This window comes from Triticum urartu, chromosome 1A (assembly GCF_056163025.1).
Source record: "Triticum urartu cultivar PI428250 chromosome 1A, HENAU_Tu73, whole genome shotgun sequence".
Classification (NCBI taxonomy): Eukaryota; Viridiplantae; Streptophyta; class Magnoliopsida; order Poales; family Poaceae; genus Triticum; species Triticum urartu.
In genome coordinates, this window is record NC_141873.1 from 528462421 (window position 1) to 528596858 (window position 134438).

The window sequence follows — 134438 nt, forward strand, 5'->3', positions numbered from 1 at the left end:
CTTTATCTGTAGATGAAATCCGGCTCCGTCATGACTCGCGACTGGCGCTGGTGGCCTCGATCAAGCGCCAAAGCGCGTACTGGAAACAACGCGGGAAATGTCAAGCCGTCTGCGAGGGTGATGAGAACACGGGCTTCTTCCACGCAAGCGCCTCCCAGCGAAGACGCTCCAACGCCATCTGGGCCTTGGACGTGGACGGGGCTACCGTCCTCGACCATGCGGGGAAGGCGGCGGCCCTCCTCTCCTTCTACTCCGAGCTCCTGGGCAGGGAGCGTCCATCCGTTTGGCGCTTCGACCTGCTGGCCCTGTACCGCGACGCTGCTCGGGTGGACGGGGCTGCCCTGACTCGGCCGTTTTCGGCCGACGAGATCAAGGAGGCGGTGGCTTTGCTGGACCGTTCAAGCGCGCCTGGGCTGGACGGCCTCGGCCCGGCGTTCTACCAGGCGGCCTGGGGTGTCGTCTACGAGGACCTGCAGCGGCTATTCGCTGCTGTCCATGACGGGACGGCGAACCTCGACGCGATCAATCGGGCCTACATCGCCCTCCTGCCCAAAGGGGCGGGGGTGCCAACGCCGTTTCGCCCGGTCTCTCTTCAGAATGCGGATGTGAAAATTCTCTGCCGCGGCCTCACCTCGCGGCTGCAGCAACACATCGGCAGCATCATCGACTGCGATCAGTCTAGGTTCCTGGCTGGTCGGAGCATCTCCGAGAACTTTGTCTGCGCCGCCGAGGTCATCCAGTGTTGCCACAGGCGCCACGCCCCCACGCTCGTCTTCAAGCTCGACTTCGCCAAGGCATTTGACTCTGTAGACTGGAGTGCGCTGCGCCGCATCCTCGAGGTGCGAGGGTTCCCTCACCAATGGTGCTCTTGGTTGGACTTGATCTTCCGGTCCTCCCGATCGGCGGTGCTCCTGAACGGCATGCCAGGGAAATGGTTCACGGTGCGCCGGGGGCTGCGTCAGGGGGACCCGAGCTCGCCCTACCTCTTCCTCATCGTCGCCGACGTGCTGCAGTAGATGATCCGGCGAGACGGCGGGCTCTTCCATCCTCTTTTGGCCGGAGAACCACCTCTCATGCTGCAATATGCAGACGATACGCTGGTTATTCTCAAGGCAGACGCCGGAGCGGCTGCCGGTCTCCGACGGATCCTCGACGACTTCGCGGCCGCCACGGGGCTCACCATCAACTTCTCCAAGAGCACACTCGTTCCCATGCATGTGTCGGCGGTCGTGCTGGACATAACCGTCGGCGCCCTCGGCTGCGATGTCCAAGGATTCCCGCAGGCTTACCTCGGGCTCCCTCTCTCCTGGGAGAAACTCTGCTTCGCGGATTTCCTCCCCATGATCGCCAAAGTCAACAAGTACTTGTCGGGGTGGCGGGCGCGCCTTCTCTCCCCTGCTGGGCAGCTCGAACTCATCAATGCCGTCCTGGATGCTCTTCCCACGTACGCTATGGCGGCTATGTTGCTCCCTCCGGCGGTGATCAAGGCCCTAGACTCGCTACGCCGTGCCTTCCTTTGGAACGCAGCTGAACGCGCTTCTGGCGCCCAATGCTTGGTGGCGTGGGAGAGAGTATGCCGATCCAAGGCGGAGGGCGGGTTGGGGGTTCGCGACCTCGCGACGCAAAACCAGTGCCTTCTGATCAAGATGCTACATCGGCTCCATGCCTGCTCCGCATCGTCGCGGTGGGCGACGTGGGTCTGGGCCGAGCTCGCGGGACGGTCCCTCCTCTCCGGGTCAGCAGCTCGGACGACCGGGGAGCACGGCAAGGCTCTCAGCAGTCTCCTCCCGCTCTACCGCGGTCTTACGACGGTGGAAGTCTGTGACGGGAAGCGAACATCCTTCTGGTTTGATAATTGGCTCCCGTGTGGAGCTGTCGCGGCGGCCTTCCCTGCCCTCCTCTCACACGCGACTGAACCGGAGGTCACGGTGTGGTGGGTGCGCTCCCACGGACTGGACAGTGCGCTCGTGCCCAGGCTCACCACAGCCGGTGCGGCGGAACCGGCCACCCTCCTGACGCTCATGGATGGGGTCGCCCCGACCCCGGGGAACGACGTGCGGAGCTCAGTGTTGTGCCTGGGTCCCCGGGAAGGCATTGCAGCGGCTGCAGTCTACGCTCTGGAGAGGTTCGGTGGGGTGCAAGCTACTTTCGCCGAGTTCATTTGGGGGTGCGCTGCTCCCTCTCGAGTCCGTTTCTTCGGCTGGCTCCTTGTCAAGCGAAGGGTGCACACGCGGGACGTCCTTCTTCGGAAAACCATCGTCGCTGCGGAGGAGGCGGAGTGCCCCATCTGTGGCGATGTGCTCGAGACGGCTGATCACATGGTTTTTGCTTGTCCTTTCGCGCATTCGTTCTGGAGAACCATTGGGGGCTCTGCATGACCTGGACATCCGTGCCATGGCCGGCGAAGCTGCTACCGCGTCCTTTGTCCTGCTGTGCTGTTGGAAGCTTTGGAAGCATAGAAACGCGGTGGTCTTCCGGGCCGAGCCGCCCTCCCTCGCTCGTCTCCTCGGCTGCTGCAGGGAAGATGCGGCCCTGTGGAGGGGGGGCCTGAAGGTGGCTGACCGGCCGTGCACCGACAGGTGGTTGCTGGTGTTCGCGCACTCCGGCTAGTCATCTTGCCTGCCGCGGGGGAGGGCTTGTGCTCCCCCCACCCTCTATGGCGCGGGCTGTGCGTCTGGGGGTGATGTCACTACTCTCCCTCTCTCTGTAAAAAACTGGCCCCCCGGGGGTGATTTAATAAAGGAAAAAGAAAATTCAGGTGGAGGGCCTTCGCCCTCCCCCGGTGACTTTCAAAAAAAATATGGTCATGGGACGACGCAAAGATAGCTGGCGAGGCTGACGAGAGGAGCTACATTTCAGAGATGCCGCAACCGCCGATGGAGGAAGCCACCACCGGGAACTTTTTTTCTGCCATCATTCATGATTAGCAGGACCCCGAGACGATGATGATGTCGTATTTGTTGCAACCATAGAAGAATTTTTTTTGCTACATCCATTACGACTTAGTTGGCGACCCCCAACGCAAAGACGGCGATTTTTGCTGCACTTGTGTTTGATTTTTGCTACTACCAGGAGACATTTTTGCTACATCCTTTGTTCATGGCTGTCACGGTGCTCCAAGCGCGGCGACGAGCACAAAAAAGTCGGTGGCCGGTGAGCTACAATCGTGAGTCATTTTTGCTAAAGCCGTTCACCATGGCGAGACCGGCGGTCACCACAGCCAATTGCGGTGGAAACACATCGAGTTGTAACCATGGCGCGACAATTTGTGATGGTAGCGCATAATTGGAACTGCGTTTGAGAATAGCTAGGACCATAGTTGCGTTTTGCTGCAACCATGGGCCCGGTGTTTTTGCCTGGAACTATGACTGTCTGAGAGCGGCGGCGAGTCGGCGAGGTCATCAGCATTGGGGGTTGTCTGGGGTTTTTGTTCGTGTGTGCTGGACATCGGCTCTGGCGCGACGACACTTGGGAGGAATGAAGAATCGAGGCGGCGGGGGCGGGGGGGGGGGGGGGGGGAGGGGAGTAGACAACACGCGCGCGGAGGGAGAGGGGGGCAGATCAGACAGTTGGCTACAGCTATATTGGGTGGCTTTGCGGCAACAAGCCGATCGGTGCCTAGCGTCCACCTTCTTTTAACGAGTTAATTGCACAGAAGTACCACAATTCGGGCATCACATGCAGATTGGTACCATGATTGCTAATTTTTGCGTGTCAGTACCAACATTGGTCTAAGTTTTTGCAAATTAGGCTAAAATGCGCATTTATACGTATTGACGCCCGATTCGACAGCTTGGGCCCACCCGTCAGGTGCCACGCTGGCCAATCGGCGTGTGCCCGCACGCTGACTAGGACGAGCCGGTGCGCTGCTGCTCTCCAACCTGGTCCGGTCGCACCAGCTCCAGCCCGGCCGCACCATTCCCCTCCCCTCCTCCTCCTTGCTCGTTTCCTCCGTCACCGCCGCCCGCGTCCCGACTGTCGGCCGCCGCACCGCCCCGTCGACGCCATGGTTTTGGAGGACGAAAGCAGCGACGACAATTCTAGCCTCCCGTACATGCAGTCTTCCTCCACAGACGGTCTCAGCGAGGTCAGTACAGGGTTAGGGTTAGGGTTTCAGATTTGGGATTTCTTGATTTGGTTGATATCGCTAGGTTTTGATTTGGCCATTGTCTTTGTGCGAGCTTCTGCAGGTCCCTTTCAGCATTGAAGATCCAGATTACAAGGGGCTTGAGCTGGATGTGATGTCTCCATGTGAGAAGCACGGCATGGCATCTGAGAGGCTTGTTGCCTTTGAAGGAACAGACACAGGCAGGAGGTTTTTAGCATGTGCACAACAGGTATGGATTGTAGGATTGTAGGCATACTGATTTTTTTTTCTTACTTGGTCAGTGCCATATTGAACTCTGTTTGCTGGAGTACTCTGCTTGCTGTCAACATTTTGGTTCATAGTGGTTAGAGTAGCTTATTTAGGTCAAGCATGAGTATATTTTGCTGGAGTACAATGGCATAGTAATTTATGTTAATAGTAATTTAGGTCAAGCATGAGTATATTTTTTCTTACTCAAGTGGCTGCTCCTCTTGTTAAATGTAGTGGTCTGGTGCTAACATAGTAATTTATGTTAATAGTGGTAGTAGAGTAGCTTACAAATATTTGAACACTCCTTGATATGAACAGTACAGTGACTAAACTAGTCAGTCAGCTACTCAAGTGGCTGCTCCTCTTGTTAAATGTAGTGGTCTGATGCTAAATTTAGACATTCTTTTTGGCAACTGCAGTGATTTTGTGTAATTACTTGATGTATGAACTGTTTTGTTGTTGTTGTTGTTTTTGCAGGAAGGTAGCAATTGTGGCTTTGTTGAATGGGTTGATCACCAGTGGCCCCCAACAATGCAGAATGATGCAGAATGCATTGTTGATGCTATGGGCAATGGTTGAAGATGCCAAAAGTGCTAGGGTGAATGACAATCTTGAAAGTTCTTTCACTATCCACCATCTGACAGAAGAGAAGAACAACCTGGAGGCCAACTATGACAAACTAGTCCAAGATGTGCATCAGCTTATGAGCTTCCAGGAGGATAGGGTGGTGGATTTCAGACATCTGCAGTCTGCCATTACATATCAGCATGAATGCAGAAGTGAACTGGTGGCTGATATGAATGCAAAGATGGCAAAGAAAGATGCAGAGTTTGAGAAGTTTAAGCAGAATTATGATGTGCTACTGAACCTGACAAGAGCTCAAGCTACAGTCATCCAGAACCTGAAGTTGAAGCATATTACTGATAAGCAATTGCTTACTGAAGCTAGGATGAACTTGGAGTTGAAGAATGCAGAGCTCACAAAGTCTGAGGAGAAGCTCACCCAAGATAAGCTAGAGTTGAAGTTTTAGGTTGCTGATTTGCTCAAGGGAAAGGAAAAGCATGGTGAAGAGAAGGGGAAGCTAGAGCTTCAGATTGCTGGGTTGATTAAGGCAGAGGAGAAGCTGAAGGAGAAGATCAAGGGGATCCAGACCATCTTAGAGAAGTGAAGAAAATGAATATGAGAGTAGTGGGCAATGCTGACCTTGTGGGCATGATGGTTGTGTAGTGTATGGCTCTACTAAATGTGAACTTCTCTAAGATGAACTATGGCTGTGTATGTATGTAGTAGATATGCTTTTCATCCTTTTGTGAGAAAAGGATGAACTATGCATCTAAACTCCACTATGTATTGTGAACAATGGTTGTGTACTTTATAATATGTTGAACTGTAGTAAGTATTGTGTGTTATGTGTGTTATGTTTGCTGGATCAGATATTCTGTGTTATGTTTGCTAGACTTCAGATTATGATTTCTCATGCACTAGGTTTTGATGATTATGTTAGCATTGGAAGACTATTTGATGGTTATGTTAGCACTGGATTATTAGATGGTTATGTTATATCATGCATTGGAAGCCTATGTTTAGGTGGCTCTGTCGACCCCGAGTCACCGTAAACCCTAATGGTTAGGTTTAGGTGGCTCCGTCGACCCCGAGTCACCATAAACCCTAATGGTTAGGTTTAGGTGGCTCCGTCGACCCCGAGTCACCATAAACCCTAATGGTTAGGTTTAGGTGGCTCCATCAACCCCGAGTCACCGTAAACCCTAATGGTTAGGCTTAGGTGGCTCCGTCGACCCCGAGTCACCGTAAACCCTAATGGTTAGGCTTAGGTGGCTTCCTCGACCCCGAGTCACCGTAAACCCTAATGGTTAGGCTTAGGTGGCTTCCTCGACCCCGAGTCACCGTAAACCCTAATGGTTAGGCTTAGGTGGCTCCGTCGACCCCGAGTCACCGTAAACCCTAATGGTTAGGCTTAGGTGGCTCTGTCGACCCCAAATCACCGTAAACCCAAATGGTTAGGCTTAGGTGGCTCCGTCGACCCCGAGTCACCGTAAACCCTAATGGTTAGGCTTAGGTGGCTTCCTCGACCCCGAGTCACCGTAAACCCTAATGGTTAGGCTTAGGTGGCTTCCTCGACCCCGAGTCACCGTAAACCCTAATGGTTAGGCTTAGGTGGCTTCCTCGACCCCGAGTCACCGTAAACCCTAATGGTTAGGCTTAGGTGGCTCCGTCGACCCCGAATCACCGTAAACCCTAATGGTTAGGCTTAGGTGGCTCCGTCGACCCCGAGTCACCGTGCTTCATTAAGCCTCCATACTTCATCACGCAGATCCCCAATGAGCTCACTCCAGAATGTGGGCAATTTCACCATGCTGACATGCAACAGATAGCAGCAGTATTGGTACTAATTTGTCACAAGTAACTGCCTAAAGTTCAACATTCAGAAAACCACCTAAAGTTCAACATTCAGAAAACCACCTAAAGGTGAACATTCAGATAACCACCTAAAGTTCAACATTCAGATAATCACCTAAAGTTCAACCACATATCCAGTAGCAAGTTCTACATATCCAGTACTCCACCTCAAGTTCAACATGACAAGCATCAAGTTCAACATTACTAGAGTACTCCACCAGTACTCCACCTCAAGCATCAAGTTCAACCAAAATAACACCACAGTATTTCACATTACATGGCTCCTCCTCCTCCCATGCTAGCATTGAAGTAGGACATCCATCCAGTGTGTGTGCCATCAGTAGGAATGCCAGCATATTGCCTGGGAGCACCTCTTCCAGCTCTTCCTCTGCCTCTGCCAGCTCCTCTTCCAGATGGTGCTGGTGTAGTAGAAGTAGCACCAGCTCCTTTGCCAGCTCCCCTTCCTCTTCCAGATGGTGGTGTTGTAGTAGAAGTAACACCAGCTCCTCTGCCAGCTCCTCTTCTTCCAGATGATGGTGGTGTAGGAGCAGAAGCAGCAGGTCTTGGCTGTCTTGCTGTTGGTGCAGTAGAAGGACCAGCAGCTCTTGGCTGTGAGGTACTTGGAGTAGCCTTGCAAAGAAAAGGAAACAATAAATAATGCTAGAAAGAAATGTACAAGAAAGAAAACATTAGTATATTTCAAGGTGAAAAATTATTATCACATGCTTATTCTGCCTCAAAGCTAGCTCAGGCGTCAACTGTTTAAGACAGTTTGTGTACCTATGCCCTTGGAGACCACAATTGCCACATGTTATGGTCCCCATTCTTGAAGTTTCTTTTGGCTTTGGTACTTCAAATTTGCCCTTGATCCTCTTTTCTTTCCTTCTTCCTCTCTTGATTTTGAATGCAGGTGGTTCTATGTCTGGACCAGGGGTCCTTGTCCAATCATGCTCACCAGGCACAAGAAAGATCATTGGTTCATAAGCTGCAGCATAAAAATCTTTCTTGAAGAATTTGCTGACATAATCCTCTGGTTTCCTTTTAGCCTTGTTTATTGCAAAGATGGCATGGTTGCAAGGTATGCCACTAAGGTCCCACTTCCTGCATCCACATGTCTGAAGTTCCAGGTTGACAGCATGTCTTTGTTGCCCACTTGTAACTTGCCATAAGTTGACCCCTGCCTGTATTGGCTTGCAGTATCTGGCCCTCTCCTTCTCAGCCTCTAGCTTCTCACTGTAATGAGGTGTTATCTCCCATCTTGCTTCCTTAACACTCTCTCTCTTCATGTGCCACCTCACCATCTGCTTATCTTTTATCCCATCACACATTGTCCTTATAGGTTTTCTCCTAACATCTAGAATGTACTTGTTGAACACCTAAGACAAGTTGTTCACTACCAAGTCAGTCTTGAAGTTTGTGTCAAATGCATGCCTTGCCCATGTTTTTTTTGGTATTGCAGTAAGCCACTCCCAAGCTTCCTCACTTTCAGCTCTAAGATCATTCATTGCAATATTAAATTTGTGTTCATTGTAGGCATAGCTAGCATTATCCATGCACTTCTTAAGATCTTCACCCCTAAACCCAACATTTTGGAAATTTGCATATATATGTCTAAGGCAGAACCTTTGGTTGCAATTTGGAAACACAGCATTCACTGCATACAGTAACCCCTGACACAAACAATATAACAAGTCTAAGCTACATCCTAAAGAAATATGCACCAATGAATTAAATATGCATTCTAATCTACTATAAACACTTGTGCAAAACATAATGAAACTCTAAGCTAATGTAAACACTTCTGCAAAACACATACCTTTTGTCTATCTGACATTATAGTATAAGGTCCAAACTTGCCCACTTCTCCCCCTAGGCAAATTTTCAGTTGGTGTAGAAACCAACACCAACTAGCTTTGTCCTCTTGTCCAACTATGCCAAATGCCAGTGGATATATGTTGTTGTTGCCATCTCTACCAGTGGCAGCAAGGAGTTGAGCACCTGTAGTGAGCTTAATGAAGCACCCATCAACACCTGCATAATCAACATTTCCAAACATTAAATACATTCAAGTGAGAAACAAAATGTAGTACTCTACAATATGTAAATGGTGCACAAGGTTTAGGAACTAACCAATGAATGGCCTACACCCATTGAGAAACCCCTCCCTTGCTCCATTCATGCAAAAGAACATGGCATGGAATCTTGGGCCTGGGTGGGGTATTCTTGCAGTTGGTGTTGGAGTAACAGTAGTGACTATTACTCTTCTCCCAGGGTTTGTGTCCATGACAGTCTGAGCATAGTCTTTAAGCCTAGGATATTGCTTCTTGTGATCTCCTAACACAGCTTCAATAGCTATGTTCTTTGCCCTATATGCCATGCACTTGGGCACATCTACACCATATTTTTCATTGCATGCATCAATTATAGTCTGAATACCAGTAGTTATATCAGATCTAAAGAGATGCTCATATTTCTGTGCTAGCCACTTAGCACTAACCCTGGTGGTCTCTGTGGTACTAGGGCAAGTGTGTTCTAGTCTCATCTTCTTAATTACAAAGGTTTTCTCCCCTTTTATAACTGCTGCCACCATTAAGAAGTGGCATTGTTTATCTGTACACTCAACAATTATCCTCTGATCTGAATTCCTGTGACACCTGAAATTCCTGGCCTGGGTGATGTGCAAATTCAACAAAGCATCTCTGAATTGATGCTGATCCCTAAAACACAACTTCATACACAGTTGCTCATGTGGTTGCTCCAATTTCTCATTATACCACTTCCTAGCAGGCCTTTTCTTTGCCCTACTCTTCCTTTTATTTGGTAGGACAAAAGAGAGTGGCTCAAAACCATCATCATCACTCTCCCTCAACAACCCCTTCTCTTCTTCATCTGATGATGGTCTGAAATCAGGTTCAACCTCTGGTAGCTCACTACAATGTGACCTAGTGGTTGGGCCTCTTCTAACTAGCAGCTTCTGCTTCTTCTTTACAGGTTCAACTATAGTTTCTTCTTCTTGTTCAAAAGTCCTATCTTGTTCTACCTCAAATGGGTCCTCAACTTCAGTGTCACCCTCATAATCCAGCATTTCTTCCTCTTCTGATTGATCATCATCTGATTCTTCCTCTTGTGCTTCTAGCTCTCTCTGTCTCTTTCCCTCTTCCACCTCTACATCTTCATCATCAACCATGTAATTAGGGTCACTTCCAATTTGACCATCCTCATCAGAGTCATCACTGTCCTCATAAGCCTCAAATCCTTGATATCCCTCTTCTTCTTCTTCCAAAACTGCTTTCAACTTGTCTGTTGCATTTTTGCTTTCTTGTGTGCAAACACCAGCAGGACCAGCAGGGTGATGTGTGATACATTGACTGTCAAAGACTACTCCTTCCTTATCAACAGCTAAGATAGGAGGCTCACTAAGATCATAAACAATAGGCTCTTGGTACACCACAGTGGACAAGTCTGGTTTTTCTAAATGCTGCCTATCAAAATCAGTATCAGGGGGTGGACAAGCCCTGACTAGCAAATTAAGCACCAATTTGTCCTGGATCTTCCTCTTTATCATCTGTAATTCTGCATGACTGTCTACCAAATCCAGCCCTTTCTCTCCTAAAGATGGATTTTCAATGTGAAACAAACAATCATATGCATTAAATCCTTGGGTTTCCATCACTGCAACCAAATTCAGATAAGTAATATCTGAACCACACAGCTTCATCTCCAATGGCTCTCTTGCATCAAAATGGATCCTTACTTCCCAAATGTCTTCATCCAAACTACAGAACAAATTAAATTTCATGTATTCATTATAATTACTCTTAATTTGCAGAGCAACAGTACAGTACAGTGCAATTTAAAGTAACCTGTAAGTCTATTATTTACTAATTGAGCACAATAGCAAAATTTGGAGAGCAACAATACAATACAAAACAATTTAAAGTAACAGTACCAGACAGTACAGAACAATTTGGAGAGCCACAATAATCCCAAATTTTTACTGTCATTGAACTAATTTGAGAGTGCAATACACTATGTTACTAGGTTAGTTTAATTTTCCTATACTAGTCACTTCAATTGGATAAAACCTAATCCCCAACTGGATAAAGCAGAAGATGAACAAACCCTAAAAATGCCCAATTGGATAAATCAGAGGAGGAAGAGGACAAGGGTACTTACAGCACGCCGCCAAGTCCATGCGTCAACTCATGGCTGCTGCTAGGGTTCGCCACCCACTGATGCGCCAACCGCAACCGCTGCTCCATGGTGAGTAACATCGACTCCTCGTCGTCGGTCGAGTACGCGGAGCTGGAGTCGTCGCCGCCATCCCAGTCGACGCCAGCCGTTCTGCTAGGAGGCCAAAACGGCATCTCACCGCCGCCATGGACGCCCTCGCCGTCGTTGCTGCTTTCGTCCTCCAATACCATGGCGTCGGCGGGGCGGTGCGGCGGCCGGCAGTCGGGACGCGGGCGGCGGCGACGGAGGAAACGAGCAAGGAGGAGGAGGGGAGGGGAATGGTGCGGCCGGGCTGGAGCTGGTGCGACCGGACCAGGTTGGAGAGCAGCAGCGCACCGGCTTGTCCTAGTCAGCGCGCGAGCACACGCCGATTGGCCAGCATGGCACCTGACGGGTGGGCCCGAGCTGTCGGATCGGGCGTCAATACGTATAAATACGCGTTTTAGCCTAATTTGCAAAAACTTAGACCAATGTTGGTACTGACACGCAAAAATTAGCAATCATGGTACCAATCTGCATGTTATGCCCGAATTGTGGTACTTCTGTGCAATTAAGTCTCTTTTAACACAAACGAGAAAACTTATCGACGACGCCTTACACTAGCATCCAAGTGGGAAATCCATATATTACACCAAAAGGTCATCTCCATCCACCCGTTTATGTGTTGGCTCATAAATTAATCACATATTTGAAAAAAGTTCATGAATTTTTTAAATGATTGCTCATTCAAAAATGTTCACACACTTTAAAACATTAGCGGATTTGAAAAAAGTGTTGGGGAACGTAGCAGAAATTTAAAATTTTCTACGCATCACCAAGATCAATCTATGGAGTAATCTAGCAATGAGGGGAAGGAGAGTGCATCTACATACCCTTGTAGATCGCTAAGCGGAAGCGTTCAAGTGAACGGGGTTGATGGAGTCGTACTTGTCGTGATCCAAATCACCGATGATCCTACTGCCGAACGGACGGCACCTCCGCGTTCAACGCACGTACAGCCCGGTGACATCTCCTACACCTTGATCCAGCAAGGGGAGAAGGAGAGGTTGGGGAAGACTCTATCCAGCAGCAGCACGACGGCATGGTGGTGAAGGAGGAGCGTGGTAATCCTGCAGGGCTTCGCCAAGCATCGCGGGAGAAGAGGAGGACTTGGGAGAGGGGGAGGGCTGCGCCAGAACTTGGGTGCGGCTGCCCTCTCAATCCCCACATATATATAGGGGCAAGGGAGAAGGGGGCCGGCCCCCTCAGATCCAATCTGAGGAAGGGGCGGCGGCCAAGGGGGGTTGCCTTGCCCCCCAAGGCAAGGGGGGCGCCCCCCTTTAGGGTTCCCCCAAACCCTAGGCGCATGGGCCCTAGGGGGGAGGCGCCCAGCCCACTAAGGGGCTGGTCCCTCTCCACATACAGCCCATAGGGCCCTTCAGGGCAGGTGGACCCTCCCGGTGGACCCCCAGATCCCCTCCGGTGGTCCCGGTATAATACCGGTAACCCCCGAATTATTCCGGTGACCGTATGATGACTTCCCATATATAAATCTTTACCTTCGGACCATTTCGGAACTCGTTGTGATGTCCGGGATCTCATCTGGGACTCCGAACAACATTCGGTAACCACGTACATCTATTCCCTATAACCCTAGCGTCATCGAACCTTAAGTGTGTAGACCCTATGGGCTCGGGAGTCATGCAGACATGGCCGAGACAACTCTCCGGTCAATAACCAACAGTGGGATCTGGATACCCATGTTGGCTCCCACATGCTCCACGATGATCTCATCGGATAAACCACGATGTCAAGGATCCAATCAATCCCGTATACAATTCCCTTTGTCCATAGGTACGATACTTGCCCGAGATTCGATCGTCGGTACCCCGATACCTTGTTCAATCTCGTTACCGGCAAGTCTCCTTACTTGTTCCGTAACACATCATCCCGTGATCAACTCCTTGATCACATTGTGCACATTATGATGATGTCCTACCGAGTGGGCCCAGAGATACCTCTCCGTTTACACGGAGTGACAAATCTCAGTCTCGATTCGTGCCAACCCAACAAACACTTTTGGAGATACCTGTAGTGAACCTTTATAGCCACCCAGTTACGTTGTGACGTTTGGTACACCCAAAGCATTCCTACGATATCCGGGAGTTGCACAATCTCATGGTCTAAGGAAATGATACTTGACATTAGAAAAGCTTTAGCATACGAACTACACGATCTTTGTGCTAGGCTTAGGATTGGGTCTTGTCCATCACATCATTCTCCTAATGATGTGATCCCGTTATCAACGATATCCAATGTCCATGGTCAGGAAACCGTAACCATCTATTGATCAACGAGCTAGTCAACTAGAGGCTTACTAGGGACATGGTGTTGTCTATGTATCCACACATGTATCTGAGTTTCCTATCAATACAATTCTAGCATGGATAATAAACGATTATCATGAACAATGAAATATAATATAATAATAACTAATTTATTATTGCCTCTAGGGCATATTTCCAACAAAAAGTTCACTTATATGAAAAACTTTCATAAACATTATTTATTAACTATTTTTATAAAAAATACAAATTTGAAAAAGTCCACGTATTTAAAAATGTATTCACAAAAAGGTAACAATGAAGAAAAGGGAGAAAATAAAAACGAATAATAAAACTAAATTTTTTAAAAATAAGCAGGAATACAAAAAACAAAATTTAAACCGAAAAATTTAAAACTGGAAAAAATCGGTTGAAAAAACTCGAGCAGAAAACACTAATAAAAAACACACAGGAAGCATCAACTCTTTGTGTTTTTTAGCAGGCGCGTGAGCGCCGCGTACCATTAACGAACGAACCAGGTCCTCGAGCGCTAAATAGGGTTTGCCATCTTTGTTCGTTGTGGCGTGGAGGCCCGAGGGGGGGGGGGGGGAATCCCAGGTTCTGTTGGGCCCTGGACGCGGGGGCCCGTGTCTATTTTGTACCCCGTGGACAATCGGATCGGACGGGCACCGTCGTTCCCTTTTCCAGTTGTGTCACAGAAAAAAGGCCTCAATAAATTCCTCCTCCCCGTAGCCATCAAGCCACCAAAACCCTAGCATGGGAGAGCCCCGGCCGCCGCATAGCGCCATGGACGCCGCCCCCAGCGGCAAGGAAGTCTTTGAGGTCAGCCATTCGATCTCATCTGATTCGTGTGTGTTGTTTTGGGTTTACAGAAGCGCGGACGCACGAATCCGTCATAGAGGGCCATACCGGTTCTCTCGTTTTATTGATTTCCCCTCAGCATAGCGCAGTTCGAAACCAAAGAAGCTTTGAGTGCTCGCGCGAGGTTAGGGTAGAAGGATATATGGATTCGAGGTTTTTTTCATGGAGTGCTCGATCGTGTGTGGTGCACGGGGCAGCAATGGATCACATCCAGTGTGATTTGAATGACTCATACCTAGTTACATCTAGTTTATGACCTCCATATTGGTTAAAACTTAATAGTGAAATTTCGAAATTTATTCATATGTTTGGTACAGTTCATCCTTGTTTCATTTACAATTATTTGATTAGTTGTCTTCAGACTTCCCGACTTATTATGATCAACCGGTAACATGCTTAATTTGCAAATATGCAAGGTAAGTAGGTAAGTGCATGTGTTGCTTCTTGTCACAATTCTCATGTTTCTTTCCCTGTCACTACCGGACTCGCCACCTATGCTGACGGCCCTGGGCCGTCGGCATAGGCCATTTCCCGTCGGCATACACATATGCCTACGGCTGCCATCGGCATAGATCACGTCAGCGTAGTCTTGTCAGACCGTCGGCATAGTTTAGCCGTCGGCATAGGGGCCTATGCCGATGACTTCTGTCCGACCGTTGGCATAGTTTAGCCATCGGCAGTGATTTTCACCTGACGGCAACGGACGGCGCCGTCAAAAGCGCTGACGAATCACGGGCCGCCGCGTGGCAGAGGTATGCCTATGGCAAAGCCGTCGGCATAGGTGAAAATCTATGCCGACGGCTTTGCCGTCGGCATACCTCTGCCACGTGGCGGCCTCCGGCGACTCCTGGCAGCAGGGGTATGCCTACGGCAAAGCCGTCGGCATAGATTTTCACCTATGCCGACGGCTTTGCCGTAGGCATACCTCTGCCACGTGGCGGCCTCTGGTGACTCCTGGCAACATGGCTTTGCCGTCGGCATAGTCCTGTCACGTGGCAGCTCATGGTTGCTCCTGGCTGAGTACTATGCCTAAGACTTTGCCGTAGGCATAAATGATCTATGCCGACAGCTTTGTCGCAGGCATAGCCATCGGCTAGGAGCTCTCTATATTGATGAATAAATAATACAAGTGATATTGCAAAAAGTGAATAAAAGAAACTATATTCATAATATATGGAACACTACAATTATTTGGTCTGAATAATAAACAATAGACTTTATTAATATAAATGCCAATTACAAGCATTCAGGAATTACACTTAGAGGAAAAATAAATAAAAGAAGAAAGAAAAAGTCCTAAACTAAACCTATACTAAACTATCTAGTTCTTCATCTTCTGCTTCTTTCTTCCAGTTCATCAACCTACAAAACAAGAAACAGCAAACAGGAAAAACTTGATCAAGGTTTAAATGTAGCATTCCCCTTAGCAAAATGCCTTTGCTGTAGGAGCTAGCACTTACGAGTTTGGAAACATTAGTCAAACCCCAATCAGATCAAGTTGATCAAAGAAATAGTAGAAGAGAGCCAACATTGCATAAATGGAGTCAATAACCCAAAAGACAGAAGTAGAGCCAGCAAAGTATAGATCAAAGCCAAACCCAAAGATCAACTCAAACTAGAACTAACTCCATGATTAGGGGATCCCTCAATTAAGCTTGGGTTAGTTTTCAGATGAAATCCAACAAACCCACTACTAATCAACTAGCCCAGAGGTAGGGTTCGAAGTAGGGATTGTCCTCAGGCAGCCTAGTAGTGCTAGGACTATTGCATCATTGGATCAAGTAGTGCAGCATCTTTAAGTAACGATGAGAGCCTCAGGACACCATCATTGGCATGGCAAGATTAAGGAGCACCTGTTCTTATCAGTGAGAGTAGGAGAGAAAGAAAGAAAGTGAAGAGACCAGTGCAGCATCTGTTCAAATCAGATTTAAGAGAGAGGGAATTGGCAAGGAAAGATATAGTCCATAACCTGCAAGAAGAAATAGGCCATTGATAGCACATTTACTAAACATCTGCTATAAGCAGAACACATACACCCACTTACACATGGGTACTATTCTGTATATAGGTACACAAGCACAACACATGCACCTGGTATAGATAGGAGTATAAGCATGCATCTAAATTATCTGAAACATATGAAATAGCTAATGCAAAGAAAGAATTATCACTACATGCAACCGTCAGGACTATGTCCTGTACAATATACAACTAAACCACCAGTAGATGATGTACTAAACCATACAAGAGATACCAATACATGGTATTTAGATAAAGACTAGTATATATCAAACACAGATACCAGCTTGAAAGAGAAACTATAATTTTATACCACTACAGGAGCAAATCATGAAGTACACAGAGTAATTGCAGTAAAGAGATGAATCAGTATATGTTGATCAATAAGAGAGTTACGGCTATATACAAATGAAGGACTATATCCTTTATAAGATAACAAAGAAACAGTAGCACTTATGCATATGAACAAACAGAACCAGCAGCCAACCAATAAAGAAACTAGCATGTGCTATATGACAGGAACAATAACATCTATAAGACCAAGATAATTGAAATGATAGGCCAACATTAGGGTCATGCAATCATTCGATCCCATCATTGCAGCACTAGTTGAGCAACAAATCAAATATAACAGTAGCTCCATTGGTTCAACCAAAAAGTTAACAAAAGTTTACTTCCCACTACTAATTTTTCAACTCGTGATAATAAAGAAAACAGAGCATGTTTCGCAGAAGCCTGACCAGAGGCCGCTTGTAAACTACACCATCTCCAAGGTAGTATCTAGTTATCGAGAGAGAACGTGTCCGATTTTGTGAAGGAAGTGTGCTACCCGTTGCTCCGTTGGCTATTTCAACCCTCCATCACACTTGTATACATATATTAAGACACAAATGCATGTTTTGGTGGCATTGCTACCCCCGAAGGCCCCCGACCGAGCTAACCCTAGCCCCGTTGACCCGAAGATCTAGGCCTTTGACTTTCACTGGACGGCCTATGAGCAAGGGACATTTCCACCTGGTTGTGATAGGTCATCCCATAGGAACATTTCAGAACAAGGTCTGGGCCCAACCCACCATCGGATCCCCCTTGTGTCAACCCGACGCGGCCGTTTCCCCCCTTCGAGTGCCGTCGGCAGTGCCTTCCGTGAAGGGGGTCACACTCCGGAGCCGCATGAAGGGTGTTTGCACCTGACACCACACTTCCAAACATGTAAGAGGACCCAACGCAAGATTTGGTGGCATAGCTAGCCCCCAAAGGCCCCTGGCCATAAGATTCCCTCTGTATCGGCCCAACGTGGCCGTTTTCCCCGTTCAAGTGCCGACGGCATCGTCGTCCATGAAGGGGTCACACTCCGGAGCCGGTTGTCGGGTGTTTGCGCCTGCCACCACAATCCTTGAAACAATCTGATGGATGTAGATATAAAATTTGTCTCGATTGGCCAAGGAATGAAAAATACACAAAAAATTCAAAACAAAAGGGTGCTTTGTGTAAATTTGAAGCAAACATGTTTTAAGTTTGTTCAAATTTGAAACATAGTATAGCAGCAGAATCCTTTCAAGATTCTGATAAAAAACCATATAATTTTTTCAAAATCAATCCAAGTATCAATTACTTATGATTTTAACAAAGTATAAAGACCTATATGCAAAAGTGCATGAGGTCACATTTCTAACATACTAAAAAAATAAAAACAAACTGGATATTCATCATCCATGAAAAACTCTACCCCAAGTCGATGTATAATTTGTGTATATTTAAGTTTAGATAAGTTTGATTTAAATCATTCAAATTTTAACTTAAAAAACAAAAATAATTTAAAATAAAAAACAGATGATATCTATGCCTATGGCCATGCCGTAGGCATAGTTCTCGAGGCTACCAGGAGGCGCCATGTGGCGGGGCTATGCCTACGGCAAGCTACGGCCTTGCCGTAGGCATAGATGGAAAACTATGCCTACGGCTTTGCCGTCGGCATAGCTCTGCGACGTGGCAGCTCCCGGTAAAAAAAATAGATGATATTTATGCCGACGGCTGCCGTCAGGGCCGTCGGCATAGATTTGACGACATCAGTCCGCCGTCTGTCCCCGGGCCACCAGGGCCACCTCTATGCCGACGGCCTAACTATGCCTACGGCTGCCGTAGGCATAGATCGATGTATGCCGACGGCCTTACTATGCCTACGGTTGTCGTAGGCATAGATGGAGCTATACCGACGGCTTTTCTATGCCGACAGTATTCCCCAGGCCGTCGGCATAGCTCTATCTGTGCCTACAGCAGCCGTCAGCATAGATAAGGCCGTAGGCATATAAGGTTATTCCGGTAGTGTGTGATCTACGCCTAGATACAAGTTCCATATATATCTTAATTTGTTACCATGGTTAGCATGCTAGCTAGGACATCCGTTTCTCCCTGTGTACATATTCCACTGTGGATCAGTGGTCGGTTAGGTAATGTATATCGTTGTTTTCAGAGATGGGTACAAATTGGCAAGCGTCACCGAGGAGCCAAGCCTGGTAACACTAAACCATTCAGCAGGGATTTTGATATAGAAGCTTGTCAAAAGGCATTCAATATGGCTCTTGATATGCCTGTGGGGAAGCCTAGATTATCCACATTGAGATCAGGTATTTATAAAAATTCCTGTACATTGTCAGTAGATCGAGCTCTCTCATTTTGAATAATGCTTATTTATTACTGAACTATCAACAGCTCAAACATTATTGTTCTATAGTTTTGTTGCGTATCTCAAATGTAAATCCATTCTGGCGTCTTTGGAGTGCTTTGTTCTAGCCTTTTGGTGCTCATTTGAGATTTTTCATGTAGGAGCTTCACAACGAAGAACTCATCATCGTGCTCCAGTCTTTCGTGCTACTGTGTCACAAGCAAATTCTACAGATGTTCCTTCGTTGATACAAGCTGCAGCTACTGCTGCTGGTGGACGAATCATCACACCACGCATGGTCCCCAATTTTTCGAAAGCTGAACAATTCACAAATTTTGTGCACATAAGACCTCGACGAACTAGACCTTCAGAAACATGTACGAGCTCCAAAGCATCCAGTATGACCAGTGAGCCTGGAACACGGCTTGGCAGTGCTCAACACCCAGAACTTCCAAACTGCAGTGCCCCTGCACCATCTCCTCCGGTTCCGACTATACAGGCACCCATGCAAGCTAATATCGTGCCAAGAGCTGCAGTACTTAATTGCCGGAAAAAATCTGCTAACACGCATTTGTTGGAAACTGATCGAGCACCGAGTACCATACCGGTGTCTCGCCCGTGCGAGGATCTGGAGATGGACGACGAGTCTTCACTTTGTGTAGTCACGATGGAGGACTTTTTGACTGAAGATATGGAGCAGCTACATATCGTGGACCTCAATGCTGAGGAGATGATAGACCCCGAGGACGATGACATGGTGCTCGTTGGTCGCCATGAAGTTGATGGACCCTCAGTCGACAAATGGACATGAGCTGAATATATGGGATTTTGGATTCGGCTTGTAGAGGTCATTCGGTGGACGGCCCACTCTTGTAGGAAATTCTTCTACTTGGAGCACATTGCGCTGCACCCAAAGAAAGGGGGCAGCTGGATCGGATATATAAATTTATCTGACATATATACGTTATCACATATAGCTTATGTGCCATAATATTTTCTTAGATTTTTTCGTGTCTTCTCCAATTAGATATTTGAATTTAGAGGTACGTCAAGAACCTACCTCGCCTACACAAAATATGCGACACATCCTGTCCAATTGATTTGTCAACTTTGGTCATCAAGTTTGTTCCGCCAGTCGGCCAGTTTCCCTAATGCCTGATGCATGAGTAAGTTTGGGATCTGGCCAGTCAGTGTTCTAAATCGATGATGTGTTATTCTATGATCATGAGTAGTTTCTCGTTTCGGTAAATGGCACCTAAAGAGGTTCAGCAGAAACTTGACTATACGCTGCGAATACCACTCAACCCCTTTTGGCACGTCATTCCCCCGTTGGTTGCCCACCCATTACATAGTTCAGTCTACTCGTTGATGTTGCAATTTTGGTAAACTGCATGGAAGGCATGGTTCCCTAAGGCCTGACCCCCTGACGCCTGAGTAAGTTTGGGATCTGGCCAGTCAGTGCTCTAAATCGATGATGTGTTATTCTATGATCACGAGTAGTTTCTCGTTTAGGTAAATGGCACCTAAAGAGGTTAAACTTGACAATACGCTGCGAATACCACTCCATCCCTTTCGGCACGTCATTCCCCGGCTCGTCGCCCACCAACTATCTAGTTCACTCGTTGCTTTGCCGTGATTGACCCGATGTGTGTAATAGATGACTTTGTCAATTGCATGTAAGGCATGGTTTCATTTGAAACATGATGATGCTAATTAGCAGCAAGCTAGACACGCAACTGCAAAAGTTTCCCAAGGACAATTATATTGATTATTCAGCAGGAATATCTTCTTGCCTCTTCTGTCTTCGCACGATAGAACGGTAACTCGGCCAAAGGTGGGTCATCATTCACTCTCCTGGCTGGATGGGCTTCTGGAGTCGCAAGCTCCTGCTCAGCTGGAGGCCTGACGCTGCGGTGGTTTGAGTTGGGGTGGTTGCGGCATACTTTGGTGGAGGCAGGAGCACGCTGCTGAGCGCATTGCGAGTAGCCATTGCAGCTCTTAGCAGCTTCAGAACCTGTAAATCCAAGCAAACCGTCGTTGAGAACATAGTACAAAACTGAAAAAGAAAGAAGAATGAGCTACTAGTTCTCTTGAGTTTTGAGTCTTGACTGCCTACCTGGGTTTTGTCAAGAGTTAGCTCTTTCTCCACGAGCTCCCCGTTCGGAATCTTCCCCGAACGTATGGCCTGGAGGCTCTTGGCCAGGGAGAAATCGACGATGCGCAGGTCGTCGGTCACCATGAAGTTGATGGACCCTACGTTGACATAGCTTGTATAACCAGTATCACGTCCCCGGTATGGGGATTTTGGATTCAGCTCGCTGAGATAATTCGAAGGAGAATGACGCGTTCTTGGATATAATTCTTCAACTTGTAGCACGTTGCTGCTGCACCCAAAGAAAGGGGGCAGCTTTGGGGATAGAAGCAAGCTTTTGCATTCTTGATTGACACAACCAGCTACATTCACACTGTTGTAGATATTATGAAGACATCCGTCTGGTGACAATTGATCGTAAGTCTTCATTACAGACCCAATAGGAATGCAGAGGAGGCCAAACAGAAGATCAACCAGGTCTTGCTTGACTTCAGCATACAACACCGAGGAGTCATCCTTTGCCTGAACGAGCCTTATCTTTATAGGTTGGAACTTGGGATCAGCCACAATTGCTTGTGTTGTTAACAGTTTCTCAGAAAGCCTATTAAAACTCACCAAATTTGGCGCAATAGTGACATCGAAATATAGGCCTGTCAAAGGTTGCTTAGACAGCAGCGTCCTCCTAAGCAAGCTAATTATCTGGATTAAATACAATATAACCGTCATTGGTAGGGGAATCCTTTTCCAATTTGCACTATAGATACCTAAAATAACAATTAACAAAAAACAAGCTAGACTGATAGAGAGACAGACCTTATTGGAATTGAGTTGGAGCACCTCCTCCTTGATATTCAGTGGTTCCTGAAGCCCAAGCTTGTTGATCAGAGAAAACATGAGAGTTGTAGAGGAAGGAGCAACTTGGAGATCATCCGTGACCATGAACTTGGAGCCACCTTTGGAAAATATTCCATCCACAGTACTGTCTTCAGTAGCAGCAGGAGAACTACTCTGAGGCCATTTCCTGAGGCATACCATCATACGGCCACACTTGCAACTAACATCACGGATTGAGCTGAAGTACCCTGTACCACAACTTGAGCTCGAATAATAAGGGCAGACGTGTATCCCTGTCTGATCAGCGTCCACTTTGACCTTGAGCCGGTCGCAGTGAGCCGCAGCGGCATTGACGGGGCGAAGAAGCATTGTCCTGCAATCCCTGGTCTGGAAGTGCTCTTCACCGAGGCTCTCCACGCTCCTGTACAGCTCGTCGAGGCACCCGATCTGGGACTGCTTGTTGAAGAGACGAACGATTGTGCCGAGGGGGAGCGTGAGGAAGCTGAAGAGGATGTCCACGAAGTCCTTGTCGGATTCCGCGAACAGCACCCTCTTCTTCTTTGTTGAGTATTGTGATTATTAGGAAAGCTAGGATAGCGTAGGATATTATTCTACCTTGCCTTGTACTCCAAAATAATCATGTACTTTTATATATATACCCATGAGGCTCAAGCAATACAATATAATTTCACCAAACCTCTCTCTCCCTTCTAACATGGTATCTATTGCAAGTCGATCCTAAACCCTAGCCGCCGCCGCTTCCGCACCCGCGCGCCGCCCCCGGGGCGGTCGGCCTCCATGGCCGCCGCCGGGGACCGCGCCGCCCGTACCTAGGATTCGTCCGCCGGCCGTGTTGGCCGTCTGCCCTAGAGAGTCTTTTTCCTCGATCCTTTGATCCGGGTTTTCTCTCTTTCGCCGGTCGTTTTGATCGGCGTCTCTTTTTTGGTTTTCCGGTCTATGTGATCCGGTTTGCGTCGCCCATCGCCGCCGTCGATCCCGTGCGCCTCTACTCCAACACCGACGCAATCGGCCGGCTTCTTCACCGACCCGACGGCCTCGCGCGTCGTCCGCGTGTCTGCCCGTCGGTCGCCCCGGCCCGGCGGCCTCGCGCGGCGTCCTTGCGTCGGCCCGCCGGTCGCCCCGACCCGACGGCCCCGCGTCATGTGGCGGCTCTACACCGCCGCCCTTCGTGCGACGGCCCGCCCGTTGATCTACCCCGGCCGTCACCGCCCTGCTCTGACCGGGACACCTGCATCACCCCGACCCGGCGGCCTCGCGCCATGTGGCGGCCAATCATAGCCGCCCTGCCGCCCGCCGCCGCCGGCTTCATCTTGGACTCCGCCGTCACCGCGCCTCCACCGAGCGGCGTCCCCGACCTCACGCGCGATCGGATTGATCACCCGCCCGCCGCCGCGATCCGCCTCATCTACGCCGTGCGACCGACCTGACCCGTCGGTTGCGCGCGCCTCCGCAGGCCCCGTGAAGACCGTCCCGAGTTCAGCGCGCCCCTCTACCGATCGAGCAATGGGCTGCCGTTGCGTCGCCCCGTCGGGCCGCAGCGCCGCTGCCCCGTGGTTCTTCTTCCAGCTGCACCGACCCGCGTCACCGCTGCGTCGCCCCTTCGGGCCGTAGTACCGCGGCCCGCAGTCCACCGCCGCCCAGAGGCCGTCCGCTCCAGGTCGTCCCCGTGGCGGCACCGACCCTCGCGCCGCCACTGCGTCGCCCAGTCGGGCCGTAGCGAGCGTCGCACGCGGTCCACGCCGCCGTCTAGAGGCCGTCCCCGCAGTTGCACCGACCCGCGCTCCTCCGCCGCGCCGCCCCTTCGGGCTGTCGCGCCGCGGCCCGCGGTCCCTGCCGCCGCCCCAAGGTCTTCCCGCTGTCACCCCGACCTACCCGCCGCCGCTGCGTCGCCCCTTCGGGCCGTAGCGCGGCGGCCCACGGTCCACTTCGTCGTCCGCGCGTTGACTTCCTGTGGTATGCGTCGCGCCACCTCCTTGGCGCGGGAACGCCACCGTCCGCGCCGGTCTTCGTCATGCTGTCGGGTTCTTCGCCTACTTCGAGCACCGCCGCCGCGCTCCTAACCTAGCCGCCGCCGCCGCCGTCAGGCCGCCGCCGCCGCTCTTCTTTGGCCGCCGCCGCTACCCACGTAGCCCCCACCGCCCGTCCACCTCTTTCATCTTTGTCCAGCACCGGCCTGTCGCCAGCTCGCCGTCATCTACCCCGACCACTTCGTCTACTCCGACAACCGCAGACGACGTCGGCTCCGCGCTGATTGACGTCGCAAACCGTCGTCGAGTCCTTCTTTGCTGGCCTCTCCGACTCCTCCGACATGGCGTACAACTTGTGCAGGTCCTCGTCTATGCATGCCCGGTGCTGGCAACACCGATGCGTGCCTTCGTTGTAACGCCCTCAATGCGGCTATAGCTCCTACGTGTCGAAGCACGACTTAGAGGCATAACCGCATTGAAAGCAATGTCGCAAGTAAGGTAATCTTCACAACATCCCATGTAATATAGATAATAAAGGGAAAGGTACATAGTTGTCTTACACTCACCACGTCACACAAAGTACATAAATAGCATTACAATCATCCAATCACTCATGGTCCGACTACGGTACCAAAATAAAAGATCAACCCAACATGCGACATGGTCCCGATCGCCCCAACTGGGCACCACTACTGATCATCAGGGAAAGACACATAGTAACGGCGTGAGTCTTCGTCGAACTCCCACTTGAGCTCAAGCGCATCATCTGGAACGGAGTCATCGGGCCCTGCATCTGGTTTGGAAGTAATCTGTGAGCCACAGGGACTCAGCAATCTCGCACCCTCGCGATCAAGACTATTTAAGATTATAGGAAAGGCAAGGTAATATGTGGAGCTGCAGCAAGCGACTAGCATATATGGTGGCTAACCTGTTCGCAAAAGAGAGCGAGAAGAGAAGGCAAAGCACGAACGAAGAACTAGAGAACAAACTACGGCAAGCATTACTCCAACACCGTGTTCACTTCCTGAACTCCGCCGAGAAGATACCATCACGGCAACACACACAGTTGATTCATTTTAATTAAGTTAAGGTTCAAGTTATCTACAATCGGACATTAACAAATTCCCATCTGCCCATAACCGCGGGCATGGCTTTCGAAAGTTCAAATCCCTGCAGGGGAGTCCCAACTTAGCCCATGACAAGCTCTCACGGTCAACGAAGGATATACCTTCTCCCGAGACATTCCGATCAGACTCGGTATCCCGGTTCTACAAGACAACTTCGACAAGTTAAAACAAATCCAGCAACACCGCCCGAATGTGCCGACAAATCCCGATAGGAGCTGCACATATCTCGTTCTCAGGGCACACTCAGATGAGCTCTCCATACAAATAAAACCAAACCTCGAGTTTCCCCGAGGGGGCGCTGCATAGGACTCTAGTTTGGACCAACACTCAGAGGAGCACTGGCCTGGGGGGTTTAAATAAGATGACCCTTGGGCTCCGGAAACCCAAGGGAAAAAGAGGCTAGGTGGAAAATGGTAAAACCAAGGTTGGGCATTGCTGGAAGAGTTTTATTCAAGGCGAACTGTCAAGGGGTTCCCATTATCACCCAACCGCGTAAGGAACGCAAAATCCGGGAACATAACACCGATATGACGGAAACTAGGGCGGCAAGAGTGAAACAAAACACTAGGCAAGAGGCCGAGCCTTCCACCCTTTACCAAGTATATAGATGCATTAAGATAACAAGATAATATAATGATATCCCAACAAGAAAATAATGTTCCAACAAGGAACGATCTCCAATCTTCACCTGCAACTAGCAACGCTATAAGAGGGGCTGAGCAAAGCGGTAACATAGCCAATCAACGGTTTGCTAGGACATGGTGGGTTAGAGGTTTGACATGGCAATTTGGGAGGCATGATAAGCAAGTGGTAGGCATCATAGCATAAGCATAGCAAAAGAGCGAGCATCTAGCAAAGCAAAGATAGAAGTGATTTCGAGGGTATGATCATCTTGCCTGCAAATTTGTCAGAGTTGACTGGATCCTCGAAAGCAAACTCAACGGGCTCCTCGTTAGCGAACTCGTCTCCCGGCTCTACCCAAACAAGACAAACAAGCAAAAAGGACACAATCAACCACGTGCAAAGCTCAAACAACATGATGCAAACATGGTATGCTATGCGGGATGCGGTGCATATGCAAGATTTGACAAGGAATGAATGAACCTGGCCTCAACTTGGGAATCCAAGTGTGCCACTGGAAAGGTGGGGTGATTTCGGTTGAAATCGATATAAAGAACACCGGAATCGGATGCATGGTTTGGAAATGGCAAGCAAAACAAATATGGCCCCGGTCTGCGATAAACAGCAAGTAGCCATCTAAATGCAACAAGTTAATTATGCTACAACACTCAAACATGGCAACAAAATACATGGCAGGGATCCACTCATAAAGCTTAACAAAAGATGAACACTGAGCTACGGCCAATTCATCTATTAATAGGTTCAAACAAGCATGGCAAAAGTGCAATTGGTAAACAGGTTTCAGACTTGGTGCAATTAACACAAGCCTGGAATTTCAGATCAGGTAGCACACTTTGGAGCATGAAAACTATATGCTACAGGAACTTAACATGGCAAAGCAAGGCATGACATGGAGCTACTCAAAGAGCTTAACAAAAGTCCCTTAGTGACCTTGAGCCAAAAGGGATCAGAAAATACAATTGCAAGCATGTGAACATGGCAAAAATATAATCAGCTCTCAGACTTAGTGAAAAACTGGAGCATGCAAATCTGTTAACGGGTAGGCATGTTTACGAGCTCGATGCACTCACTAAGGAGGAAGGCATGAGAATCTAAGCATACACCCATTAAGAATACACATTATATAATCTAGACATGGCAAGAACAAGAACATAACATGCACGGATCAACAACAATATCCTCGGCAAAATCGCTAACAAGTAGACGATCTGCCCAGATTCACGAAATAGCAAAAGTAGAGCTCGATTGACTCAAGCTAGGGTGCTCCATAAATGCAAACAAAGGCATGGATGGATATAGCACCACAAGATTAACAAATCATCCTTACTGATCATCCTCAAAAGAGGCACAGATCACTAGGAAACAACATGAGCATATGGCATATTGATAAGAACAGATCAAGGACTTAGTGAAATTGCTGAAATTGCTAAGTCCCTGAAATCAGCATTAACGAATGCACCACTTTACAAGCTTGTGCTAGTCACCACACATATCATAAAAATACATAGATAGCACCTCTGTAAAGATGGCAAAGCATATAACAAAACTCATATAGAGCTCAGGGCATATCATGCACGTATTAATCATGGCAAAAATGACAAATAGCTATTTGGTGCAGCAAATCTGACAATTAACTCAAATAGCACTCTTCCAACAGCATTTCGGGCATCAAGATGAGCTCAAATGAAAATGATGCAATGCGATGAAATGATATGCTCTCTGAGGCAAACATTTTGATATGCCACACACGCAAAACGGGTCTACGGATGAAAAGTCACGGCACGATGAAATATGCAATATAGTTAGGGTTTCGGGAGAAAGTCAACCGAGGCAAAAATCCCAGATCTAGATCCAGATCGTGCACAGGAACCGATGCGCTCGCCGGAGAAGCTCGGAGTCGCCGGAGATGTCACCGGACTTGGCGCTCGCCGGAGCTCGAGGACGAGGAGGAGGTCGGCGGGGCCGGGCACCGGAGCCGGATCCGGCAAGAGGAGGATGGGGCGGCGACGGCGGTCGCCGGACACGGCGCTGGCGTGGGCTGGCGGCGGCGGCCCGGTGCAGCAACCCGGGCGGCGGAGCCGACCGGAGATGGCGGCGCGGTGCTCCGGGTGGCCGGCCTCGGGGAAGAGAGGCGGCGGGACGCGGGCGTCCGGGCAGCGGAGGAACGGGCCGGGAGGGCCGGATCTGGGCCCGTCGGGCCTCGACGGCGCGCGGGTCGGCAACAGTGACGTGGCGGCGCGGGAGTGGCTAGCGGCGGTGTGTCCGGCGCGGTCCGGACAATGTCCGGCGCGCGGAGGAGCGGATCTAGGGTTTCGGGAGAGGAGAACCGAGAATTTCGGAGGGGGTGATATTTATAGGCATAGAGGGAGCTAGGAGAGTCCAAATGAGGTGCGGTTTTCGGCCATGCGATCGTGATCGAACGCTCTAGATGATGGAGAGAGTTTTGGTGGGTTTTGGGCCAAATTGGAGGGGTGTTGAGCTGCAACACACACGAGGCCTTTTCGGTCCCTCGGTTAACCGTTGGAGTATCAAACGAAGTCCAAATGGTACGAAACTTGACAGACGGTCTACCGGTAGTAAACCAAGGCCGCTTGGCAAGTCTCGGTCCAATCCGGAAATGTTTAACCCCCACACACGAAAGGAAGGTAGAAATGACCGCCGGAGGAGATAGGAGCGCCGGAATGCAAAACGGACAACGGGGAAAATGTTCGGATGCATGAGACGAACACGTATGCAAATGCAATGCACATGATGACATGATATGAGATGCATGACAACGACAACAACACACGGAGACAAAAACCCGAACCTGAGGAAATAAAATAACTTAGCGCCGGAAACGGCAAGAGTTGGAGTACATATTAGGTAAATTACATCCGGGGTGTTACATTCGTCCACGATGTTTCCCCGGGCCTGGCAAGCTTGGTGTGGCGCTTCGTCAACTTCGTCTTCGTCCGTCTAAGCATGCCCGGTGCTGGCAACACCGGTGCGTGCCTTCGTCTACGATGTGTCCCGGGCTTGGCAAACCCGCCACGGCGCGTCGTCAACAACGTCTTCTTCCCGGCGCACCACTATTTCGACACCACTGCGCCCATGCTAACTCGGCGCGCTCTTGCGCCCACGGCTCCACGGCAACATCCTCGACACCGGCTCCCCGACTCGACATCGACCACGACATTCTACGCGCGGCTACCTCGACCACGGCTACACCACCCTCGGCTACATCGACAAACGGCACAAAGGGCTACCGCCTGCTTGAGCAACCTCGTTGGTTTCCACTCCAGCCACGACTCCGCGATGCGTCGACCGTTACGACTGTGGGGGGGGGGGGGGGGGGGTGTCCGTCGGCTTGCCTTCGGATTCTTCTCCAGTCTCACCGTCCGCGTCGCTACCGTTGTGACTGTGGGGGGATGTTGAGTATCGTGATTATTAAGAAAGCTAGGATAACGTAGGATATTATTCTACCTTGCCTTGTACTCCAAGATGATCATGTACTTCTATATATATACACATGAGGCTCAAGCAATACAATATAATTCCACCAAACCTGTCTCTCTCTTCTAACATTCTCCTTGTCGATGAACAGCTTGACGGCGACTGTTGGTCCGCCATTGCTAGACATGGTATACAGAGTGTCCAGGCACGCTCGTGGTCGTAACTGATGCGCAGCTTAACTCTAGGGATGCTTAGCACTCCTTAAATGTCCACCATGGCCTGTTGGAGTGGGCACGGTTTAATAATGCATGGTACGTGGGATTTGAAGGGTGCTAATGGCTATACCCGAAGAGTCCCAGTGAAACGCTAGTGTAAACGACGCAAATATTTACTTTTCACAACAGACAAATGTTCAGATTCTTTTTTCTAAAAGAAAAATGTTCAGCTGCCCCTGGAATGGAAGCCATATGGCCGTTCTTATCTGACTTCCGAGGTGATGACTTGTGGTTTGCATGCTGGCACCCGGTGAGCATCTCCAATAGTTTTGAATTACTCCCCTCCTACACAAATACTAAGTTGGATATTTTAATATGGACTACATAAATGAGTATTTGTGAATGAAGGGAGTACATTCTGTTGAATCATAGATGGGCTTTGGGCCCATATGAACAATGGTTCCTTGTTAATCTTGAGGCCCATGTAGATATATGGCAGATGGTGGGAAGTTTAGTACCATGTTGCTAGTTGAGGAGAGTTGAGACCCCTTTATAAGGACTGCTCTACCATTTGTCATTGGGAACTTAGGAGTAGGAGTGGTACACGCTCGCTCCTTCGCCTCGTCATGACATGCGTTGCGGGAATGAGGCAAGTCGAAACTTATTTTTGCCGGTCATAAATGGTTACTTAGTATAGGATTAATTAACGAGTCGCTAACATATGCACCATTGTCCGAGACTATGGACCATGGGCAGTTTGCGTTCCCGGGATACGTCGACTCCCTTCACGGGTGTGCAACCCTTCTCCGGGAACGACGACTCCCTTCCCGGGTGTCTTTGTCAAAACTAGCAGACCTCGGGTGTGGGGGCCTGAGCTGTGAGATCGGATCGACGGGTAACAAGAGATAGAGGACATAATGTTTTTACCAAAGGTCGGGCCCTCTTGAGGAGGTAAAACCCTACGTCCTACTCTTGCTTATATTGTGGATGTATCAAAGTATAGAGTTGATCTACCTTGAGATCGTAAGTTGTGGAATAAACCCTAAGGCTAATGGTGATGATGATGAATGTGTCTCTACGGACTAAAACCTCCAGCTTATATAGGCACCGGGGGTATCTAGGGTTACACATGGTCGGTTGCCATCTAGGGGTTACATGTCGAACCTAATAAATATACTTGGAGTACACATCAAGTCCTCGGTGAAGCCCATATGCCCACGCCATAGGTTAGGGGCCTCTGGAGTCCTTCATTATCAACGGGTTGTCAGTCCGGCTAGGCCGGAACCCCCGGTCCAGGACACCGTCAGTAGCCCACGAACTTGTCTTCAAAGCCGAGGATGGCAATCTTCTTCGGATAAATGTCTTCGGCGTGAGGGTCTTCGCCTTAGCAGGCAAGTTCCGTTTAAAGCCCCAGGCTAAGCGTCCGCTCGCAGAGGCCCAATCGACTGATATTACCCTTCTAATCAGGAAACATAGCCAACCGACCATGTGCCAACGAAACACATTTTCATTTGTCCGAAGTGCATGGCTTGCTTAGGGCATCTCCAGCCGCGCCCCCAGGAAGACCTCCCCAGGCGATTTTTTCGCGCCGGCGCTAAAAAACGGGCCAGTCGCGCCCCCAAGAGCCCGATTTTCGCCGGCCTGGGCCGAAAACAGCGCCGGCGGACCCAGGTCGAACCCGGCGCGCTGGGGGACGCCCGGGGGCGCCGGGGCGAACTATTTTGGCGCGACCCGCCGCGTCAGCGACACGGCGCCTCGTCTTCCCCCAACGGCCTCGGTTCCCGCGGGGAATCAATGGCAAGGCTGCCGCCGGTCAGCCTTGCCATTGATTCCTCACGGGCGGCGCGTCACGGGACGACGCGCCGACGCCTCACCTCCCTCGCACGCGTACACGCGGGTGCGGCGCGGCTATATAGCCGGTGGCCTGCACTCGCCTGTGCCCACACCAGCCCCGCCCCTCGCCCCCGCCCAGCTCCTCCCTCTCCCTACCTCTCCTGAGCGCCGCCGCCCAGCCCCTCCCTCTATCTCTCTACCTCTCCCGAGCCCATCGTCATGGCGGAACGCTACCCCGGAGACGAGGCGGCGGCCAACGGCTTCGGCCGCCGTTCGCTCCGCGAACAGGAGTCTTGGCTCCTGTTCCAGGCGAACATCCCGGCACCGCCGGACATGCGCGCCGGGCCGACGGGGTGGAGGCTCAGCGCCGGGGGAGTGCCCATTCCCCCGTTGTCCGACGCCGTGGCGAAGCCGAAGTACTTCGCCGAGGAGGTCGAGGTCGTGCGCGCCTCCCTCACCGACGCCCAACTCTCCCTCCCCCAGTACGCCGCCGACAACCACGCGGTTTGGGCGGCGTATTTCGAGCGCCGCCAGCAGCAGCGCTTGGCGTCCACCAACGGCGCGCCGGTGGTCGGCGGTCGGCAGAACAGCAAGGGGCGCCACCTGTGGTGGGGCGTCCCCGGCCGCACACTCGAGGGCGTGCTGACATACCTCGAGGGCGGCAACGACCCGCCGTTGGCGTACCCGGCGAGGGCGGCCGCCCCGGCGCAGCACCGACGCACCGGGCCATGGGCGCCAAGGAGGTTCGGGTCCTCCTCCTCTTCTTCCTCCTCCCGATCTTCATCGCACTCCTCCGGCACTCCGGCCCTGCTCGGCGTCAAGGCCGAGCCCGCGGCGGAGACGCCGCTCGGCCGGCGCACTCGCAGCGCCGGCATCGTCATCAACGAGGGCAGCCGGCGCGCCTACTCGTCGGCTCCTCCTCCGTGCTTCGTCAAGCCAAAGACGGAGCCGGGGCTCGCGCCGATGAAGAAGGAGCCGGCCGCGCCGGTGAAGAAGGAGCCGGCCGCGCCGGTGACGACGGAGCTCGACGATGACAACGCGGCCCTGGAATGGGCGCGTAGGGACTCCATAGCGATGGAGAAGGAGCGCCTGGAGAAGGCGAAGGAGCGCCAGCGCGCCGCCCTGCTTCGCTTCGCGGAGCGTCGACGCGGCCGCGACGAAGGCAGAGTTGTCATCATCTGCGACAGCGACGACGACGACGACGATGCGCCGCCACCAGTCCGCCATGGCGATGCCGGGCAGGGGTCCAGCAGTGGCGCCCGCGTCAAGGAGGAGAAGGCCGACGACGACGATGGCAGCGACGGCGGCGACTTCAGCCAGTTTTTCCTTTAGATTAGTTTATGTATATGTGCTATGTAATGAAAATCCGCGAACTTCGCCGAAATGTGCCGAAATTTATCGTGTTTGGCCGAAATTTATCGTGTTTAAGCCGAACTTCTTTTATTTTAAAACGTGCCTGGGGGCGGCCCCGGGGACGGCGGCTGGGGACCAACTCGCCCCCAGGCCCAATTTTTGCGCCGGCTCACCCCCAGGCGGCGATTTTAGGCGCCCCCTGGGGGGCCAACGGCTGGAGATGCCCTTAGTCTCGAAGACTAGAAGTGCAGGTGTGTTCGGCAGTCAATTACTGACAACTTTTCCGACGCATCAACACCCATGACATCATATATGTCAATTATTGCTTATTCGAATCGTGGTTCGAGGTAACCCTCTTATTCGCATGTCTTATCAAAGCAAAGATCGTGCCTATCATCTTAGGGGATACCATCAGTCAAGTGTTTCACCAAAGCGGCCATAACAGCATGGTTAGCCGAAACGTGGCGATTTTTATGGCGCAGCGGAGGGGGCATTTCGTCTTTTTTACTAACTTATATAGAGCAGGGGGCAACGAATCTTCTCCCCTACGCTCCCATTCTGCTCCAGCGCCCAAATCTCCAAAGCCCTCGCATCCCCAACCCCCTTACCAAGCCCTAGGCCATCTCCAAGCTTCCGCATCTCGTGCCCATGGCCGATGCGGACCTGATGGGGAGGTGGCTGGCCTCCAATGTCACCGACGCCACTATCAACGAGCTCAGGATGGCGGGATACCTTCCTGCTGACACAGCCTATAGGTCCCCAGAGCCCGACCAATGTGTCCCCACTCCCAAGCCCGGGGAGCGGGTCGTCTTCATCTCCCATCTTGTCCGAAGTTTGGGGTTCCTGCTGGACTCTTTCGTGTGAGGGATTCTTTTCTTCTACGGGCTAGATTTCCACAATCTAGCCCCAAATTCCATCATGCACCTGACCACCTTGATCATCGTGTGTGAGGCGTTCCTCACCCCAAATTATGTTTATGATGCACCCTTAATTACCACTTTTCTTTGTTATGGGATATTTTGAAAATGTCTATTACTCCCTCTTTTCCAAAATATAAGGCGCCAGTTGACTTTTCTGGTCTTTGTTGCAAGACTTTGACTATAATTTTTACGTATTGTATGTCTATAAAATTTGTATACACAATATGAAATAAAATTATTTTGCTAGACAAATAAGACGATGCCATTTATACATGTTCAATTCATGTACTTTGATATATATTAGTGGTCAAAGTCGTGCATCAAAGACTGTGCAAAGTCAATCGCGCCTTATACTTTTGGGAAGGCGGGAGTATATATGTTTCCTACAACTAGATAGGTATTTTTGTTGTCTACTAATAAATTGAACATAGCGAACCAATCTGTGGTTGGATGGTTAGAGGGACTATGGTATCCTCAGCCCACCAGCATTCAAGTCCTGATGCTCGTATTTATTCCTGGATTATTTCAAGATTTCCGGCGATGCGCATTTAGTGAGAGGAGACGTTCCCGTCGACGACGAGGTGCCTATGGTGACTTCGTAAATTTCAAGATGATATGCCGGCTCAGTCTTTCGGAGATGCTCATAGGGGTAGGGTGTGTATGTGTGCGTTCATAGGGGTGAGTGTATGCGCGTGTATATGAGCACTTGCATCTGTACTATGTTCAAAAAAAATTGAACATAGTTACAGTACACTTAAAAAAGCGTCTCACCTTTATGCTTTTGCACAACACCACTTATCATGTTTCAACTACGACATCGTGAAAGATGAAGATATATTTATTTTCTTCCGTTGCAACGCACGGACATGTTTACTAGTATACGTATAGAAACACAAAGGGGAGTACCTTATTTTTAGTCTGGTCGACGTCTACGCCTCACCGGCTAGCTCGAAGAAACCTAACTCTACTATACAAAGCAAGGACATAAACCTCACCGCCGGCTAAGAAATCGTGATCCACCTCGTCTCCTACGCCCCAAGGCCGCCCAGGTGAGACAGATCGACACCCTTGCTAATGGGAAGGAAGGAACCCTCAGCCGCCTTGGTCTCCGCCTAGGCTACTGTAGAAGGGCAAACAAGGTTCGATTTCTCCAAAATTTGATCGTCAATAGAAATTCTTGCATTATTATTCATTCTTCATCATCGCCATCGTGTATCATGAATCACACTTCAACCCCACCAACACCAATATTTGCTGCAACTACCATATTTTACAGACTGAGGGGGTTACACAGGGATTCCTGGCAGTTCTTAAGTGAAGATTAGAGAGGACGCAAGCCCACCTTGAAATTAGTGGAGGGGTGATTAGTGGGTTACACCGGGAACGTAGAAAATGATATGTACGTCTACAAATTTTGTCCCCCACCCCCCACCCACACCCCACCACAACACACACAAGGTGTATTAACGATAAGCTTTGACTAGTAACTAGGTCAATTTTTTTAGGGGACTATAGGTGGATTGTTTGTCACAATTTTTTTCTTTCGAAATGGGCTTTGTCGCAGAATTGATATCATTGGAAAAGGCTTTTTAGCTAGTATCGTCCGATGAATATCACCAATGAATCCTTAGGTACTTAGGAATGCCCTCTGATGTAGGTAACAACAAGAATGGCGCCTTCAAGTTCCTGAAAGACAAAGTTTGGAACAAAATCAAGGGGTGGATGAAGAAAATCCTGTCTGCTGAAGGGAAGGAAATCCTCATCAAATCCGTGGCACAAGTTGTACCGGTGTTACTCGCTGATTCGCAAATTTTGACGAGGAAGTAAAGAAGGAAAAAGAAAGCCAAGCTGGGTGTCTTGGAGCACCATGACCAGACCCAAGGCATGTGGTGGATTAGGTTTCCGCGACATTGAACTCTTCAACCTAGCCCTACTAGCTAGGCAAGCTTGGAGAATATTGAGAGACTCCACCTCCCTCAGTGCATGAATTCTACGAGCTAAGTATTTTCCTTCGAGTGATTTTCTACATGCTGAGCTTGGGCCGGCGCCATCGCAGGTGTGGAGAGCTATCCTGGAAGGGCGTGACACCGTGACACAGGGCCTGGTTCGCCGCATTGGTGATGACCAGACGACACAAATTTGGCAACACAATTGGCTCCCGCGACCTCACAACATGCGGCCAATCACAAGAAGAGTTCCAAACCATCCACATCTAGTGGGAGAATTGATCTTACCGGATGCTAGCTGGGATCGGATCACTATCCAGGACGTATTCTTGCCGGTAGATGCAGCGGCTATCCTCTCCATACCGTTGTGCACCAGACACATAGATGACTTCTGGTCATGGATACATGAGAAGAACGGGATATTCTCTATTCGCTCGGCGTACAGAATGCCGGTCACTACAAAACACAGTCGGGAAGCTTGGCTGGAGGGCAGAGCAGACACATCCAACTCAGAGGCAGAGCAGAAATAATGGACAAAACTCTGGAAGATTGCAGTCCCTTCGAAGGTCAAAATCTTACTATGGCGATTGGCCCAGCAGTCGATCCCTACAGCCGATCTTCTTCATCATCGGAATATGGCAACGGAGGACACTTGTGGTCTCTGTGGAGCCATTGACTCATGGCAGCACTCATTGCTCCACTGCCATGCTGCCAGAGCTGTTTGGGCGCTGCAACCTACGGAGATTTTTCAGGTCTTGAATGAGACAACGGAGCCGGAAGCCAAGAGGTGGATTTTCGCTCTAATTGAAGCACTACCATCTGAGGTGTTCACTCAGGTATTGGTCACACTTTGGACCATCTGGTTCGCGCGACAGCAAGCCCTCCATGAAAATATCTTCCAGAGCCCAATGGCCACGCATATGTCTGTCACAAAATACCTCCGAGAGCTGGCTGAAATGCAAACCAAAGGAGACGATCCGTCCGGGTCAAGTCATTCCCAGCAATCGGACAAGATGGATCCGGCCTCCCGATGGTTATGCGAAAATCAGGGTGGATGGTGCTGTCAACAGAGCCAATGACGAGGGGTCCTATAGCACTATATGCAGAGACCAGAGCGGGATGTACATGGGATCATCAGCTATCAGGAGTGTCGGGGTCACCGACCCAACAACATTGGAGACTCTGGTGTGTCGAGAAGCAATGGCCCTATCATTGGACCTCTCATTAACTCATATGGTGATTGCTTCCAACTATAAAAATGCGGTTCAGTACATAAACCTTAGCACTGGAGGAATGAACGCGAGCATTGTGAAGGAGATTAGACCTACTGCTACTCAATTTCATAGCTGTGTCTTCATTTTTGAAGGCAGAGGTTCGAATCAAGAGGCCCATAGCCTTGCTAAGCATGCTTTTGGTCTGGACCAGGGGCGCCATGTGTGGCTCGTAAACTCTCCAGATCTGAATTGTATCCCTATGAACATCCTTAGTATTTGACGATATCTATTTTGTAGGAGTATATCGCATATTCACATTGTTGTATGTTTTTTAAGACAATGATAATTTTTGGAAAATAAATGCATAATAGTTAGATAATATGATTAGTGCTTTGCAAATATATAGGAGTATTTAACATAATACATGTGGTAGGTAGGTCCATATCATTGCTCCATTAGAGCAACTCCAACCGGGCAAACCATTTCATTCGCCCATGTCTGTTTGGGTCGTCGCGGACAAAAACGCCGGCCCAACGCGCCGACCCAGACCCAAAATGCGTCCTCGAGGAGGCCCTTTAGCATGCGCTGGAGGCGAGCTGACTCGAGGAGGACGCCCATTGGGATGGGCCGGAGCATGCACCTTGGTTTGTGCATGAGGGGGGACTTCGTCCATGCGCCCTTGTTCGTGCCGCCACCGCCGCTGGCGAGGCCCTCATCGAACCCAAAGCCGAGCCGGAACCGTAGCCAACGCCCACGCGGAAGCGGTCACCGCCGCCCCCCACTTGGCCCGAGGAGTCCTATTCATGAACCGGCGAGCTCCGCGAGTGGGTGAGCGCGCCTCCCTGCTACTACGCCTCCACGCCGGAAGAGAAGGTGGCCCACCTTGAGCGCTGGAAGGCGCATTGGATCACGGAGGAGGGGGCCGACGCTGAGCGGCAAATGCTTCGGGAGCAGCAGCTGCGCCGCGACGAGGAGGCGTTGCGGCTTGAGGAGGAGGAGCGCGCCCGCCTCGCCAGTATGCCGACGCCACAACAGACGCCAAAGGAGGTTGCCATGTCGGCCTATCAATCTCCGTACGGTTGGGCCGGGCCGTCTCCCGTCTTCATCGACCTCATCCGCGGCGACGGCGACGGCAATGGCAAGGGCAAGGACATGGCGATCTACTAGTGCGGGCGTTTATTAGAGTTTTTCAATGTTTAGTTATGTTTAAGTGGATTTTGACCGGCGTTTGACTGGCCTTTTATGTACAATTATGCTTCATTAAGTCTCTTTCGATCACGTCGGCTAAAATGAGTATGTCGTCCGTCCTTCTGTTGGGCGCGGTCTACTAGGGCAGTGTGCGGGCATTTATTAGAGTTTTTTTTAATGTTTAGTTATGTTTAAGTGGATTTTGGCCGGTGTTTGACTAGCCATTTATGTACAATTATGCTTAATTAAGTCTGTTTCAGACACGTCGGCAAAAATAAGTACTTTCTCCATCTAGGTGAATAAGTCATCTTAGGCTGGCCATAGTGGGGGTAACATAAGTAGTATCATGTACTTGGGACTTACAAACATACTGATGTGACAGGCAATTATAAAAGAGAGAGATGGTTATAACATAGGTATATACCGTAACATAATAAATATGGTGTTACTATGTGTAATGCATGGCAATAAATGAGACCGTCTATAATACTAATCTATGATACTATGCACTATAGAGATAGTAACATAGACTAGTAACATATGCATGTTACTAGTCTAAATTACTCCCCACTATGACCAGCCTAGGTTGTGCACCATGACCAAGGAGGAGGGAAAACGAGATAACTTAATGTTTATTTGCTAATTAATAACATGTGCAGTGAACTAACCACTGCATGTCGTGTTTGGTAGTCTCAAGTCATTACAAACTTGCACGTCCCACATCTCTTATTGCTTGATATGTCAAAAAACAAAAAAACGAGGTGAAAGTTAATGCACCACGTCTAAGTGTTTTGGGACTATTTAGTTTTGATAAGGTGACTTACACACTAGACGAAGGGAGTATGTCTTCCGCCCTTTTGTTGGACGCACCTACCAACCTAAATCAAAAAGCGGACACACATATCTGTTAGGCCGAGCCAAACGGATGAAAAGTGAACAAAGCATGTGTCCATCTAGACGAAAAGTGAACAAAAAGTGCGTCACTATAGGCCGGCGGCTTGGAGTTGCTCTTATTTTTTCTTTTTTTGCGCGAGCATGTCATTATTGCTCCATCACTGAACTACTACGAGACAATATTAGGTGAACCCGTGAAAACCACTGCAACGGCATTGGCGTCACAAGTCTATCCTTCCCGCGTCAACGACAGCAGGTCCATGGCGAACACCGTGATCCTGTACCCCGGCCTCACCGTGAGCCACTTCGTCCCCATGGTGCACCTCGCCGGCGCCCTCCTGGACCACGGCTACGCCGTCTCCGTCGCGCTCATCGACCCCGCCGTCAACGGGGACCCCGCCTTCCGCGCCGTCGTCGCCCGCGCGGTCGCCTCCATGCCGTCCCTCCGATTCCGCACGCTCCCGCCCTTCGAGGACGCGCCCACGCTGACCCCCGACGCGCCGTTCATCCCGAGGTACCTCGACATCGTCGGCCGCCACAACGACCGCCTCCGCGACTTCCTCCGCTCCTTTGCAGGCGGCGTCCACGCCGTGGTCGTCGACTCGCTGTCCGTCGGGGCGCTCGGCGTCGCCAAGCGGCTCGGGATCCCAGGTTACGTCATGTTCACCTCCGGCGCGGCCGCGCTCGCCGCCTTCGTCCAGCTTCCGTCCGTCCTCGCGGAGGTGCGGACGAGGTTCCAGGAGCTAGGCGACGCGCCGCTCGAGTTATTCGGCCTTCCGCCCATGCCTGCCTCCCACCTGCTCGGCGAATTGCTCGAGGACCCTGAGAGCGACACGTACAAGGCGGCGGTGACCGCGCTGTACGGGATCCCGGAGGGCGATGGCATCCTGGTGAACACGTTCGAGACGCTGGATGCTGGGGTGGTGGCGGCACTTGGCGACCCCCGGTGTCTCCCGGGACGGATCATGCCACCGGTGTACTGCGTCGGGCCATTAGTCGGGGGCGTCGGAAGCGAGGCGAAAGACCGGCATGAGTGCCTCACGTGGCTAGACGGGCAGCCGGACGGCAGCGTCGTGTTCCTCTGCTTCGGCAGCGGGGGAAGCCACTCGGCGGAGCAGCTCAAGGAGATCGCCGTCGGCCTGGAGAACTCCGGCCACCGGTTCCTGTGGGTCGTGGGAAATCCTTTCAACGACGACCAGGACCTCGACGCTCTCTTGCCGAACGGGTTCCTGGCCCGCACCAGAGGCCGCGGCCGCGCCGTCAAGCAGTGGGCGCCGCAGGCAGAGGTGCTCCGCCACAGAGCCACCGGCGCGTTCGTGACGCACTGCGGGTGGAACTCCGTGCTGGAGGGCGTGACGGCCGGCGTGCCGATGCTGTGCTGGCCGCTGTACGCGGAGCAGAAGATGAACACGCTGCGCATGGTGGGGGAGATGGGAGTCGCCGCGGAGATGGTCGGGTGGGAGCGGGGGCTGGTCGAGGCAGCCGAGGTGGAGGGCAAGGTGAGGCTGGTCATGGACTCCGAGGATGGCATGGAGCTCCGGGCGAGGGCCGCGGCACACAAGGAAGGCGCGGCCACGGCCTGGAGCGACGGCGGCTCGTCGCGCGCGGCGATTGCCAGGTTCTTGGCCGACGTCGACAGCCGGCAGCCTCAGACTCGCGGTGATCGGTGAGAGTGAGCGTGGACTTGGCATGCATACAGTACATGCTTCTTGATGCATCTCGTACCAGAGCGCGCATACAGATGATAATCGCATTCGCTGAGGCCAATGCATATGAAAATGAAGTTCAATGGGCGATTTCTCTACCGTCCGATTTTATGTGGAGATTCCTGGTTTCTTTTTTGCGTGGTTGGAGATCCCTGTTGTGTATATATGTCTCAGAATGATGGTCTATTGGTCCGGATTGTTTTCATCGGGGTTTTCTTCTTAAAACTCCAACAACGATTAAGTTAGCGAATGTTTTTCAAATGTTAGGAGGAGAGCTGCAAATTTCATTTATTGGAAAAAAATCATTATGTCGTGCAAAAATATTATAGCACATCCATAGGAAAAAAAAAATGTCTGGAAACGGTTGGAAATATCTATCTGTTATATAATATTTTGTAAGAATTTGGAAATTTATAGTACATGATTCCATCTGTGGTTCATATTAGAAATCATATTATTGAGCCAACGGTCCGTGGGAATTGTTTTTTTTATAGAAACGATCTATGGGGCGTTCGTTCTGAAGCCCGGATATTAAAGAAATGATACATCGCAATCCCTATGGGCATACCATCGTTCCCATGCACCCTGCCGAGGGAGCAACACAAATATTCTCTCCCATACACCATCTCAAGCGAATGACTCGTGTGTAGGATGACACTCCCCTATGATGTAGCATGACAATTATTGGACGCATATATGACAACTTTTGTGCCTAGCATGTCAATTGTCCCTACATGGTGCATCTTGCTCCGGCCTTGGAGATGAGATTCATTATCTCCCGTACACCATCTCAAGCGAATGACTCGTGTGTAGGATGACACTCCCCTATGATGTAGCATGACAATTATTAGAAGCATATATGACAACTTTTGTGTAGCATGTCAATTCTCCCTACAACAGCATGGCAATTTCTAAACATGTGGGCAACTTCCCCCTTTTCTTAGCCTGCTAGATCTCTCTGCTACAACATGTCAAATCTTTGAAATGCACGACGATATTCTCTGTTATAGTGTGATAATGTTTTTGCTATAGCATGGCTCAACATGGCAATTCTTGAAACAATCCTTGGAATGGGTTTTTGAGAGAACACTCTCAAGTGGCGCCGTTAGCTCGAATGAGCCCCGGGAACACCAGGGAGGGACGTTTTCTTCCTACTAGATTCCCAAAATACTTATTATGAAAAATCAATCAATCATGATATTACCGTGTAACAAAGTTAATGTGCAACCATTGTTTAATATGCAATGGCTTTAAAAGGCATACTATTGGAATTAGTGTGTAACATTGTTGAATCTGTATGGGTATGATTTTTTTAACAAGAGACGAGTCACGAAGGACCCACAACAGCTTTATAGATATTGCATTGCAGTACAACTGACAAAGGATCCGAACTATAAGCCAAATTACAACTCAATTAAAAGCACTTTGCAAAAAAAGACTCTCGACATGAGAAGAATAGTGCAATGTGATCCACAATTGTCACCGATGCTCCAACACCAAGCTGAGTTCGACATCAGCAGGGACGAAACCATCGGGACGCGGAGCTTCCATCGCTTCGCCGCCAACAAAAGCCAGGAATGAAACCATTTGATTTTGTATGATTGAATCCGGCCATAGTCTTTCTGAAGATAGTTTTGCACTTGATTCTCAAAATTAATAATCCTCTATTGCAAGTAAATAAATTGGGGTGCAAGTTCAATGCTATAGGATTCTTTTTTTAGGGATCAATGCTATAGGATTCAGATAGGCATGGCGCCACAATCCTATGCTATTTTCTTTTGCACTTTCAAATCCTGCAAACTAAAAGTTTCAGAAATATTTCCCTCTTTATATACTTGCTATCTGAAATGCGCACTGCAATTTTTCGCCATAGTTTTTCAATACGGCAAAATCACAGTAAAAGTTATACATCGCTTATAAATATCATATACAGTCTGATTGTTCCTATGTGTTTGATAGTCATGTTTTCGGCCGAGCTTTTCAGAAATCAACTTGAGATCCCATATAAACAAGTGAGTCATAAACCTATAATAGCATATCAAAAGTCAAACGCCTAAACAAATACTGTTGAAAAAAGAATAATCACAGCTAATACTACTACACAAATGTCACTCCTGGACTTTCTCAAATAACATTATTCTTCGGTCAACATTAGCGTAAACTTGGAATTAACATGAATGAATAACAACAAAGAGTTTTCCTTAATTTGCATATACCAATTCATTAGATATTTATGAAAGAACCAACTAGGTGAGAGAGAGAGAGAGAGAGAATAATCCATGCTGTGTGTTCTTAATCGTAAATGATAAGAGCCCTAAAAAGATCATAAATGACAGGACGAGAGATATACGAGGTATCAAGAAAATTTTCACATGAAAGCATTGTGTTTTTTGGATAGACATAGAAAAACACTGTACAATTTATTATTGTTTGAAACTAGAGTCAAACAAGCCACTATATTTTTTCTTGGACTTCCCTTGATGGTTCGTTGGGTGAAACCCCATGTCCTTTGCGGGACTCGGCGGCGGTGACACGGTGTGTCATTACCCTTTTGACATAGTCATTGGAGCATTTTGGTCCTAGTCGCGTCGTAGCGTGTTGTCTCAGAAGCAGTTAATAGCATTGCAGGTCCTAGAACTTGTCCTGAATGTGATGGTTTAATCCTACAACTTGTAAAAGGCAACTATTTGGTACTAGAACTTGTCTTGACTAGTCACAATGGAGAGTAACATACACTAGTAACATACACATATCCCTAGACTATATTACTATCTTCATAGTGAGTAGTAACATAAGTGTGGTAACATGCAAAGCTTCATTTATTAGGCTATAGACTCATATTGCATTGGAACATGTGATGTTACAGTAACTAGCTAAGTTACTGAAACTATCTCTCTCCCCATTAACTCATTGCCACATAAGCAAATTTGCTGAGTTGGACGCGATGTTACTGCTGAAGTTACTTTCATTGTGGCTAAACATTTAGTCCTCGGCCAATCAGAAGCATTCAAGTGGAGCCAGCTGGACTGAGCAGGTCAATGCTGCGCGTTTTTCAAATACAACCAACATGCAAGCTTTTGTGAAGTGAACCAACCACTTCTTTGACTGTTAAAGTGTTGCGTAGTCTCGACTGTTGGCGGGGCTTGGTTGATAGGCCTGCCATGATAGAACTGACTTGCCAATATGTGCACATCCACTCTTTTTCTCGGGAATGTGCACATCTACTCGTCGAAGGATTAGTTGAAAATGTGTTCGTGTGACCATGTCAAGACAACAACAACGCATCGATGTTGGCCAAGATCAATTCTTGACACGGACAATATAGGTAAATAAACCACGGTTTACAATAAACACACACACTCGTGACGAGTGGAAGGAAAAGGATAATCACATAGACACACGGGAGAAGACACATGCGCATGGATCAAGGCAGCGATCCAGACGGCACTCAAATGATAAAGAGGCGATCCGGTCTCGATCAAGCGGCACACTGACTGAGATCGTCGTGTCAGTGATTCGGTCCTAGTTTATTCTCTCGACTTGAACACGAACAACGGACACAGCATGAAGAAGGCACACACTCTCTGCATGAGAAAGGAGCAACCTATGGTGATCAGTGGACAGGTTAAGTACGGTCAAGGGTGAGTGAATGCCCTGAAGATAGAGAGTAGTATGGCTTACACCATGGGACGGTCTTCCAGCGCTGGTTGTCGCCCTTGCACCACTCCCAGAGCACGACCTCGGTGCCGTCCTGGACGCCGCCGTGGTCCTTGTCGTCGTGGAGCACGTTGAAGTTGAGGTAGATGTTGTTCACCATGCGGATGCAACGGAAGCCCTTGTCCACGTCCCTGCTCTCCGTCCACAGCACCGACTCATCCATGTACTCCGGGTTGTAGCCCACAAGCTTCACCTACAGTCACCCAGATGTCAATCATAGGCCACATCATGTGATGCGAGCATGGGAATCGCAAAGGTGGTAAGTACGTGCATTGACCGGCTAATTATTTTTGAACAAAAGAGGGTTTCCTCTCCAATTTCCATTAAAGAAACCAGCAAGCAAACAGCTGATATGTTTTTAACCCGCACAATTTAAGCTAGCCCTATTACATACCAGAAGGAGTCTTAAAGTGAAACAAGGCCAAGCAGGAACTACAAAAGGAAATAAAACCCTGGAGACAGTCCTCAAAGGATGAGCCGCATGTGCAATTCTTTCACTTCACTTCGCCGGAACACCAAAAGAAGAAGATCTTCATTCCTTGTCACTGCTGAATTCGAAGAACTCCGAAACGCCAACCTTGTGCAGCCTTGTAGACATCATTTGCTACTTGCACGATGAGTTTTGCTCCCAGCATCAACATTTTTTCCTCTGGGTCCTAGCATCAACATTTTTTCCTCTGGGTCCCTTTCCTCCCAACAATCCATCCACACAACATTTTCACAATTCCCATTGGGCCAGATATCTTTTTTCTATCAAATACAATATCATTGCTGCATCTCCAAATCGCCCATAACAGCGCTGAGATGCCAACCAATATAAGCTTCTTGCTATCTTTCTGGAATTTTTTTAGCCAGTTTCCAAGACAATCGTTAAGATCTCTAGGAGTACATTTTAAATCAAACGCACATCTTACTAATGCCCAGATAATTCTGGATACCGAGAAAGAGAAAAACAAGTGATCAATTGTTTCATCCTTGCCACAGAACACGCAATGTTTATCCCCTTTCCAGCCTCTTCTTAACAAGTTATCTCTAGTAAGTACACTTTTTCTAGCCATAAGCCATAGGAAGAATCTAATTTTAGCACGAACTTTAATTTTCCACAAAAATTTTCTAGGAAACCCCACATCAGTTTTAATCAAATATTTGTATAGAGACTTGACAGAAAATTTTCTGTCAGTGGTCAGCATCCACAAAGGTTTATCTCTTCCCCCATGCATCAGAACTTCCTCACATCTCACTCTCATGCTATTCCAAAGTTGCTTGGTATCTACATAAAGTGATCTCCTGAAAGTAAAACCACTCCAGCCTTTATCAATAGCATCTCTAACTGTTATCCCATGATCATTACTAATGAAGAACAGAGAGGGGTAAGCCTCTTTAAGAGGTTTATCCCCTACCCACCAATCTTCCCAAAACCTGGTATTTTTTCCATCCCCCAATTTTTTCTTAATATGTGGGTAGAAGTATTTCCTAACTTTCAAGATGTTAGACCAAAACTGGGAATCCCCACTTTTGTGTTTGATTCTAGAGAGACAATTGTCCCCAACATATTTTTGTTTAATAATCCCCTACCAAAATCCCTCATCGTTCTCTATTTTCCACAGCCACTTAGCTAATAAAGCAATGTTAAACATTTCAATGTTGGTAATCCCCAGACCCCCTTGCTGTTTTGGAAGACAGCAAGTTTTCCAGTTCACCAGGTGGTACTTCTTCTTATCTTCTTCTGATTGCCATATCATCCTGGCTCTATAAAAGTCTACTTTTTTTTCTAATTCCATCTAGTAAAAGATAAAAGGACATCATGTATATAGGAATATTGGATAAGCAGGACCGCACCAAAGTGACTCTACCTGCAATATTTAGTAGTCTACCCTGCCAACAGGCACATCTTTTCTTAATTTTCTCAGCTATATTTTTCCACATTTTATTTCTGATTCTTTTATTGGACACAGGTAGGCCAAGATATTTCAGGGGTGTCTCCCCTAGAATGCAGGTGAAAATTTCCTGATACAAATCTTTTCTCTCTCTAGCCTCCCCAAACAAGAATATTTCACTTTTATGGAAATTTATTGTCAGGCCAGACATCTGTTCAAAACCAGTTAAAATAAATTTCAGATTCCTAGCAGAATTTTCATCATCTTGAATCAAGAAAATAGTGTCATCCGCATATTGCAGCATATTGACCCCATTTTCATGGCAATCAGTGAGTACCCCTTTCACAAACCCTTCCGTTCTAGCTTTATCTAAAATAATGGCAAGGGCATCAACTACAAGATCACAAAGCAGGGGAGATAAAGAATCACCCTGTCTAAGCCCCTTAAAGGTTTTGAAGTAAGGGCCTATGTCATCATTCACCTTGACTCCAACATGCCCGCCCCTCATAGTGTGCATCACCCAGTCACACCATTTATCAGGGAATTTTTTCAATTTAAGCATCTTATGGACAAAAGGCCATTTGATTTTTTCATATGCTTTTTCAAAATCAACTTTGAATAGCATATCACTTTGTTTTTTAGTGTGAATAGAATTAAGAGCCTCATGTAGTATCACAACACCCTCCATAATATATCTACCTATCACAAAGGCAGTTTGAATTGGAGAAATAATTGGGTTAACTACCTTGCTCAATCTGCCCATTAGCACTTTAGTGATAATCTTGAAACTGACATTCAAGAGGCAAATTGGCCTAAACTTTTGAATTTGTCTAACATCTTTAACCTTTGGGACTAGGGTGATTATCCCATAATTCAATCTGTTCAAGTCAACTTTGCCACTATGAAAATCATCTAAGATAGATTTTAAGTCTGTCTTAAGCAGCTCCCAAAAATGTTGGTAAAAATCTACAGCAAATCCATCAAGACCTGGACTTTTGTTTTTCTCCATATTGAAAACCACATCTCTGATTTCTTCCAAACTAAAATGTTTAATCAAATCAGATTCTTCCTATGGGGAGATACCTTCAGGGTTTTGTATGTCCAAGTTAATGTTGGACTTATCAGCTTGACCAAATAGGTTTTTGTAATAGTTGGTTATATGTTCCATGAGTTTGGTATCTCCCTCAGTGAGCTCCCCCTCATGTTCTAGAGTAGTTATCCTATTTTTTCTTCTTCCGCCATTAACTTTGGCATGGTAGTACCTAGTATTAGAATCGCCCTCCTTTATCTGTCTATCTTTATATCTTTGCAGCCATTTAATTTCCTCCATCTTAAAGATGTCCTTCAGTTCTTTCCTCCAATTTTTCTGAATCTCTCCATCTTGTGCACTAAGACCATTAGTCTCAGCTTTTTATCTATCTCATCTAATAACTCCAGTAGTTCTTTTTTCCTATTTCTGTAAGCAGCATTTGCATTGATAATCCATCCTCTGATTTCCTGTCTAATGTTTCTCATTTTTTTTGCCAAATGTCTAAGCTAGATACTTTACAATTAATATTCCAATTTTTTCCACAAATTCCTTAAACCCTTCCATGAACATCCAGGCATTTTTGAATCTGAAAATAGGCTGGCTTTTTTGTGATTTCCAGTGTCTAACAACAAGGGGGTGTGGTCAGATATTTCCCTTTCCATGGCATTCACCATGGCCAGGGGTATTTGTCCTCCCAATCTGGGCAGATTAAAATTCTGTCAAGTTTCTCATATGTGGGCTCAGGAAAATTATTTGTCCAGGTGTACTTCCTCCCATTCAAAGGAAGGTCTCTAAACCTAGCATGTTCAATAATAGCATTAAAGACAAAGTTATAATGATCCGGTCCTCCAGGTTTGTTCTTTTTTGAACTGTTCCTGATATGATTAAAGTCACCCCCAATCACACAAGGCTGTGGATTATCTTGATAGAATCTAGAGAGTTCAACCAAGAAGGCTGCTTTCCCATATTTTTGAGCATCACCATAAACTGTAACTAGATTCCACCTAAATTTAGCTACTTTGTCAAACAAATGAATTTTAACAAAATAAACTCCTTTTCTACCTGTATCACATCAAAACTATCATTATTGATTCCTACTAAGATTCCACCAGATTTACCTCTAGGGGCAATCCATTCCCAGAGGAAATTTTTTCCTCCAGCAAGGTTGTCTAACTCATTTTTTGTAAAGTCACTTTTAGTACTTTCCCAGAGTCCAACAAAATCCAGTTGTTTCTCGAGGATGGTATCTCTAATAAAATTTCTTTTAATATCTTGCCCAATTCCTCTCACATTCCAAAATAGGCCTCTCATTTTTTTTCTTCACTTTGGTTCCCCCACTCAAGATGGATTTTTTCCCCAGCACCAAAGGCCGGCATCTCACCTCTCATTTTTCTGTTACTGGAAACAATCTTTTTTAATTTGTCATAATGTTCTTTTTCTACGTCATCTGTCGGTGTCAAAACCGGCGGATCTCGGGTAGGGGGTCCCGAACTGTGCGTCTAAGGCGGATGGTAACAGGAGGCATGGGACACGATGTTTTACCCAGGTTTGGGTCCTCTTGATGGAGGCAAAACCCTACGTCCTGCTTGATTATTCTTGATAATATGAGTAGTACAAGAGTTGATCTACCAGGAGATCAGAGAGGCCAAACCCTAGAAGCTAGTCTATGGTATGATTGTATATTGTCCTACAGACTAAAACCCTCCGGTTTATATAGACACCAAAGGGGGCTAGGGTTACACAAGGTCGGTTACAAAGGAGGAGATATACATATCCGTATTGCCTAGCTTGCCTTCCACGCCAAGTAGAGTCCCATCCGGACATGGGACGAAGTCTTCAATCTTGTATCTTCATAGTCCAACAGTCCGGCCAAAGGATATAGTCCGGCTGTTCGAAGACCCCCTAATCCAGGAATCCCTCAGTAGCCCTTGAACCAGGCTTCAATGACGATGAGTCTGGTGCGCAGTGTTGTCTTCGACATTGCAAGGCGGGTTCCTCCTCCGAATACACCACGGAAGAGTTTGAATACAAGGACAGTCTCCGACCCTGCAAAATAAATTCCACCGTAGAGAGAATAATATTTCCACAAATCTAATCTGCTGACACGTTTCGGTAGCATGACATCACGCCACGTCCCGGTAATCATCTGAACCGTTTTTTCTTTAACCAGCCCCGCACATAACGCGAGGCGGTTTCTTAACACGTCTTGTCAAAGCAGAGATCGTGTTCCCCTTATCACGGGATTCTCATCAATACAAACGTGGGTAACCCAACCGCGCCATCAATTACAGCGCTTGGGGGGATAAGCGAGTTTTACCAGGCTTGTGGGGGCGCATAGTTTTGTCTGCCCTTATAAAGGGATAAGGTCTCACCTTTTTCTACCCACGCCTTCTTCCTCCTTGCTCATCCATTCTCGCGCACTCGAGCTCCAGCGCCCAAGTCCACATCCTTCTTCTCAACTCTCTCCAAACATGTCCGGAGCGGGAGGCAAGTGGATGGTCTCCTCCGTCACGAAGGGACACATAAAAAACTACGTGGGGCCGGATACTTAGCCGCGGATATCGTGCACCGGCTGCCAGCCGCGGGGCAGATCGTCCCTACACCGGAACCTCACGAAAGGGTGGGTTTCCTCCCCCACTTCGTCCGAGGACTGGGGTTTGCCCTCCATCCATTCGTCCGCGGCCTTATGTTCTATTACGGGCTGGACTTTCATGATCTGGCCCCGAATTTCATCCTCAACATCTTGGTGTTCATTGTCGTGTGCGGGGCCTTTCTCCGCATCCGACCCCACTTCGGCCTATGGCTGAAGACCTTCAATATCAAGCCGAAGGTGGTTGGCGGCCAACAAGCGGAATGCGGCGGAGCCATGGTGGGAAAAATGCCCAACGTTACATGGCTCGAGGGCTCCTTCGTGGAGACCATAAAGGGGTGGCAATCGGGGTGGTTCTACATCACCGAGCCGCGCGACACCAACTGGGTGGCGGCCCCTGAGTTTCGATCCAGAATCCCCACGCGGCTCACTTCCTGGAAGGAGAAGGGCCTGCCCTGGGGCTCATCGGTAGAGCTGGACGGACTCCAGAAGTGTATCCGGAACATGACAAGCAAGAAACTTAAGCTTGTCAACATCGTCCAGGTCATGCTCTTCCGCCGGATCCTCCCGTGTCAACAACGGGCTTTCAACTTATGGGAGTTTGACCCGGCCCAGCACCAGACTCTACACGAGCTCTTCGACATGACGCATAAGGACGTCTGGAAGGTGCTTTTCATGGGCGCCGAGGTCCCCCCTTCTCTTACCGAGGACCGCGGGCTAAGCGCGAAGCGCCCTGCGAATCCGGTAAGCTCTGTGCATAGGGTATTTATTTCCCCTAGCTTAACCATGTGCGGGGTCTGAGCTCCCATGCCTTTGATAGGACTGGGTGGAGACATCAGAGCAGATTAACTGTCCGGCCCCTCTGCTCGGAGACCCTGTAGACGCTCTCCCGACGAAGATGCGGACTCCGGCTCCTTATGAGGTGCCGGAGAAGACCAAGAAGAAGAAGGCCAAGGGAACCCGAAAGAGTTCCCGGCGCCAGGTGGTACCGGACTCATCATCTGATAACTCCGAGGCACACTCCTCCCGTGAAAACGAGGAGGATGAAGATGAAGATTCTCCCCTCCAGCCGGGGGAGACAAGAAAAGGAAGGCCGCCCCAACCGGGGAGGCCGAAGGGTCCAAGAAGGGAAGGACTCTCCTTCCAGACTGTTCCACCACCGCCGCTGACGGCGAAGACGAGTGGCTGCTCAGGGCCAAGCCCCTGGCGAAGTCGTAAGTATTCGGATACCAGAGTAACTCATAGCATACCTTTGTTGCACTGCTTCTCCTAACATCGAATACGATTATGCAGTCTGCCCTGAGCCCGTATCGACGTATCTTCGTCGGACGGTTCCTTAGACTCGTCGGACATGAATAGTGATACACTTCCAACCGCCTCCTCCCGTTGCCCTACGGACAATGGCAAGGTATTGTCTCAAGGGGCACCGAGCCGGGGGGAGATAGTCCCAGAGGCGCCTCAAGGCGACCTTCTGGACTCCAGGAGCGAAGGGATGAAGACTCCCAAGGGTTCCAAGTTCAGCCCCCAGCCGAATGCCGCGCCGGAACCTCCAGTGGTTCCGGACTCCAGCAGGCGGCCCCTGATACGTCTCCAACGTATCTATAATTTTTGATTGCTCCATGCTATATTATCTACTGTTTTGGACTATATTGGGCTTTATTTTCCACTTTTATATTATTTTTGGGACTAACCTATTAATCGGAGGCCCAACCCAGAATTGCTGTTTTTTGACTATTTCAGTGTTTCGGAGAAACAGAATATCAAATGGAATAAAATCTTTGGGAACGTGATTTTCTCACCGAACGTGATCCAGGAGACTTGGACCCTACACCAAGGATTCAAAGAGGAGGTCACGAGGGTGGGGGGCGCCCCCCTAGGGCGCGCCCCCTGCCTCGTGGGCCCCTCGGTGCTCCACCGACATACTCCTTCCTCCTATATATATACACGTACCCCCAAACGATCAGAACAGGAGCCAAAAACCTAATTCCACCGCCGCAACTTTCTGTATCCACGAGATCCCATCTTGGGGCCTGTTCCGGAGCTCCGCCGGAAGAGGGCCCTCATCACGGAGGGCTTCTACATCATCCTAGCCCCTCCGATGAAGTGCGAGTAGTTTACCTCAGACCTTCGGGTCCATAGTTACTAGCTAGATGGCTTCTTCTCTCTTTTTGGATCTCAATACAAAGTTCTCCCCCTCTCTTGTGGAGATCTATTCAATGTAATCTTCTTTTTGCGGTGTGTTTGTTGAGACCGATTAATTGTGGGTTTATGATCAAGTCTATCTATGAATAATATTTGAATCTTCTCTGAATTCTTTTATGTATGATTGGTTATCTTTGCAAGTCTCTTCAAATTATCCGTTTGGTTTGGCCAACTAGATTGGTAGTTCTTGCCATGGGAGAAGTGCTTAGCTTTGGGTTCGATCTTGCGGTGTCCTTACCCAGTGACAGAAGGGGCAGCAAGGCACGTATTGTATCGTTGCCATCAAGGATGACAAGATGGGGTTTATTTCATATTGCATGAATTTATCTCTCTACATCATGTCATCTTGCTTAAGGCGTTACTCTGTTTTTAACTTAATACTCTAGATGCATGCTGGATAGCGGTCGATGAGTGGAGTAATAGTAGTAGATGCAGAATCGTTTCGATCTACTTGTCACGGACGTGATGCCTATATACATGATCATGCCTAGATATTCTCATAACTATGCTCAATTTTGTCAATTGCTCAACAGTAATTTGTTCACCCACCGTAGAATACTTATGCTCTTGAGAGAAGCCACTAGTGAAACCTATGGCCCCCGGGTCTATTCTCATCATATCAATCTCCATCACTTTAATCTTGCTTTGCTTTTTTACTTTGCTTTTACTTTTTTACTTTGCATCTTTATACCAAAAATATTATATCTATCAGATCTCACTCTCGTAAGTGGTCGTGAAGGGATTGGCAACCCCTAATCGCGTTGGTTGCGAGTAGCTATCGTTTTGTGCAGGTACGAGGGACTTGAGTGTGGCCTCCTACTGGATTGATACCTTGGTTCTCAAAAACTGAGGGAAATACTTATGCTACTCTGCTGCATCATCCCTTCCTCTTCGGGGAAAACCAACGCAAGCTCAAGACATAGCAAGAAGGATTTCTGGCGCCGTTGCCGGGGAGTCTACGCAAAAAGTCAACACACCAAGTACCCATCACAATCCCTATATCTCGCATTACATTATTTGCCATTTGCCTATCGTTTTCCTCTCCCCACTTCACCCTTGCCATTTTATTCGCCCTCTCTCTCTCTCTCTCTCTCTCTCTATCCTCCCTCTCTATTTTCCTCTTTTGCCCGTTTGCTCTTGTTTGCTCGTGTGTTAGTTTGCTTGTTTGTCGCAATGGCTCAGCCGAGATTTGGTGATCTTTACCTTAAAAGTTTAGAGGAGATCGAAACCAACGTTAGGAAGTTTATGGTTTTGCAATTTGAGCATAATAATTTCTTTAGAAACGAGCTTAAGGAACAAAAAAGTTTTATGACTAATATGAATAAAGATCTTGATGATATGTCTAAAGTATTTGAGGGTATAAGATCCCAAATTGCTCGTCTAGAAAAGATGACTGCTGAAATTTCGGATATGCAAGCCACCTTAGTCAATAAGATGGCCGCTAAACCGAATTCCTATGAAAATCAAGATGAAGATCTAAAAGTTATTGATGTGTCCCCTATTAAATCTTTGTTTTGCAATATGAATCTTGATGAAACTGAATATGATCTTCCTTTACCTAGAAGGCGTTCTAAAAATTCGGAGTATTTAGATCTTAATGATGATATTGATGAAAGTGGGATTGAAAGAAATAAAAATCTAGATGTTGCTAAACCCACTATATTGGATTTCAAGGAATTTAATTATGAAAGTTGCTCTTTAATTGATTGTATTTCCTTGTTGCAATCCGTGCTAAATTCTCCACATGCTTATAGTCAAAATAAAGCCTTCACCGAACATATTTTTGATGCCTTGATGCAATCTTATGAAGAATAACTTGAGTTGAAAGTTTCTATCCCTAGAAAACTCTTTGATGAGTGGGAACCAACTATTAAAATTAAAATTAAAGATCATGACTTTTATGCTTTGTGTGATTTGGGTGCTAGTGTCTCTACTATTCCCAAGACTCTGTGTGATTTACTAGATTTCCGCGATTTTGATGATTGCTCTCTAAACTTGCATCTTGAGGATTCCACTATTAAGAAACCTATGGGAAGGATTAATGATGTTCTTATTGTTGCAAATAGGAATTATGTGCCTGTATATTTCATTGTTCTTGATATAGATTGCAATCCTTCTTGCCGTATTATTCTTGGTTGACCTTTCCTTAGAACGGTTGGTGTGATTATTGATATGAAGGAAGGGAATATTAGATTTCAAATTTCCATTAAAAAAGGGCATGGAACACTTTCCAATAAAGAAAATAAAATTGCCATATGAAACTATCATGAGAGCCACTTATGGATTGCCTACCAAAGATGGCAATACTTAGATCTATCCTCGCTTTTATGCCTAGCTAGGGGCGTTAAACGATAGCACTTGTTGGGAGGCAACCCAATTTTATTTTTATTCCTTGCTTTTTGCTCCTGTTTAGTAATAAATAAATTATTTAGCCTCTGTTTTGGATGTGTTTTTTGTGTTTAATTAGTGTTTGTGCCAAGTAGAACCGTTGGGAAGACTTGGGGAAAGTCTTGTTGAACTTTCTGTAAAAAACAGAAACTTTAGCGCTCACGAGAACTGCTGTAATTTTTATTTTAAGAGTGCTATTTAGTTAATTATTTTTGAAGATGATTAATAGATAAATTCCTCACGTCCAGAAATTTATTTTAGAATTTTTGGGGTTCCAGATCTTGCGCTAGCTACAGATTACTACAGACTGTTCGGTTTTTTGACAGATTCTGTTTTTCGTGTGTTGTTTGCTTATTTTGATGAATCTATGGCTAGTAAAATAGTTTATTATCCATAGAGAAGTTGGAATACATTAGGTTTAACACCAATATAAATAAATAATGAGTTCATTACAGTACCTTGAAGTGGTCTTTTGTTTTCTTTCGCTAACGGAGCTCACGAGTTTTCTATTTTGAGTTTTGTGTTGTGAAGTTTTCAAGTTTTGGGTGAATTCTTTTGATGGATTATGGAACAAGGAGTGGCAAGAGACTAAGCTTGGGGATGCCCATGGCACCCCCAAGATAATACAAGGACACCAAAAAGTCAAAGCTTGGGGATGCTCCGGAAGGCATCCCCTCTTTCGTCCACTTCCATCGGTAATTTACTTGGAGCTATATTTTTATTCACCAACATGATATGTGTTTTGCTTGGAGCGTATTTTATTATTTGTGTTCTTGTGTCTTAGTATGCCACAATCATACTTTCTGTACACAGCTTTTGAGAGAGCCATACATGAATTAAAATTTGATAGAATACTCTATGTGCTTCACTTATATCTTTTGAGCTAAGTAGTTTTGCTCTATGTGCTTCACTTATATCTTTTGAGCTATGTAGTTTTTCTCTATGTGCTTCACTTATATCTTTTGAGCTATGTAGTTTTTCTCTATGTGCTTTACTTATATCTTTTGAGCGTTATAATTTTGCTCTATGTGCTTCACTTAGATCTTTTAGAGCACGGTGGTGGATTTGTTTTAAAGAAACTATTGATCCCTCATGCTTCACTTAAATTATTTTGAGAGTCTCTTAATAGCATGGTAATTTGCTTAATAATAATATGCTTGGTATTCAAGATTTGTGAAACTTTCTTTTGAGTGTGTTGAATACTAAGAAAAGATTGAAGCATGATAATTGTTTTGAGATATGGAGGTGATAATATTAAAGTCATGCTAGTTGAGTAGTTGTGAATTTAAAGAATACTTGTGTTAAAGTTTGTGATTCCCGTAGCATGCACGTATGGTAAACCATTATGTGATGAAGTCGGAGCATGATTTATTTAGTGATTGTCTTCCTTATGAGTGGCGGTCGGGGACGAGCGATGGTCTTTTCCTACCAATCTATCCCCCTAGGAGCATGCGCGTAATACTTTGCCTTGATAACTTCTAGATTTTTGGAATAAGTATATGAGTTCTTTATGACTAATGTTGAGTCCATGGATTATACGCACTCTCACCCTTCCACCTTTGCTAGCCTCTCTAATACCGCGCACCTTTCGCCGGTATCATACACCTACCATATACCTTCCTCAAAACAGCGACCATACCTACCTATTATGGCATTTCCATAGCCATTCCGAGATATATTGCCAGGCAACTTTCCACCATCTAGTTCATCATGACACATTCATCATTGTCATATTTCTTAGCATGATCATGTAGTTGACATAGTATTTGTGGCAAAGCCACCGTTCATAATTTTTTTTCATACTTGTCACTCTTGATTCATTGCATATCCCGGTACACCGCCGGAGGCATCCATATAGAGTCATACTTTGTTTTAGAATCGAGTTGTAATCATTGAGTTGTAAATAAATAAAAGTGTGATGATCATCCTTCAATAGAGCATTGTCCCCAAAAAAGAAAGGCCACATAAAAAAAGAAGGCCCCAAAAAAGAAAATAAATAAAAAGGGGCAATGCTACTATCTTTTTTCCACACTTGTGCTTCAAAGTAGCACCATGATATAGCGAGTCTCATATATTGTGCTTCAAAGTAGCACCATGTTCTTCATATAGAGAGTCTCATATGTTGTTACTTTCATATACTAGTGGGAATTTTACATTATAGAACTTGGCTTGTATATTCCAATAATGGACTTCCTCAAAATTGCCCTAGGTCTTCGTGAGCAAGCAAGTTGGATGCACACCCACTTAGTTTCTTTTGTTGAGATTTCGTACATTTATAGCTCTAGTGCATCCGTTGCATGGCAATCCCTACTCACTCACATTGATATCTATTGATGGGCATCTCCATAGCCCGTTGATACGCCTAGTTGATGTGAGACTATCTTCTCCTTTTTTGTCTTCTCCACAACCACCATTCTATTCCACCTATAGTGCTATATCCATGGCTCACGCTCATGTATTGCGTGAAGATTGAATTTTTTTTTGAAAAAGTTAGAGTATGAAACAATTGCTTGGCTTTTCATCGGGGTTGTGCATGATTTAAATACTTTGTGTGGTGAAGATAGAGCATAGCCAGACTATATGATTTTGTAGGGATAACTTTCTTTGGCCATGTTATTTTGAGAAGACATAATTGCTTTGTTAGTATGCTTGAAGTATTATTATTTTTATGTCAATATAAACTTTTGTCTTGAATCTTTCTAATCTGAATATTCATACCACAATTAAGAAGATTTGCATTGAAATTATGCCAAGTAGCACTCCGCATCAAAAATTGTCTTTTTATCATTACCTACTCGAGGACGAGCAGGAGTTAAGCTTGGGGATGCCTGATACGTCTCCAACGTATCTATAATTTTTGATTGCTCCATGCTATATTATCTACTGTTTTGGACTATATTGGGCTTTATTTTCCACTTTTATATTATTTTTGGGACTAACCTATTAACCGGAGGCCCAACCCAGAATTGCCCTTTTTTGCCTATTTCAGTGTTTCGGAGAAACAAAATAGCAAACGTAGTCCAAACAGAATAAAATCTTCGGGAACGTGATTTTCTCACCGAACGTGATCCAGGAGACTTGGACCCTACTCCAAGGATTCAAAGAGGAGGTCACGAGGGTGGGGGCGCCCCTCCTAGGGCGTGCCCCCTGCCTCATGGGCCCCTCGGTGCTCCACCGACGTACTCCTTCCTCCTATATATACACACGTACCCCCAAACGATCAGAACAGGAGCCAAAAACCTAATTCCACCGCCGCAACTTTCTGTATCCACGAGATCCCATCTTGGGGCCTGTTCCGGAGCTCCGCCGGAAGAGGGCCGTCATCACAGAGGGCTTCTACATCATCCTAGCCCCTCCGATGAAGTGTGAGTAGTTTACCTCAGACCTTCGGGTCCATAGTTAGTAGCTAGGTGGCTTCTTTTCTCTTTTTGGATCTCAATACAAAGTTCTCCTCCTCTATTGTGGAGATCTATTCGATGTAATCTTCTTTTTGCGGTGTGTTTGTTGAGACCGATGAATTTTGGGTTTATGATCAAGTCTATCTATGAATAATATTTGAATCTTCTCTGAATTTTTTTATGTATGATTGGTTATCTTTGCAAGTCTCTTCGAATTATCCATTTGGTTTGGCCAACTAGATTGGTAGTTCTTGCCATGTGAGAAGTGCTTAGCTTTGGGTTCGATCTTGCGGTGTCCTTACCCAGTGACAGAAGGGGCAGCAAGGCACGTATTGCATCGTTGCCATCGAGGATAACAAGATGGGGTTTATTTCATATTGCATGAATTTATCTCTCCACATCATGTCATCTTGCTTAAGGCGTTACTCTGTTTTTAACTTAATGCTCTAGATGCATGCTGGATAGCGGTCGATGAGTGGAGTAATAGTAGTAGATGCAGAATCGTTTCGATCTACTTGTCACGGATGTGATGCCTATATACATGATCATTCCTAGATATTCTCATAATTATGCTCAATTCTGTCAATTGCTCAACAGTAATTTGTTCACCCACCATAGAATACTTATGCTCTTGAGAGAAGCCACTAGTGAAACCTATGGCCCCGGGGTCTATTCTCATCATATCAATCTCCATCACTTTAATCTTGCTTTGCTTTTTTTACTTTGCTTTTACTTTTTACTTTGCATCTTTATACCAAAAATATTATATCTATCAGATCTCACTCTCGTAAGTGGTCGTGAAGGGATTGACAACCCCTAATCGCGTTGGTTGCGAGTAGCTATCATTTTGTGCAGGTACGAGGGACTTGAGCGTGGCCTCCTACTGGATTGATACCTTGGTTCTCAAAAACTGAGGGAAATACTTATGCTACTCTGCTGCATCATCCCTTCCTCTTCGGGGAAAACCAACGCAAGCTCAAGACATAGCAAGAAGGATTTCTGGCGCCGTTGCCGGGAGTCTACGCAAAAAGTCAACACACCAAGTACCCATCACAATCCCTATATCTCGCATTACATTATTTGCCATTTGCCTGTCGTTTTCCTCTCCCCACTTCACCCTTGCCGTTTTATTCGCCCTCTCTCTCTATCCTCCCTCTCTATTTGCCTCTTTTGCCTGTTTGCTCTTGTTTGCTCGTGTGTTAGTTTGCTTGTCTATCGCGATGGCTCAACCGAGATTTGGTGATCTTCACCTTAAAAGGTTAGAGGAGATCGAATCCAACGTTAGGAAGTTTATGGTTTTGCAATTTGAGCATAATAATTTGTTTAGAAACGAGCTTAAGGAACAAAAAAGTTTTATGAGTTATATGAATAAAGAGCTTGATGATATGTCTAAAGAACTTGAGGGTATAAGATCCCAAATTGCTTGTCTAGAAAAGATGACTACTGAAATTTTGGATATGCAAGCCACCTTAGTCAATAATATGGCCGCTAAACTGAATTCCTATGAAAATCAAGATGAAGATCTAAAAGTTATTGATGTGTCCCCTATTAAATCTTTGTTTTGCAATATGAATCTTGATGAAACTGAATATGATCTTCCTTTACCTAGAAGGCGTTCTAAAAATTCAGAGTATTTAGATCTTAATGATGAAATTGATGAAAGTGGGATTGAAAGAAATAAAAATCTAGATGTTGCTAAACCCACTATATTGGATTTCAAGGAATTTAATTATGAAAGTTGCTCTTTAATTGATTGTATTTCCTTGTTGCAATCCGTGCTAAATTCTCCACATGCTTATAGTCAAAATAAAGCCTTCACCGAACATATTTTTGATGCCTTGATGCAATCTTATGAAGAAAAACTTGAGTTAAAAGTTTCTATCCCTAGAAAACTCTATGATGAGTGGGAACCAACTATTAAAATTAAAATTAAAGATCATGAGTTTTATACTTTGTGTGATTTGGGTGCTAGTGTCTCTACTATTTCCTAGACTTTGTGTGATTAACTAGATTTCCGCGATTTTGATGATTGCTCTCTAAACTTGCATCTTGCGGATTCCACTATTAAGAAACCTATGGAAGGATTAATGATGTTCTTATTGTTGCAAATAGGAATTATGTGCCCGTAGATTTCATTGTTCTTGATATAGATTGCAATCCTTCTTGCCCTATTATTCTTGGTAGACCTTTCCTTAGAACGGTTGGTGCGATTATTGATATGAAGGAAGGGAATATTAGATTTCAAATTTCCATTAAAAAGGGCATGGAACACTTTCCAAGAAAGAAAATAAAATTGCCATATGAAACTATCATGAGAGCCACTTATGGATTGCCTACCAAAGATGGCAATACTTAGATCTATCCTCACTTTTATGCCTAACTAGGGGCGTTAAACGATAGCGCTTGTTGGGAGGCAACCCAATTTTATTTGTATTCCTTGCTTTTTTCTCCTGTTTAGTAATAAATAAATTATTTATCCTCTGTTTTGGTTGTGTTTTTTGTGTTTAATTAGTGTTTGTGCCAAGTAGAACCGTTGGGAAGACTTGGGGAAAGTCTTGTTGAACTTGCTGTAAAAAACAGAAACTTTAGCGCTCACAAGAACTGCTTTCATTTTTATTTGAAGAGTGCTAATTAGTTAATTATTTTTGCAGATGATTACTAGATAAAGTCCTCACGTCCATCAATTTATTTTAGAATTTTGGGGGTTCCAGATCTTGCACTAGCTACAGCTTACTACAGACTGTTCGGTTTTTGACAGATTCTGTTTTTCGTGTGTTGTTTGCTTATTTTGATGAATCTATGGCTAGTAAAATAGTTTATAATCCATAGAGAAGTTGGAATACAGTAGGTTTAACACCAATATAAATAAATAATGAGTTAATTACAGTACCTTGAAGTGGTCTTTTGTTTTCTTTCGCTAACGGAGCTCACGAGTTTTCTATTTTGAGTTTTGTGTTGTGAAGTTTTCAAGTTTTGGGTGAATTCTTTTGATGGATTATGGAACAAGGAGTGGCAAGAGCCTAAGCTTGATGATGCCCATGGCACCCCCAAGATAATCCAAGGACACCAAAAAGTCAAAGCTTGGGGATGCCCCGGAAGGCATCCCCTCTTTCGTCCACTTCCATCGGTAATTTACTTGGAGCTATATTTTTATTCACCAACATGATATGTGTTTTGCTTGGAGCGTCTTGTATTATTTGTGTCCTTATGTATTAGTATGCCACAATCATCCTTGCTGTACACAGCTTTTGAGAGAGCCATACATGAATTAAAATTTGATAGAATACTCTATGTGCTTCACTTACATCTTTTGAGCTAAGTAGTTTTGCTCTATGTGCTTCACTTATATCTTTTGAGCTATGTAGTTTTGCTCTATGTGCTTCACTTATATCTTTTGAGCTAAGTAGTTTTACTCTATGTGCTTTACTTATATCTTTTGAGCGTTATAATTTTGCTCTATGTGCTTCACTTAGATCTTTTAGAGCACGGTGGTGGATTTTTTTTAAAGAAACTATTGATCTCTCATGCTTCACTTAAATTATTTTGAGAGTCTCTTAATAGCATGGTAATTTGCTTAATAATAATATGCTTGGTATTCAAGATTTTGAAACTTTCTTTTGAGTGTGTTGAATACTAAGAAAAGATTGAAGCATGATAATTGTTTTGAGATATGGAGGTGATAATATTAAAGTCATGCTAGTTGAGTAGTTGTGAATTTAAAGAATACTTGTGTTAAAGTTTGTGATTCCCGTAGCATGCACGTATGGTGAACCATTATGTGATGAAGTCGGAGCATGATTTATTTATTGATTGTCTTCCTTATGAGTGGCGGTCGGGGACGAGCGATGGTCCTTTCCTACCAATCTATCCCCCTAGGAGCATGCACGTAATACTTTGCCTTGATAACTTCTAGATTTTTGCAATAAGTATATGAGTTCTTTATGACTAATGTTGAGTCCATGGATTATCCGCACTCTCACCCTTCCAGCTTTGCTAGCCTCTCTAATACCGCGCACCTTTCGCCGGTATCATACACCTACCATATACCTTCCTCAAAACAACCACCATACCTACCTATTATGTCATTTCCATAGCCATTCCGAGATATATTTCCATGCAACTTTCCACCATCTAGTTCATCATGACACATTCATCATTGTCATATTGCTTAGCATGATCATGTAGTTGACATAGTATTTGTGGCAAAGCCACCATTCATAATTTTTTCATACTTGTCACTCTTGATTCATTGCATATCCCGGTACACCGCCGGAGGCATCCATATAGAGTCATACTTTGTTTTAGAATCGAGTTGTAATCATTGAGTTGTAAATAAATAAAAGTGTGATGATCATCCTTCAATAGAGCATTGTCCCAAAAAAAGAGAAAGGCCAAAGAAAAAAAAGAAGGCCCCAAAAAAATAAAATAAATAAAAATGGGCAATGCTACTATCTTTTTTCCACACTTGTGCTTCAAAGTAGCACCATGATATAGCGAGTCTCATATATTGTGCTTCAAAGTAGCAACATGTTCTTCATATAGAGAGTCTCATATGTTGTCACTTTCATATACTAGTGGGAATTTTACATTATAGAACTTGGCTTGTATATTCCAATGATGGGCTTCCTCAAAATTGCCCTAGGTCTTCGTGAGCAAGCAAGTTGGATGCACACCCACTTAGTTTCTTTTGTTGAGCTTTCGTACATATATAGCTCTAGTGCATCCGTTGCATGGCAATCCCTACTCACTCACATTGATATCTATTGATGTGCATCTCCATAGCCCGTTGATACGCCTAGTTGATGTGAGACTATCTTCTCCTTTTTGTCTTCTCCACAACCACCATTCTATTCCACCTATAGTGCTATATCCATGGCTCACGCTCATGTATTGCGTGAAGATTGAAAAAGTTTTGAAAAAGTTAGAGTATGAAACAATTGCTTGGCTTGTCATTGGGGTTGTGCATGATTTAAATACTTTGTGTAGTGAAGATAGAGCATAGCCAGACTATATGATTTTGCAGGGATAACTTTCTTTGGCCATGTTATTTTGAGAAGACATAATTGCTTTGTTAGTATGCTTGAAGTATTATTATTTTTATGTCAATGTAAACTTTTGTCTTGAATCTTTCTAATCTGAATATTCATACCACAATTAAGAAGATTTGCATTGAAATTATGCCAAGTAGCACGCCGCATCAAAAATTCTCTTTTTATCATTTACCTACTCGAGGAAGAGCAGGAATTAAGCTTGGGGATGCCTGATATGTATCCAACGTATCTATAATTTTTGGTTGCTCCATGCTATATTATCTACTATTTTGGACTATATTGGGCTTTATTTTCCACTTTTATATTATTTTTGGGACTAACCTATTAACCGGAGGCCCAACCCAGAATTGCCGTTTTTTGCCTATTTCTGTGTTTCGGAGAAACAGAATATCAAACGGAGTCCAAACGGAATAAAATCTTTGGGAACGTGATTTTCTCACCGAACGTGATCCAGGAGACTTGGACCCTACTCCAAGGATTCAAAGAGGAGGTCACGAGGGTGGGGGGCGCCCCCCTAGGGTGCGCCCCCTGCCTCATGGGCCCCTCGGTGCTCCACCGGCAAACTCCTTCCTCCTATATATACACACGTACCCCCAAACGATCAGAACAGGAGCCAAAAACCTAATTCCACCGCCGCAACTTTCTGTATCCACGAGATCCCATCTTGGGACCTGTTCTGAAGCTCCGCCGGAAGAGGGACGTCATCACGGAGGGCTTCTACATCATCCTAGCCCCTCCGATGAAGTGTTAGTAGTTTACCTCAGACCTTTGGGTCCATAGTTAGTAGCTAGATGGCTTCTTCTCTCTTTTTGAATCTCAATACAAAGTTCTCCCCCTCTCTTGTGGAGATCTATTCGATGTAATCTTCTTTTTGCGGTGTGTTTGTTGAGACCGATGAATTGTGGGTTTATGATCAAGTATATCTATGAATAATATTTGAATCTTCTCTGAATTCTTTTATGTATGATTGGTTATCTTTGCAAGTCTCTTCGAATTATCCGTTTGGTTTGGCCAACTAGATTGGTAGTTCTTGCCATGGGAGAAGTGCTTAGCTTTGGGTTCGATCTTGTGGTGTCCTTACCCAGTGACAGAAGGGGCAGCAAGGCACGTATTGTATCGTTGCCATCGAGGATAACAAGATGGGGTTTATTTCATATTGCATGAATTTATCTCTCTACATCATGTCATCTTGCTTAAGGCGTTACTCTGTTTTTAACTTAGTACTCTAGATGCATGCTGGATAGCGGTCGATGAGTGGAGTAATAGTAGTAGATGCAGAATCGTTTCGATCTACTTGTCACGGACGTGATGCCTATATACATGATCATGCCTAGATATTCTCATAACTATGCTCAATTCTGTCAATTGCTCAACAGTAATTTGTTCACCCACCATAGAATACTTATGCTCTTGAGAGAAGCCACTAGTGAAACCTATGGCCCCCGGGTCTATTCTCATCATATCAATCTCCATCACTTTAATCTTGCTTTGCTTTTTTACTTTGCTTTTACTTTTTACTTTGCATCTTTATACCAAAAATACCAAAAATATTATATCTATCAGATCTCACTCTCGTAAGTGACCGTGAAGGGATTGACAACGCCTAATCGCGTTGGTTGCGAGTAGCTATCGTTTTGTGCGGGTACGAGGGACTTGAGCGTGGCCTCCTACTGGATTGATACCTTGGTTCTCAAAAACTGAGGGAAATACTTATGCTACTCTGCTGCATCATCCCTTCCTCTTCGAGGAAAACTAACGCAAGCTCAAGACGTTGCAGCCCCCTTCCAAGAGGGGCAAGTCGCCCGTGCCGGTGACCTCTGTCCATCCAGAGGCACCAGACAACCTGCTGGGAGTGCTTCACGGCGCTTCCATCGACGAAGAGCACCGCACTATTATGAGTGCGGTGATCAAGAAGGTTCAGTCCGCCAAGAGCGGACTGACTGAAGCCTGTGCCAGCCTTCTAACAGGCTTTGAGGTAAGTATTTAAAATATAGGAAAAATATTACCGCATAGACAGTAGCCCCTGATGCTCTGTTTGGTGTTCACAAAGAAAAGCCGAATAGAGGATCAAAAAATATCCGCAGGAGTCTAATATAAGTATGTCTGTATGCGTATGCAGGCTTCGTTGCTGACCTCTGCTGCACTGACTGCGGAGGTCGCCGCACTGAAGAAGGACCTTGAGCGGTCCGTGAAAGAGCTCGGTCTTGCCAAGAGGCAGCTCGAGGAGAACAAAGGTAAGTAATACCTTTTCTATATAAGAAAGAAAATGTGGTTGCGAAATGACAGGATCATCATGAATGTGCCAGGGGCCACAACCAAAGTGGCGACCCTGAAGCAAGCGCTGTCCGAGGCCGAAAAAGAGCGGCCAAGGAGCGCACCGAGCGGGAGAAACAAGAGGCACGGGTGGGCGAGGTGCAGCAAGAGCTCCAGGCTCTCGTGAAGAAGCACGAGGCTTTGGAGCTTGACTCGAAGACGCGAGAGTCCGAGCTTGCCACGACCCTCGAGAGCACAAAGCATGCCAAGGCCGAAGCCCAAAAGGCCCTCCAGGAGATTGAGGCGATGAGGAAGATAGCGGCAGGTAAGGCATTCAATATGCAAAGCAAGCATGTGAAAGTAAATTACTTGTTACTTACCCGTGTCCGGAGCTCTCCAGGAGTATTCACAGATTTGCCCCGCAGCGTGTTGGATGCCGCAAAATATTACCAGGCCGAGGAGGGAAGCTCGACGGAGAAGTTGTTCTTGTCTCAGTATATTGGGACCGAACACCCGATGCCTATGAGCGACCAGCTGAATCAACTGGTCGAGCTGCACAAGGCGGCCGAACAGGCCATGAGGGGCCTTATAGTCCGAATGTAGCCCGGCGACTCCCTTCCCAATAGCTACTTCGGCCTGGTGAGGCGTCTTGTGGATGCCTGCCCACGGCTGGAAGTCATAAAGCGGTCCGTCTGCATCGAAGGTGCACGTCGGGCTTTTGCCCGTGCGAAGGTGCACTGGGCCAAGATGGACGCCGAGAAGCTGGTGAAGGAGGGGCCGCCGTAGGGCTAGGAGCATCGCCACCCCGGAATGTATTATGAGGGTGTCCTGAAGGGTGCCCGTCTTGTGGCGGACGAGTGTGCGAAGGATGTAATATTTGAATGAACTCGCTCGTGTGATCCTGTATTATGAAAACTTGTTCATATGCGCTATGCAACGCTTGTTTGAATTTAAAATATTACCTTCTGTGCGGCTGTTTATCAAATCTGAGAGATGGCTAGTCGTCGGCTTCTGCCCCCATGCCACGAGTGCTGGGGTGTTTGGGATAAACCTGAGCACTCTTTTTCCCATTGTTGGGTCCTTTGACGGAGGTGCTCAGCACAACGAACAAGGCAATCAGACTATAATGCTTTATCACTCTCACTTAGCCATAGAAGTCTACAATTTTAAATTTTGGCGAAGCCCCTAGTATTCGAAGGCCGAATTCGGGGCACTATACATGCCTTAAGCCGGACAAAGCCGACTCCTCGCTCTAAGCGGCATAAGTCTTTAGGGACTCGAGACCTCTCGAACAGCGACCAGCTCTCGCCTTATCATGACAGTCAGTTTTAGCTTTCTCTACTGAGCTGCTTAGCCCAGAAGAACCGGGGCACAATCGCAGTAGTTCTCCCAGTGCTACCTTAGCCGATATAGCGGAACGTAAGGTACCAAAACATGGGAGCCGGGCAAACCCAACTATTGACCCAAGACATGATTCAGAGCTGATGCATATAATGCTATAAGTTCGGGGTGCCGCACTTGTTGGAAATATGCCCTAGAGGCAATAATAAATTGGTTATTATTATATTTCCTTGTTCATGATAATCGTTTATTATCCATGCTATAATTGTATTGATAGGAAACTCAGATACATGTGTGGATACATAGACAACACCATGTCCCTAGTAAGCCTCTAGTTGACTAGCTCGTTGATCAATAGATGGTTACGGTTTCCTGACCATGGACATTGGATGTCGTTGATAACGGGATCACATCATTAGGAGAATCATGTGATGGACAAGACCCAATCCTAAGCATAGCACTAGATCGTGTAGTTCATATGCTATAGCTTTTCTAATGTCAAGTATCATTTCCTTAGACCATGAGATTGTGCAACTCCCGGATACCGTAGGAATGCTTTGGGTGTATCAAACGTCACAACGTAACTGGGTGACTATAAAGGTGCATTACAGGTATCTCTGAAAGTGTCTGTTGGGTTGGCACGAATCGAGACTGGGATTTGTCACTCCGTGTAAACGGAGAGGTATCTCTGGGCCCACTCGGTAGGACATCATCATATGCGCAATGTGACCAAGGAGTTGATCACAGGATGATGTGTTACGGAACGAGTAAAGAGACTTGCCGGTAACGAGATTGAACTGGGTATTGGATACCGACGATCGAATCTCGGGCAAGTAACATACCGATAGACAAAGGGAATTGTATACGGGATTGATTAAGTCCTTGACATCGTGGTTCATCCGATGAGATCATCGTGGAACATGTGGGAGCCAACATGGGTATCCAGATCCCGCTGTTGGTTATTGACCGAAGAACGTCTCGGTCATGTCTGCATGTCTCCCGAACCCGTAGGGTCTACACACTTAAGGTTCGGTGACGCTAGGGTTATGAAGATATTAGTATGCGGTAACCCGAATGTTGTTCGGAGTCCCGGATGAGATCCTGGACATCACGAGGAGTTCCGGAATGGTCCGGAGGTAAAGAATTATATATAGGAAGTGCCATTTCGGCCATCGGGACAAGTTTGGGGGTCATCGGTATTGTACCGGGACCACCGGAAGGGTCCCGGGGGTCCATCGGGTGGGGCCACCTGCCCCGGGGGGCCACATGGGCTGTAGGGGATGTGCCTTGGCCTACATGGGCCAAGGGCACCAGCCCCAAGAGGCCCATGCGCCAAGAGAAGAGAAAAAGGGGAGAGTCCTAAAGGGGGAAGGCACCTCCGAGGTGCCTTGGGGAGGATGGACTCCTCCCCACCCTTGGCCGCACCCTTCCTTGGAGGAAGGGGCAAGGGCTGCGCCTCCCCCTCTCCCTTGGCCCTATATATATTGGGGAAAAAGGAGGAGCAAACCAATCTAAGGCCTGGCGCCTCCCTCTCCCTCCCGTGACACATCTACCTCCTCCCGCAGCGCTTAGCGAAGCCCTGTTTGAATCCCGCTACTTCCACCACGCCGTCGTGCTGCTGGATCTCCATCAACCTCTCCCTCCTCCTTGCTGGATCAAGGAATGGGAGACGTCTCCGTTCCGTACGTGTGTTGAACGCGGAGGTGCCGTGCGTTCGGCACTTGATCATCGGTGATTTGAATCACGACGAGTACGACTCCATCAACCCCGTTCTCTTGAACGCTTCCGCTTAGCGATCTACAAAGGTATGTAGATGCGCTCTCCTTCCCCTCGTTGCTAGTCTCTCCATAGATAGATCTTGGTGACACGTAGGAAAATTTTGAATTTCTGCTACGTTCCCCAACAGTGGCATCATGAGCTAGGTCTATTGCGTAGATTCTATGCACGAGTAGAACACAAAGTAGTTGTGGGCGTTGATTTTGTTCAATATGCTTGCCGTTACTAGTCTTATCTTGATTCGGCGGCATCGTGGGATGAAGCGGTCCGGACCAACCTTGCACGTACTCTTACATGAGACCGGTTCCACCGACAAACATGCACTAGTTTCATAAGGTGGCTGGCGGGTGTCTGTCTCTCCCACTTTAGTCGGATCGGATTCGATGAACAGGGTCCTTATGAAGGGTAAATAGCAATTGGCATATCACGTTGTGGTCTTTGCGTAGGTAAGAAACGTTCTTGCTAGAAACCCATAGCAGCCACGTAAAACATGCAAACAACAATTAGAGGACGTCTAACTTGTTTTTGCAGGGTATGCTATGTGATGTGATATGGCCAAAAGGATGTGATGAATGTTATATGTAATGTATGAGATTGATCATGTTCTTGTCAAGGGAATCACGACTTGCATGTCGATGACGAGACAACTTCAAGAAGACACGATGATGGAGATCATGATGACGGAGATCATGGTGTCATACCGGTGACAAGATGATCATGGAGCCCCAAGATGGAGATCAAAGGAGCTATATGATATTGGCCATATCATGTCACTATTATTTGATTGCATATGATGTTTATCATATTTATACATCTTATTTGCTTAGTACGACGGTAGTAAATAAGATGATCCCTCATTAAAATTTCAAGAAGTGTTCTCCCCTAACTGTGCACCGTTGCTACAGTTCGTCGCTTCGAAGCATCACGTGTTAATCGGGTGTGATAGATCCTTTCGTTCACATACAACGGGTGTAAGCAAGATTTACACATGCAAAAACACTTAGGGTTAACTTGACGAGCCTAGCATGTGAAGACATGGCCTCGGAACACAGAGACCGAAAGGTCGAGCATGAGTCGTATAGAAGATACGATCAACATGAAGATGTTCACCGACGTTGACTAGTCCGTCTCGCGTGTTAATCGGACACGGCCTAGTTCACTCGGATCATGTAATCGCTTAGATGACTAGAGGGATGTCTATCTAAGTGGGAGTTCATACGATGAACTTAATTATCCTGAACATAGTCAAAAAGGATTTTGCAAATTATGTCGTAGCTTGCGTTTCAGTTCTACTGTTTAGATATGTTCCTAGAGAAAAAATTAGTTGAAAGTTGATAGTAGCAATTATGCAGACTAGGTCCGTAGACTGAGGATTGTCCTCATTGCTTCTTAGAAGTCTTATGTCCTTAATGCACCGCTCAGTGTGCTGAACCTCAAACGTTGTCTGTGGATGTTGCGAACATCTGACATACACGTTTTGATAACTACGTGATAGTTCAGTTAAACGGTTTAGAGTTGAGGCACCACAGACGTTTTTTGAAACGTCACGAAACATATGAGATGTTTTGAGGGCTGAAATTGGGATTTCAGGCTCGTGCCCACGTCAAGAGGTATAAGACCTCCGACGATTTTCTTAGCCTGCGAACTAAGGGAGAAAAGCTCAATTGTTGAGCTTGTGCTCAGATTGTCTGAGTACAACAATCATTTGAATCAAGTGGGAGTTGATCTTCCAGATGAGATAGTGATGTTTCTCCGAAGTCATTACCACCAAGCTGCTAGAGCTTCGTGATGATCTATAATATATCAGGGACATATATGATGATCCTTGAGATGTTCGTGATGTTTGACACCACAAAAGTAGAAATCAAGAAGGAGCATCAATTGTTGATGGTTGGTGAAACCACTAGTTTCAAGAAGGGCAAGGGCACGAAGGGATACTTCATGAAACGGCAATTCAGCTGCTGCTCTAGTGAAGAAACCCAAGGTTGAACCCAAACCCGAGACTAAGTGCTTCTGTAATAAGGGGAACAACCACTGGAGCAGAATTACCCTAGATACTTGGTAGATAAGAAGGCTGGCAAGGTCGATAGAAGTATATTGGATATACATTGTGTTGATGTGTACTTTACTAGTACTCCTAGTAGCACCAGGGTATTAGATACCGGTTCGGTTGCTAAGTGTTAGTAACTCGAAATAAAAGCTATGGAATAAACGGGGACTAGCTAAAGGTGAGCTAACGATATGTGTTGGAAGTATTTCCAATGTTGATATGATCAAATATCGTACGCTCCCTCTACCATCGAGATTGGTGTTTGCGTTGAGCATAGACATGATTGGATTATGTCTATCGCAATACGGTTATTCATTTAAGGAGAATAATGGTTACTCTGTTTATTTGAATAATACCTTCAATGGTCTTGCACCTAAAATGAATGGTTTATTGAATCTCGATCGTAGTGATACACATGTTCATGCCAAAAGATAGTAATGATAGTACCACCTACTTGTGGCACTGCCACGTAAGTCATATCGGTATAAAACGCATGAAGAAGCTCCATGTTGATGGATCTTTGGACTCACTCATTTTTGAAAAGTTTGAGACATGCGAACCATGTCTATTGGTGTATATGCATGAAGAAACTCCATGCAAATGGACCGTTTGAACTCACTTGATCTTGAATCACTTGAGACATGCAAATCATACTACATGGGCAAGATGACTGAAAGCCTCGGTTTCAGTAAAATGGAACCAGAAAGCAACTTGTTGGAAGTAAAACATTTTGATGTGTGCAGTCCAACGAGTGCTGAGGCATGTAGTGGATATCGTTATGTTCTTACTTCACAGATGATTTGAGTAGATGTTGAGTATATTTGCTTGATGAATCACGAGTCTGAATTATTGAAAGCTTCAAGTAATTTCAGGGTGAAGTTGAAAGATCGTCGTAACAAGAGGATAAAAAGATCTATGATATGATCGTAGAGATGAATATCTGAATTACGAGTTTGGCACAGAATTAAGACATTGCGGAAATTGTTTCACAACTAATACAGCCAGGAACACCATGGTGTGATGGTGTGTCCGAACATCATAACTGCACCCTATTAGATATGATGCATACCATGATGTCTCTTATCAAATTACCACGATAGTTTATGGGTTAGGCATTAGAGACAACCACATTCACTTTAAATGGGGCACCACGTAGTTCCGTTGAGACGACACCGAATGAACTATGGTTTAGAGAAACCTAAGCTGTCATTTCTTAAAAGTTTGAGGCTGCGATGCTTATGTGAAAAAGTTTCAGGCTGATAAGCTCGAACCCAAAGCGGATAAATGCATCTTCATAGGACACCCAAAACAGTTGGGTATACCTCCTGTCTCAGATTCGAAAGCAATAAGGGATTGTTTCTAGAATCAGGTCCTTTCTCGAGGAAAAGTTTCTCTCGAAAGAATTGAGTGGGAGGATGGTGGAGACTTGATGAGGTTATTGAACCGTCTCTTCAACTAGTGTGTGGCAGGGCACAGGAAGTTGTTCCTGTGGCACCTACACCAATTGAAGTGGAAGCTTATGATAGTAATCATGAAACTTCAGATCAAGTCACTAACAAACCTCGTGGGATGACAAGGATGCATACTACTTCAGAGTGGTACATAATCCTGTCTTAGAAGTCATGTTGCTAGACAACAATGAACCTACGAGCTATGGAGAAGCGATGGTGGGCCCGGATTCCGATAAATGGCTCGAGGCCATATAATCCGAGAGAGGATCCATGTATGAAAACAAAGTGTAGACTTTGGAGAAACTACTTGATGGTCGTAAGGCTGTTAGGTACATATGGATTTTAAAAGGAAGACGGACAATGATGGTAAATGTCACCATTAAGAAAGCTCGACTTGTCGTTAAGATGTTTTCTGACAAGTTCAAGGAGTTGACTACGGTGAGATTTTCTCACTCGTAGCGATGCTAAGAGTCTGTTGGAATTATGTTAGCGATCACTGCATTATTTATGAAATCTTGCAGATAGGATGTCAAAACATTGTTTCCTCGACGATTTTTGAGGAAAGGTTGTATGTGATACAACCGGAAGGTTTTGTCAATCCTGAAAGATGCTAATAAGTATGCAAAGCTCCAGCAATCCTTTTGAGGACTGGAGTAAGCATCTCGGAGTTGGAATGTATGCTTTGATGAGATGATCAAAGATTTTGGTGTATACGAAGTTTATGAGAAACTTGTATTTCCAAAGATGTGAGTGGGAGCACTATAGAATTTCTGGTGAGTATATGTTGTTGACACATTGTTGATCAGAAATGATGTAGAATTTCTGGAAAGCATGTAGGGTTATTGGGAAAGTGTTTTTCAATGGAAAGCCTGGATTAAGCTACTTGAGCATTGAGCATCAAGATCTATAAGGATAGATCAAAACGCTTAATGGTACTTTCAAATGAGCACATGCCTTGACGTGATCTTGAAGGTGTTCAAGATGGATCAGTCAAAGAAGGAGTTCTTGCCTGAGTTGTAAGGTATGAAGTTAAGACTTAAAGCTCGACCGCGGCAGAATAGAGAGAAAGGACGAAGGTCGTCCCCTATGCTTAAGACATAGGCTCTACAGTATGCTATGCTGTGTACCGCACCTGAAGTGTGCCTTGCCATGAGTCAGTCAAGGGGTACAATAGTGATCCATGAATGGATCACAGGACAGCGGTCAAAGTTATCCTTAGTAACTAGTGGACTAAGGAAGTTTCTCGGTTATGGAGGTGGTAAAAAGAGTTCGTCGTAAAGGGTTACGTCGATGCAAGCTTAATACCTATCCGGATAGCTCTGAGTAGAGATACCGGATGCATATAATGGAGCAACGATTTAGAATAGCTCCAAGTAGAACAGTTATTTGGAATAGCTCCAAATAGAGCGTGGTAGCTACATCTAGGAGATGACATAGAGATTTGTAAAGCACACACGGATCTGAAAGGTTCGGACCCGTTGACTAAAACCTCTCTCACAAGCAACATGATCAAACCTAAAACTCATCGAGTGTTAATCACATAGTGATGTGAACTAGACTACTGACTCTAGTAAACTCTTGGGTGTTAGTCACATGGCGATGTGACCTGTGAATGTTAATCACATTGCGATGTGAACTAGATTATTGACTCTAGTGCAAGTGGGAGACTGTTGGAAATATGCCCTAGAGGCAATAATAAATTGGTTATTATTATATTTCCTTGTTCATGATAATCGTTTATTATCCATGCTATAATTGTATTGATAGGAAACTCAGATACATGTGTGGATACATAGACAACACCATGTCCCTAGTAAGCCTCTAGTTGACTAGCTCGTTGATCAATAGATGGTTACGGTTTCCTGACCATGGACATTGGATGTCGTTGATAACGGGATCACATCATTAGGAGAATCATGTGATGGACAAGACCCAATCCTAAGCATAGCACTAGATCGTGTGGTTCATATGCTATAGCTTTTCTAATGTCAAGTATCATTTCCTTAGACCATGAGATTGTGCAACTCCCGGATACCGTAGGAATGCTTTGGGTGTATCAAACGTCACAACGTAACTGGGTGACTATAAAGGTGCATTACAGGTATCTCTGAAAGTGTCTGTTGGGTTGGCACGAATCGAGACTGGGATTTGTCACTCCGTGTAAACGGAGAGGTATCTCTGGGCCCACTCGGTAGGACATCATCATATGCGCAATGTGACCAAGGAGTTGATCACGGGATGATGTGTTACGGAACGAGTAAAGAGACTTGCCGGTAACGAGATTGAACTGGGTATTGGATACCGACGATCAAATCTCGGGCAAGTAACATACCGATAGACAAAGGGAATTGTATACGGGATTGATTAAGTCCTTGACATCGTGGTTCATCCGATGAGATCATCGTGGAACATGTGGGAGCCAACATGGGTATCCAGATCCCGCTGTTGGTTATTGACCGGAGAACGTCTCGGTCATGTCTGCATGTCTCCCGAACCCGTAGGGTCTACACACTTAAGGTTCGGTGACGCTAGGGTTATGAAGATATTAGTATGCGGTAACCCGAATGTTGTTCGGAGTCCCGGATGAGATCCCGGACGTCACGAGGAGTTCCGGAATGGTCCGGAGGTAAAGAATTATATATAGGAAGTGCCATTTCGGCCATCGGGACAAGTTTCGGGGTCATCGGTATTGTACCGGGACCACCGGAAGGGTCCCGGGGGTCCACCGGGTGGGGCCACCTGCCCCGGGGGGCCACATGGGCTGTAGGGGATGTGCCTTGGCCTACATGGGCCAAGGGCACCAGCCCCAAGAGGCCCATGCGCCAAGAGAAGAGAAAAAGGGGAGAGTCCTAAAGGGGGAAGGCACCTTCGAGGTGCCTTGGGGAGGATGGACTCCTCCCCACCCTTGGCCGCACCCTTCCTTGGAGGAAGGGGCAAGGGCTGCGCCTCCCCCTCTCCCTTGGCCCTATATATAGTGGGGAAAAAGGAGGAGCAAACCAATCTAAGGCCTGGCGCCTCCCTCTCCCTCCCGTGACACATCTACCTCCTCCCGCAGCGCTTAGCGAAGCCCTGTTGGAATCCCGCTACTTCCACCACGCCGTCGTGCTGCTGGATCTCCATCAACCTCTCCCTCCTCCTTGCTGGATCAAGGCATGGGAGACGTCTCCGTTCCGTATGTGTGTTGAACGCGGAGGTGCCGTGCGTTCGGCACTTGATCATCGGTGATTTGAATCACGACGAGTACGACTCCATCAACCCCGTTCTCTTGAACGCTTCCGCTTAGCGATCTACAAAGGTATGTAGATGCGCTCTCCTTCCCCTCGTTGCTAGTCTCTCCATAGATAGATCTTGGTGACACGTAGGAAAATTTTGAATTTCTGCTACGTTCCCCAACAGCACTGTCGAAAGTGTTCGGACTTCTCACGCCGTATTATGGGGTACGCTTAAGCCCCTGGCGTATTGGTCGTACCAGAGTGTACGGGTGTTGAATGTCTTGAACGAATATATATATATATATATATATATATATATATATAAGAATACGATAATAGTCTAGTGCTATGCCTTGTTTATTCAAAAAGGTGCGTCGAAGCAGAATGATACAAGTAGTGCGATAAGCAAAAAGTAGGACTATTTGACATGTCCCCTCCAAGGGCAAGCTAAGGAATGGTATTTAAAGAAGGTATTTCACTCGTTATCAGAGACCACTTGGGAATTCCTTAATGCGACGTAGCTTCCTACCTCCTTGGTTGTTGTATCGTGTGTCCGGCAATCGTACTGCCGGACGGGGCTTCCAGAGATTAAAGTCTTGAAAGAAAGAAAGAAAAATAACAAAGCGGGAAGCCCCTAGTGCGTTTGAGCCGCGTCTTGGGGCGTGCCGTAGTCGTTCCCCCCTCCCCACCTGTTCCCATGGTATTTTCAATGCGTAATTATGTACGCATGGCACGGATTTCACTGTTTGGCTGGGACTGGGGTGGGGGCTGCATTGCTGTGCGAGCTCGGAACGTGCCAGGCAGTCTTGTTGCCGATTACTCCGGACGCGCTTGACGGTGTCCGGGTTCTTAATCGCCGAACTGGTGGATTGCCTTAAGAGGCTTGAGGGAGTCCTGGATTAGGGGGTGTTCGGATAGCCAGACTATACCTTCAGCCGGACTCCTAGACTATGAAGATACAAGATTGAAGACTCCGTCCCGTGTCCGAAAGGGACTTTCCTTGGCGTGGAAGGCAAGCTTGGCGATACGGATATGAAGATCTCCTACCATTGTAACCGACTTTGTGTAACCCTAACCCTCTCCGGTGTCTATATAAACCGGAGGGTTTTAGTCCGTAGGACAACATACACATCAACAATCATACCATAGGCTAGCTTCTAGGGTTTCGCCTCCTCGATCTCGTGGTAGATCTACTCTTGTACTACCCATATCATCAATATTAATCAAGTAGGACGTAGGGTTTTACCTCCATCGAGAGGGCCCGAACCTGGGTAAAACTTTGTGTCCCTTGTCTCCTGTTACCATCCGGCCTAGACGCACAGTTCGGGACCCCCTACCCGAGATCCGCCGGTTTTGACACCGACAAGGCTGCTTTGCGCTTCTGCTGCGAGGGCCACAGTGTGCTCCTCCGTGCGGAGAGAGCGCTCTGTGTTTCCATTGACTATGATGACCCCCCGAGGTCCTGGCATCTTGAGCTTGAGATATGCATAGTGCGGTACTGCGTTGAATCTCTCAAATGCGGTTCGCCCGAGCAGTGCATGATAACCACTGCGGAACGGGACTATATCGAAGATTAACTCCTCGCTCCGGAAGTTATCCGGGGATCCGAAGACCACTTACAGTGTGACTGAGCCTGTGCAATGGGCCTCTACACCTGGTATGACGCCTTTGAAGGTCGCTTTTGTGGGTTCAATCCTTGAAGGGTCTAGACCCATTTTGCGCACTGTGTCCTGATAAAGCAGGTTCAGGCTGCTGCCGCCATCCATAAGGACTCGAGTGAGGTGAAATCCGTCGATGATTGTGTCTAGGACCAGTGCGGCGAATCCGCCATGACGGATACTAGTGGGATGGTCCATGCGATCGAAGGTGATCGGACAGGAGGACCATGGGTTGATCTTTGGGGCGATTGGCTGCAACGCATATACATCCCTTAACGCATGCTTCCGCTCCCTCTTGGGGATGTCGGTTGCGTATATCATGTTCACCGTCCGCACTTGTGGGGGGAACCTCTTCTGTCCTTCGGTGTTCGGCTGCCGGGGCTCCTCCTCGTCATCGCTATGTGACCCCTTATCTTTGTTTTTGACATTTAACTTGCCGGCCTGCTTGAACACCCAACATTCCCTGTTGGTGTGGTTGGCGGGCTTGTCGGGGGTGCCATGTATTTGGCACGAGCGATCGAGTATTCGGTCCAAACTGGACGGGCCCGGAGTGCTTCTTTGGAATGGCTTTTTCCGCCGACCGGGTTTAGAGCCTCTGAATCCGGCATTGACTGCTGTATCCTCGGTATTGTCGTTGTTGATGCGGCGCTTGTGTTTGTTGCGACGTGACCTGCCATTGCCATCCTTGGTATCCGAAGTACCATGGTTCTTTGATATATTATTGCTGCGAGCCAGCCAGCTGTCTTCTCCCGCGCAAAAGTGGGTCATGAGTGTCATGAGGGCTGCCATAGATTTCGGCCTTTCCTGACCAAGGTGCCGGGCGAGCCACTCGTCGCGGATGTTGTGCTTAAAAGCTTCTAGGGCCTCTGCATCCGGACAGTCGACGATTTGATTTTTCTTTGTTATGAACCATGTCCAGAATTGCCTGGCCGATTCCTCTGGCTGCTGAATTATGTGGCTCAAGTCATCGGCATCTGGTGGTCGCACATAAGTGCCCTGGAAGTTGTCGAGGAATGCGGCTTCCAGATCTTCCCAACAGCCAATGGATTCTGCTGGTAGGCTATTGAGCCAATGCCGAGCTGGTCCTTTGAGCTTGAGTGGGAGGTATTTGATGGCGTGTAGATCGTCACCGCGGGCCATGTGGATGTGCAGGAGGAAGTCCTCGATCCATACCGTAGGATCTGTTGTGCCGTCGTATGATTCGATAGTTACAGGTTTGAAACCCTCTGGGATTTGGTGATCCATCACTTCGTCTGTGAAGCATATGGGGTGTGCGGCGCCTCTGTAGTGGGCTATGTCACGACGCAGCTCGAATGAGTCTTGTTCGCTGTGTTCGGCCCGGCCGGATTCACTTTTACTGTATCCGGCTTGACGGTTATCGTCTCGCGTAGTGGCGCGCCCTCGTGATCCGTAGATCGATCTTGCGTGTTTTTCTTTGTCCTCCAATACATCTCGTAGGTCTAGCGTGTTTCCCCGTGCCTTGTCATTTTTATTTGAGTGGCGTCGGGGTGAGGGCTGAGTTTTTGGCCGAAATGCCTCTCTGTCGCGGCCACGAGGTGGCCGATCAGCCGCATCGTATGCTGGAGATGTAGGTTTTAATGCTTCCTCCTCTAGTCAGGGTAGCAACCTGCACTTTGGGTAACTCTTGGAGGGGCGTTCGAGTTCATATTCCTCGGCCCCAAGGACTTCAGTCCATCTGTCAGCTAGCAAATCTTGATCAGCTTGAAGCTGCTGCTGCTTTTTCTTAAGGCTATTTGCCATGGCTATAAGCCGGCGCTTGAAGCGCTCTTGCTCGACGGGATCCTCCGGCACGACAAATTCGTCATCGTCGAGGCTTGCCTCGTCTTCGCAGGGAGGCATGTAATTATCATCCTCCGCCTCTCCATCTGCCGCTCTCTCGGGAGGGCTGGCTTCTCCATCCTCCTGCTCTAAATCTTGCTGGAGGGGATTGTTGTCGTCTTTGGCACTGTCCGGAGTGCTATTATCTCCTGTGCCGGTGTCACCGCTTTTGCTTTGGCGAGACTTAGAGCGGCGCCGCTGACGTCGGCGCTTGGGTTGCTTCTTGGAGGGGTCATCCTCTGCTGTCTCGTCGCCATTGCCTTCTTTAGGTGTGTCCACCATGTATATATATCATATGATGAGGTAGTTGTCCAGTGCCCTGTGGGCGGTGGTTCCTCTTCGTCTCCCACATCGTCGTCCATACCGTCGATGTCTTCAGAGTCAAAGTCGAGCATGTCGGTCAAATTGTCGATAGTGGCTACTAAGTGGGTGGTGGGTGGGCGGCGAATTTCTTCGTCATCCGCATCCCAATCCTGCCGAACATAGTTCGGCCAGGACTCTCCTGACAGGGAGAGAGACCTTAATGAGTTCGGTATGTCGCCGAAGGGCGAGTGCTGAAAGATATCCGCGGAGGTGAACTCCATGATCGGCGCCCAGTCGGATTCGATAGGCAGGGGCGCAGGCGGTTCGGAGTCCGTGGACGGGGAAGATTCCGGTAGTTCGGCGTCACGGCTCCCGTGAAGGGTAAGGTCGATACTCGGCTCGATCGCTGCTAAGAGTACGGCCTCCGTGGCGGGGTCTATCCACCCGTCCGTGGATGGCGCGATTGGCTCCGAATTGAGGGTCGGAGCGGTTGCCGGTGCGATCTCCTGAACACTGTCCGATGGTAGAGCTAAATCATGCTCATCGTGACCGTGGGGCACACTCGGCAGGGGCTCGAATCCGTCGAAGATCAAGTCTCCGCGGATGTCAGCCGTGTAGTTCAAGCTTCCAAACCTGACCTGGTGGCCAGGGGCGTAACTCTCGATCTGCTCCAGATGGCCAAGCGAGTTGGCTCGCCGTGCGAAGCCACCGAATACAAAGATCTGTCCGGGGAGAAAAGTCTCACCCTGGACTGCATTGCTATCGATGATCGAAGGGGCCACCAAGCCTAATGGTGACGACACAGAGGAACTCTCAATGAAAGCACCAATGTCGGTGTCAAAACTGGCAGATCTCGGGTAGGGGGTCCCGAACTATGCGTCTAAGGCGGATGGTAACAGGAGGCAGGGGACACGATGTTTTACCCAGGTTCGGGCCCTCTTGATGGAGGTAAAACCCTATGTCCTGCTTGATTATTCTTGATAATATGAGTAGTACAAGAGTTGATCTACCACGAGATCAGAGAGGCTAGACCCTAGAAGCTAGCCTATGGTATGATTGTATGTTGTCCTACAGACTAAAACCCTCCAGTTTATATAGACATCGGAGGGGGCTAGGGTTACACAAGCTCGGTTACAAAGGAGGAGATATACATATTCGTATTGCCTAGCTTGCCTTCCACGCCAAGTAGAGTCCCATCCGGACACAGGACGAAGTCTTCAATCTTGTATCTTCATAGTCCAACAGTCCGGCCAAAGGATATAGTCCGGCTGTCCGGAGACCCCCTAATCCAGGACTCCCTCATCATTCTTAGTGTTATCTCCCTCTGAATACAAATCTTCCAACTCAACGTCTCCAATGTCAATGAGACTTGGAGAGTCATCTTTTTCTCCTCCCTATTTGTATTAATAGAATTTTGGAGATATATATCACTTCTAGCATGTTCCATATTAGAAATCGGGTCTAGATTTTGTGCAACCATATCTAATGCACACCCCAAATTAATCCCAACTTTGCTTGTCATATCATATAAAGAAAAATTCTCATAAGATAGAGTAGAATCCTTACCATATTTGTCTTTCTCAGCTGCCCTTTCCTTGGCCAGATCTTTTATTTTAGCATCCTTATTATCTACGTTTCTATCACTTCTTCTAGTAGGTCAATCTTTATCTTTGTCCCTGTCTCCTTCCTTCTTGTGAATTCCTAATTTTGAGCCTAGGGATTCCACCGAGTCTTGACTTGCTGAATAATCCATTGGTTCTGCATATGCCTCTTCAGGTGTGTGGTCCTGAGGAATTTCAGTCTCAAGCTTATTTTTCTCACCTAAGTCTTCTCCATAGATCTCTTTTTCTTCCCAAGCATCAGTTTTTTACATGCACTTATTAATCAGCTCTTGTTGACCTTGAATCATTTCTAGCAAACTCTTCTTTTCTATTTCCCAATTAGCATTCCTTTTTTCCTCCACAGCTCTCCAGGCATCATTTCTGCATCTGATTTCCTCAACTTCTTGGAATTTTTTAAAGCTTTATCTAGCTCAGCCTCAACTTTCTTCCTCAAACCCACCTCCATCAGGTAATATTTCTGTATCTTCAATATCTCCTCATTTTTCTGTTGTATCTCCTCAAATTGTTTGAGCCCCACACTTCCCAGAGAGATATTTTCCTTAAATCCATCTGATCCCATTTCTCCAATTTTGATATTTTTTTCTAGCCTCCCATTGCTGGTTTAGCTGATTCAGTATCCATGTTCTCAAACTTTCTTTTTTCTTCATACCAACCCTATTCAACCACCTCTTCCAACTCTATATTGATTCTGTAGATCATCAGGTCTTTGTCAGTAATTTCAATGTGGTGGGGGATTTTTTCATAGTCTCTGACTCCCACTTTAGCCTTGATTTTTTCTTTCAGGATAGTGGTCATATCAATTTCTAAAACAGGACCAACAGAAGCAGCCACCTCACACATCCCAAAAGAATGCCTAAAGCACTCAGGAATGTTTCCAAACGGCACCCACACTGTGTGTAATTTGCCAATGGCTCGAGTGTCATAAGTCCAACTGCCTACATTGATCACAGCATTGGTCCCTAGCAAGTTGAAGTTTCCAAATTTGTGGAGCTCTGCCAGCCTGCTCTTGCTAGGGAATCTCATCAAATAAGCTCTGTCTCCATGTTTTTTTCATCTCTGCTGCCAGTTCCAGCTGAACATATAATTGAACCCCTTCAGGAACTGTGTTTCATTTATATCCCCTGAAGATATGTTCATAGTGGCCATAGGATTAGTCTGTTCACTACCAATTGTCTCTTTAGAGTTCTGCACCAGCAGCACACCTAGACCTCTGGCAGCATACCCAATAAACTTCGTGGTAGGCTTGATTTGCTTCAGTCATGCACAATCCTTAGTAACATGGGAGTTCTTTCCACAGATGATGCAATTAGGTAACTTACAGTCTCTAGTCAGATGCCTGGTGTCTTTGCACTTGTTGCACATCATTCTGAAATTAACCCCAGCTTTGTTTTGATCCATGCTCTTTCTCTGTCCAAACCTGTTGATCTGAGTCCATCCTTTCTGCCCTTGTTATTTCCCATTTCCATATTAGCTTCACTTTTTTCCATGGATTCTTTCCCTCCAGCAAGCACTTTTTTGGTCTCATCAGGCATATTGCATCTACTGCTTCCAGAGGGGACAACATTTCCTCCCCAGACGAGCTTCCCATCTTTTGTTGGGCCATCTGGGCCATCAAAGCCCCAAACCACTGTTGCTGTTGGATCAGATCAAGAGAGGGAGCCAGCGCCGGGACATCATCTTTGCCCTTAAGATCTCTAGTCATATTTTCCTCTTACAACTTCTTCATAGTTTCTTCCTTGGAACTCAAAGGCAGCCTCAGATCTACCATCCCTCTCTTCTCTTCCTCCACCTGCTGATCAGATTTCCTTGATTCTTCTCTGTACCCAAATCTCCCACCTCCTCTCTCATTGTCGGGGTAGTTCTCTCTGAATATAGCTAGGTCCTCTTCCTTTCTTCTATACTGGAAGCTATCTCTCCCCCTTCTATTAAATCTTCCTCCTCCCCGATATCCACCAAGCCCCCTGTTAATCATCTCTCCCTCTTCCCTCTCGCCTAGCAGCGGCGGGGGAAGGGGAAACCCTAAGTCCTCAAGGGGATCACACTCTCTCTCAAAGCAGAGGAGAGGCGCACTATTTATGGGCAGGAAAGCTTGGGAAAGCATATTGCTAAAACCTGTTTTCCCTTTTGCTTTATTCATTTTTTTCCTTAGCTTTATCTGATGTCTTTTCGCCCCAACTGGGGAGAGACATCTCATACCTACTCATCATCTCTCCAGGCACTGTAACTTGGCATCCGTTGATGACCATATCATCTAGATACAGATCTTCATTAGACCAGAAATCGGGAATATGCACAAAATTTACACAATTCATTTTCTCAGCTATGAAAATACTTTTTCTAACCAGGCCTGGATCGACTTTGCGACTGGATTCTCTAATGGAACCAGTGCCATCACTCTTAGTAACTTTTCTGATAGATTTGTTGTAAACAATATCTCTCATATTCTTTCTATTTTTATCATCAGTGTCTTCCACCATTTTTAAATCTGAAGATGTTTTCTCAGATACAAAACCAAAACATGATCTAGTTTCATTTTTATCCCCATTTCTAGCAGTCAATCGACTCCATTTGTTCATTCTGACTTTGCCAGCAGATTTCCCCTCTTCACAATCGATGAGATATTTGTTAAGTGATGAAAGTTTACCTTGCAGATCTGACGAGGGCCCAGCCTCCCCGTCAGAGTCCTCACCAGCGAGCAGACAGAAGCGACTGCCCACTTATAACCCACAAGTATAGGGGATCACAACAGTTTTCAAGGGTAGAGTATTCAACCCAAATTTATTGATTTGACACAAGGGGAGCCAAAGAATATTCCCAAGTATTAGCAACTGAGTTGTCAATTCAACCACACCTGGAAACTTAATATCTACAGCAAGGTATATAGTAGCAAAGTAATATGATAGTAGTGGTAACGATAGCAAAAGGTAACGGTAGCAAAAGTAATATTTTTAGGTTTTGTAGTGATTGTAACAGTAGCAACGGAAAAGTAAATAAGCGAAGAACAATATAGGAAAAGCTCGTAGGCATTGGATCGGTGATGGAGAATTATGCAAGATGCGATCGATCATGTAACAGTCATAACCTAGGGTGACACAGAACTAGCTCCAGTTCATCAATGTAATGTAGGCATGTATTCCGAATATAGTCATACGTGCTTATGGAAAAGAACTTGCATGACATCTTTTGTCCTACCCTCCCATGGCAGTGGGGTCCTATTGGAAACTAAGGGATATTAAGGCCTCCTTTTAATAGAGTGCCGGACCAAAGCATTAACACATTGTGAATACATGAACTCCTCAAACTATGGTCATCACCGGTAAGTATCCCGATTATTGTCACTTCGGGGTTAACGGATCATAACACATAATAGGTGACTATAGACTTACAAGATAGGATCAATAAATCTCATATATTGATGAAAACATAATAGGTTCAGATCTGAAATCATGGCACTCGGGCCCTAGTGACAAGCATTAAGCATAGCAAAGTCATAGCAACATCAATCTCAGAACATAGTGGATACTAGGGATCAAACCCTAACAAAACTAACTCGATTACAGTATAAATCTCATCCAACTCATCACTGTCCAGCAAGCCTACGATGGAATTACTCACGCACAGCGGTGAGCATCATGAAATTGGTGATGGAGGAAGGTTGATGATGACGATGGCGACAGATTCCCTCTCCGGAGCCCCGAACGGACTCCACATCAGCCCTCCCGAGAGAGTTCAGGGATTGGCGGCGGCTCCGTATCATAAAACAAGATGAATCCTTCTCTCTGGTTTTTTCCTCCCCGAAAGTGAATATATGGAGTCAAGGTTGAGGTCGGTGGAGCGTCAGGGGGCCCACGAGGCAGGGGGCACGCCATGGGGGTAGGGCGCACCCCCACCCTCGTGGACAGGTGGAGGCCCCCTGATGTGGATCTTTCTTCTAGTATTTTTTATATATTCCAAAATAATTCTCCGTTGATTTTCAGGTCATTCCGAGAACTTCTATTTCTGCACAAAAATAACACCATGGCAATTCTGCTGAAAACAGCGTTAGTCCGGGTAGTTCCATTCAAATCATGCAAGTTAGAGTCCAAAACAAGGGCAAAAATGTTTGGAAAAGTAGATATGAGGGAGACGTATCAACTCCCCCAAGCTTAAACCTTTGCTTGTCCTCAAGCAATTTAGTTAATAACTGAAAGTGATAAAGAAAAACTTTTACAAACTCTGTTTGCTCTTGTTGTTGTAAATATGTAAAGCCAACATTCAAGTTTTCAGCAAAGATTATGAACTAACCATATTCACAGTAACATTAAGGTCTCATGTTTACTCATATCAATGGCATAATCAACTAGTGAGCAATAATAATAAATCTCGGATGACAACACTTTCTCAAAACAATCATAATATGATATAACAGGATGGTATCTCGCTAGCCCTTTCTGAGACCGCAAAACATAAATGTAGAGCACTTTTAAAGATCAAGGACTGACTAGACATTGTAATTCATGGTAAAAGAGATCCAGTCAAGTCATACTCAATGTAAACTAACAGTAATGGATGCAAATGACAGTGGTGCTCTCCAACTGGTGCTTTTTAATAAGAGGATGATGACTCAGCATAAAAGTAAATAGATAGGCCCTTCGCAGAGGGAAGCAGAGATTTGTAGAGGTGCCAGAGCTCGGTTTTGAAATAGATATGAATAAAATTTTGAGGGGTATACTTTCATTGTCAACATAACAACCAAGAGATGGCGATATCTTCCATGCTACACACATTATAGGCGGTTCCCAAACAGAATGGTAAAGTTTATACTCCCCCTCCACCAACAAGCATCAATCCATGGCTTGCTCAAAACAATGAGTGTCTCCAACTAAGAAGAGTCCTGGGGGAGTTTTGTTTGTAGTTATTTTGATTTGATTTGCATAAAGCATGGGACTGGGCATCCCGGTGACCAGCCACTTTCTCATGAGTGAGGAGCGGAGTCCACTCCTCTTGAGAATAACCCGCCTAACATGGAAGATACGGACAGCCCTAGTTGATACATGAGCTATTCGAGCATACAAAACAGGATATTTATTTGAAGGTTTAGAGTTTCGCACATACAAATTTACTTGGAACGGCAGGTAGATAACATATATAGGTAGGTATGGTGGACTCAAATGGAATAACTTCGGGGTTTATGGAATTGGATGCACAAGCAGTATTCCCGCTTAGTACAGGTGAAGGCTAGCAAAAGACTGGGAAGCGACCAGCTAGAGAGTGACAACAGTCATGAACATGCATTAAAATTAATCAACACCAAATGCAAGCATGAATAGGATATAATGCACCATGAACATAAATATCATAGAGGCTATGTTGATTTTGTTTCAACTACATGCGTGAACATGTGCCAAGTCAAGCCACTCGAGTCATTCAAAAGAGGATACCACCCTATCATACCACATCACAACCATTTTAATAGCATGTTGGCACGCAAGGTAAACCATTTTAAGCTCCTAGCTAATTAGGCATGGCATAAGCAACTATAATCTCTAATTTTCATTGCAAACATGTTTATTCATAATAGGCTGAATCAGGAATGGCGAACTAATCATATTTACAAAAACAAGAGAGGTCGAGTTCATACCAGCTTTTCTCATCTCAACGAGTTCATCGTATAATCATCATTATTGCCTTTCACTTGCACGACCGAATAGTGTGGATAATAATAATAATAGTGCACGTGCATTGGACTAAGCTGGAATCTGCAAGCATTCAATTCAAGAGAGAAGACAAGGTAATATGGGCTCTTTGTTAGCTCAACAATAATGCATATGAGAGCCACTTTAACATTTTAATTATGGTCTTCTCCTCTCGACCCCCAAAGAACAAGAAAAGAAATAAAACTATTTACACGGGAAAGATCCCAACAAGCAAAAGAAGAACAAGAAATCTTTTTGGGTTTTATTTTTAATTACTACTACAAGCATGTAAAGTAAACTAGCTAAAAGCTACAACTATTTTTTTCTTAAGGTTTGTCAAACACACAAGAAGAAGGCATAAATGGAAAATAAACTAGCATGGATATTACAATGAAAAAGTATGAGCACTGACAACTAGCATGAGTGTGTGAACATGAATGTAATGTCGGTGAGAGATACGTACTCTCCCAAGCTTAGACTTTTGGCCTAAGTTGGTCTATGGCCACGGCTGGCCTGGCGGATATCCAAAGTAATAGTTGGGGTCGTACTTTGAAGAATCCCCCTGGTGCCACTGGTTGGCGATCTCTTCCGGATTCCACTGATAAACAGACTGCCGGTGAGGATCAAATTGTTGTTCCGGCTCTGGCTCTGTAGCTGGTGTGGGGTTTCAGTAGGCGTGAATGGCCTCCGGCGGAACAAGGTACTTGCCTGCAGATAAGTCAAACAAGGAAGGAGCAGGCAAAGTAATAGTCTCAGGGTGATTTTTATCAAATATCAGCTTGTACTTAAGCATCTTTTCCTTATTATTAACGATAAAATCATGTGCTACCATACTCTTATAGTCTAGAAAAACAGGAGGCATCAACTTTTCTTGTTTCTCATAATGCCTAATAGGTATGTTAAAGTGTGCAACGAGGCACGAGGCAAATATACCTCCCAAGATGGGACCCTTAGTACGGTTAAGATTTAACCGCTTCAAAACAATAGCATGAAGGAATTATGCCCTAGAGGCAATAATAAAGTTATTATTTATTTCCTTATTTCATGATAAATGTTTATTATTCATGCTAGAATTGTATTAAACTGAAACATGATACATGTGTGAATACATAGACAAACATAGTGTCACTAGTATGCCTCTACTTGACTAGCTCGTTGATCAACGATGGTTATGTTTCCTAACCATAGACATGAGTTGTCATTTGATTAAACGGGATTACATCATTAGGAGAATGATGTGATTGACTTGACCCATTCCGTTAGCTTAGCACTTGATCGTTTAGTTTGTTGCTATTGCTTTCTTCATGACTTATACATGTTCCTATGACTATGAGATTATGCAACTCTCATTTACCGGAGGAGCACTTTGTGTGCTACCAAACGTCACAATGTAACTGGGTGATTATAAAGGTGCTCTACAGTGTATCCGAAGGTACTTGTTGAGTTGGCGTATTTCGAGATTAGGATTTGTCACTCTGATTGTCGGAGAGGTATCTCTGGGCCCACTCGGTAATGCACATCACTATAAGCCTTGCAAGCATTGTAACTAATGAGTTAGTTGTGGGATGATGTATTGCGGAATGAGTAAAGAGACTTGCCGGTAACGAGATTGAACTAGGTATGAGATACTGACGATCGAATCTCGGGCAAGTAACATACTGATGACAAAGGGAACAACGTATGTTGTTATGCGGTTCGACCGATAAAGATCTTCGTAGAATATGTAGGAGCCAATATGGGCATCTAGGTTCCTCTATTGGTTATTGACTAGAGAAATGTCTCGGTCATGTCTACATAGTTCTCGAACCCGTAGGGTCCGCACGCTTAACATTCGTTGACGATATAGTATTTATGAGTTATGTATGTTGGTAACCGAATGTTGTTCGGAGTTTCGGATAAGATCACGGACATTACGAGGAACTCCGGAATGGTCCGGAGATAAAGTTTGATATATGGGATAATAGTGTTTGGTCTCCGAAAGGGTTCCGGAATTCACCGGAAGGGGTTCCGAATGTTTCCCGAAATGTTTGGGTACGAGAACACTTTATTTGGGCCAAAGGGGAAAGCCCACAAGGTTTTTGGAGAGCGCAAAGGGAAGTTTTGCAGAGTCCAGGGGCCAGACGCCAGGGTCCCTGGCGTTTGGGTCCAGATGCTGGGAACCCTGGCGTCTGGCCCTGGAGTCCAAGAAGGACTCTTGCCTTTCGGGTGAAACCGACTTTGTTGAGTATTTTACTCCAAGTTTCAACCCCAAGGCTCAACATATAAATAGAGGGGTGGGTCTAGCACCCAAGACATATCAAGAAACACCAAGTCGTGTGCCGGCTACCCCGTCCCCTCTAGTTTATCCTCCGTCATAGTTTTCGTAGTGCTTAGGTGAAGCCCTGCGGAGATTGTTCTTCACCAACACCGTCACCACGCCGTCATGCTGCCGGAACTCATCTACTACTTCGCCCCCCTTGCTGGATCGAGAAGGCGAGGACGTCATCGAGTTGAACGTGTGCTGAACACAGAGGTGTCGTACATTCGGTACTTGATCGGGACGGATCGTGAAGGTGTACGACTACATCAACCACGTTGATAAACGCTTCCGCTTAAGGTCTACGAGGGTACGTAGACAACACTCTCCCCTCTCGTTGCTATGCATCACCATGATCCTGCGTGTGCGTAGGAAATTTTTTGAAATAACTACATTCCCCAACAGTGGCATCCGAGCCAGGTTATTGCGTAGATGTTATATGCACGAGTAGAACACAAGTGAGTTGTGGGCGATACAAGTCATACTTCTTACCAGCATGTCATACTTTGCTTCAGCGGTATTGTTGGATGAAGCGGCCTGGACCGACATTACGCGTACGCTTATGCGAGACTGGTTCTACCAACGTGCTTTGCACATAGGTGGCTGGTGGGTGTCAGTTTCTCCAACTTTAGTTGAACCGAGTGTGGCTACGCCCGGTCCTTGAGAAGGTTAAAACAGCACTAACTTCACGAACTATCGTTGTGGTTTTGATGTGTAGGTAAGAACGGTTCTTGCTCAGCCCATAGCAGCCATGTAAAACTTGCAACAACAAAGTAGAGGACATCTAACTTGTTTTTGCAAGGCATGTTGTGATGTGATATGGTCAATACATGATGCTATATTTATTGTATGATATGATCATGTTTTGTAACGGAGTTATCGGCAACTGGCAGGAGCCATATGGTTGTCGCTTTATTGTATGCAATGCAATCGCCCTGTAATTGCTTTACTTTATCACTAAGCGGTAGCGATAGTCGTAGAAGCAATAGTTGGCGAGACGACAAGGATGCTACGATGGAGATCAAGGTGTCGCGCCGGCGACGATGGTGATCATGAGGGTGCTTCGGAGATGGAGATCACAAGCACAAGATGATGATGGTCATAACATATCACTTATATTGATTGCATGTGATGTTTATCCTTTATGCATCTTATTTTGCTTTGTTTGACGGTAACATTATAAGATGATGTCTCACTAAATTTCAAGATAAAAGTGTTCTCCCTGAGTATGCACCATTGCCAAAGTTCGTCTTGCCGAGACACCACGTGATGTTCGGGTGTGATAAGATCTACGTCCATCTACAACGGGTGCAAGCCAGTTTTGCACACACAGAATACTCGGGTTAAACTTGACGAGCCTAGCATATGCAGATATGGCCTCGAAACACTGAGACCGAAAGGTCGAGCGTGAATCATATAGTAGATATGATCAACATAATGATGTTCACCATTGAAAACAACTCCATTTCACGTGATGATCGGTTTTGGTTTAGTTGATATGGATCACGTGATCACTTAGATGATTAGAGGGATGTCTATCTAAGTGGGAGTTCTTAAGTAATATGATTAACTGAACTTAAATTTATCATGAACTTAGTACCTGATAGTATCTTGCTTGTCTATGTTATTGTAGATAGATGGCCCGTGCTGTTGTTCCGTTAAATTTTAATGCGTTCCTTGAGAAAGAAAAGTTGAAAGATGATGGTAGCAATTACATGGACTAGGTCCGTAACTCGAGGATTATCCTCATTGCAGCATAGAATAATTACGTCCTGGGAGCACCACTAAGTGCCAAACCTGCTGCAGGAGCAACACCAGATGTTATGAACGTCTGGCAGAGCAAAGTTGATGACTACTCGATAGTTCAGTGTGCCATGCTTTACGGCTTAGAACCGGGACTTCAACGACGTTTTGAATGTCATGGAGCATATGAGATGTTCCAGGAGTTGAAGTTAATATTTCAAGTAAATGCCCAGTTTGAGAGATATGAAGTCTCCAATATGTTCTATAGCTACAAGATGGAGGAGAATAGTTCTGTCAGTGAGCATATACTCAAAATGTCTGGCTATCATAATCACTTGATTCAACTGGGAGTTAATCTTCCTGTTGATAGTGTCATTGACAGAGTTCTTCAATCACTGCCACCAAGCTACAAAAGCTTCGTGATGAACTATAATATGCAAGGGATGAATAAGACAATTCCCGAGCTCTTCCCGATGCTAAAGGCTGCGGAGGTAGAAATCAAAAAGGAGCATCAAGTGTTGATGGTTAACAAAACCACCAGTTTTAAGAAAACGGGTAAAGGGAAGAAGAACGGCAAACAAGTTGCTGCTCATGAGAAGAAACCCAAGTATGGACCTAAGCCTGAGACTGAGTGCTTCTACTGCAAACAGACTGGTCACTGGAAGCGGAACTTCCCCAAGTATTTGGCGGATAAGAAGGATGGCAAGGTGAACAAAGGTATATGTGATATGCATGTTATTGATGTGTACCTTACCAGAGCTCACGGTAGCACTTGGGTATTTGATACTAGTTTTGTTGCTAATATTTGCAACTCAAAACAGGGACTACGGATTAAGCAAAGACTGGCTAAGGACGAGGTGACGATGCGCGTGGGAAATGGTTCCAAAGTTGATGTGATCGCCATCGGCACACTACCTCTACATCTACCTTCGGGATTAGTTTTAGACCTAAATAATTGTTATTTGGTGCCAACGTTAAGCATGAACATTATAGCCGGATATTGTTTGATGCGAGATGGTTATTCATTTAAATCTGAGAATAATGGTTGTTTTGTTTATATGAGTAATATCTTTTATGGTCATGCACCCTTGAAGAGTGGTCTATTTTTGTTAAATCTCGATAGTAGTGATACACATATTCATAATGTTGAAGCCGAAAGATGCAGCATTGATAATGATAGTGCAACTTATTTGTGGCACTGTCGTTTGGGTCATATTGGTATAAAGCGCATGAAGAAACTCCATACTGATGGACTTTTGGAATCACTTGATTATGAATCACTTGGTACTTGCAAACCGTGCCTTATGGACAAGATGACTAAAACGCCGTTCTCCAGAACTATGGAGCGAGCAACAGATTTGTTGGAAATCATACATACTGATGTATGTGGTCCGATGAATATTGAGGCTCGCGGCGGGTATCGTTATTTTCTCACCTTCACAGATGATTTGAGCAGATATGGGTATATCTACTTAATGAAACATAAGTATGAAACATTTGGAAAGTTCAAAGAATTTCAGAGTGAAGTGGAAAATCATCGTAACAAGAAAATAAATTTTCTACGATCTGATCGTGGAGGAGAATATTTGAGTTATGAGTTTGGCCTTGATATGTCTCCAACTTATCTACTTTTCCAAACACTTTTGCCCTTGTTTTGGACTCTAACTTGCATGATTTGAATGGAACTAACCCGGACTGACGCTGTTTTCAACAGAATTACCATGGTGTTATTTATGTGCAGAAACAAACGTTCTCGGAATGACCTGAAACTTCATGGAGCAACTTTTTGGAAAATATAAAAAATACCTGCAAAAGATGAAGGCCAGGGGGCCCACCACCTCTCCATGAGGGTGGGGGCGCGCTTGCCCCGCTAGGGCGCCGCCCAACCTCGTGGGCCCCCTGGTGCCTCTCCGACTCCAACTCTATATATTGTGTTTCGGGGAGAAAAAAATCAGAGAGAAGAATTCATCGCGTTTTACGATACAGAGCCGCCTCCAAGCCCTAAAAACTCTCGGGAGGGCTGATCTGGAGTCCGTTCGGGGCTCCGGAGAGGGGAATCAGTCGCCATCGTTATCATCAACCATCCTCCATCACCAATTTCATGATGCTCACCGCCGTGTGTGAGTAATTCCATCGTAGGCTTGCTGGACGGTGATGGGTTGGATGGGATCTGTCATGTAATCGAGTTAGTTTTGTTAGGGTTTGATCCCTAGTATCCACTATGTTCTGAGATTGATGTTGCCATGACTTTGCTATGCTTAATGCTTGTCACTAGGGCCTGAGTGCCATGATTTCAGATCTGAACCTATTATGTTTTCATCAATATATGAGTGTTCTTGATCCTATCTTGCAAGTCTATAGTCACCTATTATGTGTTATGATCTGTTAACCCCGAAGTGACAATAATCGGGATACTTACCGGTGATGACCGTAGTTTGAGGAGTTCATGTATTCACTATGTGTTAATGCTTTGTTCCAGTACTCTATTAAAAGGAGGCCTTAATATCCCTTAGTTTCCGTAAGGGCCCCGCTGCCACAGGAGGGTAGGACAAAAGATGTCATGCCAGTTCTTTTCCATAAGCATGTATGACTATATTCGGAATACATGCCTACATTACATCAATGAACTGGAGCTAGTTCTGTGTCACCCTAGGTTATGACTGTTACATGATGAACCGCATCCGGCATAATTCTCTATCACCGATCCATTTCCTACGAGCTTTTCCTATATTGTTCTTTGCTTATTTACTTTCCCGTTGCTATTGCTATCATCACTACAAAATACAAAAACATTACTTTTACTACTGTTACCTTTTGTTACCGTTACCACTACTATCATATTACTTTGCTACTAAATACTTTGCTGCAGATACTAAATTTCCAGGTGTGGTTGAATTGACAACTCAGCTGCTAATACTTGAGAGTATTCTTTGGCTCCCCTTATGTCGAATCAATAAATTTGGGTTGAATACTTTGCTCGCAAAAACTGTTGCGATCCCCTATACTTGTGTGTTATTTGAGAATATCTGGCACTGAGAACATAGCAGTATAGGGGATCACAACAGTTTTCGAGGGTAGAGTATTCAACCCAAATTTATTGATTCGACACAAGGGGAGCCAAAGAATATTCTCAACTATTAGCAGCTGAGTTGTCAATTCACCCACACCTGGAAACTTAATATCTGCAGCAAAGTGTTTAGTAGCAAAGTAATATGATAGTAGTGGTAACGGTGGTAAAAGGTAACAATAGCAAAAGTAATATTTTTGGTGTTTTATCGTGATGAAAACAATAGCAACGGAAAAGTAAATAAGCGAAGAACAATATATGGAAAGCTCGTAGGCATTGGATCAGTGATGGAGAACTATGCCGGATGCGGTTCATCATGTACCAGTCATAACCTAGGGTGACACAGAACTAGCTGAAGTTCATCAACATAATGTTGGCATGTATTCCGAATATAGTCATACATGCTTATGGAAAAGAACTTGCATGACATCTTTTGTCCTACCCTCCCGTGGCAGCGGGGTCCTATTGGAAACTAAGGGATATTAAGGCCTCCTTTTAATAGAGTACCAGACCAAAGCATTAACACATAGTGAATACATGAACTCCTCAAACTACGGTCATCACCGGTAATGGTCCCGATTATTGTCACTTCGGGGTTAACGGATCATAACACATAATAGCTGACTATATACTTACAAGATAGGATCAAGAAATCTCATATATTGATGAAAACATAATAGGTTCATATCTGAAATCAAGGCACTCGGGCCCTAGTGACAAGCATTAAGCATAGCAAAGGGATCGCAACATCAATCTCAGAACATAGTGGATACTAGGGATCAAACCCTAACAAAACTAACTCGATTACATGATAAATCTCATCCAACCCATCACCGTCTAGCAAGCCTACAATGGAATTACTCATGCACAGCGGTGAGCATCAAGAAATTGGTGATGGAGGATGGTTGATGATGACGATGGCGACGGATTCCCCTCTCCGGAGCCCCGAACGGACTCCGAATCAGCCCTCCCGAGAGAGTTTAGGGCTTGGCGGCGGCTCTGTGTCGTAAAACGCGATGAATCTTTCTCCTTGGTTTTTTCTCCCAGAAAGTGAATATATGGAGTCAGGGTTGAGGTCGGTGGAGCGTCAGGGGGCCCACGAGGCAGGGGTGCGCCCCCCACCCTCGTGGACAGGTGGAGGCCTCCCTGACGTGGATCTTCCTTCCAGTATTTTTTATATATTCCAAAATAATTCTCCGTTGATTTTCAGGTCATTCCGAGAACTTTTGTTTCTGCACAAAAATAACACCATGGCAATTCTGCGGAAAACAGTGTCGGTCCGGGTTAGTTCTATTCAAATCATGCAAGTTAGAGTCCAAAACAAGGGCAAAAGTGTTTGGAAAAGTAGATACGAGGGAGACGTATCAACTCCCCCAAGCTTAAACCTTTGCTTGTCCTCAAGCAATTCAGTTGATAAACTAAAAGTGATAAAGAAAAACTTTTACAAACTCTGTTTGCTCTTGTTGTTGTAAATATGTAAAGCCAGCATTCAAGTTTTCAGCAAAGATTATGAACTAACCATATTCACAATAACATTTAGGTCTCATGTTTACTCATATCAATGGCATAATCAACTAGCGAGCAATAATAATAAATCTCGGATGACAACACTTTCTCAAAACAATCATAATATGATATAACAGGATGGTATCTCGCTAGCCCTTTCTGAGACCGCAAAACATAAATGTAGAGCACTTTTAAAGATCAAGGACTGACTAGACATTGTAATTCATGGTAAAAGAGATCCAATCAAGTCATACTCAATGTAAACTAACAGTAATGTATGCAAATGACAGTGGTGCTCTCCAACTGGTGCTTTTTAATAAGAGGCTGATGACTCAGCATAAAAGTAAATAGATAGGCCCTTCGCAGAGGGACGCAGAGATTTGTAGAGGTGCCAGAGCTCGGTTTTGAAATAGATATGAAAAAAAAATTGAGCGGTATACTTTCATTGTCAACATAACAACCAAGAGATGGCGATATCATCCATGCTACACACATTATAGGCGGTTCCCAAACAGAATGGTAAAGTTTATACTCCCCCTCCACCAACAAGCATCAATCCATGGCTTGCTCAAAACAATGAGTGCCTCCAACTAACAAGAGTCCCGGGGGAGTTTTGTTTGCAGTTATTTTGTTTTGATTTGCATAAAGCATGGGACTGGGCATCCCGATGACCAGCCACTTTCTCGTGAGTAAGGAGCAGAGTCCACTCCTCTTGAGAATAACCCGCCTAACATGGAAGATACTGACAACCCTAGTTGATACATGAGCTATTCGAGCGTACAAAACAGGATATTTATTTGAAGGTTTAGAGTTTCGCACATACAAATTTACTTGGAACGGCAGGTAGATACCGTATATAGGTAGTTATGGTGGACTCATATGGAATAACTTTGGGGTTTATGAAATTGGATGCACAAGCAGTATTCCCGCTTAGTACAGGTGAAGGCTAGCAAAAGACTGGGAAGCGACCAGCTAGAGAACGACAACAATCATGAACATGCATTAAAATTAATCAACACCGAATGCAAGCATGAGTAGGATATAATGCACCATGAACATAAATATCATAGAGGCTATGTTGATTTTGTTTCAACTACATGCGTGAACAGCCAAGTCAAGCCACTCGAATCGTTCAAAAGAGGATACCACCCTATCATACCACATCACAACCATTTTAATAGCATGTTGGCACGCAAGGTAAACCATTATAAGCTCCTAGCTAATTAGGCATGTCATAAGCAACTATAGTCTCTAATTGTCATTGCAAACATGTTTATTCATAATAGGCTGAATCAGGAATGACGAACTAATCATATTTACAAAAACAAGAGAGGTCGAGTTCATACCAGCTTTTCTCATCTCAACGAGTTCATCATATAATCATCATTATTGCCTTTCACTTGCACGACCGAATAGTGTGGATAATAATAATAGTGCACGTGCATTGGACTAAGCTGGAATCTGCAAGCATTCAATTCAAGAGAGAAGAAAAGGTAATATGGGCTCTTCGTTAGATCAACAATAATGCATATGAGAGCCACTTTAACATTTTAATTATGGTCTTCTCCTCTCGACCCCCAAAGAACAAGAAAAGGAATAAAACTATTTACACGGGAAAGCTCCCAACAAGAAAAAGAAGAACAAGAAATCTTTTTGGGTTTTCTTTTTAATTACTACTCATGGAAAGTAAACTAGCTAAAAGCTACAACTATTTTTTTTGTTTTTCTTAAGGTTTATCAAACACACTAGAAGAAAGCATAATAAGGAAAATAAACTAGCATGGATATACAATGAAAAAGTATGAGCACCGACAACTAGCAGTGAGTGTGTGAACATGAATGTAATGTCGTGAGAAATACGTACTCCACCAAGCTTAGGCTTTTGGCCTAAGTTGGTCTATGGCCACGGCTGGCCTGGCGGATATCCAAAGTAATAGTTGGGGTCGTACTGTGAAGAAGCCTCGGATTGCCACTGGTTGGCAATCACCTCCGGATCCCACTGGTAATCAGACTGTCGTGGAGGCTCAAATTGTGATTCCGTCTCTGGCTCTGTAGCTGATGTAGGGTTCTGGTAGGCGTGAATGGCCTCCAACGGAACAAGGTACTTGCCTGCAGATAAATCAAACAATGAAGGAGCAGGCAGGGTAATAGTCTCAGGATGATTTTTACCAAATATTAATTTGTACTTAAGCGCCTTTTCCCTATTCTTAACAATAAAATCATGTGCTACCATACTCTTGTAATTTAGATAAAAAGGAGGCAGCAATTTTTCTTATTTCTCATGGTGCCTAATAGGTATGTTAAAATATGCAGCGAGGCGTGAGGCGAAGATGCCTCCAAGGACGGGGCCCTTAGTACGGTTAAGATTTAACCGTTTTGCAACAATAGCGCCCATACTAAATGTTTCATCTTGAAATAAAGCATGGCACAAAATAACAATATCAGGGGCACTCAGGTTTTCACAGTTTCCACGCCCAATTAAGCATCTACTAGCAAATATAGCAAAGTAACGTAGAATAGGAAAGTGTATGCTAGTAATTCATGCGTCAGAAACCTTCCTCGTTTCCCCTACAGTAATGGTATCAATAAACCCATCCACATCATCACGATGTGGTTCCTCTACGCTGCCCTCGAAAGGGACCAAACAAACCCGACAAAAATCATGAAGTGACATCTCCTTATGCTCATCATATAAATAAAATTCCACCGTAGGTGGTGAGCTCCTAGCATGGAAATGAAAGTTTTGCACAAAGATATTGGTGGGTAAGAGATACTGTTCGCGTCGGTCATGGAGGAAGGCGGTGAGGCCTGCATTCTCAGCCAATTCGTAGAAATCATCATAAATCCTGGCTGCTCTCAAGAAATCATCACAAGGCCATTCACATGACCGAACCTCTGCGGTGCGAGCAAGATTATATTTGGGCCTCTTATCTGTTGGGTAACGTAGCAATAATTCAAAATTTTCCTACGTGTCACCAAGATCAATCTATGGAGTCATCTAGCAACGAGGGAGGAGTGGATCTACATACCCTTGTAGATCGCGCGCCGAAGCGTTCAAGAGAACGGGGTTGATGGAGTCGTACTCGTCGTGATCCAAATCACCGATGATCCTAGCGCCGAACGGACGGCACCTCCGCATTCAACACACGTACGGAGCAGCGACGTCTCCTCCTTCTTGATCCAGCAAGGGGGGAGGAGAGGTTGATGGAGATCCAGCAGCACGACGGCGTGGTGGTGGAAGTAGCGGGATTCCAACAGGGCTTCACCAAGCGCTGCGGGAGGAGGGAGATGTGTCATGGGAGGGAGAGGGAGGCGCCAGGGCCTAGGTATGGCTGCCCTCCCTTCCCCCCACTATATATAGGGCCAAGGGAGAGGGGGGCGCAGCCTTGGCCCTTCCTCCAAGGAAGGGTGCGGCCAGGGAGGAGTCCATCCTCCCCAAGGCACCTAGGAGGTGCCTTCCCCTTTTAGGACTCTTCCTTTCCCTCATCTCTTGGCGCATGGGCCTCTTGGGGCTGGTGCCCTTGGCCCATATAGGCCAAGGTGCACACCCCTACAGCCCATGTGGCCCCCCGGGGCAGGTGGACCCCCTTGGTGGACCCCCGGGACCCTCCCGGTGGTCCCGGTACGTTACCGATAAAACCCGAAACTTTTCCGGTGACCAAAATAGGACTTCCCATATATAAATCTTTACCTCCGGACAATTCCAGAACTCCTCGTGACGTCCGGGATCTCATCCGGGACTCCGAACAACTTTCGGGTTACCGCATACTAATATCTCTATAACCCTAGCGTCACCGAACCTTAAGTGTGTAGATCCTACGGGTTCGGGAGACATACAGACATGACCGAGATGACTCTCCGGTCAATAACCAACAGCGGGATCTGGATACCCATGTTGGCTCCCACATGTTCCACAATGATCTCATCGGATGAACCACGATGTCAAGGACTTAATCAATCCCGTATACAATTCCCTTTGTCTAGCGGTACGATACTTGCCCGAGATTCGATCGTCGGTATCCCGATACCTCGTTCAATCTCGTTACCGGCAAGTCTCTTTACTCGTTTCGTAACACATCATCCCACGATCAACTCCTTGATCACATTGTGCACATTATGATGATGTCCTACCGAGTGGGCCCAGAGATACCTCTCCGTTTACACGGAGTGACAAATCCCAGTCTCGATTTGTGCCAACCCAACAGACACTTTTGGAGATACCTGTAGTGTACCTTTATAGCCACCCAGTTACGTTGTGACGTTTGGCACACCCAAAGCACTCCTACGGTATCCGGGAGTTGCACAATCTCATGGTCTAAGGAAACGATACTTGACATTAGAAAAGCTTTAGCATATGAACTACATGATCTTGTGCTAGGCTTAGGATTGGGTCTTGTCCATCACATCATTCTCCTAATGATGTGATCCCGTTATCAATGACATCCAATGTCCATGGTCAGGAAACCGTAACCATCTATTGATCAACAAGCTAGTCAACTAGAGGCTTACTAGGGACATGGTGTTGTCTATGTATCCACACATGTATCTGAGTTTCCTATCAATACAATTCTAGCATGGATAATAAACGATTATCATGAATAAGGAAATATAATAATAACCAATTTATTATTGCCTCTAGGGCATATTTCCAACAGTCTCCCACTTGCACTAGAGTCAATAATCCAGTTCACATCGATATGTGATTAACACTCAAGGTCACATCCCCATGTGACTAACACCCAAAGAGTCTACTAGAGTCAATAATCTAGTTCACATTACCATGTGATTAACACTCGATGAGTTCTGGGTTTGATCATGTTATGCTTGTGAGAGATGTTATAGTCAACGGATCTGAACCTTTTAGATCCGTGTGTACTTCGCAAATTTCTTATGTCATCTTGTAGATGCCACTACTACGCTACATTTGGAGCTATTCCAAATAACTGTTCTACTATACGAATCCAGTTTACTACTCAGAATAATCTGGATTAGTGTCAAAGTTTGCATCGGCGTAACCCTTTACGACGAACTCTTTTACCACCCCCATAATCGAGAAAATTCCTTAGTCCACTAGTTACTTAGGATAACTTTGACCGCTATCCTGTGATCCATTCTTAGATCACTCTTGTACCCCTTGACTGACTCATGGCAAGGCACATTTCAGGTGCGGTACACAGCATAGCATACTGTAGAGCCTATGTCTTAAGCATAGGGGACGACCTTCATCCTTTCTCTCTATTCTGCCCTGGTCGAGCTTTAAGTCTTAACTTCATACCTTACAACTCAGGCAAGAACTCCTTCTTTGACTGTTCCATCTTGAACACCTTCAAGATCATGTCAAGGTATGTGCTCATTTGAAAGTACCATTAAGAATTTTGATCTTGATGCTCAATGTTCAAGTAGCTTAATCCAGGCTTTCCATTGAAAAACACTTTCAAATAACCCTATATGCTTTCCAGAAATTCTACGTCATTTCTGATCAACAATATGTCAACATATACTTATCAGAAATTCTATAGTGCTCCCACTCACTTCTTTGGAAATACAAGTTTCTCATAAACTTTGTATACACCCAAAACTTTGATCATCTCATCAAAGCATACATTCCAACTCCGAGATGCTTACTCCAGTCCTTAGAAGGATTGCCGGAGCTTTGCATACTTGTCAGCATCTTTCAGGATTGACAAAACCTTCCGGTTGTATCACATACAACCTTTCCTCAAAATCGTCGAGGAAACAATGTTTTGATATCCTATCTGCAAGATTTCATAAATAATGCAGTAATTGCTAACATAATTCCAACAGACTCTTAGCATCGCTACGAGTGAGAAAGTCTCATCATAGTCAACTCCTTGAACTTGTCGGAAAACATCTTAACGACAAGTCGAGCTTTCTTAATGGTGATACTTACCATCATTGTCCGTCTTCCTTTTAAAATCCATATGTACCTAACAGCCTTACGACCATCAAGTAGTTCTTCCAAAGTCTACACTTTGTTTTTCATATATGGATCCTCTCTCGGATTATATGGCCTCGAGCCATTTTGGAATCCAGGCCCACCATCGCTTCTCCATAGCTCGTAGGTTCATTGTTGTCTAGCAACATGACTTCCAAGACATGATTATGTACCATTCTGAAGTAGTACGCATCCTTGTCATCCCACGAGGTTTGGTAGTGACTTGATCTGAAGTTTCATGATCACTATCATAAGCTTCCACTTCAATTGGTGTAGGTGCCACAGGAACAACTCCCTGTGCCCTGTCACACACTAGTTGAAGAGACGGTTCAATAACCTCATCATGTCTCCACCATCCTCCCACTCAATTCTTTCGAGAGAAACTTTTCCTCGAGAAAGGACCCGATTCTAGAAACAATCCCTTATTGCTTTCGGATCTGATATAGGAGGTATACCCAACTGTTTTGGGTGTCCTATGAAGATGCATTTATCCGCTTTGGGTTTGAGCTTATCAGCCTGAAACTTTTCACATAAGCGTCACAGCCCCAAACTTCTAAGAAATGACAGCTTAGGTTTCTCTAAACCATAGTTCATACGGTGTCATCTCATCGGAATTACGTGGTGCCCTATTTAAAGTGAATGTGGTTGTCTCTAATGCCTAACCCATAAACTATCGTGGTAATTCGATAAGAGACATCATGGTATGCATCATATCCAATAGGGTGCAGTTATGATGTTCGGACACACCATCACACTATGGTGTTCCAGGCTGTATTTAGTTGTGAAACAATTTCCACAATGTCTTAATTCTGTGCCAAACTCGTAATTCAGATATTCATCTCTATGATCATATCATAGATATTTTATCCTCTTGTCACGACGATCTTTCAACTTCACCCTGAAATTACTTGAACCTTTCAATAATTCAGACTCGTGATCAACATCTACTCAAATCATCTGTGAAGTAAGAACATAAAGATATCCACTACACGCCTCAGCACTCATTGGACTGCACACATCAAAATGTATTTCTTCCAACAAGTTGCTTTCTAGTTCCATTTTACTGAAAACGAGGCTTTCAGTCATCTTGCCCATGTGGTATGATTTGCATGTCTCAAGTGATTCAAAAATCAAGTGAGTCCAAATGGTCCATTTGCATGGAGTTTCTTCATGCATATACACCAATAGACATGGTTCGCATGTCTCAAACTTTTCAAAAATGAGTGAGTCCAAAGATCCATCAACATGGAGCCTCTTCATGCGTTTTATACCGATATGACTTACGTGGCAGTGCCACAAGTAGGTGGTACTATCATTACTATCTTTTGGCATGAACATGTGTATCACTACGATCGAGATTCAATAAACCATTCATTTTAGGTGCAAGACCATTGAAGGTATTATTCAAATAAACAGAGTAACTATTATTCTCTTTAAATGAATAACCGCATTGCGATAGACATAATCCAATCATGTCTATGCTCAACACAAACACCAAATAACAATTATTTAGGTTTAACACCAATCTCGATGGTAGAGGGAGCGTGCGATGCTTTGATCATATCAACATTGGAAACACTTCCAACACATATCGTCAGCTCACCTTTAGCTAGTCTCCGTTTATTCCTTAGCTTTTATTTCGAGTTACTAACACTTAGCAACCGAACCGGTATCTAATACCCTGGTGCTACTAGGAGTACTAGTAAAGTACACATCAACACAATGTATATCCAATATACTTCTATCGACCTTGCCAGCCTTCTTATCTACCAAGTATCTAGGGTAATTCTGCTCCAGTGGCTGTTCCCCTTATTACAGAAGCACTTAGTCTCGGGTTTGGGTTCAACCTTGGATTTCTTCACTAGAGCAGCATCTGATTTGCCGTTTCATGAAGTATCCCGTTTTGCCCTTGCCCTTCTTGAAACTAGTGGTTTCACCAACCATCAACAATTGATGCTCCTTCTTGATTTCTACTTTTGTGGTGTCAAACATCGCGAATATCTCAAGGATCATCATATATGTCCCTGATATATTATAGTTCATCACGAAGCTCTAGCAGCTTGGTGGTAGTGACTTCGGAGAAACATCACTATCTCATCTGGAAGATCAACTCCCACTTGATTCAAATGATTGTTGTACTCAGACAATCTGAGCACAAGCTCAACAATTGAGCTTTTCTCCCTTAATTTGCAGGCTAAGAAAAACGTCGGAGGTCTTATACCTCTTGACGTGGACACGAGCCTGAAATCCCAATTTCAGCCCTCGAAACATCTCATATGTTTCGCGACGTCTCGAAACGTCTTCGGTGCCTCAACTCTAAACCGTTTAACTGAACTATCATGTAGTTATCAAAATGTGTATGTCAGATGTTCGCAACATCCACAAACAACGTTCGAGGTTCAGCACACTGAGTGGTGCATTAAGGACATAAGCCTTCTATGAAGCAATGAGGACAATCCTCAGTTTACGGACCTAGTCCGCATAATTGCTACTATCAACTTTCAACTAAAGTTTCTCTAGGAACATATCTAAACAGTAGAACTAAAGCGCGAGCTACGACATAATTTGTGAAGACCTTTTGACTATGTTCAGGATAATTAAGTTCATCTTATGAACTCCCACTCAGATAGACATCCCTCCAGTCATCTAAGTGATTACATGATCCGAGTCAACTAGGCCGTGTCCGATCATCACGTGAGACGGACTAGTCAACATCGGTGAACATCTTCATGTTGATCGTATCTACCATACGACTCATGCTCGACCTTTCGGTCTCTTGTGTTCCGAGGCCATGTCTGTATATGCTAGGCTCGTCAAGTCAACCTAAGTGTTTTGCATGTGTTCCGAGGCCATGTCTGTACATGCTAGGCTCGTCAACACCCGTTGTATTCGAACGTAAGAATCTATCACACCCGATCATCACGTGGTGCTTCGAAATGACGAACTTTCGCAACGGTGCACAGTTAGGGGGAACACTTTCTTGAAATTTTAATGAGGGATCATCTTATTTACTACCGTCGTTCTAAGCAAATAAGATGTATAAACATGATAAACATCACATGCAATCAAATAGTGACATGATATGGCCTTCATCACTTTGCTCCTTTTGATCTCCATCTTCGGGGCTCCATGATCATCATCGTCACCGGCATGACACCATGATCTCCATCATCATGATCTCCATCATCGTGTCTCCATGAAGTTGGCTCGCCAACTATTACTTCTACTACTACAGCTAACGGTTAGCAATAAAGTAAAGTAATTACATGACGTTTATGTTGACACGCAGGTCATAAATAAATTAAGACAACTCCTATGGCTCCTGCCGGTTGTCATACTCATCGACATGCAAGTCGTGACTCCTATTACAAGAACATGATCATCTCATACATCACATATATCATTCATCACATCCTTTGGCCATATCACATCACATAGCATACCCTGCAAAAACAAGTTAGACGTCCTCTAATTGTTGTTTGCATGTTTTACGTGGCTGCTATGGGTTTCTAGCAAGAACGTTTCTTACCTACGCAAAGACCACAACGTGATATGCCAATTGCTATTTACCCTTCATAAGGACCCTTTTCATCGAATCCGATCCGACTAAAGTGGGAGAGACAGACACCCGCCAGCCACCTTATGCAACTAGTGCATGTCAGTCGGTGGAACCGGTCTCACGTAAGCGTACGTGTAAGGTTGGTCCGGGCCGCTTCATCCCACAATGCCGCCGAATCAAGATTGGACTAGTAACGGTAAGCATATTGAACAAAATCAACGCCCACAACTACTTTGTGTTCTACTCGTGCATAGAATCTACGCAATAGACCTAGCTCATGATGCCATTGTTGGGTAACGTAGCAATAATTCAAAATTTTCCTACGTGTCACCAAGATCAATCTATGGAGTCATCTAGCAATGAGGGAGGAGTGGATCTACATACCCTTGTAGATCGCGCGCCGAAGCGTTCAAGAGAACGGGGTTGATGGAGTCGTACTCGTCGTGATCCAAATCACCGATGATCCTAGCGCCGAACGGACGGCACCTCCGCGTTCAACACACGTACGGAGCAGCGACGTCTCCTCCTTCTTGATCCAGCAAGGGGGGAGGAGAGGTTGATGGAGATCCAGCAGCACGACGGCGTGGTGGTGGAAGTAGCGGGATTCCAACAGGGCTTCACCAAGCGCTGCGGGAGGAGGGAGATGTGTCATGGGAGGGAGAGGGAGGCGCCAGGGCCTAGGTATGGCTGCCCTCCCTTCCCCCCACTATATATAGGGCCAAGGGAGAGGGGGGGGCGCAGCCTTGGCCCTTCCTCCAAGGAAGGGTGCGGCCAGGGAGGAGTCCATCCTCCCCAAGGCACCTAGGAGGTGCCTTCCCCTTTTAGGACTCTTCCTTTCCCTCATCTCTTGGCGCATGGGCCTCTTGGGGCTGGTGCCCTTGGCCCATATAGGCCAAGGCGCACACCCCTACAGCCCATGTGGCCCCCCGGGGCAGGTGGACCCCCTTGGTGGACCCCCGAGACCCTCCCGGTGGTCCCGGTACGTTACCGATAAAACCCGAAACTTTTCCGGTGACCAAAATAGGACTTCCCATATATAAATCTTTACCTCCGGACAATTCCAGAACTCCTCGTGACATCCGGGATCTCATCCGGGACTCCGAACAACTTTCGGGTTACCACATACTAATATCTCTATAACCCTAGCGTCACCGAACCTTAAGTGTGTAGACCCTACGGGTTCGGGAGACATACAGACATGACCGAGATGACTCTCCGGTCAATAACCAACAGCGGGATCTGGATACCCATGTTGGCTCCCACATGTTCCACGATGATCTCATCGGATGAACCACGATGTCAAGGACTTAATCAATCCCGTATACAATTCCCTTTGTCTAGCGGTACGATACTTGCCCGAGATTCGATCGTCGTTATCCCGATACCTTGTTCAATCTCGTTACCGGCAAGTCTCTTTACTCGTTTCGTAACACATCATCCCGCGATCAACTCCTTGATCACATTGTGCACATTATGATGATGTCCTACCGAGTGGGCCCAGAGATACCTCTCCGTTTACACGGAGTGACAAATCCCAGTCTCGATTCGTGCCAACCCAACAGACACTTTCGGAGATACCTGTAGTGTACCTTTATAGCCACCCAGTTACGTTGTGACGTTTGGCACACCCAAAGCACTCCTACGGTATCCGGGAGTTGCACAATCTCATGGTCTAAGGAAACGATACTTGACATTAGAAAAGCTTTAGCATACGAACTACATGATCTTGTGCTAGGCTTAGGATTGGGTCTTGTCCATCACATCATTCTCCTAATGATGTGATCCCGTTATCAATGACATCCAATGTCCATGGTCAGGAAACCGTAACCATCTATTGATCAACGAGCTAGTCAACTAGAGGCTTACTAGAGACATGGTGTTGTCTATGTATCCACACATGTATCTGAGTTTCCTATCAATACAATTCTAGCATGGATAATAAACGATTATCATGAACCAGGAAATATAATAATAACCAATTTATTATTGCCTCTAGGGCATATTTCCAACATTATCCTCCTCACTTTGCTTATCCTTCGAGCCCCTCAAAAATCGCTTCATCTTTTTTGAAAATTTCTGAAATTTTTAGTAACTTCAAAATAAAAGTGAACTAAACTCAACAAAATTGATAACAACTACTCCTACAAGTGCCTAGAGGCAATATCATGCATCAAAACTACTTTTGACCACATAAATTTGACATGCAAGCTCAAGAACAGGGTCACCTAAGCAGCAAAAATATGCAATGAATAAAGCACTAGAACAAAAACTAATTGGACCATTGGAGGAGTCACATACCAAGGAACAATCCCCCAAAGCAGTTTTGTGAGAGGTTCTTTGAGCAAGGAGATCGAAAATGGCAGCAAGATGAGCTTGGACTCGGGTTTGAGCTGGTTAGTGATGTTTGTGGGAGGAAGAAGGAGTGTGTGGTAGCTGGAATAAGTGGAGGGGAGCCACCATGGGCCCACGAGGCAGGGGGCACGCCCAAGGGGTAGGGCGCGCCCTCCACCCTCGTGGCCAGGTGCTTGCTCCCCCTGTTGTGTTCTCAGTGCCAGATATTCTCAAATATTCTAGAAAAAATCATATTTAATTTTCAGGGCATTTGGAGAACTTTTATTTTCGGGATATTTTTTATTGCATGGATAATTCGAAAAACAGACAGAATATACTACTTTTTCTTTATGTCAACTAAATAACAGAAAGTAAAAAGAGGGTACAGAGAATTGTGTTTTCTAAATTCATCCATCTCATGCTCATCAAAAGGAATCCACTAACAAGGTTGATCAGGTCTTGTTAACAAACTCATTCCGAATAACATGGAACCGGGGAATTTTCGAATAACACTAGGTTACCTCAACGGGGATATGTACATCCCCAACAATAAGAATATCATATTTCTTCTTGACAGTAGGAAGAGGAAATTCAAAACCTCCAAAAATAATCAATGGAATTTTTCCAATAGAGTTGATACAGTGGACTTGAGGTTGTTTCCTCGGAAAGTGTACCGTATTCTCATTACTATTAACATGAAAAGTGGCATTGCCTTTGGTGCAATCAATAACAGCACTTGCAGTATTCAAAAAGGGTCTTCCAAGAATAATAGACATACTATCGTCCTCGGGAATATCAAGAATAACAAAGTCCGTTAAAATAGTAATGTTTGCAACCACAACAGGCACATCCTCACAAATACTGACAGGTATAGTAGTTGATTTATCAGCCATTTGCAAAGATATTTCAGTAGGTGTCAACTTATTCAAATCAAGTCTACGATATAAAGAGAGAGGCATAACACTAACACCGGCTCCAAGATCACATAAAGCAGTTTTAACATAGTTTCTTTTAATGGAGCATGGTATAGTTGGTACTCCTGGATCTCCTAGTTTCTTAGGTATTCCACCCTTAAAAGTATAATTAGCAAGCATGGTGGAAATTTCAGCTTCCGGAATCTTTCTTTTATTTGTAAAAATTTCTTTCATGTAGTTAGCATAAGGATTCATTTTAAGCATATCAGTCAAACGCATACGCAAGAAGATATGTCTAATCATTTCAACAAAGCGCTCAAAATCGTCATCATCCTTTTTCTTGGATGGTTTAGGAGGAAAAGGCATGGTTTTCTGAACCCATGGTTCTCTTTCTTTACCGTGCTTCCTAGCAACAAAGTCTCTCTTATCATAACATTGATTCTTTGATTGTGGGTTATCAAGATCAACAGCAGGTTCAATTTCTACATCATTATTATTGCTAGGTGGAGCATCAACATGAACATCATCATTAACATCATTACTAGGTTCATGTTCATTACCAGATTGGGTTTCAGCATCAGAATTAGAAATATCATTGGGATTCTTAGGTGTGTCATCAACAGGTTCACTAGAAGCATGCAAAGTCCTATCAATTTTCTTTTTCTTCCTTTTAGAAGGACTAGGTGCATCAATATTAGTTCTTTGAGAATCTTGCTCAATTCTCTTAGGATGTCCCTCAGGATACAAAGGTTCCTGAGTCATTTTACTACCTCTAGTCATAACTCTAACATCATTAGCATTTTTCTTACTATTTAATTCATTGAGCAAATCATTCTGAGCTTTAAGTACTTGTTCTACTTGAGTGGTAACCATAGAAGCATGTTTACTAATAAGTCTAAGTTCACCTTTAAAATTGGCCATATAATCACCCAAGTGTTCAAGCATATCAGCATTGCGTTTTAATTCTCTACCGAAATAAGCATTGAAGTTTTCTTGTTTAACCATAAGTTATCAAAATCATCCAAACATTGGCTAGCAAACTTAGTAGGAGGAATTTCAGCTTTACCATATCTATAGAGAGAATTTACCTTTACTACCTGTGTCGGGTTATCAAGACCATGTACTTCTTCAATAGGCAGTAAATTAAGACCATGTATTTCTTCAATAGGAGGTAATTCTTAACATATTCAGCTTTAATACCTTTTTCTTTCATAGATTTCTTTGCCTCTTGCATATCTTTAGGACTGAGAAATAGAATACCCCTTTTCTTCGGAGTTGGCTTAGGAGTTGGTTCAGGAATTGGATCAGGAAGTGTCCAATTATTTTCATTCGTCAACATATTATTCAATTGAATTTCAGCTTCATCTGGTGTTCTTTCCCTGAAAACACAACCAACACAACTATCTAGGTGGTCTCTGGAAGCATCGGTTAGTCCATTATAAAAGATATCAAGTATTTCATTTTTCTTAAGAGGATGATCACGCAAAGCATTAAGTAATTGGAGAAGCCTCCCCCAAGCTTGTGGGAGACTCTCTTCTTCAATTTGGACAAAATTATATATTTCCCGTAAAGCAGCTTGTTTCTTATGAGCAGGGAAATATTTAGCAGAGAAGTAATAAATCATATCCTGGGGACTACACACACAACCAGGATCAAGAGAATTAAACCATATCTTAGCATCACCCTTTAATGAGAACGGAAATATCTTAAGGATATAATAGTAGCGAGTTTTCTCATCATTAGTGAACAGGGTGGCTATATCATTTAATTTAGTAAGATGTGCCACAACAGTTTCAGATTCATAACCATAGAAAGGATCAGATTCAACTAAAGTAATTATCTCAGGATCAATAGAGAAATCATAATCCTTATTAGTAACAAAGACAGGTGAAGTAGCATAAGCAGGATCATATTTCATTCTAGCATTCAGAGTTTTTTTGTTTCAGCTTAGCTAATAATTTCTTAAGATCACTCCTATCATTGCAAGCAAGAAAATCTCTAGAAGTTTCTTCATCCATAACATAGCCCTCAGGCACAACAGGTAATTCATATCTAGGGGGAGAGTCTTCATCATCACTTTCATCAATATTATTGGTTTCAATAATTTCATTCTCTCTAGCCCATGCAAGTTGTTCATCAAGAAATTCACCAAGTGGCACAGTAGTATCAAGCATAGAAGTAGTTTCATCATAAGTATCATGCATAGCAGAAGTGGCATCATCAATAACATGCAACATTTCAGAATTAATAGCAGAAGCAGGTTTAGATGTCACAAGCTTACTCAAAACAGAAGGTGAATCAAGTGCAGAGCTAGATGGCAGTTCCTTACCTCCCCTCGTAGTTGAGGGATAAATCTTGGTTCTTGGATCTTTCAAGTTCTTCATAATGATAAGCAGATATAAATCCCAAGTGACTCAAAGAATAGAGCTATGCTCCCGGGCAACGGCGCCAGAAAATAGTTTTGATAACCCACAAGTACAGGGGAGCGCAACAGTTTTCGAGGGTAGAGTATTCAACCCAAATTTATTGATTCAACACAAGGGGAGCCAAAGAATATTCTCAAGTATTAGCAGCTGAGTTGTCAATTCAACCACACCTGGAAACTTAATATCTGGAGCAAAGTGTTTAGTAGCAAAGTAATATGATAGTAGTGGCAACGGTGGTAAATGGTAACGATAGCAAAAGTAATATTTTTGGTGTTTTATAGTGATGATAACAATAGCAACAGAAAAGTAAATAAGCGAAGAAAAATATATGGAAAGCTCGTAGGCATTGGATCAGTGATGGAGAATTACGCCGGATGCGGTTCATCATGTACCAGTCATAACCAAGGGTGACACAGAACTAGCTCCGGTTCATCAATGTAATGTAGGCATGTATTCCGAATATAGTCATACGTGCTTATGGAAAAGAACTTGCATGACATCTTTTGTCCTACCCTCCCGTGGCAGTGGGGTCCTATTGGAAACTAAGGGATATTAAGGCCTCCTTTTAATAGAGTACCGGAACAAAGCATTAACACATAGTGAATACTTGAACTCCTCAAACTACGATCATCACCGGTAAGTATCACAATTATTGTCACTTTGGGGTTAACGGATCATAACACATAATAGGTGACTATAGACTTGCAAGATAGGATCAAGAACTCTCATATATTGATGAAAACATAATAGGTTCGGATCTGAAATCATGGCACTCGGGCCCTAGTGACAAGCATTAAGCATAGCAAAGTCATAGCAACATCAATCCCAGAACATAGTGGATACTAGGGATCAAACCCTAACAAAACTAACTCGATTACATGATAAATCTCATCCAACCCATCACCGTCCAGCAAGCCTATGATGGAATTACTCACGCACGGCGGTGAGCATCATGAAATTGGTGATGGAGGAAGGTTGATGATGATGATGATGATGATGGCGATGGATTCCCCTCTTCGGAGCTCGAATGGACTCCGGATCAGCCCTCCCGAGAGAGTTTAGAGCTTGGCGGTGGTTCCGTATCGTAAAATGCGATGAATCCTTCTCTCTGATTTTTTTCTCCCCGAAAGTGAATATATGGAGTCAAGGTTGAGGTCGGTGGAGCGTCACGGGGCCCACGAGGCAGGGGGCGCGCCCAGGGGGTAGGGCGCGCCCCCCACCCTCATGGACAGGTGGAGGCCCCCCTGACGTGGATCTTTCTTCCAGTATTTTTTATATATTCCAAAATAATTCTCCCTTGATTTTCAGGTCATTCCGAGAAATTTTATTTCTGCACAAAAATAACACCATGGCAATTCTGCTGAAAACAGCGTCAGTCCGGGTTAGTTCCATTCAAATCATGCAAGTTAGAGTCCAAAACAAGGGCAAAAGTGTTTGGAAAAGTTGACACGACGGAGAAGTATCACCCACCGTTGAGGCTCCTATCCCTGCCCCTGGGGGCGGGCGAGGCTGAGCAGACGTGTTGAACGACGGAGGAAGCGTGGGGATCGCCTTAGCACCAGCGGCATCTTCACCTTCTTCTTCCTCGCACCAGGTTTCATCCCCTGCTCTGCTGTGCTAGCCATCAGATCCCCCATCGCCTCCTCCATCACCGCTGGGGCAGGCATCGTAGGGACAGGCACCGGGAGGCCCATCATGGCACCGACGACGAACTCCGTCGGACCAGCAGGCTTGCGACGGCGAGAGCGGAACGCCTTCCACTTCATCTCCTGCTTGGGGTCGTCGGACTCCACCTCCTCCATTACCCAGAGCAACATCCTGAGCGCGCCCACCGGCTCGCCCGTCGGCTTGAGGCGCCAATCCTCCGCCTCTGTGAGCATCTTGTATGCCGCCCCCACCGCCTCCTTCAGATCCCTCTCCTCCGTGAACCAGGAGATGAACTACATCAACTTCTCCAGCTTCTCTTCGTTTCCGTTGGCTATCTCCCTCGCCCCCGCCTCGAGTCTCGGCTTCCAGGACGCCACGGATCTCTCGCGGTGGAGCACAAGTTTGTGGTGCGGGAGGGGAATGGATCTCGTCGAGTGGGGAAGGGATAGCCACATCTGTCACATCCCTAGCTTCTGGCATTGCACTAGGGTAACTTCATGTGTGCATCATGTTTAAACTTTGAAAGAAACTTGAAATGGGGATTGCCTAAACCCTAGCATTAAAGGAATTCACTAGGTTCAACCAAAATATTTCCAGTAAATCCAAATGGCTTTAAAAAAATGTTCATCATTCTTGGAAAAAGCTGGAAACAGTAACCAGAGGTGATGCACATTTTTGCATGACATATTTGGGCTCTGGATTAAATCATACTCTATTTGCATTTGGGCATTTAAATGCTATTAAATATTTTAAATGCTCAAATAATCATAAACTAAAATGTTTACTATAGGATATATTCCCAATAGTGATCATGAGTAGTTTCATGATTTTTGGAAGTGCATAAGTATTTTTAATAAAGCCCTAAAGACTACAGAATAATAGAAAACAAAATTAAAAGAGAAAGAGGGAGAACTTACCTGGCGGGCCAACCGGCCCACCACTGTAGCAGCCCAGCCGGGCAAAGCCAGCCCAGTCCACATCCACCTCCCTGTCGTCTTCCACCTCCTGCCAGTGGGCAGGAGGGCGTGTGCCCGCGGCGCGCACGCATGCGCCTCGCCACCTCCTACCTCCTTGCTTGTCCTGGCCTTCTCTACACGCGCCACGCCACCCCCCTGGAACTCTCTCACTCTCTCCCGACCTCTTCCCCCTCCTCTGCTCCCTTTCCCTATCGAGCCCGAGCACAGCCACAGCCGCGCCGTCGTAACGCCGCAGCCACCGGCCCTACCGCGCCTCGCCGACGTGTCCATGACCTCCGCCTCGACGCCCTCGTCCTCCTCGTAGACTCACTCGACGCCGGACACCCCAAAACGCCGCCCCCGACCTCGTCTTCATCGTTCGGCCGCCGAGACCACCGGCAACCTCCCGTCTTCATCAGCTCCTCCCCGACCTCGCCGACCCGCTCGTCGTGACCGTGGTGAGCTGCTGGCCATTCCCCCCCTCTCCGTTCTCTTCCTTGCATGCCGTAGCGACCGCACCACGCTTGACCGCACCCGCCGCCGCTTGCGCCCGCCGCCGACGTGGCCCCAGCAACCAAATGGCCCGGGCGTCGTGTCCAACATGCTCGCCGCCTCGCATAGCTGTTGTAGGTGCCATGAACGCGCTACCACGGCCACTGCAGCCCCGTAGCCACAAACACCCGAACGCCGGCGCCGCCCTGAGCTCATTTCCGGCGAGCTCCGGCTGTCCCCGCTGCTGCCACATGCCGCCCTGGATGCGGGCGAGCCCCGGCTACCCGCGTGTGCCCTCCGCTGCTCGATTGGGCGCCGGAAGAGCAATCACGCGCCCTCCGCCGCATCTGCTGCCGCCGGCGTGTTAGCCCCAGTTGACCAAGGGGTTTGACCTCCCCTGGCTCAATGACAGGTGGGGCCGCCCTGCTAACTAACCTAGATTAGGATTAACTAAACCTAGCTAATTTAGGTTAGCTACTGACATGCGGGCCCCGCCCGGCTAACTAAGTTAGTTAGGGCTAATCCTATTTGGGTTAGTTAGGTTAGCCGCTGACAAGTGGGCCCTGGTCCCTGTTAATTAGCTAAGTCTTAAATTAATTTAATTTTAAACCCACAGCCACTGGCGTGTGGGTCCAGGGACTAATTAGCCTAGATTAACTTTTAGTTAGTGCTAATTAACCCTGTTAGTTGACCGAGTCACTGACTAGTGGACCCCACTGGTCAGGTTTGACCTGGACCGCCCCGTTGACCTGCTGACGTCACAGTGACTTAGTGCTGACGCGGTAACTCTTTTTCTGGATTTATTCTTTTACAGGAAATTCCAGAAAATAGTTAAAACTTCTAAAATTCATAGTAAATCAACCGTAGCTCCAAATCAAATAAATTATATATGAAAAATGATCAGAAAAATCCAATCTATCCATCTGTACTGGTTTCGTGCATGTTGGAACAACTTATGGCTGCTGTTTAGGCAAAATCATATAAATGGCATTTAAACCCTCACATATGGAGTTTGAATTTGAACCTAAGGTTCAAACCAACTCCATTTAACATGTTGCTAGTTGCATTAGATCAAAACAAAGCATATTGACATGTCATGATCATGCATCATATTGTGCATTGCATTGATTGTGTTTTCCTTCTCTGTTGCCGGTATTTGTCCCCTCTCGATAGACGTGGTTTCAATGATGAGTTCGATGACACCGATGAAGAGCTATACTATCTTCAGAAGTGCCAGGAAAGCAAAAACCCCTTGTTCATTTCGATACAATCCCACTCTCTCGCTCCTGCTCTCTTTTACTGCATTAGGACAACAACGATTCATCTGTTACTTGCTGCGGTAGTTGAACCCCTTATCCTCTGCATGACCTGTCATTGCCACAATAAATAGAGGAAACCCACTAGCATGAGTAGGAGTTGTTTGAGCCCTGATGTGCCTACTCATTCATGCTTGTTTTTCATTCCTGCTACTGCTTAGAGTTGAGTCAGGTCTGATTCATCGGGGATGAATTGGAACAGTGATGAACATGTCCTACTGTGTGTGAGCTAAGTGTGTGAACACGTTTTGGTAAAGGTAGCGGTGAGAGGCCATGTAGGAGTACATGGTGGGTTGTCTCATTGAAACTGTTCTTAGGAACTGAGTTCTGTGTTTGTGATCCATGAACATCTACTACCACACATTGGGCCCGAAACCAATGGACCCTCTCGACTTATTAACTGCCCTTATCCTCTGTCCAGGAGTTGCAACTAGTTTCTGGTGTTTGTAGGATATGTGTTGGCGGCCGTGCGTAGCGCTGACCCTAGGGGTGGGCTATGATGCATAGATACACCGTGGCACGGTGTACCGGGCGCCCGTTTGGTGTCTCGGGAACCCTGCACACATCGTTTGGGGCTGTGAGCGAAACTCCGGCCGGATCTCCTCGCGGATGGAACCCGAATAGGCGATAAACCTGGACTAGAGACTTGTGTGGTTAGTCAAGTCGTGGCTGACTCCCTCGCCAGGCTTCCGCTTGAAGGTTGCCGAGATACACGACGTGTACATGGTGGTAAGTGACGAGAGCGTGTGTGAAGAAGTACACCCCTGCAGGGTTATAAATGATCTATTTGAATAGTTGTGTATGTGGTAAAGGACTTCTGGGTTGCCTATAACAGTTCATAGACAAGTGAAAGTGGATACTCTAAAACTCGCAAGATAAGTGTGAGTGCTATGGATGGCCTTCTCGTAGGGAGACGGGAGCGGATCCATAGTGGTGTATTGAATGGTGAATATGTGGACTCGTGTGCGCCACCTCAAAAGAGTTGCTTGCAGTCGTAGTTCTGGTTAGCCACTGAGTCAAAGCTGGCTTGCTACAGTTAAACTCCACCACCCCCTTTATTGATACCGATGCATATGTAGATAGTTCTGATGTAAGTCTTGCTGGGTACATTTGTACTCATGTTTGCCTATTTTATGTTTTGCAGAGAGACGTCAGTCTCTCTAGTAGTTCCGTGTGGACTTCGACGTTTAGCTTGATACCTCAGCTACGATCTTGTGCCCTCGGCAGGATCTGGTAGATAGTCAGGCTTCTTAGCCTTTTCAATTTATAGATGTCTGTACTCAGACATGTTAAGCTTCCGCATGTGCTTTGATTTGTATGCTATGATTGTTGGGTCATGAGACCCATGTTTGTAATATCTCGCTCCTCGGAGCCTAATGAATAAATACTTTGAGTCGTAGAGTTATGTTGTGATGCCATGTTGTATTTGCACATATCGAGCATATTGTGTGTATGATTGAAATGCTTGGTATGTGTGGGATCCGACAATCTAGTTGTTTATCCTTGGCAGCCTCTCTTATGGGGAAATGTAGTCTAGTGCTTCCATGAGCCATAGTAGTCCGCTACAGCCTGGTTCACCGGAGTCCTGCTAGCCCAGCACTACTGCTTAGGACACTTGACTGGCCGGCATGTGTTTCACTTCATTCCTGTGTCTGTCCCTTCGGGGAAATGACACGCGGTGACATCCGGAGTCCTTCCTAGCCTGCTACAGCCCGGGTTCACGGAGTCCTGTTAGCCCAGTGCTACAGCCCGGATTCACACGCTGCTGACCGACATGCTCGATGTGATTCATGTATGCCTGTCCCCATAGGTTAGTGCCGCTTTGGGTTCATGACTAGCCATGTCGGCCCGGGTTCTCTGTCATATGGATGCTAGTGACACTATCATATACGTGAGCCAAAAGGCGCAAACGGTCCCGGGCCATGGTAAGGCGAGACCCGTGGGAATACCGTGCGTGAGGCCGCAAAGTGATATGAGGTGTTACCGGCTAGATCGATGTGACTTGGAATCGGGGTCCTGACAACATCGCACTGCGCCGTAGCTTTAATCCTCCGCCATTCCCGACGCTCCTCCTCCTCCTTGACCTCGATTCTCACGTCACGCCGCGCATCTGCCCCAATCCCCAGCACCCTGCCAACCAAAACAACATGACAGGGGAACCGAATTTGTGTACCTTCCTGTATCTCTTCCTTATCGTGTACCCGCACCGCGTCGACTCGCACCCCATGGTCATCCAGCAGCGTCAACCACGGCGAGCCGCCCCGCTGAAGGAGCACGCCTCGTCGGAAAAGCAGCAGCACCAGCGTCGTTAGGTCGGAGATGAGGTGCACCACCCACCTGCGATCAGGGGGAGCCGCCTCGCTTGTGTCGCCAGTGTTGGCCCGTGCCGCCCGAATCGTCATCCCCTCCATATGGCATCGACCGGCTAATAATGTCACAGCTCACAAGATGACAAGCACTATGTTTGTACTATACTTTGTAGTACTATAATTAATCTAGGTTGCATGGTGCTTAGTTTTGCTGACAGGGTGGCTCTTCCCGAGGGAGTGCTTGATGGCTTCGCCGGTCATCTTGTTCACCATGGCGAACACAGTGTAGCCCTCCTCGTCCTTGATCTTGGTGATGTACCTCATGTCCTTCACCGAGTGCTTTTTGTTGCCACGCTCGAGGTGGGTTGAAATCGATAAATGGTAAGGGGGTATTTGCAAAACATGCAGCGCTGACCGGCTCGGTCCCGCTGGCTCCACTTGGCTGCTCGTGATTGGGCGAGGACTAAATGTGCACATCTGAGACAAGTTGTAGGACCAAATAGTCGCCTTTGGTAAGTTGTAGGACCAAACCATCGTATTCAGGACAAGTTGTAGGACCTGCAGTGCCATTACCTCTTTCAAAAGGCATGTATCATGACACGATGCCTATTTGGCTGGGCACTGGCATTTGGTGGTCTTGTTTGCCCCATCTCCTTTATAGAGGTTCTTCTCGTTAGCTTTTCTAATCCAAACTATGAAGTCCGATACTTTCTTCCAGAAGACGTGACACCGCTTTTGGTTAACTTCCTCGGATGCTTCTGGTTGTGGTTTCGACACTCTCGTGCTTTCTTAAAATAGGCTTTCGGCCTGCTTTATAAATAAAGCAACCATCAAGTCCATATAACAAATTCAAGTGCAAGCACAGGAAAAATAAAGTTTGTTGGAGCAACGACATAAACATACCCTAATAAGTACGGAAGAGAAGAAAAAAAGGTCACCAGGTAGTCAATAGATCCATGGCTATGTGACGGGACAGGGCGACGACCATTGTTGAGGAAATCGTTAACTGGTAGCATCTCGGTTGGCTAGCGAGTAGAGGATTAATAGGCTAATTGGCAAGTTAATTGGCCGATTTGTCAGTTTATCGGCTACTCGGTGAACCGACGATTATGGATTAATCAGCAAGTTAACTTGTTTCAAATTCTTGAAGGCGTGCTGCCACATTCATTTCGTCCATCTTGTTGCCAAGCCGGTCTCAATCCCGTTACTAGAGAAGGGGAGTGAGAACTGCAAAAAAAACAATAGTTTCAATATAAAGTCATTTGGGACGTGTTTGGTAGGCTGCATACAGCCCAACCAGGACCGAGCGGGATGAAAACGGGCCGTTTGGTTATGTGCGAGCAGGTCTGGCTCACATTGGCACGGAACTTAAAACACCCCAGAGCCTGGCTCGCTGGGAATGCTCGAATCGGCATTTTCTAGCGAGCCAGGCTGAGTCGAGCGCAAAAAGAAGATGCGGTGTAGGGGCGATTCGGTCCAAGATGGCAGGAGGGGGAAATCGGCGGAGGCAGGATGGCGTGAAATATACCCACATCACTCCTTTTACTCGCTCACCCCTGGCTCTAGGACAAGCCCTCCTCTGTTATTGGCACCGGCGGCGGCGACAACGACTCAAATCTGCGGGTGCGACGGTGGCAACGGCGTTGGTGACGACAGCAGCACTCCCCGACAGCGGCAAGTGCTTCTCGCATTCTTCTTCGACTCCATGCGACCATCCTCGTCTCGGCCATGTCTCCCCCGCCCCCTGATGCGGAGCATCCTACGGACATCACCATGTCAAGAGTCCGTTTGGCAAGTGACACGTGCGACCTCTACTTCACATACACAAAGGTGAATCATATCCTTTACACGTGCTCACTTGACCCCTTCGAGGATGGTATACTACTTGACACTTCTCCCGTGTGCATGCATAGGTATTGTCAGAACGCTGTGGACGACGTGGAGGAGTGCAAGCGCCAAGGAACACCTACACCATCTGCGAGGGAAGCGTGGAAACGAAGACGCAAGAAGAAGAGCTGTCGAAGAGGCTCCAGCCACCGGACGACCGGTCGGGTCCGAACGTCCGGCGCCTGAAGATCCACCGGACGACCGGTCCCGACCAGACGACCGGTGTCCCTGCACCCGAGCTAAACGAGCGGACGTCCGACGCCATCGGACGACCGGTGACCGGACGACCGGTCCAGACCGAAAATCCGCTACACCAGCATCCGAGCCAGAACGAGCGGATGACCGGCCCCTACCATACGTCCGGCCGCCCACGAGCCACCGGACGACCGGTCCCCAGCGGACGTCCGGTACCTGGCTGTGTCCAGTTGCGGGCTGAGGCCCTACCCCTTCACTTACCCCTTCGTGGCCCTAGACTATATATACTCATCCACCTCCACCATTTGAAGGGTAGCGTTGGTTTAGCTCATTTGAGAGATAGAGCTACGCTCATCCATATCGGATCTCCTCCGTGCGAGAGACCGTGGCCTCTTCGGAGAAGATCCCTTTGGATTCAAGCCCCCTTTCTAAGGGAAGATCCCCTTGTGGATTCAAGACCTCCTCACGGAGAAGAACCGGTTACCACTTGTATCGTCCGTTGTTGACTTTGGATCTTGTATCTCTCTTTGTGTTTCGAGGATCTAGCACATGTGTGATCATACTTGTTGGTTTGAGTGTTCTCTTGTGTTCCCCTCGTGATTTTCCCCTCGTTTCCCTCCTCGTGTTCTTCGCGTTCTTCGCGGGATCCGCTCCTTTCGTGAAAGATCGGGCCACTAGGGTTCTACCCTACATCATCTTGGTATCATGAGCCACGTTGATCACGATTTCGGAGCCTCCCCCACCGTTTTCTAGCCTTCTTTTGCTTGATTTTGTCCTAAATTCGAAAATCCCCACCAAAAATAGCCCCAATTTTTTGTGTGATTTGTTGGTTTGATGATGTTTTGTTGATTTTGATCCATGGATTTGCTTGGTTTCGAGTGGATCTAGCATCTCCCCAAGTTTCCCCATCTTTCATCCACGAAATCTCAACAATTTTGACCCCAAAATCCCCAAATTCCGCCCAAAATCGCGTCCCGAATCTCAGATCTGGAGTTGACCCCGATACACCAGACGATCGTCACCTTACCAGACGTCCGGAGCCGCAAAAACCACCAGACGTCCGACCTTACCGGATGACCGGAACCCCCTAACCCGAGTAGAATCAGCGGATTTCCGACCCGACCGGACGTCCGGCGACCGGACGGCCGTTTTTCCGGACGTCCGCTACCTGTAGATATCAACTTCGCTCAAATTTTGTTTCGGCCATAACTAATTCATTCGGAGTCCGATTTTGACGTTCTTTAGCTCGTTGAAAAGCTCTTGACATCCTACTTCCCACAAAAATACCACCAACATCTTTTGACTACATCAAATTTTGACAATTTTGGCATCTTTGCCTAGGGCTTCCACCACATCATCCGCTACACCACCACCGACTCCCGCAACCTAACCAATATTGATCCCCATAGCATTAGTGGTTGCTTGAGGAGTGATTTGAGTCTCCTAAGGTGTCTAGGATACTTAGGGACGGTTGCTTCTTCATCAATCACCACCACCATAACTTCCGCATAGTTTTGCCCACCTCACACTCCCGCCACCCCCAACTTAACCCAATTTTGTTTGTGTTGTGAGTTGTGTCTCCTAAGGTGTTTCAGATACTTAGGGACCGTGCTTCCAACTCCGACACCGTGTATTGTCCACCACCTTCCCTCCACTTCCGCATTGCGTACTCCACAACCCATCATTGCATTTCCACAATCCCTTTGAGCTTCCGCAACCACCACCGCATTCCCGCTACCACCATTTGACATTTGAGATTTTGAGTTCGCGGTTTTTTCGTTTCCTAAGGTGTTTCGGCTACTTAGGGACGAGTCTCCATCATCTTGGTATCTCCATCAAGATCACCGCCACTCATCATCGACACGGACGGTAACCTCCATATCATCTTGGTATCGTGGTACCCCTCCATTGTATTTTCCCTTGCCATTGCATTGATAACCCCTAGCCCATTTTGCGTTAGTTGCCTATCGTGACTAGCCATTTGAGTATTGCCGGCAACGTTACTTGTGCACATTAGTGATCATCGAGCTACACCTTCCATTGCATACATACGATACTATATCATATTGGTATCATATCATCTCGTGTGCCTCAAGTTTGTTCCCACATATACACAATTACTATCTTGGTTTGTGCATTTCGCAAAGTGGATATATAAAAAAGAATAAGCTTTTAAGCAAAAGAGAAAGAGCAAAGAAGCTTGTAAGCAATAGCCATAGCATCCACCACATTGCATAAGATTTTCATATCCGATCATCTTGGATCAAACACCGGGAACCATACATACATAGCATACTTGGGATAGAAATTTATCCATTTTGCATCTTATAGGTTGTGCACAAGTGTCGTATCCGCCTAGTGAGCAATCGTGCTAGCGTCTCTCTTGAGTTGTGCAACACGAGCGTTTTCCGTGGATTCCACATTTTGTGCTCATCCTTGGTTGCACGACCCCATTTATCTATCCGTGTGTGTGTTTCCGTGTGCCACATATTGCTATTGGTCTACTTGTTACACTTGCGAATTTATGAATCTCTTTCAACATTATTTACTCTTGCTAACATTTTGCATTAAATTTTTGTGCCACTATCCTCACCGAGCTCCACCATAAGCCTTATTTGTGTAGGTGTGAGAAACCAACAAGAATTGGTACCAATTGTGCTATTTCCTTGTTCCACATTGGAGTGATCATTGATCCACCTTCAACTTCGGTCAAGGTACATTTGGTATTCGTTCTTCTCTTTCTCCCACTCATATTGGCTCGAGTCTTGTGATGGATAGGCAAGGCATTTCATCTCCGGTCTACAACAACAACGACGAGTTCGATGCCGCGAACAACTCCACCGACGCCAAGATGCAAGCTCAAATGGAGGAGATCAAGGCCCTCATCAACTCCTACAAGCGGTCTTCCTCATCTTCGAGAAGACGCTCAAGAGCACATGCCTCCGAGCTACCATCTCCGGCAAGATCACATCAGCAGTGACACCATCACCAACAAGGACGTGAAGGTCAAGAGCTCAACATCAACAACCGCTCAACGACTTCACCACCCCCCTTGGCATCTTCGCCAAGCGACTTTGAGGCATCTTCGCCTATGGACATACGGCATCTTCGCCCACAAGCACCTCAAGAGAAGCTCCCCAAGCTCAAGTCCGCGACTTCCACGAGCTACTACGACCTCGACATCGACCACGCGATTCCTTTCTATGGGACTCAAGAACCCGAGGAGTATCTCGAGTGGGAGCGTTTGATGGACGACTACCTCAAGCTACATCAAGTTCCTCTCGAAGATCAAGTGAAGTGCGCCACAAGGAACTTCCATGACTACGCGTCCACATGGTGGCTTCACACACCTTCGGAGACCTACAACATGAGTTGGCCCAAGACGAAGAGAGCTTTGCGGCGAGAGTTTGTGCCTCCAACCTACACGGAACAACTTCAACGCCAATTGGAGAACACCATCCAAGGATCCAAGTCCATCGACGAGTACTTCAAGGAGATGAAGATTGCCTTGCGACGAGCCGGCGTGGACGACCCCATTTCGATGAAGTTCCACTTCATGATGGGATTGCACAACGACATCTCCAAGGCGATCTTCCTCGAGAAGTACAAGTCCCTCGACAACAACTACATTGGTGCTCTCAAGGCGGAACAAGAACTCATGAAGGCCAAAGCTTCTCCACCCCAAGCTCACTTTGCGACAACCAAGCTCCATGAGAACGAGCATGAGGCTAGTACCACCATGACGTCCAAGCCCGACGAGCTCCAAGACGATGCTCCCAAGTTCGACTTCACCACCATCCCTCTTTGTGGCATTGACGATGCCGAGTCTACTTCGAATCTTCTTCAAGACGGCGTGGCGACGACTACGACTATGGAGCCAATCAAGGAACATGCTTTGGAGGCGAGCGACATGGTGACGAGCAAGGATGATGCTTCCATCTTAGGAGGCGAGAATGATGATGTGCCATCTTCGGCTTTCATCCATGGCGACGGCGATGAGATGGTTGAGCATGGGATTCTCCCTTCGTCCACGGCAACGTATGATGACTTGAGTGACTTTTGCCACCATATTGAGAGTGAGAGTGACTTCACCACTAGCCCCATATATGATGTGTTTCCACAATTCCCATGTGAGGAGAGCCACAACCCCCACCTATTGAGTGAGATGAGTGACTCCACCATATGTGAGTTTGAGCGCACCTATTTTGAGGGAGTGAGTGAACCACCACATAGAGAGAGAGTGATAGTTGATAGGTCATGTGAGGCCTCTTCGATTTCTAACAACTTAACCTCTACCTCTATTGTGTCTTCTCATTTGGTGCTAGGTCTCATCTATGATGACACGCCGATTCGCGATGACTTCGTCCTCCCTTTGGACAAGACGATGGCCATGGTGGAATATGATGCACCCCCCACATGGTTCCATTAAGATGAAGATGACCACCATTTGGTCTTTCCCACCTCACCTACACCAGATGAGTTGAATGAACAAGGTAACATAGGTGAAGGTGATGCTCTAGTCCCACTAGTGGACATTCATGACATTGCTTGCTTGCATGATGTTGATCCCCCTATTGACATGCTTCATGCTAGTATGATTTCCCCATGCGTTGATTTACCCATTTATGATGAGTATGATGATTTCCATGTGGAGTCTCTTAGTTGTGATGCCATGTTACATGGGATTTCTTGTGCTAATTCTCTCGGTCACATCATGTTTGCCAGTCCGCTTGACTTGTCATATGCTATGCATGAGATCGACCACATGTCATATTTGCAATCTCTTCATAGTGACTATGCATATGCCATTAAGATTAACCCAATTTGCACTTATGGCATAGATGACAAGCCTATGGTTATTGGCATTTGTTTCTCTTGTGATGATATTGATATGTTCCCTTTGCATCATTTATCTCATATGCCATGCCATGACCACCTAGCTTCGGATATGCATTGTTTTGGATGTTGTCCATTTCCTCCATATGATGTTTCCAACATTGCTCATGAGGAGACCCCCATAGTTTCCTCATACATTTTAGGAGATTTTGATCGCTCCCATCCATTGCATGATCCTCAAACTTATGTGCACAATATGATTCCAATGAATAAACATGATATTGATGTGCCATATACTTGTATGCTCAATTTGCATCCCCATCATGTTATACACAATAACTATTCTTTCATGATGGATGACATGTTCTTATACCATGCATCAAATTTCTTTGAGCGATGATTATCTTGTACTAACTCTCACGTGCACATACACATCATGTTGGATGATGTCTACATTTACCACACACACAATTTCTTTTGTTTCTGTCTCTTTTGTGTAGGTACCCATGAATTCTTGTCAACCTCGCAATCCCATGAGTTGACAAAACGAGCCCTAGAGAGCAATGATGACTTGAGATCCCATGGATTGTCTTTCCCACCGCTCTCTTCGCGCAAAGACTTCGCGCATTTCTTCTACATGACCCTCACTTGGCTATGGGTTATTGTCCACTACATATTCTATGCCCATCTTTCCATGATCACTTTTGCATGATATGCTCATTACTATGCTTTTGCCATGCATTCGTGACCCATGCTTTGCATTACACATGATGATTGATTCTCATACTTGTATGTGTATTTGCAAGCTTGGTGAATGTTGAGGCATATCTCTCTCGAGGAAGTTTTGGTGATTGATGACAACATGGTTGCGGACTAATCATGTGCTTTGAGTAGTTCACAGATTCATCCTTGGCACGAGACGTTTTCTTCCCTTCGGAGTGTCATTCAAGACGGTGTAGCTCTTTCGTTTCTATTTTGGTGGACTAGTTGCGTAGAGGGCACCGCACTATCAAGAGGGGGTCCGCTGGGGTATTGCATGGGTGGACTCAACACGTACACGTCAGCTTCTCTTCCTCCGAGCTCTTCCACTTATTTGGAGAGATCTCTTCTCTCTTCTGTCTCCTGTCTGGGTTCCCGCGGTAGTACCGTTGAGGAGTCACAAGTGGCAATACCGCCCGTGACTCCACAGCAGTACTACCGCTAGCCTGCATGGCACCACCGCCTCGTCCTCAGCCTCGATGGAGAGATCTTCTCTCTCTCTTCTGTGTCCCAGCGGTAGTACCACACTACCAGCGGTAGTACCGCCGAAGGGTCACAAGCGGCAGTACCGCTCCGCAGCGGTAGTACCGCCTGTGACCCCACAGCTGTACTACCGCTGGGCTGTCTGGCTCCTACCGCCTCGACTCGAGGGCTCTTTTTCTCGTGTTGGGTTTTGTGGCACTAGTTGCGGTAGTAGAGGCGGTAGTACCGTTTCGGAGCGGTAGTACCGCCCTTACCACCACGGTAGTACCGCGCTGGGTCCAGATCCTTGCTGCTCTTCTCTGCGCGGCAGTACCGCTCGCTGGAGCGGCAGTACCGCTGGCTTAGCGGTAGTACCGCCCCCCTTTAGCGGTACTACCGCCCTGTGTGGGGTTGGTTGGTGGGGCAACGGTTGGATTGTTGCCCCCACTATAAAAGGGGGTCCCCTTCTTCTCCTTTGACCTACCTCTTCCCCCTCAAGCTCCATTAATGCTCAAGATCCATTAAATGCTCCAAGCTCCATTTTCGCCCGATCTATCTCTCTAGCCAATCAAACTTGCTGATTTGCTCGGGAGTGGTTGAGAAGGCCCCGATCTACACTTCCACCAAGGGATTTTCGATTCCCCCACTCATCCCTAGCGGATCTTGTTACTCTTGGGTGTTTGAGCACCCTAGATGGTTGAGGTCACCACGGAGCCATAGTCCATTGTGGTGAAGCTTCGTGGTTTTGTTGGGAGCCTCGGATTAAGTTGTGGAGATTGCCCCAACCTTGTTTGTAAAGGTTCGGTTGCCACCTTCAAGGGCACCAATAGTGGAATCACGGCATCTCGCATTGTGTGAGGGCGTGAGGAGAATACGGTGGCCCTAGTGGCTTCTTGGGGAGCATTGTGCCTCCACGCCGCTCTAACGGAGACGTACTTCCCCTCAAAAGGAAGGAACTTCGGTAACACATCCTCGTCTTCACCGGATCCACTCTTGGTTATCTATTACCTTTACTTGTGCAAGCTCTTTAGTGTTACTTCTCTTGCTTGCTTGTATGCTTGTTGTTATTGCATCATATAGGTTGCTCACCTAGTTGCACATCTGGACAACCTACTTTGATGCAAAGTTTAATTTGGTAAAGAAAAGTTAAAAATTGGTAGTTGCCTATTCACCCCCCCTCTAGTCAACCATATCGATCCTTTCAATTGGTATCAGAGCCTCGTCTCTTTATTAAGGACTTTACCGTCCAAAGAGTATGGTTGATACCGTATACGGTGTGGAGGAACACTCCGGTGTGAATCCGACCTCGTCTACGGGCGATGGGGGAACCTCGGTCTCTCGTGAGGAGTTCAATGTGGCCTTGGAGACATTTAAAACCTCCATGACGACCAAGGTTGAAAGCATGTTTACTAAATTTCTTGAGGGGCTTAAACTATCCACCGCACCGTTGAAACTGGGTGACCCCACAGACAAGGTGACGGATGCTATCCCCGACAAGGGGGGAGCTAGTAGTGAAGAGGCTCGTTCTTCTAGTGCTAAAAATGGCACCGGCATCTTTGCTCATGTGGAACCACCACTTGTTTATGGTGGACCGGTTGCTTCTACTCATTTGAATCATGCCGGTCCTCCCCCTAAGATTGTGAAAAATGAGGACTTTGATTTTTGGGTTTACCGCTTTAAACGTCATTTAAATCATGTGAACACTAACCTTTGGAGAATCATTGAAGAAGGTTTCTATCCGCATGATTCAAGCAACTTCACTCCTCGAGAAGCCGCGGATAGTCAATTCAATGAGAATGCTCTCTTCATCATTCAAGATGCAATCCCACCCGAAGACCTGCCTCATCTTCGGCCCTTCGCTTTGGCCAAAGACGCATGGATTTGTGTTGTCTCCCTCTACAGGGGAAGCGCAAGCATTCAACGCTCCAATTATGAAGTGGTGCAAGATGAGGCCGATGAGTTTGCAATGAAAGAAGATGAAGAACCTCATGAGCTTTATCAGAGGGTAACCAAACTCGCGGTCTCACTCCGAGATCACGGGAGCAAGGACACGGATGACAATTGGATCAAGCGCAAATTCCTCAAGGCAATGATGCCCTACCACAAGGCCATGTCCTCCGTCATTCGTCAAAGACCGGACTTCCACACTTTGACCTCAAGCGAGGTGTTGGATGAGTTTGTGGCCATGAACATTTTGGACAAGACCGCCGACAATGCGGTGCTTCATTCTCAAAGGGCAAAGAAGCCGAACCTTGCATTGAAGGCCAAGCTCTCCGTTGAATAAGAAGAAGAGGAAGAAGAGGAGAGAAACCCCGAGGATATGAAGTATGCTTATCATGAACACATGGCACTCACTTCAAGGCAATTTTGGAGCAAGAAAAACTCGAGGCCAAACTTTAACAAGAACAACTCAAGTGGCACGAAGAGCAAGCAACGTGTAAATACTTGCTACAATTGTGGCAACATGAGTCATTTTGTTGTGGAGTGCCCGATGAGAAGAGGGAAGACAATGGTGGCAAGCTCATCCGAAAGGACAAGGCCAAGTCGTTCCCCAACAAGAGCAACTTCACCAAGAAGACTCCTCCCAAGGCATTGGTGGTACAAGAAGAGTACAATGAGGATGACGACAATGATGAAGGTGATGAGTTGGTTGCCATGGCCTCCATTGCCATTGCGACGACTCCACGGGTATCCCTCTTCGACTCACCCAATGAGAGCATCACCGCCAAATGCCTCATGGCTAAAGCCACCAACAAGGTAACTCCCAACATCAAAACTACCATCATTAATCATCCTTCTCCGACGGATAGCATTAATGAACTTGAGGGAGCGAATGTGGAGACTAATGAGTTTGAGGCCTTTATGGGCAAACTTAAGGGAAAATCCAAGAAGCACTTTGTTGCTCTCTTGGAACAACTTGGTGAAGCCAATGACATGATCGAGGCTCACGAAGACACCATCACTAAGATGGAAGAGCATAGTCGTGACTATGCCGATGAGATTTCGGATCTTTCCAATGCTCTTGAGGAAGAGCGTGGTCTTCGTTTGGCTCTTGAGGAGTCACACAACGTTGATCATGCTAAGTTAAAGAAAGATTATGATCATGTCCTCATTGTTTCTCATGTGCTAAACTCCGAGAAGGCCGAACTTGAGGTTGATCTTGCTAGACTCAAAGAGGAGTTTGATCTACTTGACAAGGCTCACAAAGTCTTGAAGGGTGCTCATGCTAGCCTCAAAGAGTCTCATGATCAACTTCAAGTAAAGCTAACCAAGGAAAAAGCCACTTTTCCTCGTATGATGTTAATTGATAATGCAAATGCTACTAACCCGTGTTGTGAGCATGTGCACCTCGTTGAGGAGAACGCTAAGCTAAAGGGGCAACTTGAGAGAGGTATTGCGACTTGCATACAAGGCAAGAAGAACCTCAACGACCTCTTGATCAACCAAAAGGGAGTTGTGGCCAAGGAAGGGGTTGGGTACGTGACCGACTCCAAGAACAAGAAGAAGAATGACAAGACCAAACGACCTCCTCCTCTCATGCAAACCTTTGTGAAGGAGGGAGAGAGTGCCTCCGAGGAGAAGAAGAAGAACAATGAGAAGGGTGGCATTGTCAAAAAGGGCAATGCCACTCCTCGCATCAAAGTCAGCGACTTTAATCCTTCATATGTGTTATGTCGTGCTAGTGATGGGCATGTCTATGCCAAATTCGTTGGCTCTCCTCATGAATACATTGAATGGTCTATTTGGGTTCCAAAGACCCTTGTTACTAACATCAAAGGACCCATTACAAAATGGGTACCTAAAACCAAGCATTAATCTCTTGTAGGTGTTTGCTTCCGGTGGGGGATCATGGTTGCTCGATAGCGGAGCTACAAATCATATGACCGGAAGCAAGGACTTGGTGGTGGATGTGCACAAGATTTAATCTATGCCCACCAATGTCGAGTGGGGTGATGCCTCATCCTCTAAGGTATTGGGACTTGTCAAGGTGGTCATCTCTCATGATCTCACGATCGAGAAGGTCATGCTTGTTGAGTCCCTTGCATACAATTTACTTTCCGTTCGTCAACTTGCTATCATGGGCTTTGCCACTTTATTTTGTCGATACCGTGGCCCTCTTGTGGAGCAAGACTCTTAAAGTAGCCTTTGTTGGGCATGTCGAGAACGGTCTATATGTAATTAACTTTTCGGAGCGACCCACTAAGACCGCGACATGCCTAATGGCTAAATTTGATGTGGGATGGCTTTGGCATCGCCGTCTAGCCCATGTCAATATGAGATCTTTGCAAAGTCTTCTCAAGGGGGACCATGTCCGTGGACAAACGAATGTTAGTTTTGCTAAAGATCGTGCTTGCAGTGCTTGTATCGAAGGAAAGCTACATGAGAAGGCTCACCCTCCCACGACTATCATTTATTCAAAGAGGCCTTTGGAGCTCCTTCACATGGATCTCTTTGGGCCTCCATCCTTCGGTAGTCTTGGAGGTAGGAAGTATTGCTTGGTGATTGTGGATGACTACTCAAGATACACGTGGGTGTATTTCTTCAAGAGGAAGAGCGAGACCCAACAAACCGTCATTGACTTTGCAAATGAAGCACAACGTCAACACAATGCAAAGATCTTGACAATAAGAAGTGACAACGGCACCGAGTTCAAGAACTACACCTTGGATGAGTTTCTTAGTGATGAGGGGATCAAGCATCAATATTCCGCACCTTACACCCCTCAACAAAACGGTGTTGCGGAGAGGAAGAACCGGACGTTGATGGATGCGGCAAGAACCATGATGGCGGAGTTCAAGTCTCCGTACAACTTTTGGGCCGAAGCCATCAACACCACGTGTCATGCATCCAATCGGCTCTACCTTCGCAAGGGCTTGAACAAGACTCCATATGAGATACTCACCGGTAACAAGACCAACCTCAAGTACTTCCGGGTATTCGGGTGTAAGTGTTTCGTTCTCAAGAAAGGTGTTCAGTTGTCTAAATTTGAGGCTAGAGCTTATGAGGGCATATTTGTTGGTTATGCTACAAACTCTCATGCTTACCGTGTCCTCAATAAATCCACGAGACTTATTGAGGAGACGTGTAACGTGGAGTTTGATGAGAATAACGGCTCCCAAGTGGAGCAAAGTGGCACTTGTGATGTAGGTGATGAAATTCCTCCCCAAGCCATAAGAAGAATGGGTGTTGGCTTTATCCTACACATTGAGGAACCCCTTGTGGCCGAAGGAGAAGGACAAAGCTCCACTCAAGTGGAGCCATCACCAACCCAAGGCCCACACGCTTCCGAAGAACAACATGAAGGCCCTCATCCTCAAGAACATGACCAAGGGCAAGATCACGCTCAAGACGGTGTTGACACATCAAGTGATGCCCAAGGTCAAGTTCTCTCCTCCGAGCAAGTTCAAGAACAAGAACAAGCCCAAGACGACGCTCAAGATGATCAAGTGACCACTCCTCGTCTCACCCCCGAGGAGGAATTAGAGCGTCGTGCCGCCAAGGTTGGTTCCAAGCTCTCCACCAAGGATCATCTCATGACGAATATGCTTGGAATCTTAAGAAAGGGGGTAAGCACTCATAGACAATTAGCAAATTATTGTGAGCATCACGCGTTTGTCTCTTGTGTGGAACCCCACAAGGTCTATGAGGCGCTAGAAGATCCGGATTGGCTCAATGCCATGCATGAAGAACTCAACAACTTCGAGCGCAACAAAGTGTGGAGATTGGTGCCAAGACCGACGGGGAGTCACAATGTCATTGGAACCAAGTGGATATTTAAGAACAAGCAAGATGCCCATGGGATTATCATTCGCAACAAGGCTCGTTTGGTAGCACAAGGCTACTCCCAAGTTGAGGGTATCGACTACGGTGAAACCTTTGCTCCCGTTGCTCGTCTTGAATCTATTCGCATGTTGATTGCTTATGCTTATCATCATAACTTTAAGTTACAACAAATGGATGTGAAGAGTGCTTTTCTTAATGGTCCCATTAATGAATTGGTTTATGTTAAGCAACCCCCCAGGTTCGAGGATCCCTACTTTCCCGATCATGTGTATCAACTCGATAAGGCACTCTATGGCCGTAAACAAGCCCCACGTGTGTGGTATGACCACCTTACCGAGTTCTTACAAGACCGTGGTTTTGAAGTTGGGCTAATCGACCCCACTCTTTTTACTAAGAAGGTCAAAGGGGAGTTGTTTGTGTGCCAATTATATGTTGATGATATCATCTTTGGTTCCCCTAACAAAGCTTTCAATGAGGAATTTGCCGCTCTCATGACCTCAAAGTTCGAGATGTCTTCCATGGGAGAGTTGAAGTTCTTTCTAGGGTTCGAAGTGAAGCAAAGAAGAGAAGTAACCTTCATCAACCAATCCAAATACACTCAAGACATGCTCAAGAGATTCAAGCTAAGTGACGTCAAGCCGGCTTCCACTCCAATGCCCACCAAGTGCCAACTTGACATAGATCCCAATGGTAAAGTGGTGGATCAAAAGGTATATCGCTCCATGATTGGATCCTTGCTTTACCTTTGTGCATCTAGACCGGATATCATGTTGAGTGTGGGAATTTGTGCACGGTTTCAAGCCGCACCTAAGGAAAGTCACTATGTGGCGGTCAAATGAATCCTTCGATATTTGGCTCATACCCTAAACTTTGGCTTATGGTACCCAAGAGGATCAAACTTCAAGTTTGTAGGGTACTCGGATTCCGATTGGGCGGGATACAAAGTGGATAGGAAGTCCACTTCCGAAGGGTGCCAATTCCTTGGTTGCTCTTTGGTAAGTTGGTCTTCCAAAAAGCAAAGTTGTGTGTCTCTCTCGTCCACCGAGGCGGAGTATGTAGCAGCCGGTAGTTGTTGTGCACAACTCCTATGGATGAGGCAAACTTTAAAGGATTACGGTGTCACTTGTGACAAAGTGCCTCTTTGGTGTGACAATGAAAGTTCCATCAAGATCGCTCTCAACCCGGTGCAACACTTCAAGACGAAGCATATTGAGATTCGGTATCACTTCATCCGGGATCACATTAGGCGAGGAGAGATCGAGCTCAACCATGTCAACACTCATGACAACCTTGCAGATATTTTCACGAAGCCCTTGGATGAAGCAAGATTTTGCGAGTTAAGGCATGAGCTAAATATCATTGATTCGAGCAATGTGGCTTGAACCCTTGCACACCCCACCACGCTCAATTTGTTGTCTAGTTTAGGTGTGGGCATGGACATAGGGGGAGTGTTGTTCTCTAAATGAACTCTTCCTCCCCCCATTATGCATAAATTAATCAAGTCTTTCACTTTAGCCATTGTTGATGGTACTTGTGTTTCAAAGACGAGTTTTGGTCATGGGCCCAAGGTTAAAATCTTCGTGGCGCCATACCTCTTGACTCAAACATAGGTGGCCTCGGCCACCGCCCTCTCTTGAAGAGGTGTGTCTTGGCCGTTTGCTGGTGTGCTCTCTCTTCTTGCCTTTTTGTTTTTCTTTTTTCGAGCTAGGCCTTGTTGTTTGGTTGCCGTGGCGTGCTGGGCGGTACTACCGCTGCTGGCACGCGGTACTACCGCCCCCCCCCCAGCGCGGTACTACCGCCGAGGGACGGGACCAGGGGGTTATATCAGGGCCGGGGGAGGTTTCTTCTCCCCCATACCCATTCACTTTGCCCCCTCGTTCCTCTTCCTCTCTCTCCAGCCTCGCCACGCCGCGGGAGGGCTCCGGTGGATCTTCGTCTCCAGGGCATCCCTCTCCGTTTCCTTCAGTGGAGTCGATCCCCACCTCGTTCTCTTGCCATGGATGCCGGTATTGCCTCCGTTCCTTCTCTCCCTTTGTCTTGTTTTCAGATCTTGCTTCTTAGGGGGAATGGTGGTTGCATCTCTAGATTTTTGGCTAAATCTAGGCTTGAGTAGGTTGGAGAAGGCAACTAAACTATCTGGATTAGAGTTTGGTAGGAATATTTTTGAATTTGGCAGGCCGGTAGTGTCGGATCTGACCACAGTAGTAGGAAACCACTGTTTCCCCGCCTCGAGCGGTACTACCGCTCTCATTGGAGCGATACTACCGCTTGACCTCGAGCGGTACTACCGCTCTCTTTGGAGCGGTACTACCGCTTGGGTGGTACTACCGCGAGCATGTCACGGTACTACCGCTGCCTGCCAAATTCCATCATATTCCTGCCTTACCTTGATCATTTTTGTTGTGTTTGTTGGCTTATGCTCGTTCTTTCTGGTTGTTTTGCGTGTTCTTGTGTTTGGCTCCAGGTGATGAACAACCTGAGCATCAAGCTTGCCGTATCAACCCAGGGCGTGCAACATCAAAACGCTACCGCACCTCTGAGCCAGCCGGTGATTCCTCTAGCACCCAACCGCCACCAGCAGGTGCATCCGCAAGTGTTCCTCCACCTCCTCAGCAGTCGAAGAGATCCGCCACCAAGCCAAAAGGGAAGACTGTGACTGAGATGACTGCCAAGGAGTTTTGGAAAAGGCGTCGCCGCAATCCCTATGAGGTGGACCAAGAACCCACTTTGGTCAACCGCCCGTTCTGGAACCGATTTCAGTTTGCCATCTATTTTGATGTGATCAAGGCCAAGAAGAATCTCTTTGTTCATGTTCGCTCCATTGACACTGATGCTATGGAGAAGGACCCTGAGTATTTTCGCGAAGCCCTTCAGATGTGCACTTAGCTGAACATTCTCAGGATCATGCAGTTCAACAAGGATTTCGATGCAGATTTGGTGGCTCAATTCTTTGCTACCGTTCATCTTGGAACGGATGCCGACAGAACTCTGACTTGGATGACCAATGGAAAGTTGCTTTCCGTCAAGTGGAAGGCCTTCATGGAGTTACTTGACATGGAGGATCGTGGGCTTGAGACTTCGGTCGGTTTCTGCCCTCACCGCAATGCTACGTCCACTCACAAGCAAGCCCTTTGGCCCTACTGCACTGTGAAAGTTCACCCAGTGACTAAGAAGAAAACCTATGAGTTGTCTCCGTATTTGGACATTCTTCATCGTATCTTCCGTGAGACTCTCTTCCCTCGCATCGGGAATCTGGATATGGTCCACTCTTATCTCGTGGACATGCTTCTTTTCTGTCAGCATGAGAAGGAAGCAAACACTGGAGAGAGTCTGGATATTTCTCATGTCATGTGATCTGAACTTCTCTCTGCCGTGTCTGAGCGCAAGTGCCCGATATATGGTCCATTCATCATGAGGCTCATTAAGAGGGCCCGGGCACAGATCTATCCCAGAGTGTTGCTGGAAACTGGAGACTTGGTTTCCCATGAGATCAAGCGTCTAAGGAAGAAGGACAATTGGGTCACCCCAGCACCTCAAACCGGGGGCCCGTCTACTGCTGCTGCTGCCATGGAGACCGAGGATGGGGCTGCCACTGATGATCACGAGGAGGACTTTGGGCCCTCTAGTGCAGAACCTTCATGGGCGCAGAAGCTTAAACGTAAGATGAAGAAGCTTTTCTGCATGGAGTCTCATGGTCAGTACATGACTCATGTGGCGGAGAAGCATGCCAGGGTGCGCCACAAGGAGCTCATGCATCAGATGGGAGCGACAGTTGCCAGTGGTTCTGAGGGTCAGATCACTGAAGAGGAGGAATGGATTCATCAGCATTGCCCTTGGACCGACTCCGACGCCGAGCAGTTTTCGACCAGCGACGAAGATGCAGACGATCACGATTACTTATGTCTATTCAATACTGTAGTATATTATGAGTTGCATGCTTGTCCTGTTTTATACTCTTCTCTCATATATCTTGTGCTTAGAATTGTTGGACTATAAAATATAGGGGGAGTGTTCATCCGGATGTGTGTGTCTTGCTTTCCTAATGCTCCTCTAACTAGGTGCACACATTCAGGGGGAGCTCGTCTATATTTTGTACTTCTTAGTTTTCCTACCGTTATATCTTTTCCTTGTGCAAATCCCTAGTTGTCATCAATCCACCAAAAAGGGGGAGATTGTTGAGGCATATCTCTCTCGAGGTAGCTTTGGTGATTGATGACAACATGGTTGCGGACTAATCATGTGCTTTGAGTAGTTCACAGATTCATCCTTGGCACGAGACGTTTTCTTCCCTTCAGAGTGTCATT

The 134438-nt window shown here is 46.3% G+C and overlaps 2 protein-coding genes and 5 pseudogenes across 2 annotated transcripts; 2 read left to right on the plus strand and 5 right to left on the minus strand.

Annotated features, from left to right (window-relative positions):
- The first annotated feature begins 4898 nt into the window (after window positions 1-4898).
- On the plus strand, window positions 4899-5525 carry LOC147992239 (uncharacterized; annotated as a pseudogene).
- A 3375-nt stretch (window positions 5526-8900) lies between these two features.
- Window positions 8901-11142, minus strand: LOC147992240 (uncharacterized). Its single transcript, XM_087540062.1, has 2 exons — window positions 10952-11142; window positions 8901-10551 (listed from the first exon to the last, which is right to left on the minus strand). The coding sequence occupies exons 1-2, from the start codon at window positions 11140-11142 to the stop codon at window positions 8901-8903; spliced, it is 1842 nt and encodes a 613-aa protein (XP_087396188.1).
- A 9494-nt stretch (window positions 11143-20636) lies between these two features.
- On the minus strand, window positions 20637-29179 carry LOC147992241 (uncharacterized). Its single transcript, XM_087538975.1, has 3 exons — window positions 29123-29179; window positions 20991-22355; window positions 20637-20888 (listed from the first exon to the last, which is right to left on the minus strand). Exons 1-3 carry the CDS (start codon window positions 29177-29179, stop codon window positions 20721-20723), a joined length of 1590 nt encoding a protein of 529 aa, XP_087395101.1. The 3' UTR covers window positions 20637-20720.
- A 9508-nt stretch (window positions 29180-38687) lies between these two features.
- On the plus strand, window positions 38688-40378 carry LOC125525654 (anthocyanidin 5,3-O-glucosyltransferase pseudogene; annotated as a pseudogene).
- Window positions 40379-43886: 3508 nt separating this feature from the next.
- On the minus strand, window positions 43887-116547 carry LOC147992242 (ricin B-like lectin R40G3 pseudogene; annotated as a pseudogene).
- LOC147992243 (uncharacterized) lies at window positions 47663-80578 on the minus strand (annotated as a pseudogene).
- On the minus strand, window positions 80602-81991 carry LOC147992244 (uncharacterized; annotated as a pseudogene).
- Window positions 116548-134438: the final 17891 nt, after the last annotated feature.

Coding starts and splice junctions, on each gene's coding strand:
- LOC147992240 (XM_087540062.1), bottom strand. CDS start 11,142: ATGCCGTTTTGGCCTCCTAGCAGAACGGCTGGCGTCGACTGGGATGGC. Junction 10,552..10,951: donor CATGGACTTGGCGGCGTGCT/GTAAGTACCCTT, acceptor TTTGTTCTGTAG/TTTGGATGAAGACATTTGGG.
- LOC147992241 (XM_087538975.1), bottom strand. CDS start 29,179: ATGTCTAGCAATGGCGGACCAACAGTCGCCGTCAAGCTGTTCATCGAC. Junction 22,356..29,122: donor TGTTCATCGACAAGGAGAAT/GTTAGAAGAGAG, acceptor TCAACAAAGAAG/AAGAGGGTGCTGTTCGCGGA. Junction 20,889..20,990: donor TAACTCTTGACAAAACCCAG/GTAGGCAGTCAA, acceptor TTGGATTTACAG/GTTCTGAAGCTGCTAAGAGC.